Raw genomic sequence first — 144,179 nt, forward strand, 5'->3', positions numbered from 1 at the left:
AATGTATAATTAAAAAGTGAGAATAAAATATTTTTAAAAGGACAAAGGAAGTATACTATTCACAGGCTCTCACAGAAAAAAACTACAGAAGAGTGTTTTTCAGGAGAAAAGAAATTAAACCCACAAGTTAGTAATGGGATATGAGAAACTATATTGATCAAAGAAATTGATCAACATGTAGGTAGATCTAAACAAGAATTTATTCTATAAAATAATAATTATTGTGATGATTAACTTTGGGAATAATGGAACTGAAATATTGGAAAATTATATGTTAATAAAAGTTAAGGCATGCTTGATCCTCATACTGTGGAAAGAGAGTAGATAGGTTGATAGAGAGTACATAGGTTGAGAGTAGATAGGTTGACTTTGTTATGTAATAATGTAAAAAAAATAAGTCCCATAAAAACAGAAATAAATATGTATCTTCCAAATAACCTAAATGTGTATCTGCCACCTTTGGGCTGCCTACCCTTAGGCTTCTCTCTTGGGAGAAAGTAAACAGGTTTTTGTTTAAGATGTTGAAGTTGGATCTCTAGCAGGCCCTGCCAAATCTAATATTAACTGGTATAACTGTTGAATAATATTTCTCCACCAATATACCATAAGATCCAACTTGGAAGGGACAATTTCTATCTTGTCCCTTCCTATATTTTGGAACTTGGTGCAGTGCTTGTACAAATTAGATTTATGTGAAGAAGGGAGGGAAGGTAGAAGGAAGAAACAGAGGGGAAAAGGAAGGCTCTCTATAGATTCTTAACTCTCTGGATAATCATAAAGAATGTTTATTAATGAATCAGCATCAGCCTGAAGAAGGATTTTAGTGTTCAATCTATACTTAACATTTTTATCAATAATTTAGATGAGAATAAAGACTTGATGCATTCAGTTTGACAGATGCTATAAATATTAATAGGAATAACAAATATATTAGGTGATAGAATCAGGACAAAAATTCTTCACTGGCTGTGGTAGGCAGAATAATGTGCCTCCCCCCACCCCAGAAATGTTCAAGTACTATTCCCTGGAACCTGTGAATATGTTACCTTACATGGCAAAAGGTACATTGCAGATGTGATTACATTAAATACCTTGAGAAGGGGAAATTATTCTGGTTTATCTGGGTGGGCCCAATATAATGATAAAACTCCTTCAGATTCAGAGACGGAGATGTGCTAACAGAAACAGAGGCAAGAGAAGTTTGAAGATGCTGTGCTTCTGGCTTTAAAGATGGAAGAAGGGGGCTTCCCTGGTGGCGCAGTGGTTAGGAATCCGCCTGTCAATGCAGGGGACACAGGTTCGTGCCCCGGTCCGGGAAGATCCCACATGCCACGGAGCAGCTAGGCCCGTGAGCCACAACTACTGAGCCTCCGCATCTGGAGCCTGTGCTCCGCAATGGGAGAGGCCGTGACAGTGAGAGGTCCGCGCACCGCAATGAAGAGTGGACCCCACTTGCCGCAACTGGAGAAAGCCCTTGCACAGAAATGAAGACCCAACACAGCCAAAAATAAATAAATAAATAAATAAATTTATTTAAAAAAAAAAGAAAGATGGAAGAAGGATGGTGAGCCAAGGAATGTGGGAAACCTCTAGAAACTAGAAAAGGCAAGGAAACTGATTTTATCCTAGAGCCTCCACACCTTGATTTTAGCCCAGTGAAGCCTATTTGGGACTTCTGCTCTCTAGAACTATTAGATATAAATTTTTATTGTTTTAAGACACTGAGCTTGTGATAATTTGCTATAGCAGCTAAAGGAAACGAATGTATTTGCTGGAAGTATAAGACGGTCTAACAAAATATTTTAAAATATAGATTCAATGCAAAATTTTATACTGAGATCAAAGAAGACAACCAAATCCAGATTGCCAGGATATAGGAAAACACTTTATAATATGTAAAGAGCCTACAAAATTTAATTGACTACAAGCTCAGTAGAAAACAAAGAGATGCAAAAAAAAGTGTGTGCTTGGAATGGAGAAATAGAAGTTCCATGTCATCATTGAGAAGGTTCCTAAGGCTCCACATCATCACTGATGCACAGTGTTCAGCCATGGGTTCAACACTTTAAAAAGGATATTGACACACAAGAAGGACATCTAGATGGGGGAGAGATCTAGAATCATGTTTAAAAGGGAGGTAGACAGTGTATTCAAGATGGCGGAGGATTAAGACATGGAGATCACCTTCCTCCACACAAATACATCAGAAATACATCTACATGTGGAACAGCTCCCACAGAACACCTACTGAACGCTGGTAGAAGACCTCAGACTTCCAAAAAGGCAAGAAACTCCCCACGTACCTGGGTAGGGCAAAAGAAAAAAGAAAAAACAGAGACAAAAGAATAGGGATGGGACCTGCACCTCGGGGAGGGAGCTCTGAAGGAGGAAAAGTTTCCACACACTAGGAAACCCTTTCACTGGTGGAGACACGGGGTGGTGGGCTGGGGAAGCTTTGGAGCCACGAAGGAGAGCACAACAATAGGGGTGCAGAGGGTAAAGCAGAGAGATTCCTGCACAGAGGATCAGTGCCGACCAGCACTCATCAGCCTGAGAAGCTTATCTACTCACCACCGGGGCGGGCGGGGGCTGGGAGCTGAGGCTCAGGCTTCGGAGGTCAGATCCCAGGGAGAGGACTGGGGTTGGCTGTGTGAACACAGCCTGAAGGGGGTTAGTGCACCACAGCTAGCCGGGAGGGGGTCCGGGAAAAAGTCTGGAACTGCCTAAGAGGCAAGAGACCATTGTTCCGGGGTGTGCAAAGAGAGGGGATTCAGAGCACCGCCTAAATGAGCTCCAGAGACAGGCACAAGCCGCGGCTATCAGCGCGGACACCAGAGATGGGCATGAAACGCTAAGGCTGCTGCTGCAGCCACCAAGAAGCCTGTGTGCAAGCACAGGTCACTATCCACACCTCCCCTCCCGGGAGCCTGTGAAGGCCACCACAGCCAGGGTCCTGTAATCCAGGGACAACTTCCCCAGGAGAACACACAGCACACCTCAGGCTGTTGTAACGTCACACTGGCCTCTGCCGCTGCAGGCTCACCCCGCATTCTGTACCCCTCCTTCCCCCTGGCCTGAGTGAGCCAGAGCCCCCTAATCAGCTGCTCCTTTAACCCCATCCTGTCTGAGCGAAGACACCCTCAGGCGACCTACATGCAGAGGCAGGGCCAAATCCAAAGCTGAACCCCAGGAGCTGTGCGAACAAAGAAGAGAAAGGGAAATTTCTCCCAACAGCCTCAGGATCAGCGGATTAAATCTCCACAATCAACTTGATGTAACCTGCATCCCAAAATTGAGGTGGTGGACTTTGCGAGCAACTGTAGACTTGGGGTTTGCTGTATGCGACTGACTGGTTTCTGGTTTTATGTTTATCTTAGTTTAGTATTTAGAGTTTATTATCATTGGTGGATTTGTTTATTGATTTGGTTTCTCTCTTCCTTTTTATATATATATAGAGAGAGAGAGAGAGATTTTTTTCCTTTTCTCTTTTTGTGAGTGTCTATGTGTATGTTTCTTGGTGTGATAGTTCTGTATAGCTTTGCTTTTACCATTTGTCCTAGGGTTCTATCTGTCCTTTTTTTGTTTTTGTTTTTGTTTTTAATATAGTTTTTAGCACTTGTTATCATTGGTGGATTTGTTTTTTGGTTTGATTGCTCTCATCTTTCTTTCTTTCTTTCTATATTTTTTATTACATTAAAATTTGTTTTATTTTTAATATTTTTTTATTTTTTATTTTAATAACTTTATTTCTTTTTATTTTATTTTTTTCTTTCTTTGTCTCTTTTTTTCTCCCTTTTCTTCTGAGCCATGTGGCTGACAGGGTCCTGGTGCTCTGGCCAGGTGTCAGGCCTGTGCCTCTGAGGTGGGAGAGCCGAGTTCAGGACATTGGTCCACCAGAGTCCTCCCACCTCCACATAATATCAAATAGTGAAAGCTCTCCCAGAGAGCTCCATCTCAACACTAAGACCAAGCTCCATTCAACAACCAGGAAGCTACAGTGCTGGACACCCAATCCCAAACAACTAGCAAGACAGGAACACAACCCCACACATTAGCAGAGAGGCTGCCTAAAATCATAATAAGGTCGCAGACACCACAAAACACACCACCAAATGTGGTCCTGCCCCCCAGAAAGACAAGATCCAGCATCATCCACCAGAACACAGGCTCCAGTCCCCTCCACCAGGAAGCCTACACAACCCACTGAACCAACCTTAGCCACTGGAGGTAGACACCAAAAACAATAGGAACTATGAACCTGCAGCCTGAGAAAAGGAGACCCCAAACACAGAAAGTTAAGCAAAATGAGAAGACAGAGAAACACAAAACAGATGAAGGAGCAAGGTAAAAACCCACCAGACCAAATGAATGAAGAGGAAATAGGCAGTCTATCTGAAAAAGAATTAAGAGTAATAATAGTAAAGATGATCCCAAATCTTGGAAATAGAATGGAGAAAATATAAGAAACGTTTAACAAGGACCTAGAAGAACTAAAGAGCAAAGAAATAATGATGACAACAAAATAAATGAAATTAAACATTCTCTAGAAGGAATCAATAGCAGAATAACTGAGGTAGAAGAACGGATACGTGACCTAGAAGATAAAGTAGTGGAAATAACTACTGCAGAGCAGAATAAAGAAAAAAATAATGAAAAGATCTGAGGACAGTCTTAGAGACCTCTGGGACAACATTAAATGCACCAATATTCGAATTATAGGGGTCCCAGAAGAAGAGAAAAAGAAAGGGACTGAGAAAATATTTGAAGAGATTATAGTTGAAAACTTCCCTAATATGAGAAAGGAAATAGTCAATCAAGTCCAGGAAGCACAGAGAGTCCCATACAGGATAAATCCAAGGAGAAACATGCCAAGACACATATTAATCAAACTATCAAAAATTAAATACAAAGAAAAAATATTAAAAGCAGCAAGGGAAAAACAACAAATAACATACAAGGGAATCCCCATAAGGTTAACAGCTGATCTTTCAGCAGAAACTCTGCAAGCCAGAAGGGAGTTGCAAGACATATTTAAAGTGATGGAAAAGAAAAACCTACAACCAAGATTACTCTACCCAGCAAGGATCTCATTCAGATTCGACAGAGAAAATAAAACCTTTACAAACAAGCAAAACCTAAGAGAATTCAGCACCACAAAACCAGCTTTACCACAAATGCTAAAGGAACTTCTCTAGGCAGGAAACACAAGAGAAGGTAAAGACCTACAATAACAAACCCAAAACAATTAAGAGAAAGGTAATAGGACCATACATATCGATAATTACCTTAAATGTAAATGGATTAAATGCTCCCACCAAAAGACATAGACTGCCTTAATGGATACAAAAACAAGACCCATATGTATGCTGTCTACAAGAGACCCACTTCAGACCTAGGGATATGTGCAGACTGAAAGTGAGTGGATGAAAAAGACATTCCATGCAAATGGAAATCAAAAGAAAGCTGGAGTAGCAATTCTCATATCAGACAAAATAGACTTTAAAATAAAGACTATTACAAGAGACAAAGAAGGACACTACATCATGATCAAGGGATCAATCCAAGAAGAAGATATAACAATTGTAAATATTTATTCACCATACATAGGAGCACCTCAATACATAAGGGAAATGCTAACAGCCATAAAAGGGGAAACTGACAGTAACACAATCATAGTAGGGAACTTTAACACCACACTTTCACCAATGGACAGATCATCCAAAATGAAAATAAATAAGGAAACACAAGGTTTAAATGACACATTAAACAAAATGGACTTAATTGATATTTATAGGACATTCCATCCAAAAACAACAGAATACACTTTCTTCTCAAGTGCTCATGAAACATTCTCCAGGATAAATCGTATCTTAGGTCACAAATCAAGCCTTGGTAAATTTAAGAAAATTGAAATCGTATCAAGTATCTTTTCCGACCACAATGCTATGAGACTAGATATCAATTACAGGGAAAAATCTGTGAAAAACAAACACATGGAGGCTAAACAATACACTACTTAATAACCAAGAGATCACTGAAGAAATCAAAGAGGAAATCAGAAAATACCTAGAAACAAATGACAATGAAAAAACGATGACCCAAAACCCATGGGATGCAGCAAAAGCAGTTCTAAGAGGGAAGTTTATAGCAATACAATCCTACCTTAAGAAACAAGAAACATCTCAGGGGCTTCCCTGGTGGTGCAGTGGTTAAGAATCTGCCTGCCAATGCAGGGGACACGGGTTCGAGCCCTGGTCTGGGAAGATCCCACATACCGCGGAGCAACTAAGCCCATGAGCCACAACTACTGAGCCTGCGCGTCTGGAGCCTGTGCTCCACAATGGGAGAGGCCACGACCCTGAGAGACCCGCGCACCGCAATGAAGAGTGGCCCCCACTTGCCACAACTAGAGAAAGCCCTCACACAGAAATGAAGACCCAACCCAGCCAAAAATAAATATAATAAATAAATAACTTTAAAAAAAAAAAAGAAACATCTCAAATAAACAAGCAAACCTTACACCTAAAACAATTAGAGAAGCAAGAACAAAAAAACCCCAAAGTTAGCATAAAGAAAGAAATCATAAAGATCAGATCAGATATAAATGAAAAAGAAATGAAGGAAACAATAGCAAAGATCAAAAACACTAAAAGCTGGTTCTTTGAGAAGATAAACAAAATTGATACACCATTAGCCAGACCCATCAAGAAATAAAGGGAGAAGACTCAAATCAATAGGATTAGAAATGAAAAGGGAGAAGTAACAACAGACACTGTAGAAATACAAAGGATCATGAGAGATTACTACAAGCAACTATATGCTAATTAAATGCACAACCTGGAAGAAATGGACACATTCTTAGAAAAGCACAACCTTCTGAGACTGAACCAGGAAGAAATATAAAATATAAACAGACCAATCACAAGCACTGAAATGGAGACTGTGATTAAAAATCTTCCAACAAAGAAAAGTCCAGGACCAGATGGCTTCACAGGTGAATTCTATCAAGCATTATGGAAAAGCTAACACCTATCCTTCTCAAACTCTTCGAAAATATAGCAGAGGAAGAAACACTCCCAAACTCATTCTACAAGGCCACCATCACTCTGATACCAAAACCAGACAAAGATGTCACAAAGAAAGAAAACTACAGGCCAATATCACTGATGAACATAGATGCAAAAATCCTCAACAAAATACTAGCAAACAGAATCCAACAGCACATTAAAATGATCATACACTATAATCAAGTGGGGTTTATCCCAGGAATGCAAGGATTCTTCTATATACACAAATCAATCAATGTGATACACCATATTAACCAACTGAAGGGGGAAAACCGTATGATCATTTCAGTATATGCAGAAAAAGCTTTCAACAAAATTCAACACCCATTTATGATAAAAACCCTCCAGAAAGTAGGCATAGAGGAACTTTCCTCAACATAATAAAGGCCATATATGACAAACCCACAGCCAACATCGTTCTCAATGGTGAAAAACTGAAACCATTTCCACTAAGATCAGGAACAAGACAAGGTTGTCCACTCTCACCACTATTATTCAACATAGTTTTGGAAGTTTTAGCCACAGCAATCAGAGAAGAAAAAGAAATAAAAGGAATCCAAATCAGAAAAGAAGAAGTAAAGCTGTCACTGTTTGCAGATGACATGATACTATTCATAGAGAATACTAAAGATGCTACCAGAAAACTACTAGAGCTAATCAATGAATTTGGCAAAGTAGCAGGATACAAAATTAATGCACAGAAATCTCTTGCATTCCTATACACTAATGATGAAAAATCTGAAAGAGAAATCAAGGAAGCACTCGCACTTACCATTACAACAAAAAGAATAAAATACCTACGAATAAACCTACCTAAGTTGACAAAAGACCTGTATGCAGAAAACTATAAGACACTGCTGAAAGAAATTAAAGATGATACAAAGAGATGGAGAGATATACCATGTTCTTGGATTGGAAGAATCAACATTGTGAAAATGACTATACTACCCAAAGCAATCTACAGATCAATGGAATCCCTATCAAACTACCAATGGCATTTTTCTCAGAACTAAAACAAAAAATCTCACAATCTGTATGGAAACACAAAAGACCCCGAATAGCCAAAGCAATATTGAGAAAGAAAAACACAGCTGGAGGAATCAGGCTCCTGGACTTCAGACTATACTACAAAGATACAGTAATCAAGACAGTATGGAGAGGAACCAAGATGGTGGAGTAGAAGGACGTGCTCTCACTCCCTCTTGAGAGAACACCAGAATCACAACTAGCTGGTGGACAATCATTGACAGAAAGACACTGGACCTCACCAAAAAAGATACCCCACAAGCAAAGACAAAGGAGAAGCCACAGTGAGATGGTACGAGGGGCGCAATCACAGTAAAATCAAATCCTATAACTGCTGGGTGGGTGACTCACAGACTGCAGAACACTTATACCACAGAAGTCCCCCCACTGGAGTGAAGGTTCTGAGCCCCACATCAGGCTTCCCAACGTGGGGGTATGGCAATGGGAGGAGGAACTCCTAGAGAATCAGACTTTGAAGCCTAGTGGGAATTGATTGCAGGACTTTGACAGGACTGGGGGAAACAGAGACTCCACTCTTGGAGGGCACACACAGAGTAGTGTGTGCATCGGGACACAGGGGAAGGAGCAGTGACCCCAGGGGAGACTGAACCAGACCTACCTGCTAGTGTTGGAGGGTCTCCTGCAGAGGCGGGGGGTGGGGCTGTGGCTCACCGTGGGGACAAGGACACTGACAGCAGAAGTTCTGGGAAGTACTCCTTGTCATGAGCTCTCCCAGAGTCTGTCATTAGCCCCACAAAAGAGCCCAGTGTTGGGTTGCCTCAGGCCAAACAACCAACAGGGAGGGAACCCAGCCCCACCCATCAACAGTCAAGTGGATTAAAGATTAAATTTTACTGAGCTCTGCCCACCAGAGCAACAGTCAGCTCTACCCACCACCAGTCCCTCCCATCAAGCCTCTTAGATAGCCTCATCCACCAGAGGGCAGATAGCAGAAGCAAGAAGAACTACAATCCTGCAGCCTGTGGAACAAAAACCACATTCACAGAAAGATAGACAAGATGAAAAGGCAGAGGGCTATGTACCAGATGAAGGAACAAGATAAAACCACAGAAAAACAACTAAATGAAGTGGAGATAGGCAACCTTCCAGAAAAAGAATTCAGGATAATGATAGTGAAGATGATCCAGGACCTCGGAAAAACAATGGAGGCAAAGATCGAGAAGATGCAAGAAATGTTTAACAAAGACCTAGAAGAATTAAAGAACAAACAAACAGAGATGAACAATACAATAACTGAAATGAAAACTACACTAGAAGGAATCAATAGCAGAATAACTGAGGCAGAAGAATGGATAAGTGACCTGGAAGACAGAATGGTAGAATTCACTGCCATGGAACAGAATAAAGAAGAAAGAATGAAACGAAATGAAGACAGCCTAAGAGACCTCTGGGACAACATTAAACGCAACAACATTTGCATTATGGGGGTCCCAGAAGGAGAAGAGAGAGAGAAAGGACCAGAGAAAATATTTGAAGAGATTATAGTCGAAAACTTCCCTAACATGGGAAAGGAAATAGCCACCCAAGTCCAAGAAGCGCAGTGAGTCCCATATAGGATAAACCCAAGAAGAAACACACCGAGACAAATAGTAATAGAATTGGCAAAAATTAAAGACAAAGAAAAATTATTGCAAGCAGCAAGGGAAAAACGACAGATAACATACAAGGGAACTCCCATAAGGTTAACAGCGGAGTTCTCAGCAGAAACTCTACAAGCCAGAAGGGAGTGGCATGATATACTTAAAGTGATGAAAGGGAAGAGCCTACAACCAAGATTACTCTACCCGGCAAGGATCTCATTCAGATTCGATGGAGAAATCAAAAGCTATACAGACAAGCAAAAGCTAAGAGAATTCAGCACCACCAAACCAGCTCTACAACAAATGCTAAAGGAACTTCTCTATGTGGGAAACACAAGAGAAGAAAAGGATCTACAAAAACAAACCCAAAACAATTAAGAAAATGGTCATAGGAACATACATATCAATAATTACCTTAACGTGAATGGATTAAATGCTCCAACCAAAAGACACAAGCTTGCTGAATGAATACATAAACATGATCCATATATATGCTGTCTACAAGAGACCCACTTCAGACCTAGGGACACATACAGACTGAAAGTGAGGGGATGGAAAAAGATATTCCATGCAAATGGAAATCAAAAGAAAGCTGGAGTAGCTATACTCATATCAGATAAAATAGACTTTAAAATAAAGAATGTTACAAGAGACAAGGAAGGACACTACACAATGATCAAGGGATCAATCCAAGAAGAAGATAGAACAATTATAAATATATATGCACCCAACATAGGAGCACCTCAATACATAAGGCAAGTGCTAACAGGTATAAAAGAGGAAATTGACAGTAACACAGTAATAGTGGGGGACTTTAACACCTCAATTACACCAATGGACAGATCATCCAAAATGAAAATAAATAAGGGAACAGAAGTTTTAAATGACACAATAGACCAGATAGATTTAATTGATATTTATAGGACATTCCATCCAAAAACAGCAGATTACACTTTCTTCTCAAGTGTGCACGGAACATTCTCCAGGATAGATCATATCTTGGGTCACAAATCAAGCCTCAGTAAATTTAAGGAAATTGAAATCATATCAAGCATCTTTTCTAACCACAACGCTATGAGATTAGAAATGAATTACAGGGAAAAAAACGTAAAAAAACACAAACACATGGAGGGTAAACAATACGTTACTAAATAACCAAGAGATCACTGAAGAAATCAAAGAGGAAATCAAAAAATACCTAGAGACAAATGACAATGAAAACACAACAATCCAAAACCTATGGGACGCAGCAAAAGTAGTTCTAAGAGGGAAGTTCCTAGCTATACAAGCCTACCTCAAGAAACAAGAAAAATCTCAAGTAAACAATCTAACCTTATACCTAAAGGAACTAGAGAAAGAAGAACAAACAAAACCCAAAGTTAGCACAAGGAAAGAAATCATAAAGATCAGAGCAGAAATAAATGAAACAGAAACAAAACAATAGCAAAGATCAATAAAACTAAAAGCTGGTTCTTTGAGAAGATAAACAAAATTGATAAACCATTAGCCAGACTCATCAAGAAAAAGAGGGAGGGGCTTCCTGGTGGCACAGTGGTTGAGAATCTGCCTGCCAATGCAGGGGACACAGGTTCGAGCCCTGGTCTGGGAAGATCCCACATGCCACAGAGCGACTAGGCCCGTGAGCCACAACTACTGAGCCTGCGTGTCTAGAGCCCGTGCTCCGCAACAAGAGAGGCCGCGATAGTGAGAGGCCCGCACATCGTGATGAAGGGTGGCCCCCGCTTGCCACAACTAGAGAAAGCCCTCACAAAGAAATGAAGACCCAACACAGCCAAAAATAAATAAATAAATAAATAAACAAATTAGAAAAAAAGAAAAAAGAAAAAGAGGGAGAGGACTCAAATCAATAAAATTAGAAATGAAAAAGGAGGAGTTACAACAGACACCACAGAAATACAAACAATCCTAACACACTACTACAAGCCACTCTATGCCAATAAAATGGACAACCTGGAAGAAATGGACAAATTCTTAGAAAGATGTAACCTTCCAAGACTGAACCAGGAAGAAACAGAAAATATGAACAGACCAATCACAAGTAATGAAATTGAAACTGTGATTAAAAATCTTCCAACAAACAAAAGTCCAGGACCACATGGCTTCACAGGTGAATTCTAGCAAACATTTAGAGAAGAGCTAACACCCATCCTTCTCAAACTCTTCCAAAAAATTGCAGAGGAAGGAACACTCCCAAACTCATTCTATAAGGCCACCATCACCCTGATACCAAAACCAGACAAAGATACTACAAAAAAAGAAAATTACAGACCAATATCACTGATGAATATAGATGCAAAAACCCTCAACAAAATACTAGCAAACAGAATCCAACAACACATTAAAAGGATCATACACCATGATCAAGTGGGATTTATCCCAGGGTTTCAAGGATTCTTCAGTATAGGCAAATCAATCAATGTGATACACCATATTACCAAATTGAAGAATAAAAACCATATGACCTTCTCAATAGATGCAGAAAAAGCTTTTGACAAAATTCAACACCCTTTTATGATAAAAACTCTCCAGAAAGTGGGCATAGAGGGAACCTACCTCAGCATAATAAAGGCCAAATATGACAAACCCACAGCAAACATCATTCTCAATGGTGAAAAACTGAAAGCATTTCCTCTAAGATCAGGAACGAGACAAGGATGTCCACTCTCACCACTATTATTCAACATAGTTTTGGAAGTCCTAGCCACTGCAATCAGAGAAGAAAAAGAAACAAAAGGAATAAAAATTGGAAAAGAAGAAGTAAAGCTGTCACTGTTTGCAGATGACATGATACTATACATAGAGTATCCTAAAACTGCCACCAGAAAACTGCTAGAGCTAATCAATGAATTTGGTAAAGTTGCAGGATACAAAATTAATGCACAGAAATCTCTTGCATTCCTATACATTAATGATGAAAAATCTGAAAGAGAAATTATGGAAACACTCCCATTTACCATTGCAACAAAAAGAATAAAATACTTAGGAATAAACCTACCTAGGGAAACAAAAGACCTGTATGAAGAAAACTATAAGACACTGATGAAAGAAATTAAAGATGATACCAACAGATGGAGAGATATACCATGTTCTTGGATTGGAAGAATCAATATTGTGAAAATGACTCTACTACCCAAAGCAATCTACAGATTCAATGCAATCCCTATCAAATTACCAATGACATTTTTTACAGAATGAGAACAAATCATCTTAAAATTTGTATGGAGACACAAAAGACCCCGAATAGCCAAAGCAGTCTTGAGGGAAAAAAACGGAGCTGGAGGAATCAAACTCCCTGACTTCAGACTATACTACCAAGCTACAGTAATCAAGACAGTATGGTACTGGCACAAAAACAGAAACATACATCAATGGAACAAGATAGAAAGCCCAGAGATAAACCCACGCACCTATGGTCAACTAATCTATGACAAAGGAGGCAAAGATATACAATGGAGAAAAGACAGTCTCTTCAATAAGTGGTGCTGGGAAAACTGTACAGCTACATGTAAAATAATGAAATTAGAACACTCCCTAACACCATACACAAAAATAGACTCAAAATGGATTAAAGACCTAAATGTAAGACCGGACACTATAAAACTCTTAGAAGAAAACATAGGCAGAACACTCTAACACATAAATCACAGCAAGATCATTTTTGACCCACCTCCTAGAGAAATGTAAATAAAACAAAAATAAACAAATGGGACCTAATGACACTTAAACGCTTTTGCACAGCAAAGGAAACCATAAACAAGATGAAAAGACAACCCTCAGAATGGGAGACAATACTTGCAAATGAAGCAACTGACAAAGGATTAATCTCCAAAATTTAAAAGCAGCTCATGCAGCTCAATATCAAAAAAACAAACAACCCAATCCAAAAATGGGCAGAAGACCTAAATAGACATTTCTCCAAAGAAGATATACAGATTGCCAAAAAACACATAGAAGAATGCTCAACATCACTAATCATTAGAGAAATGCAAATCAAAACTACAATGAGGTATCACTTCACACCAGTTCAGAATGGCCATCATCAAAAAATCTACAAACAATAAATGCTGGAGAGGGTGCGGAGAAAAGGGAACCCTGTTGCACTGTTGGTGGGAATGTAAATTGATACAGTCACTATGGAGAACAGTATGGAGGTTCCTTAAAAAACTAAAAATAGAACTACCATATGACCCAGCAATCCCACTATTGGGCATATACCCTGAGAAAACCATAATTCAAAAAGAGTCATGTACCACAATGTTCATTGCAGCTCCATTTACAATAGCCAGGACATGGAAGCAACCTAAGTGTCCATTGACAGATGAATGGATAAAGAAGATGTGGCACATATATACAATGGAATATTACTCGGCCATTAAAAGAAACGAAATTGAGTTATTTGTAGTGAGGTGGGTGGACCTAGAGACTGTCATACAGAGTGAAATAAGTCAGAAAGAGAAAAATAAATTCCGTATGCTAACACATATATATTGAATCTAAAAAAAAAAAAAAAGGTTCTGAAGAACTTAGGGGCAGGACAGGAATAAAGACGCAGATGTAGAGAATGGACTTGAGGACACGGGGAGGGGGGAGGGTAAGCTGGGACGAAGTGAGAGAGTGACATGGACTTACCTATACTACCAAATGTAAAATAGATAGCTAGTGGGAAGCAGCTGCATAGCACAGGGAGATCAGCTCTGTGCTTTGTGACCACCTAGAGGGGTGGGATAGGGAGGGTGGGAGGGAGATGCAAGTGGGAGGGGATATGGGGATATATGTATATGTATAGCTGATTCACTTTGTTATAAAGCAGATACTAACGCACCATTGTAAAGCAATTATACTCCAATAAAGATGTATTTTAAAAAGGGGATGTAACTAGGTATGAAAATAAGAGAAAATCTAAGAAGTTATGCCACTTTCTTAAGGGATGGGACTTATTTCCTGTGGTCCCTAGAGGTGGAACTCAAACCAGAGGGCTCCAAGAGGATCTATTTTAATTCAAAATGAAGAAGAAATCTTTCCCCTCCCAGTGGTCCTGAGATGGGATGAATTTAGGGGGAGTATTCTGAGATTCCTGCCCTGAGATGTAACTGAGCATAGCCTGAACATGTCTTTTAAGGTCTCTTTTGGCCCTCGAGAGACTGTACCCCTTGAATGGGAAGCGAGGTAAGTATGGGATCATGGAAAGTAGAGCGATAACTCCACTTTCTCACCCAGCCCTCTCACCTCCATCCAAGCCACAACTGCAGAAAGAAACCTGGGCAGTTAGAATTCTGCCTCCATCTTGGAAAACTCAAAATCCTGCTGATAAAGGAGAGGACCTTGAGTCCTTGCCGGGCAATTCATCCCATCTCTCATCTCACCAAACAACAACATAACCAAAGAAAAATCTGTAATTACATCAGTAGTCCTTCTCACAATCAATAAAATCTTAGAGTTGAGGAAACATTGTATTTTCTGGGCTCTTGTGCCAGTTCTCAGAAAAAGATAGAGCACCAGTGTCCCATTCATCACAGAGTCTAGCTCCACCTGATCATGAAGAAGAAGGAAAGTCCCTACCGTTCCCCCCTCCCTGGAGTACTTTGCACCCATTCCCTCAGGAAACCCAGTCCCAGGGGGGAGGCATGGGGGAACTCCTTTCCCAAAATGAGACACAGCTCTTGACCTCAGGGATGGCTCAGGTCTCTGCCTTCCTCTTGTCAGGGCCCAGCCTTGATATTCGTATGGGGAGGGGTCAGACAAGTGGCACAGATTAATGAAAGGGTGGACAGCCCAAGCAGAATCAGGACCTATTACAGGTTCTAGGGAACAGAGGGCCCTTGGGTACAAAGGGGCTCCAAGAGAGGGTGCAGGATGTGGGGTGGAGCAGACAACGCATCCTTCCTGGAATGGACTTGAAGTCACAGATTTGTAAGTTTCAGTCCTACACATGGCATCCCCCACTATCACCAACTTTAAGGGAATTTCCATCTCCTCTTTGCCCCTCGGCTCACCCTCCACCCCTGCCCAGTGTCCGGGATGGGTGGGAAGGGAACCTTGGAAATTCCCTTTTCAGGAACATGGGGGTGACCCAGAGAGCAGGGGGTGGTGGAAACAAAGGGAATACTGAAAACTGGGAAGGACCCCTTGGCTTCCTGCCTCCACTTTCATCCTCAGCCAGTGCATCCTCTGAAAGGAGGAAGGATTCACCAGACCCACTGGCAGGTGCTGAATTTTCCCAAGGCCTCATGCCCACACTCCTCCAGTCCCCCATCCAGCCCATCCCACTGGGGAGTCAGAAGGCCCAGCCGACAGCTGGGTTGTGCAATCAGCAGCCCAGATGTGGCTGGGACTCTGGCTTGCGGCAGCTGCCTCTGTCATCACCCAGGCCCTATGGCCTTTATTTCACCCTTGAGCTGTATTCTAGCAACATTCCTGTCCCTATCCCAGACGGGCCCCACCCTGGCCACCATCCTCCTCCAGCAACTCCAGAGAACACTTAACAGCTGAGAATCATAGGCCCAGCTCAGCCACACAATGCTTACTATGTTGTCCCACCAATGGGGAGGACCTTACCCTCCCTGGGCCTCAATAGATGCGTGCTAATGCTTGAGCCCTAAGTTCTCTCCTGAGTTTCTTCATCATTTCTGACGCCCTTGAGTTTAGTGATGCATTTATTGGCTCCCCACAGGAACTTGGATAAAATATAAAACCTCTTTTATTGCCCTTGGGTATTCTAACCAGGACAAGGTCACATCCCATTCAGCAGCTACCATGACCACTGTTTTCATGAAGCCTTGGGTGTGGTCAATTTTCAGGCAATGCCATTGATCTTTGGCTTCAGAATTGGCAGTCAATCAGACTTACAATAATCTCAGCCTACTCTCTGCTTCACACAGGACTGCCTGGCTCAGAGGAGATGCACTGTAGTTATTTGCTAAATGGAAAAATGAAATAAAGATTCAGAGAGATAGCTACCTGAGGTCACACAACAAACTAACGGCTGACATAGGGTTAAAGCCCAGGTGTCGGGCCTTGGAATCAGATTCCTTTCCCCTGAACCATACTCTCTGAATTCATAATAGTGATGGTGGTGATGGTGGAGAGAGTGATGGTGATAAAGGTGGTGGTAATGATGGCAGTGATTGTGGTGATCGTGGTGGTGATGGTGGAGATGTGTTAACGGTGGTGGTGATGGTGGTGGTTGCCATGAGGGCAGTATTGATGAAAGTAATGGTGGTGATGGTGGAGATGATGTGGTTAAGGTGGTGATAGTGGTGATGATGGCAGTAAAGGTGATGATGTGGTAATGATGACAGTGGTTATAGTAGTGATGATGGCGCTGTGGGTGGAAACGGTGGTGATGATGGTGGTAATGATGGTGAAAATGCCTTGATGTGATAATAAAGATGAATTCCCCTTCTCTCAAAGGATTCTCTTTAGGAATGCATAGCACATTCCACTAATTTCAGCTCTAATCTTCAACTTTGGAATGATTCAGGATCTGAGCCCTTACTCTAATCTTTCTTCAGCAGCAGAAATTAAGCCTCCTGAGGCAGCCATGAAAATATGCTGCTCAGAATTGCTGCTTTGATGAGCATATGGAAAGACAGCTCCAGCTGCTGCCCTTCTGGATCCACCACAGTGTTTCCCGTGCTTCCCAGGGCTACTCCAGGCAATGACAGAGCACAGCAGGGCTACTAATGTTGGCCCATTCCTGGAGATGCAGGACTCTTCAGCCACGTGAATTTGATTCAGGGGCTCCCCATCCTCCCCGTGGCTGACTTTCTTGGAACTGTACTGCAGTCTCAGACCCTTTCTCCCCAGCCCTCCTTCCTTCCCTCCCTCCTTCACAGGGGGCAGACATGCACTGCCCTCTGAAGGCTCCCCTCGCTCCCCTTGCTTCGTCTCCTTTATCCTGGGAGGGTGTTCCCCCTTTATCCTTCACAGGTGTTTCCCCTGGTAAATCTCTTTCGTGTCTTTTCACGTCTTGTTTTATGCTTTTCAGAAGACCCAGGGGAACAAACCTGAGTGATCAAGCTGGGTAATAACATTCTGGCGAAAATAAAATTTTTAAAAATAGATAAAACATTTTTTAAAATGAGATGGATTTTCTTCTCTGACTTTCAAACTGCCTCTGAGAACAATTCCAGGCTGGGATGTGTTGTATGCTTTGAGAAATAAAGTAAAGTTTGCCTTTAGAGGATTAAATCCTTGCTAAGGACTTGAAATAGACTGGAAGAAGGGAGGAAGGTGAAGGAACCACAGAGCAAAGACTTTGAGACAGGAATAAACTTGATATGTCCCGGGAATGACTAGGATGGAGGAGAGGAGTCAAAGAAGAGGTGAAGCTGAAGCTGAAAGGAGGAAGGAATGAGGGAAAGACGTGGAAGCCAAGGAGAGGACGTGGGATTTGATGACACAAAAAAAGAGGTGACACATAGGACTCTCGGTCAGGTGGGAAGTACATTACAAACTGGCTGGGCAAGGAGGGCTCACAGGGAAGAGACCATCTGGAGGCGGCTGGGGTCATCCAGCCAAGCAGTGATGAAAGTGGGATTGAAATGGTGAATGCAGCATCAACACAAGAGATGGGCTGAGCAAAAGTGAATCCGTCTTGTCATCTCACTGGATGTGACCCCTGAAGAGGAGGTGAGGCAGTGAGCCTCGGGCTTCCAGTCTGGCAAGTAGACTTGTGGTACCTCTGACAGAAACAAGATGGTTGAAAGGAGTTATGTTCTGGAGGGAAGATTATGAATTGGTTTTGGTCATGTTTTTCCAGTAGTCATGCCCACCAGGGACTTGGAAATGTGGGCCTAAAGCTTAGAAACGAGGCTTTGGACCGGGACGTGGGCTTAGAAGGTGAAGAATCAAAGGAGCTGTCCTCCGAGGGTGATCGAGGGTGTGTGACAGATGCTGTGAGGGAAAAAGCAGACCTTGGGAACTAGCCACAGTGGTGGTGGGGAGGTCGGAGTAGAGCACGATAGAGAGGGAGTGAGATGGAAGTAGGAAGAGAGAAAGGCAGAGGGTCCCCTGTAACCAGGCGAGTCCTGGAGGCTGGATCATCCAGCCTGAGGGGTTCCCATGTTGGCCCTGAAGGGAAGTGGGGACGGGCATCTGGGGGTTTCTCATAACCTCAGAGAAGCCCTCCTCTAGAGACAGGCCAGAACAGAGGGGTGACATTCTGGCAGCGCTCGGGATGGCTGTGCCTGCCACCGGGGTGTCCTCCCACAGGCTGCTTCTGTGGTCCAGTGGACACATCGCCCCGGGGTCAGCACCGGGGCGGCAGCAGCCTCCTTGTGAGATGATGGTGCTGGCATCTGCTTCCCTGGAACAGGGGCTAGGAAAACGACCTCAGGCTGAAAGCTCTTAGAAGCATTGCTCAGAAGAGGACGGAAAGGACAAGGCTAAAAATACACACAGACCCAAATTCCCTACCTCTCCAGAAAAATTCCAGGTAGAGTGTCCTACAGACATGTCTGATGCAGGCCCCTGCAATCGGCTGTTCCCTCACCAGCCTTATTCATCATGCTTGTCTCTGGCCTGTGCACCTGCCCTCCACCTAGGCTGGCTCCTCTCTATCTCCGGGGCAGGCTGGGTTCATTCCTACCTCCTGCCTGTGCGTACGTACCCTCTTCCACCTGAGGCACCTTCTTTATCCACTGGGTTTATTCCCACCTGTCCAGGACTCATCTCACAGACCCCCTCGCACCTCCTCCTCCCAAGAGCCTCCCAGGCCACCCATGCCGGGACTGACCTTCCCACTTCTGAGTCCCCTAAACCAAAAACCTGAACCATACCACCGACCATCAGATGGTCTGTCTTTCCCTCAGCTTCTGAAGGTTAGATGGATCTCTTACAGCCATAATAGTATCTTCTTAATGGAGGTGGGAACAAGAAGGGACTCCTAATGTTTTCCTTTTCTTCTATCTTCAAAAACACTCAGTCTAAAATTAGGCACGTGTAGGTACTTAATAAATGTTAATGATCACTTGAATAAATAGAATAGCTTAGTTCATTTGAATATACTCAGCTTATTAGCAATAGAAAAGGGGGTAAAGAATGTGGAGGATGATGGGGAAGGACGGGGAGCCTTACCGCAGTGTGTGTGTGCACACGCACGTGTGCACCTGCCCTTGTGCATGATATGTGTGCAAGGCTCTGTACTAAACCAAAGGAAAGAACTAGAATGTTTGGGATTCCTGAGTAATTTCTGGGGTTTTTAAGACAGACCTTGATACTCTGAAGAGACAATGCCCCCATCTTTTGTTCTAGAACTGCCTAGATCTTTCCCTGAACCTCCTCACTTTGGCTGAAGATCAGGGAGCCCTCCTGGTGGGACCCCGGAGCAGAGGATTTGGATGGTTCGCTGCCTTGATCACTCTAATTTCTGTTCTTCAGGGGCGGGGGATGGGACACACAGAGTCCAGGTCACGTCTAATGGCCGACCATTTCTTTACAACGAACTGTTCCTTTGCTTTTCTCTCAGGACCCTCTCCTTCCCACTGCCTCTATCCAAATGCTTCATTCCTAATCTGGGAGCCTCTAAGCTACAGAAGGCCTGAGCCCAACATAAGATCTGACCCTCAGTAGGTAGCCCAAAGTTGCAGCAGGATGGAAGGGAGGGAAGGAGGAAAGGTGGGAGAGGAAAATTCGTTTTCAGATCTAAAACGTCTGGCAGGAGGATAGTAAAGGGGAAAGAAAGGACCAAAATACGTAGACTTCCTGCAGCATCATTCGGTGTCAGTGCAGCACACACACAGTACACAATCAGCACAGTGGCTCACAGAGACGTTGCCTGATCTCCGTTTTAACAAAGTGACTATCGAATAGTCAAAATAGTAAACGTTAAAGCTTTTGATATGCTGGGGAAGGGCACAAGATTCTGACCCCCCATAATTCAGCTTGACTCATGGGGGGACGCCCACTCCATCCCTCTCCAATCTAAGGAACATCAGGGGAGAATCTTGGACCTTCTCCTCATCTCCCTCCCAGCTGCCCCTGGCTAGCCGAGTTGGCGATCTGGTCAGAGCCGACACTTCCCTGGCAGGTTTCACAGTGGATGGGCTGACTCAGGTGCCACCTTCTTGTTTCTTGCACTTCCTGGGACTCAGCCTTCCCAGGCCGGCCAGGCCAGCCTCCTGTCTCCTCTCACTTCCTGCGCTGTAACATGGCTCCTAGAGAAGAAGGCAGCCACTTCCTCACAGCTTGTCTGTGGCCGGGTGGACCAGCCTACAGACGAGTGGGAAGGTGGTTGCCAAGTCTGCCACACGGCCCCAGGCTGCCGAGCCACAGGGCGCTGGGGGCAGGAAGCCCCCCTTGGACTTCCAGGCAGAGCTTCTTGTCTACCCAGCTCATCAGAGCAGCTCTGCTTTGGGGAGATGCTGGGCACTCGTCCAGAGATTAGGGAGCTGCTACTTTGTTTCCCTTTTGGATTTTATCCTTATGTTCAAGACTCCCTTGGCAGGAAAGCTGGAAGGCAGGGAGGTGAGCAGTAGAATTCAGGCCCCAGACCTCCCTGGGAACCCCTAACAAGGAGCCAGAAGAGCAATAACTCAGCAAAGATGCTAATAATGCATCCTCAAGGTCGCATTTCCATCGTGTTCTGCTCCCGAGGCAGATAGGGTGAAGAGCACAGATAGGAGACTTGAGATTTCGGCTCTGTCCCGAAGGAATCCTTCCTCCTCCACGGCCCAGTCTCATCATGTGTAGAATGAGAAGATGACCCCAGAGGACCTCACAACCTCTCATGTTAAGCAACTTCAGGATCGGAATTCAGTTTGACGCCTTCAGCTCTGTGTGCAGGACAGAAGCCGAAGGAACTTAATGGTGGAGCGGTGGAGTTAGGAGAGAAACTCACATGTGTGAACCAACTGGAGACAAATGCTTGGCAGAGTTTGATTGAATGCCTGAGTGAGTGGATCAGACCGGCAGTGCCGGCTTGTGGGCTGGAAATCTTGCAAGGGAGCTGTACATCCATATGCCCTACAAGCATCTACCGAAGGCTGAATAAATAATACAACTTGCACGTATATGTGTGACTATTTTTCAAATCATCAATGTTGCTGTCACGAATGAAACACAGATTCACTCGAAAGTGGTCCTGAATGCAGACCGCCTTTGGGTTTCTAGGTAGTTTCTCAAACAGCAGACCTTATAAAGACAACTGCGGTTAACAGTGAAATAAAACGATATCTGTGCTCTTCTTTAAAATACTCAAGGGAAGAAAGGCAGGGGGTAGACAAAACTAGAAGGAGAGAATGTTAATAATTACTGAAGCTGGATGATGAGTACATGGGGGGCTATTATACTGTTGTCTTTACTTTTGTATGTTCAAACTTTTCCATAATAAAATGTTTTTTGAAAAGTATAAGTGCTCTTATGTGGTCATTCATGGAATCTTTTGACATTTAAAAAGGGATTTTTTTGTGGAAAGCTGTTCACAATACATTGTTGGATGAAAAAAAAGCAGTTATGAAGTTATGAAGTCATACCATATGTAAGTATGACTTCAATTCTTTTTCTTTAAAAAAGTGAGTGCAAGTATGCAAGAGTGTGTGTGTGTGTGTGTGTGTGTGTGCATGCATGTCTAGAAAAAGGGCTTACTTTTCTAGATGGAGATGTGAATGGTAGTTACCTCTAAGTAGAGGGAATAGGGCCATTTTTATTTTCTTTATTCTGTTTATCTGTATTTCCAATGAATCTGTTTTCCTTTTGCTATCCACGCAAAATATTATATTTTAAAACATTATAATAAGTATTCTTAGAGTCAAAAAAGCTGGGAGGCATTCATTTGGACCCTCCGGCATGGTCAGAATGCAGGCTTCAGGGAGATGGGCATGGGGACCAGGCCTCGGGAAGCTGTCATGGCAGACCGCCTAGCACTGGGTCTTAAGGACGGGCAGGGCTTAGACATCCTGAGGCGGGTGGGAGGGCGATCCAGGCAACATTAAAACAAGTACATCCTGTCTTGAGACAGTGGCCTTCCCAGAGCAGGGGTGAGCCCAGGGGCCAGGGGGCCAGGGGGCTGTGGAGCAGGGATGGAGGGGTTGGGTGGGGCACGGCCTTTAAGGGCCATGGGGTTCTGGGAAAAGAGGAGCCTGAATGTCTGGCTAAAAATTGTCCCGGGTATGTGAGTGAGTGTGCACGCGCGTATTAACTGTGGCATTCAGAACAAGGGATAATTGGAAAAACATGACTGATGCTGAGCCACACGCATTCGGGGACATGTGGCTCCGGTTCTGGGATTGTTTGTCATTCCTTATTTCAGGAAAGCAGGAAGACAAAAGATGTAGCTTCGAACGCAACGAAGACTCAGATGTCACCGAGGAATCAATATGGGGCCAGGACCACCATCTACCAGCAGCCGCCTTTTGGGGCTGCCACCCACCCCATGACCAGCCTCATGCCTGGGCTGTCCATATGCACTGTGCCAGTTGCCAGACAGGACCCAGGGCCCTCCAAGATCTGAGCTTTCGCACGCTGGGAGAGGGAACTCTGGCACCTTCCCAAGAGTTTGCCGGAAGGGAGCTGGAGGGGCAGCGGGATGGAGAGGAAGAGGCTACATTACAGGCAAACTGGAGACAATCCGGGAAACTCCCAGAAACCCCAGCACAAACTGTGGAGCGAGCCTGGGTGATCCACAGAGGCCTACATGACCTCATGAAGGCACAGAGGACACTGGCTTCCAAAAGCCAGGGAGGTCGATGGCCCGCTTCTCTGCACTGCTGTGTCCTTACTGGCAATTGAAGCGGAGGCATCGGGATTGGGGCAGGGGCTCAGATCAGACCTCTCGGGGACCTGGAGAGTGAGGAAGACTTAAACAGCATCCAAACCCTGGGCTGGGCAGGTGGACTCCTGCTGGGATGACCTGCATTTAAACCCTTTGAGTAACGTGATGGAGAACGGGCTTGCTCACTGCTAGCATCCAGCTTCTCTGAGTTCCTTCACTCACTGGGACCCAGGAGAGTTTGACTCTTCACCTCGTGCATAAAATCTTGGCATTTTAGGACTGGATGTGACATTACCAAAACTTGTTCTGACCTTTGAGAGAACATGGTGCCTGGCTCTGAGTAGTGGCTCAACAAACGTGAGGTCCATTTACTGTCCTCATCCCAGCCCTGAGTCCCAGGAGGCCTGGGTGGCAGCCTCACCAGGAACACAATAGCTTCCTCCTTGCTCTTCCGGCCAAGTCCCTTCCCCCTTCTATCAGCCAAAATAAGGTTGGAGTTTTTCAAAATGTTTACTAGGAAACTAAGAAACAAACAAAGCAAAATGGAATGCAAATGATGGAGGTTGAGGAACTATTACAGAATTCCAGAGTTTATCAACAGTCTTGGATCAAAGAATGCAACCTAAATCCCCCAGGATTTTTTTTTTTTTTTTGTAGAAGTGTTTCTTATTTCTTATTTTTATTGTATTGTTCTAATTCTCTTTCTCATTATTTTTGCTAATATTTTTGAGCATTTGCCATGTGTCAAGCACTTTGCAATCTGATCATGATCCATTTTATCATACTCAAGCAATGTGCACATATATCATTTTATCAGGCTCAGAGGGGTTAAATAATTTGCCCACATTCGTTCCTCTGTGGCAGGAATGAGAACTGAAACCAGGCTCTCTGACCCCCAAACCTGTGTTTTGATCACCTTCTTCCCTGCCTCTCTTTGGTCATGTGTCTACAACCCTCCTTGTAATACAAGGCATCTAAGGGGGATGGGGGTAGGGTGGGCAGCCAGAAGGCACATGTAAACCTTGGAATCCACTTCTGGCCCAGGCCAACTTTGTTCAAAGGCTCCCAACACTGACTGTGAAACAGTTTGCAACTTCAAGAAGACAAATAAATGGGACTGCCTTGTATTTCCTTAACTTCTATTTCTTATGGACTCAGGTACACAAAGTTACAATAATACCCAACTTACCTCTTGGCACATTATCATCATTGGTTCATATGTGGCTCTACAGTATTTTTTATTTACATATTTTTGTTTATTTCTAAGAAACTGAACACCCACAGAGCACCCCCCAACATTACAGATAATGAACAACTCCCTGTGTTCCCCTCCCTTCCTGCCCCCTGACCCCACCACTTCAGAGTAACTATGCTGAATATCATGTGTACCATTCTCTTTTTTTTTAAAAAAATGTAGTTTTATCAGACATATATGCATGTTTAAATATAAAACTTTTAAAATTTTACTTGTTTTCAAACTTGGGGGATTATAGCTGAGCACCAGAACTTTCCAAGATTTCTTTTTTTCACACAGAATTATGCTACCGAGATTCATCCGTGTCGTAGTGGGCCCTTTCTCTTTTTTCTCTTTGATCCTGTCAATAAAAACAGACAAGTAAATAACTTTGCCAAGATTTTTGATCACCTTTGCATCTGATATATCTTGCATTGTCGCTTGAGTTGAGTTCTCTTCTTAAAGGACACTTCAAAGAGTGTCTTCAGTGTGGGTTTTTCATGGCTGGTCATCCAAGTCCATGTATCACTAAGAATACTTTCATTATGCACTGTCACTCAAATGACAATTTGGTTAGATATATAATTTATGTATATAAATAACTGTGGTAAGAATGCATACATGAGATCTACCTTCTTAACAAAATTCTAAGTATACACTACAGTATTGCTAACTATAAGCACAATGTTGTATAGAAGATCTCTAGAACTTACTAATCTTGCATAACTGAAATAGATAAGTTGAGATTATATCAACCTAAAAAGCTTTTTCACAGCAAAGGAAATGATCAACAGGGTGAAAAGACAATCTATGGAATAGGAGAAAAAACTTGCAAATTGTATATCTCATAAGGGGTAATACCCAAAATATAAAAGGAGCTGAGCAGCAAAAAATAAATAACCCAATTTAAAAATGGGCAAAGGGGCTTCCCTGGTGGCGCAGTGGTTAAGAATCTGCCTGCCAATGTAGGGGACACGGGTTCAAGCCCTGATCCGGGAAGATCCCACATGCCACAGAGCAACTAAGGCAGTGTGCCACAACTACTGAGCTTGCGCTCTAGAGCCCTCAAGCCACAATTACTGAGCCCACGTGCCACAACTACCGAAGTCTGAGCACCTAGAGCCCGTGCTCCACAACTAGAGAAGCCACGACAACAAGAAGCCCACGCACTGCAACGAAGAGTAGCCCCCGTTCACCTCAACTAGAGAAAGCCCGCGCACAACAACGAAGACCCAACACAGCCATAAATAAATATATAAATTGATTAAAAAATAAAAATAAAAATGGGCAAAGAACTTGAATAGACATTTCTCCAAAGACATACAGGCCAACAGATATGTGAAAAGAGGCTCAACATCACTAATCATCAGGGAAATGCAAATCAAAATCACAATGAGATATCACTTCAAACATTTTAGGATAGCCATTATTTAAAAAAAAAAAAAAAAAAAGAGTGTTGATGAGGTTATGGAGAAATCAGAATGCTTGAACACTGTTGGTGGGATTGTAAATGGTACAGCCACTATGGAAAACGGTATAGAGGTTCCTCAAAAAATTAAAAAATAGAACTACCATATGAACCAGGAGTTCCAAAAGAACTGATCCAAAAGAACTGAAATTAGGATCTTGAAGAAATATTTGCACTCCTATGTTATTGCAGCGTCATTCAAAAGAGCCAAGATGTGGAAACAGCCTAAATGCCCCATTAGTGGATGAATGGATAAAGAAGATGTGATATATACATGCAATGGAATATTATTTACCCATAAAAGATGGAAATCCCGCCATAGGTGACAACATGGATGAACCTTGAGAGCATTATGCTAAGTGAAATAAACCAGTCACAGAAGAACAAATACTGCATGATTCCACTTACATAAAAACAGAAGGGAGAATTGTAGATGCCAGGGGCTGGGAGAAGGGGGAAAGGGGGAGTTGCTGTTCAATAGTTATAAAGTTTCACTTATGCAAGATAAGTAAGTTCTATAAATCTGCTGTACAACATTGCCCTGTGTTATTTTTAAATAATATTCCCGGACCCCATCTACAAAGCTAAAATATACCTAATGCAGAATGCTCAAGAAGCACACAAAAGCACAGAGCAAAAGCCATCTGCAATCTTACCACCCTGAAATTTCTTCTGTTAATAGTTCAATGCGTATAGATCCTGCCAAAACCTTCAAGAAGGTTGTAATGATGTACATGTCAACTAGGTGCTTGAGACTCCTATTTCCTGAGACCCAATACTAATGATGGATAATATTGATCTTAAAAAGTTTTGCCAAACTGATGGTTAAGAAAAAATGTAATTCCTTGTTGGTTTAATTTGTATCCCCAGAGCTGCAAGATGGCAGGGCATCACTTCATATGTTCATTAGCTATTGGCACTTCTGTGAGATGCTCATTCTTACTCTTTGCCCAGTTTGCTTTTGATTTGAATTTTTTCTTGTTGATTTGTAGAATTTCTTTGTATATTATTAATATTAACCCTTGTTATATGTGCTTCAAACATTTTCTCCTCTAAATTAGAGGGAATGTGATTTTCATTTAACTGTCTTTGAAAATACAGATGTTTAAAATTTTAATGTAGTTTCAATATTTTCCTTTAACATTTCTGAGGTTGTGCAATGCCTAGGAAGGTCTTCCCTATCCCACAATTAGAAGAAAAAAAATTCCAGAGGATCCGAATAATTATTTCTCTGGCAGATATGCAAACGGCCAACAAGAACATGAAAAGATGATCGACATCATTAACCATCAGGGAAATGCAAATCTAAACCACAGTGAGATGCCATGTATCTAGTAGGATGGCTATAACAAAAAAACTGATCATTACAAGTGGAGAAATTGGAACCCTAATACATTGCCGGTAGGAATACAAAATGGTGCGGCTACTTTGGAAAACAGTATGGCAGCTCCTCAAAAGATTAAACATAGACCATACGACCCAGAAATTGTACTCCTAGATAAATACCCAAGAGAAATGGAAACAAATGTCCGTGCAAAAACTTGTACACAAATGCTCATAACAGCATTATTCCTAATAACCAAAAAGTAGAGACAACCAAAAAGTTCATCAACTAACGAATAAGTGAATAAAATATGGTAGTCCATACAATGGAATATTATTTGACAATAAAAAGGAATGGAATACTGACACATGCTATAACATGGATGAACCTGGGAAACATTAGGCTAAGTGAAAGAAGCCCATCACAAAAGATCACATGTTATATATAATTCCATTTATATAAAATGTACAGACTATGCAAATCTATAGAGACAGAAAGTAGATTAGTGGTTGCCTAGAGGTGGAGACGTGGTAATGGTTGTATAACTCAACAGCTTTTGTAATATACTAAAAGCTATTGACTTGTACACTTTTTTTTTAATTTATTTTTTTGCTTTAAAATATGCTGTTTATTTTTTTCTCCAATTATAAAAACAATACATTATCCAAACAGATAGTTTAGGAAGCACAAAAATCCACCCAGGAAAACGACAACAAAAGCCCCTCCTGAGGCCGTGCACCACGTACAGATGATGGCTTTTAAGTCCGGGCAGAAGACAGAAGAACTCATACTAAAAGGAAGGCTGCAGTAAGGCTCCAAAGTTTCTGCACATAGAACGGTGGCCTTAAAGTCTTCTCCCTTGACCATTTTGATGCTGCAGAGCCCAACCCACCGGGGGACACAGGAAGAGCACGTCCCGGCTCCCTGGGGACAGGGCTGGCCTCTCCTCCCCGCAGCCAGACGCCCACGTCCATGGCCACAGGGGATGCCCCAGGGCTCCACGGGGCATAGCGGGGACCTGCGGGCAGGGACCCCAAGCCTGTGGGTGCGACCGTGTGTCCCAGAGCAGGCTCCAGGAGACGGGGCTGGAGTCCCAGCTCTGCCGCCTACTGCCACTGGACCAGGCAGACTCTTGGGCCTCGGTTTCCTCTTCTATAAAACGGGAATAACGCCCACCTCATGCGCTCCTGAAGGGACTAAGTAAAACATGAGAAGCAGGTCACAGCACTGGCACATCTCAAGGGTCAATAAATATCACAGTACCCATCACTCCTTCCCATTAACCTGCATAATGTCAACACTGTGGCTCTCATTTTTTAAAAAACTGTCCCTCTGAGCGCTGACCAAAGCCCGGGGGGGGGGGCGGGGGGGGGCGGTAAAGGGGAGGTTTATCCTATCCAGAGCCAACTCAAGTCTAGCTCCAGCCAGGCCTGCCAGGTGACGAGAACCCGTGAGCCAGCAGCCTGGACCTTGGACCAGAGAAGAGCAGCCCTGAGAAGGTCCTGCGAGGGCTGCATTCACACTGCAGAGCAGACAGGGCCCAACAAAGGATGGGCTTGTGTGGAGGGGCCCCATGGGGGGCACCGAGGAGACCTGGCAGACCTCGGGGGAAGGAAGCCCTTTCACCGGCCACGCTGGAACCCTCCCTGCAAAACAATGAGTCCCCCATCATTGTTTTGTCTTTAATCACATTTTTAAACACTTAACATATGAACATCTGTTCCCTGATGTTTCGTCTTTGTGCGTCTGTCATCCTCAAAATGAAAGTCCAGAACCTTCTGCACCAATTTTAAAGTCGGGCTGAACGTTTAGTAATGAACAAAGCTGCTTAAATTTCCCTATAATTCTGTCTAAGTCTTCGTGAAGTTTATCATAAGTAGGGTCATCATAAGGGAATTTCTGAATCATTCCAATCAACGATACTAAGACCTTCAACTTTTTGCTGTCTTTCTCAGTGGCGCAACGGTGCAGGAGACATCTCCAAGCAAAAGCAAAACCTTGGTAGCACCCGATCTCAGATCCGATTTTAGCTCCATGTAACGTGCCATGCTGTCTTCCTTCAATCATACCCAAACTACTTCTTTCTTCATAGCCTTCCTGATACCCTTCCCGGTGACACCGCTTCTGAGGAGGCGAAGTCCACTTCCGGGGGTGGCTGCGCGGGGCCGACTTGTACACTTTAAATGAGCAAATTGTACGGTATGTGAGTTATGTCTCAATAAAGCTGTTTTTTTTTGGGGGGGGGGTTATTGGTTTCTTTTAATAATCTGCTTAAGTGAAAAGGAAATTTATTTACTCTGACAATGGAAAGTCCAGGACAAAGACTTAACATCAGGAGGTTTTGGTTTTTATCCATCTCTCTCCTTGGTCTTTGGATGTATAAAATTCATTCTCAGACTCTTTGTGGTTGGTCACATGGCCATGATCAAATAACCCAGGAGCATGGAGTGTTTTGGTTGACAGACCTGGATCACATGCTTGACTCTTGGTGCTGAGGAAGAAGCTCTATCCAGATCACATGGACCAAGAATGTGTGAAGGAGTGGATCCTCAAGTGAAGTTTGTGAGCTATTTCAGGAAGAAGAGGCAACAGATGCTGGAGCAGCAATAGATATTCAATATGGAGACAATCAAATCTTCTGAAAATAATGGTGTTTTTGCATCTTTGTTTCCAATATTTATGCTACCCAATTTTTTTTCTTGTTGCATTGTCTAGGATGTGCAGAACTATGTTGAAAAATGTAGCAATAGTATTCCTTGACTTTAATGGGAATACCTCTAGTATTTTACCGTTCTGGATAAAATGATGTGGATAAAATCTGACACTCTTTACCAAGTAAGAAAAATACCATTCTAGGCCTAGATGGCTGAAATTTTTTAATTAAAAGTTAATTTTGGATTTTATTGAATGTCAATTGCTGTGATCATGAATTTACTCTCTTTTATTTGTGTAATGAATTACATGAATAAATTTTTTGACATTGGACACTTTCTGTATTTCTGTGAATTGCTTTATAATGGAGGGGATGAACAGGCTACTTTTCTTATAAAAAACAAGTAAGTTGTGACATTTTTCTATTTCAGGAGAGCTCCTGGTTAACGGAGAAAAATTTACATACCCATGGAGGGCATACATAAGCCAAGATTCAAGGATATGGAAAAAGGATATGGCAGCTGACACTGTTTTCAGGCCCAATTTTTAGGACTTTGCCTTTCCTGGACCCAAGACACTTACAGTAATCATGTAAGAGTTAAGTGCCCAGGATAGCCCAATCCACCAATTGCTCCTTCTACACATGACCTATATTATGGATGGTCATGGAGGTAACAAACAGGATCAAGATCTGATGAAGTGAAAGAAGTATTCAGAAGACAGATGAGGACATGGTGCAGAGAGCCTGTGACTTACCTACAGTTACACAGGTTCTGAGCCCAGGTGGAATACCTCCAAATCTTGAGCTCCTAGCCTCACCACTATACTATCCTGGAGATTGGTCTGTACTGCTGAGAACAAGGGCTATAAATTCCTTGGAATAGAAATTTCAGGGAAAGGAGGAACCAACATCCTTGTTCCTGGCTGGGTCTGAGGTCTCTTCTGGGCCACAGAGCCCTTTTCACCAGGATCAGATGCATGGTTCCCCCCAATACTGCTGCCCAAAGGGATTCCCAAAGATCCAGTCCACCTATTCTCACACGACCCACAGTTTTGTAGAGAGAGAGAGTTTTTAGGAAAAGGAAAAGCTTATGGAAATCCCAGCCAGACTCAGGTGAGAAAGGACTGACCCCATCACAGTGTCCATGCAGCTAACAGCTCTTATGTTCAAAAATGCTAGAGTGGACATCAAAATTAATGGAACCAGGGTTCCTTGGAAGCCTACAGGGCTTTGGTAATCCCTGAAAAGTCTGACTTGTCTTAGTTATGATGAAGGGAGTGTGGGAAAATGTAGGACAAACATTAGTAACAGCTGAAGACAATGTTGGAAGCCCTTGGGGTTAACCAGCTCTTCCTAACAGAGGATGGTGTTGATTTCATGGGACTGAATAAGGAAAAATACCATTCATTCATATTTTTGATGAGTACTTACCTAGTTCCTTCTGTGTGCAAGAGAGCCCACCAGTTGCTGGATATACAGTGTTGAACACAGTAAACACGGCCCCTGTTTTGACAGAGCTTTGAGTCTAGTGAAAAAAGACAGTCAACAAGAGAACAAATTTCAAATTCTGCTAAGAGGGAAAAGATAGTGTGCTACAGAAGAGGAAGAGAGGGGGTACACACATGGAAGTGTCAAGGGTGAGAAAAAGCCATCTCATTGAGGAGGGAGGGAGGCCACAGCATGGGTGAAGTCTTGGCAGTAGGAAAGAGCATGTTTTGTTCAAGGAACTGGAAGGTCAGTATAGCAGGAGCATCACGTGCTGGGGGAGACTCATGTGAGATGACCTTGAAGAAGTATCAGGGCCAAATCATGCAGGGCCTTTTTGACCATGTTAAGGAGTGTGGATTTTATTCTAAGTGAGGTGTGAAGCCATTGAAAATGTTTTTAGGCAGGCGAATAAAGTAATCTGATTTCTTTTTTTTTAAACTGCTCTAACTTCTTTGTGTAAAATAGCTTGGAAAGGGCAGCATAGGAAATAGGGAAACTGGTTAAAGGCAAGTTCCCAAATGAGAAATTATAGAAGCTTGGGCCAGAATGGTGTCAGTGGAAATGGAGATAAGTAAATGGACTAGAGATGTATGTTGGGGGAAGAATCAATGGAACCTGCTGATGAAGACAACGTGGGATGTAAGGAAATGTGGAGAACCCATAATTACTCCCAGGTTTCTGGATAGAGCAGTTTACTGGATGGTGATGCTATCTTGAGATGGGAAAGAATGGGGAAGGGGTGATTCTTGAAAGGGTAAATCGAGAGTTCTATTTCAGGCATGTAGAAATTAAACATCTACTTTTAAAACTCTCTTTTATCTAGGATCGCACACTGGGCCTTACTCCGGGAGCCCCTTGTCTGATTAGGGTGGTGTCGGCTCTACTAGCCAACCACCACAGACTAGAGCACAGGAGAGCCCTGGAAGATCTCATCACCCACTCTTTGCCCCAGCTCCACAGTGGCTGTTCTCCAACAGCCTCATGGGTCCCCAAGTACCCCTTCCCCATTTCTCCATCTGGAAAGGAGGATGGAGTTGACCCTGGGAGTGATTCTTGGTCTCTACTGGGAAACTGGCTCCCAGCAACCTCCTCCCCCTGTGTCAATCCTCTTCCCCTAAATGCTTCCCGGCTTCCCAGATTGTCTCCAGATAACCCGTACCCTCTCCCCAGGGTGCAATCATCATTCCTAGGGTCAGTTCAGCTCCTTGTATCCCTCAACGTAGGGAGAGTCATGAGTCCATCTGTCATCACCCACCTCCCTGGGAACTGAGGAGGGCAGAGAGCCAGGCCAACGGGCAGAGCACATCTGTATCTCCTTGTTCAAGCCCAGCTCTGCTGGTTAATCTATGGAGAAGTCCAGCTGGAAAGTCTACAAAAATCACAGGAATCACTAGTTTGAGCCTTCTGCCCACACACACCCCCTCCCCATCACCATGCACATCCTGTTCGTCATCCCAGACTTAGCTTAAAGGTCACCTCATCTGGGAAGGCTTCCTAATTCCCAGACACATCTAGTCACTCTCTCTCCTCCACTTTGACCAGACCACAGTGGCAGTCTGATCATGCTGTGCTGATAATGAAATGGCTTGGTTACCTCTCTCTCTTTCCATCAGATCTGTGCTGTCTAACATGGTGCCCACCAGTCACACGTGGCTATTTAAATTTAAATTAATTAAAATTCAGTAAAATAAAAATTCATTTCCTCAGCTGCTCTAACCACATTTCAGGTGCTCAGTAGCCACGTGTGGCCAGTGACCCCCGTATTAGACATCACAGATTGAGAGCATCTTCTCGATCCGTTGACTAGCACTGCATTAGACTAAGAATTCCCTGAGGACCAAACTGGGTGTTATGCATCTTTGTGCCCCTGCCACCCAGTATAAAATCTGGAACATAGAAGATGCTAAATCTATATGGACTGAATGAGTAGATGAGAGAATAAGTTCTGGACACCTCATGTCAAGAGGAATATGGATGGCCTGCATGAAGTATGTTCCGAAGACAGGAACCAAGAGAAAATACGATGGAGGGAAAAGACAGAGAGGACAACTCAGTGTGGGTAAGGTGGCCTTTCTGTGCCTCAAGACACTAGAATGCTGTTGCCAGTGCCCTTCAATAGCACCACTATGTCGGCGCAGAGTTGCATAGGACTGCTCATGCCACCAGCCTCTCTTCTGTGACATTTTTACTTCTCTGCCAATCCATGTCCCCCATTGTCCTTGAAATCCCCTGAGAAGTCTCCCTGACCAACCCCTCCTGGTCCTACTTTCCACACTCTGTCCAGCATCACCAAGTATAATTTGAAGGAACTCCATTTGGCAGCTGTGGGCACTGCCCATTTTTTGTCCCAGTGCATATGTCTCATGTCCATGACTCTGCCCTCTCCTTTGGGCTGATCAGCCAACAGATCCCCAAGGATGAGGCCCCCTAAGACCTGGACTCCCCGAGGGCAAAATTTTACTGATCAAGATGAGTAAGGGCCCCCCCAAGGAGCCCTTTCTCATAAGGCAGAGGGCCCTTAAGGGAAAGACCATGAGATCTGATCTTGTGGGAACAATTCACCCAGAGCCCTGCCCACCATGGCAGACACAGAGCAGGGGTTCGAGGGAGCTCAAGATGATGCTACTTCTCCTGTATAATATCAAGTGGATTTTACGCAACAGTTTCTCCTCAGGGCAGTGGCTGGGCCCTGGGTGAAGTGAGGGACACAGGCCTGAACCTTGAGGATTTGAAGAAGTTGAATCTCCCCTCTTCCACTGCCCTGTGTTTGCCTGTATCAGCTCCCATTTCAGCACCTTGAGGATTGTTTTCTGAGAATCCAGGGGAGATGGACCGGGCAGTTCTGTAGCTCTGACTTGGCTCTTTATGGGTTCCTCATCGACCCTAGAGCTATCCCCGCATCCACTGCTTCACAGAGACCCTCCTGCTATCAGGAAGGGCTCTCTGGCCCTGGCCTCTTAGAGCCCTACTCTCACCCTGGGCCCATTTCTCTGTGGTCCCCTGAAGTTTATGCACAGAACTGGTGGTAGTAAAGCTTTGCTCTGCCCTTGGAGATAGTTCAGCTTCTTTCCCTCTTAGAAACTAGGCCATTCTCAACAACAGGCCCAAATCCCAAGATGGCGGCCCTACCAATGCCCAAGTTGTGGAGGGGGATGTAGTATTTAGAATGTCTTCAGTCATTCACCTTGTCCTTCCTCTAGGCTCTCAATATCACCCTCTTTGACACAAACACTATCCTTTAAAGGGGATAGCAGCTGTTCCCTTTGTCCCATGAAAGAGGTCTTGTTGTCAGCAGCTCACCTTTGGAAGCTGGAGGGTAGGCACACCCTGTGCCCCACACACAATCCCTTCTCACTGGTTCTGTGTGACACCCCTCCCTCCCATCAGAGGAAAGTCTCTTAGAGTCATGATGTGAAAGGTTCAGCACAGTTCATCTGTATGGGAACACACATCTGCTTACCTGCTATGAGGAGGCTTGGTCGCATACAATTTTGCATGAGAGGTGTCGGGAAAGATATTCCAAGCCTCAGATCTGGCTCAATGTTTTCCCACTAGATTCATTCCTTTGGGTTGAGACTTGGCCTCCCCAGACCCTTTTATTTAAACAACAGGCTTCCTGCCTCCCCCGAGGGGCTCCTGGGGCTGGTACCACAGGAGAGCTTTGTGAATGCCAGCTGACTCTGTGAGTGGTCCTCGAAAGGGCACCCGGAGCAAGTGGCCATCCCAAAGCCAGCCCCTGTGCTCGTCTCTCCCCAGCTGCCATGGCTGGGAGCGGAGGCTGTCTTTCCCATGTTCGGGGCAAAGGAGGGGAAGAGCTGGAAGTCATCAGGGTGTTGTTTTTGCCAGTGGAGCCCTTGAAGTGGAGACAGGAGAAAAACAAACAAACGCATGTCATCTCCCCAGGGTCCTGGAAGAGGTCCCTTTCACAGCCAGGAATGTGACAGGGAGTGAAGTCAGCCAGGAGGCTGCCTGCAGAGGGAGGGACGCAGGCAGCTGGGCCGAGGATCAGAGGCGCAGAGCCGGGGAAGGGGCCAGAGCTGGGAGGTCCACTGCCACCATATCCCCAGGAAAGGGCAAAGAGCCACGAGGGAGAGATGTGCCCCAAGGCTGGGAAGGCCCCACGGCACAGCAAGACTTGCATCTCAGCTGGGCCACTTAGAGTCCACTAAAGGATCCAGCTGATGTTCTCCAGAGGTCATTTTTGTGGCATAGATGTGGCAATAATTACAGGGATTTGTCACTGATTCTCAGGGAGACCGTAACGAGGAAGAATAAGAGGGTTAGAAGTAGATACACAGAGAGCAAAGAAGGTCCCAGGAAGGAGACAAAGTGCCAGGGAGGGGACCAGCCCCAGGCTGAGCAGCCAAGTGAGACCAAATGGACGAGAGTCAAGGTTAGGCTGAGCTTGCCCACCCTTCTGGCTCCCCAGGAGGTCTCTGATGGATCGAGGGTGGCCACGTGCACCACACTGCTGCTGTTTCAGGAACCCCGACCAGAAATCCACGGCATGTCCCAGCCTCACCTCTCTATCGTGGGGCAGCACTGGGCCCCAGGCTCAGTTCTCAGCTCACCACAGTCCCTAGGAGCAGGGGAGGTGGCGAGGGGAAGATGTGGGGCTTCCCATACATCCCCCTTCCTCCTCCAAGCTACCACCATGACTTCGAGATGGCAGGCGCGGCCCACATGCTCCCCCTTTTCCCTGTGCATCTGAGGGGGTCTGAGATGTGCTCTGCTCTGGCTCCCAGCCATGTGGGAAAGCTGGGCTACACCCTGCGAAGCCAGCAGCCCAATTCTCCCAGCAGCTCTCTCGGTAGCACTGGGGTGACTGCAAACAGTCAGGGACTCAATATCCCCTTTCTGCAAAAGGGAGACACATCCCGACCTCATCTCACCCACAGTGGAGGGTTAACAAGAAACCAGAGTTGCCAGAGCACCCAGGAAGCAAACTAAAGCATCTGAAGTATTCCAGGAGAAAGGTCTCTCTTTGGGAATCTCCTGCTGAAGATGCTGAATCCGTCCCCAGCCTGAGATGCGGCTGTCAGAGCATCTGCTCCAGCTTCTCCACGGGCAGGTGGGAGGACAGAGGCCCACCTGGATCACAGGCCAGCCTGCTCAGCATGGCTCTCAGGGAGGCCAGAGGAAGGGGAGCATGGGGGGAGGCAGGCCCATCCTCTGGAAGCCTTGTCCTTGTTCCTGTGTTCTGATAAGTGCGTTCTACCTGGTACCTGAGACCCAGGATCCACCCAAACCCATTCTCCGAGTCTGAACCTCCACCCTGAGATCCTCTTCGCACCATTTTGAAGCCCAGGCCTGGGCTTTGCTCTTGCCTCTCCTCCCAGAGGCCCAGGTTCCGTCTGAATCCCCAGCCCAATGGCCAGAGCCCTGTCCCTGCTCTCAGACCCCTGACACCCCCCACCTATCGCTCCTCCTGACTAGCTGGGCTCTCACTAAGATGTGAACCCTCTGTGGGCAGGGATCTTGGGTCTCTTGTTCACTGATGGATCCAAAGCTCCTGGAGCAGTGCTAGCACAATGGAGAAACCAATATTTGTTGAATGCGCAGAGGCCTGAACCCATCATAAAAGAATTGGTGAGAAAATGGAACCCATGGATTAATGGTGAACCCACCAGGAAAGACACTCTGGGGTGGACACCTGCATCTCACATCCCTTGCCCCTCACCACAGTTTGTCACCTCTCCAAAATGACTCAATCCATCCCACAGAGGACCCCTCCCTCCACCAGCCCAAGTCCTGTAGCTCTCCAATGCCTGGCGGACTCCTCCAGCCTCCTCCTTTCTTCCTGGGTGCTCAGTGTCACCATGGCCCCAGGGACAGTCCCTAATCCATCAGGCTACAGGCTCACCACCCATATGGAGCTCACCAGGCCCCATCTGGTGGGTCCATCCTCCCAGCCTAGGGTGTGGGTTCTCAGAGCTCAACCCTGTCTTGGAGCCTGTCTAGGGTGGGAGTCCTGGCTGGACCCAGCTCCCAAAACCTAATGACTCATCAAGGGATCAGGTTTCTTCAGCCTCCCTCATATGTGCACTCTCAGTTCCTCTCCCCTGCCTCTCTCTCCATGTCCTTAGCACCCTCTTCCACTTGCTGTCTTCCCAGGGGTCCAGATCCAAGGCCATTTCCAGCTGCCAGCACCCAGACCACAGGGAGGCCACTATCTCTTCTCCCTGGGACTCCAGACCAAAGGAAAGGCCAGGACCTTATGTTCCTCTGCTACATTCCAGACAGGACTCTAGCGGGAGAGACAGGGAGGCCACCAAGGTGGTTTGGGCTCCTGGGAACAGCCCGGCTTCTTCCCTCCCACCCCACTCTGCCTTCCCATCACCTCTCAAGCTTTCTGCCTCTAAGTTGCCAGAAGGAATCTTGGCCCAAATCTTCACAACCCCTCCTTCCACCTCCTCCAAGGTCACCTCCTCCTCTCCCTCCTGGCAGGGCCCTGAACACCTCACTCACCCTGTCATTCCCTTTTCCTGTCCCTGAGAAGTATCCTGCTGGCTCAGAGATCTTAGAAAAGTTCTAATGAAGGTATAGCCCTAAAGCATGACAACCCCTGCCATTTAAGGGATATCATGTCTGCACTGTTCCCTTCACCCCAGCACAGACAGACCATAAACCAGTGTGGAGAACACACTCGAGGGAGAGACTATCCCTCAGGCTGTCCCCTTAGCCTCAGACTGTCCTGCCCTGGACACAGACAGGGCCCTAACTCTGGTCCTCATTTGACACCAACTGTCCCTTCACAATGACCCCAGGCCCCTCCAGCCAACTCTCAAGTATGGGACACAAAGCACTTGAGAGAGCAGATTTTAGAGGCTTTTGGAGACCCCCCTCACAGCCCACCTTGGGTGGGAAGGGGCTGGTCTCCCACAATTCACTGCCTCATAGAAACTCTTCTGACATCAGGAAGGGCTCTCTGGCCCTGAGCCCTTCCAGGCCTGCTCTCATCCTGTCCCCATTTCTCTGTGCCCCACTGGCTCGTATGAAGGTTTGGAGGGTGATGTATTTACCGTGTCCTCAATTATTCACCCTGTCTGACCACTGGGTTTATTCAAGCACTATCCCTTCTACAGCTGTGCTCGTCTCTTAGGCCCCTCTTAGGCCTCTGATCCCATTCAGCTCTCCTGAGGTCTCCATGGGTCTCTCTCTTGACCCTCGCTTGGATCCCCACCAGCACTCTGAGTCTCTCTTAAGTGTGGATATCACTTCTTCCATGCTTATCTCATCCCTGGGGCTCCTGAAACGCCATGTACTGTCATGGCCTGCCCTTCTGGATATATCGGGGTCTCCGGTGTGGCAGAAACACTGAAGATGATCCCAGAGATGGCCAGAGTCCCAAACACCACATTTCCTGCCCCGATTCTTTCCCTTCCCTTTCCCCAACTGCCTAAAGATGTGCCTCTTATGGATTTGTTTAAATAATAATAATTTCTGTTAAAAATGCAAGCTGTTCTGCAAAGGCTAGGCCCTTCCTTCCCTTCCTCATGTTGACCTTCTATCTCTACCATCTGACCTTTACGGAACTTTATTAAACTGCAAAAAGATGGGGCATCTCTACTGCTGTTTTTCACCAACTCCACCTTATGTTTCTCTGTTCCTTCATTTGCCAAATATTGATCAACACCTGCAATATACAAAGTGCTGGGCACTTGCTGTCTTCTTTCTCCATTAAAAAAAAAATATTTATAAAGTAGAGCCAGGAATCCCAGATCAAGATAAAGTCTGACCAAGGATAAAGCTGGTCCATCCCAGGACTGAGTGGGGCACAGAACTTGGTGTGCAGAGTGGAGACTAAATTCCAAGAACCCCTTCTGAGTTAAAATTCCAGTGGGCACCTGCCTCTCCACTGCTCGCTAATGAAGCCACCATTGACCAGCAGCCCCTCCCCACCCCCAATCCACTTGCACTCAGAAACCAGGGAGAATCTTCAGAACACAAATCAGATCCACATCCTTAATGGTGCACAAACTACTGCATGATCTGGACCCTGATGACCCTCCCGTCTCATCTCAAGTTGTGCGCCCTCTCACTTGCTACAGACACCCAGGCTTTCTCCGGGACCGCCACGTGCCATTTTCCATGTGCCTCCCTCACAACTTACACACGTGCTCTGCCCAGCCCACCACACCTTTCCCCACCCCCACTCTCTTCTTCTTGCCAACTTTTTCACATCATTCACATTTCAGTGTAAGTGGCACTTCTTCAGAAAGGGACATCTAACCTGACCTTCAGGTGAGATCAATGCCCTGTTGTATGCTCTCATCATTACCCTTAGCATCATGAAACTTCAATAACCATTTTTGTCATCATGTCTCTTTCCCTCAGCTAGAATCAGCATCTTGAGAGAGGGGTCCTGTCTGGGTTGGCTGCAGACATTGGGCTCACTCAAGTAGCTCCAGGCCTTTGTGGGAAAGAGCTCCAAGGCCTCTGACACATCCATCCTTCTAACCGACCGGTTGAAGCCCGCATGCCAGATCAGAGCAGCAGAGAGGGAACCAAGCTGGATTGGAGATGTTGCTCCAAGTACGTTTAGACCAGAGCTCCCAGTAGCCTGTACAGCACATCTGTGAGATTAGGAAAAGATGCTCCTTTTCCTGGGATGCAGGGGGTGCAGCCCAAGAGCAGAGCACAGGCCTTCATGAGTAGCGTCAGGCCTGGCTGCCTTTCAGCTCCAGCCTACCCGTGGAGCAAGTGCCTTTTTGCAGGACATGCCCTGATTAAGACCCAGGTACAAAAACGGGCTAATTTGCAAGCTAGCTAAAGGCACTGACCCATGTTCTGAAACTCAGCAGCTTTCTCAAGACCCAGTTGGGGCTCTACAAGTTATGTCCTCTCTTCTCTCACAGGGCCTTTGAAGCCTCTCTCAGAGTTTTATTTCCTAATCTGGCTCTGCCAACATCTCAGGCCCTTCCACAGCTCTGGCCACTTTCCCTCCCTTAGTTCTTCCCAAACCAATGTTTCGCCCTCCCCTACTCTCTTCCCACTTCTGCTGACATCTGTCATGGGCCTTACTAAGAATCATGTTTGAGGAGGGGGCTCATGCCTTGGGAACAAGGCATCTGCAGCCCTGAATACTCCACTGAGCTCCCAACTATGCTTCTGCAATTAGTGACAGCAGGTTGCGGGAGTGAGAGGGATGTGTCTCCATTCAGCCAGGGGGAAACATAGGTGTGAATTACGAGAGCAGGGCTCTGGGAGGCAGCAGAGAAGCCAGTATTGCATCCATCTGAACAGCAGGAGAACCCACACTGTGTGATAAATCCACTGCAGCATTCCCAGTCCTCAGCAAGTTCTGGATGACCAGTCAGTGAGCAGCTGCACTGCAGCTGGGACAGCTCCTGCCCTCCCTGTCCTCCCCATGTCTGACCTCCGCAGGCCCCAAGGATCACACTGTCCCCCAAGCCAGCAGCCTGTCGTCAGCATCTTATTTCACTCTCTCCCCATCCCCCCGCTCAGAGCGGGTGCCACAGCTCATTCTCCCGGGGTGTCTGAGACAGAGCAAAGGCACAACTCAGGTGGCAGATGACAAGCACTTCAAGCCCCATCAAAACTGAGCCTTTGGCCCCTAGGGGTTTTCCCCACATGTTGCCACAGGGATTCAGTCTGGCCACATGAGGCTGTAGACATCTCGCTGTCCGTGTCCTGCTTCCTAGCTGCTGGCACTCTCCAGAGCCGAGGGAGCATGCCGTTGGAGCTCCTGGAGACCCAGATCTGTGGCTTCTGGCTTGAAGTAGTGTGAGAACTGCCTTCTCTTCCCTCCACCAGCTGCCCAGCCTTTTGTGGGCCTTTCTCACATTCTGCCTTCAAAGAGGCAGCTGGTGCTGACAGCAGAGGCCCCTCATTGTTCTTCCACTTCTATCCTGGCTCTAGTTCATCAATTCTTGTCAAGAAAGGAACTGAAGCCAGGGGTTCTAATCTTCCCAGCTCAGAGAATAATTTACTCAGAAAACCCCTCTTCCCTTGGGAGCTTGATTTTGGTATTGGGTTATAATGGGAAGGAGAAATCCAGGCCAATGGACTTGTTCGCCATAGAGATCTGGACATATCTTAGCCAGCAACATCAACTCACTGCAGTCAAAACCATCATCTTCAACACCATGATCATCACCACCATGAATATGGTCAGGAAAACCATTACCACCATTGCCACCATCCAATGAACATCATCAGTCTCGTCATCCCCCTCATCGTTATCAGCTTCTCCATTATTTTCACCATGATTATTATCAACAACACCAACAGTCATTACCACCTCCACCACCACCTCCACCACCAGCAGCACAATCATCCCCACTTATTACTAACATCTCCACCACAGTCATTGCTGTACCACTTTCACAAGCATCCTCATCAACTTCTGTTGATCAACAGATGTTTATCAACATCCTCATCATCACCCTCATCAGTTTTAGCATCAACACCACAACAATTACACGCTCACCATCTCCTTCACAGATATAATTACCACTGCTGTCATCGAGCATCCCCAGCATCTAATCACTATCACCTTCACCATTACCACCACCAAGCATCACTTATCCTCTTTATTCAGATGATTTTCTCTGTAATGGATTCTATGAAATTCAGCTCTATTCGAAAAATCTATACTAAACACAATCTATGAATTTAACACTCAGTGGGTTATTCAAGTTGAATTAGTTGACTTTTGCTGTATAATGAACAACCCCCAAAATTGGTGGCTTAAAACAACAAATATTTAATTATTTAGCATATGATTCATGGGTCAGTTGGGCAGTTCTTCTGGTCTGGGCTGGCTCAGCTGATCTCCACTAGGCTTCCTTACGTGTCTGTAGTCAGCTGATAGGTCAGGTAGCAACCGGATGAAGGGTGGTCTCGCTCACATCTGATGGGCACCTTAGTTTTCCTTCATGTGGCCTCCCATCCTCCAGCGGGCTAGCTCAGGCTCATTCACACAGTGGTCCCCGGGGTCTAAGCTTAGCAAAATGGCAAGCCCCAATGCACAAGGGTGCTTTCCAAGCCTCTACTTACATCATGTTTGCTAACGTCCCATTGTCTAAAGTAAGTCACAAGGTTGGCATAGACTCAAGAGATGGAAAAACAGACCACCTCCTGATGGGAGAATCTACAGTGTCACTTTGCAAGGGCATGGATTCGGGGAAGGGAAGAATTTATGGCCATTTTACAATTTACCATACAGTGGGCTTAGAAAAAGTAGAAGACCTATTCTTCACAACCAAGAGCACACACTGGCTAAGAAGGCTCTAATATAGTGTACCTTTTTATTCAGAGGAGTGCCCTTGGAGTAGCTTCCAGAACTGGAGTAACTTCCTACCCAGAGTCACTGAGTCCTTCCATTTTGCCTAATTCAACTTCTACAAACTCCTCAATTCGTCACCTTCATCTTCTGTCTCTCAGATTTCCTTCTTCTCTGGCTTTCTCTGGTCTCTAAGGACCATGACTCTGCAGGGACCCCCTTTTCATCCTCCTCTTCCAGAGACTCTTTCCATTTCTGCTGGACACGGCTTATGAAACGTCTCAGATTCTCTCAGACCCTCAGCTGCTTACCCCCCCCCCCTCAGCTGCCACCACAGTCAACTGACTCCACACATGCTCACACAGTTCTGCTGTCTGAGTTTGACCAGCTGCCCCGCCAGAGTTTCAGGCTCCTACTGCACTTTCTGTCTTAGAAGAAACATCAATATGCAGAGTGTGGGCTCTGAATTCATAAGCAACTGCTGAAGGAGCTGAGTGATACAGTCAGGACGCTCAGGTTAGCTCCCTATGAGATGGATTTTGGCAGAGAGAAGATGGGAGAGGACTTCAGATAAAATTCTCTCTCCTTTCCCTTTCTAATGGATTGTTCTAAGGCACACTTTTTCTGTACAGTCTGTCCAGAAATGTCCTGCCTTGCTGATGGGATGCACTTACATCTTGATCGGCTGTGTCTCTTTGCAGCTCGTCAGGCAGCAATGGCCGGTGCAATAACTATCATCTTGCATTCGTCCCCATCCTTTACTGCTTCACTTCCTCTTTGCTTCACTCTTGCTGCTCTGGATTTGCACCTCCCAAATAAAGCAGTATCACGTAAGCCTTACCTCAGGCTCTATTTTCTAGGGAACCCAAACAAAGACATCATCTTAAAGGAGTTAATAGTCAGGGATGTCTTAGGAGGAAGCCAAGGACATCAGGGGGCTAAGTGGTTATGCCTTCTAGGAAAAGAAGGCTGCAAAATTGACAGATTTTTTGTGGTGTTAGACAGTGGAGGGTGGGACATCTTACCCCCACTCAAAACAAAATAGTAACCCATTTCTAGGAGGCCAGGGCTTGGGGATAAGGGTCTAGGAACTCAAGTCCCTGTTGTCCCAGCTCCCTGGGGAAAAGACTTCCTTTTTATTTTCTCTTTGCCCTGACACAAGTACGCAGGTGCAGGCCCAAAGATTCTTAGTTGTGCTAAGTATTAGGATTAGTCTTTGCTTTCTATCTGAGCCGATGGGTGTGAAGCTTCCCAAGTCCAGAGATCACCTGGCAGCTCCTTGCAGACGAGGACTTTGACTTCCTCATCAGGCTAGGTTTTTCCAGAGGCAGGAAATATGTGGCTCCCCCTAAAATCCAGCCCAGGATGACTCAGCTGGTCAGGAGGACAGAGCCTAGCCATGCGGCTGACGTAGACTCTGCCTGCTCCTCTCTCCCCTGATCATCTCCACTGTCCCCAGCTGTGTCCTGGCCTCCTCTCTCCTTCCCAGGGTCCGGCTCTCATTAGAGAGCTCACCACCATGCTCCCCTCGGTCTTCCCTGTTGGAGATCGAGTTATGTACATGGAGTTGTGGTCCCCTTTGTCCTTCTGTGTGTGTTCATGAAACTGGATGAATGAACTTTCAGCAAGGTTCTAGAACAACGCTAGCAAGTAACCCCACAAAGGTATTTATACAGTGGGAAAATATTTTCATTTGAAGAAATTTAAAGCCCCTCACACTAGTTACTTTGCATTTGGGTTTCCCAAAAGTCCCAGCAAACCAGAGACAGGCCATGCAATGTTTCGGTCCTTGTGTTGCAGGACTGAGACTGAGTCCATGCCTGGAGAGGGGCGGGTGGTCACTTGGCCCTGGTCTCTAACTTCGGGCAACATCAACTCCACATCCGTCTCCTGAGCAGCTCTCCTGCCTTTAAAGACACCTGAGTCTAAAACAGAATACAGACAAAATATCACTGCTTGCCCATTTCTACCCGTGGCCCAACCGCTTTTGCAGGAATTCTCCTTGCAGCTCACCCACACCCTTCTGGCTGTAGTTCAAGCCTGTTTCTACCTGCCAATTCGTAGTGAAACTTGGTGCTCTGCTGCCATGCTTCATTCATTGGCTCTGGTTTGCAGGGGCACAGGGTTTAGCTGGCTCCTTGGAGCTCTGGTTAACACTGAGTTCTACTTAACACTCAAAAGTCCAAGAACACTGGCCAGGCGAGGCCGGGTTCTGTCCTTTCTCCTGCTAGGCATGCTCTCAACAGGCACGGCTAGGTCTTTGATTGCCAAAGTATCCTCAAGGGCAACTGCTGGGGTATGGCATGGGCTGCTGAGACCCATGCCTAGCACAGCAGGGTATGGGCTGCTGGGACCAACCAAGGTCATGCAGCACCTCTGGAGGGGCAACCCTTGTGTTCTTGGGTCCATTGTGAGATGCAGTCCATCTGCCGATGATATTAAATCATAAAATACGGTGCTCAGGGCATGGTGAAACTTTGCAATGCCCTGTCCCTGTTGAAAGCCCCTTGGATCTGATTGGTTTGGGATCAAGGGCAGACACCAGGATTCCTCCACTAGAGCCCTCAGTTCCCCTTTCCAGACTAATGACTACATTTAGCATACAGCAAGGAAGACAGGTGAAGACCTTGTCTTTGCAAACAAGACAGCAGGGGAAAGGGGAAGGGAAGGACCATCTAAGGAGCCTTTAGCATGTATGTTATCCTAGTAAACACTCAGAACGGCCCAATGGGGTAGGCTGGCCACCCCCATTTAATCTCAGACGTGGTCTTCTTAGACAAAGCTCAGGTCTCTTCTTTCCTTCTGGAAAGGAGGAGGGAGGGAGGGAGAGAGAGAAAGTCTTTGGTAACAAGCAGTCCCAGTTCAGCAGCAGCAGTTGGGGTTTCTCCAGACCCCACCACAACTCTCACCCTACCCAGTAGGCTGCTTTATAGCTGTAAATAACATGACAGCCTGTCTCCAAGCAGACTCCAAGGAGAGAAATTGATTGCCTCTTATTCTAAGAAGGTTCACCAGGGCTCCCTCTCCCTGTTTCTGTGATGCTCTTGATCTCCCCTCCCGTGTCTCAGCTTCATGCCCAGATGCTGCGGGAATTCCTGGCGTCCCAGCTAGGTATGGCTACGCCCAGAGGAAGGCAAAGGACCTGTTTTCCTGTGTCTCTGTCTTCAGAGTGAGGCATCATTTCCTGGAAGCTCCCAACAGACCTCCCTCATATCCCACTGATATATAAAGGGATTATTGTGATAGATAAATTAGAGCAGCAGCTGGGATCAGGTAGGCTTTCTCTAAGAGGCAGCTCCAAACCTGCCTGGAGTAGCTCCTCCAAGCCCCACCTCACACCAAGCAGTGTACGGGGAAAAAAAGGAAGGGCCCCTACCATCCTGCCTCAGGGCCTCACGTCCGACAAGGATGCGAGACAAGACAACATAGATGGATAAGTGACTAGGCATAACCCCAGTTCTTAGTTCTCAGGAGTTGGACAGGAGGCCCTAGAGAGAAGGCGGGGCCTCTGCTGGGTCCGCAAGACGCCTTTCACTGGGGCTGAGACACAGAGGCAGGGCTGGGCTGGACACTCGAGAGACCGTGCGGAACTGAGCAAGCTGGGTAGGAAGAGGGGGACACAAGATTAGGAGGGAAGAGGAGGCTGATCTGAAAGGAGGGGAGGCTTGAGCTCAGAGTCGAAGAAATTCAGCAGCTCTCATCTCGGCCCTGGGTCTGGGCAGACATCCTCCCTCGCCCAAACCGCATATACCCCATAAAAGGTTTTCTCCGGGTAAGACCCTGTGAGGACATGCCGGGGAAGCCAAAGGCCAGTATGGGAGGACAGAGCAGCTGGGAGTCTGGAGATGGCCCCGGACAGACCGTGAAGGCCCCCCCCGGGAAGCTCCCGGCAGGGGAGAAGCACCAGCACCCCTGCGTATTCCCTCAGGTCCATGATAATTACCGTGGAGACGGGAAAACTAGGGAGAGTGTGCCCCCCACTGGTCAGCTAGGACAGGACCACTGCGAGTGTAGGGCCCAGGCCAGGCCGGAGAGGCCTTCAGGCCTTAGTCCATCTCCCCCAGGGGCTGCCCCGTCTGGGGAAGGACTGCAAGCCTCCAGGCCGTGTGCCTTCCTGGCCCTGGGGAGGACCTGTGGGGCCTCTCCCTGTCTGGAACTTAATTTATGTGCTCCCACTGCTGTCGGCCGGGCTTTGCCCCTGTGGTCAGAGAGCCGGGGACAGAACAACCTTGGTGTGCACACTCAAAAGGGAGTCTATCAGACGTCTCTCTCCCTCCCCTGATATTAGGGTTGGTGAAGTTCCCAAATATGGCACTGTTCAGAGAGAAGCTGTTCCTTCAGAAGGCAGGAGTCTGGAAAGCTCTAAAGGATCTTCTGAGGGAGGAATCCCAGCAGGGTGGGAAGGGAGCATCGTCCCAAGGATTTTCCAGCTCAGTGGGCTCCAAAAATGAAGAGAAAACTCAGGTCTCCCCCAGCCCAAGAGAGACTGGGGCTCCCTCCACATGTGAGAGGCTGGAGGCCAAGGTTTTCTGGCCTCTGGCTTTCCCTCACTCAGGTGTTCAGGCTTCTAAGGGAACCTAGGAGTTGAACGAGTTAATTATTTTCTCTTATATGGGAGAAATCATGCCTTTTATAAAGGTTTCCCCAGACCTTTCAAAACATAATGACGTTTCCCATCACCTTGTTTTTCTTCCTCACCTAAATCCCTCCTGCTGCAGTTTAAGCCTCTGGGACAGAGTGACGTGCTAGGCCAAAGCTGAATGTTTCTGTCTTAAGAGGGCCGCAGCTTCTGGGAGAGACAGGCTAGGCCCTCCTCAAAGGAAAGAGGCCTGCAGCAGACAAATATACAAAGTAGAGCAGAAATCATAAACACATTTTATTTCTAAATAATTTTAAAACCACTGGCCTTGTAGCAAATTGGAATATATTTCCAGAATCGACTCAGAGAGATTTTTTTTTTTACAGCAACATATGAAAAATGTCATTTAAACATCCACCAACAGCTGCACCACATGTTGGGCTCTTAGGAAAACACGTTCATTCTTTTCATCAAAGTCCCTTGATTAATGTTCCACTTTTCTTTGACACTTTTTCCATAGTTTGGGGGGGGAAAAAAATCAAAGGCTGTACTATTATCTGGAAGAAAATTAAACCAATAAGATTTAATGTCTGCTGTATTCTACAGTCATGGTAAAAAATATCGTTTAGGCCTTGGGCCAAATGCAAATGAACATTACGCAGAGGGTACATCCCTGCGTGGGGCTTTTGGGAGGGGCGAGGCTGGGGCAGATGGGGGGGCAGAAAGAGCTGGGGCTGGGGAAACAGTGGGGAGGGCTAGCGTGAAGGTTTTGGGGCCTGAGGAAGGGAGTCGGGAACAGGTCTGCACAGAGGAGATTTTCCTGACTGCCAACCCCAGAGCAGGGGGGCGGGGTGTAGAGTGCATCGAAGGGTGGGGACCAGTATTGCCCACCTGCAGCAGGGCCTCCTGTGATGCTGGGATTTTGTGAATGGGACGGGCAGAGGAGGGAGACGGATGGAGCAGGAAAGAGGGAGGAGAAAGCAGCAAGAGGAGCGACTGCGCCAGTAGGAAGGCTAGGCAGATGGAGTGAGGGGAAATCGCAGCGTGTCTGGCACGGCAGCTGATGCTGTAATTTAAAGGTCAACTCAGTGGAAGAGGAAGAGAAAAAAGGGGGAGGAGGTGGTGTTGAAAAGACTGCCTCTGCAGTATGGCACTTAACCCCTCCCATGCCCGTGCAGCCCCACTTGGCCTTTTCTCTTGACTTGATGTCCTCTGAGTTCTGGGGTCCCCCTGTTCCTACCTCCCATCCCCCAGTGTGGGCTCTGGAGGCGGCAGACCTAGCTCTGCCTCCTGCCTCCTTCCGTTACCTCATCAGAGTAGAAGCCAAGTAACCTCCCAAACCTTAGTTTCTTCATTCATAAAATGGGGATGATAAAACCTAATCTCCCCAGTTGATTATAAAAGTTAAATTGTATGACAGTGTAAAGGCTGGGAAAACTCATTAAAAAGTTGCAAATCTTTCTGGGCTTCTCTAAAGAAAGTGGCTTGAATTCCCTTCAAGAAAAACGTGTCCCTTTGTTCTAGGAAAACCACCATTTGGGCAAATAAAAACTAGTAGCCATCCTTTGTCCTAAGGCACCCTCTGTCCTTGGAGACAACTGGTCACCCTTAGACTGAAGGCTGTGAAGATGACATTTGCTCGTTGTCTGCTTTCCTCTTTGTCTTTCACCAGTTTATTTTGTAAATGAGTAAATCTTTTAGCAGAATATCTCTCTCTCTCCTCTCTCCCTCTCTCCTTGCTCCCTCTTTCTCCCCCCACCCCCACCACCCTCAACTGGCTGAGTTGCTTCTTGGGGAGGAATGTTACTTTTCTCTGCATGGATTTGGGCTGCTTTGTGCCTATAAATTATAGCAAGTTCTTGAGCAGCTATGGAGGTTTCTGTTGGAATGGTTTTTTGCCAGGGGGCTGAAGAGGAAACCCCAAGGGCTACACAAAAGACTTGCAGGCGTGGGTTAGAGCTCAGGCTGGGGGAGGCCGTATAAAGTAAATGGACAGGCCCACAACTTCCTGCTATGGTGCTATTGAAGGATGAAAAGCCCAGACTGAACAAATGTGGTGCTCTCTTGCCATGCAAGGGCCATGGGACAAGCCCACACTGCCTATTGTCTATGGCGGGACAGAACACAGGACATGAGGGGGTTCTGGAGACCATTCTTGTACTTCCAGGCCTGCTGCTGGGCTAGAGTACCCTGGTCTCATGGAATTGGCCCAAGGACTGACTGGAACCCAACTGGCCCCTTGCTTCCCTTCCATTACCCCCAACTGTGCAATGAGTCTAATTTAAAGTCATAGCCTAGACTCTACTGTTATGGAAGAGCCAACTCCTGCTCCTCCTATCAAGACATGGCTTTGAAAGGCTTCGGTTGGAAAGATGGATATGGCCACGGTGCTATGGCTGGTGATGGGGAAGATGGAGGGTCCTTCTTCAGAGCCCCCACCACTGGGGCTGCAGGTAGCCACGTTCCAAGCCAAGAACTAGGAAAGTTATACCTCTTCCTCTGGTCTCTCGAGTATGATAAAGGCCTCCTCTCCTTTGAACCCACAATGATCAGGATACTTCAGCCCAGGACAGGTTTGCTGCTAGGCTGAGCTCTCTGGTTAGATAGTAAAAAGGGGCCCCAGCCTCTTGGCAGGCAAGGATGACATTGCCTTGCTTTCTGTCTTTCCTTTCCTGTTTTTCCCCAGTCCGTGGTCCCTTCTTCCTTGCAATGAAGGCTGAGCCTCTCTTAGAAGGTGGGGCCTTTCAGCGCAGGGAAGCTCAAGTCTACCCTGAGCTCTACGCTGGTTCTGGGTGTGTCAGGACTTAGCAGGGTGGGGTAAGGTTGTTCAGAAGAGGTGCCCAAAGAGGATCAGTGCCTGGAGATGCGAATGGGCCTTGACCTTACGCCTGGTGGGCAGCAAGGAAACTCTAACTCAGGGCCCTTTGGCAGCCACAGGGCTAGCACAAGGGAGCCCTTGCCAAGGGAAGAAGCTCCCTTTGTCCACTTGAGGGCTGTAAGAGAACCCCTGGGGAGAGCAGCACTCTTCCATAGCGACCACCAGAGGGCTCTGGGGGACCCTGCAAGAGCTGCTTCTGGAGGAGAACCTTCAGTGACCCCTGGCCTGGCCTGTAGTCCTAGAGCAAATGAGAGAACTTAAAACTGACTAGCAGAGAGGGCACTCCCTGTCCCCACAGGTATGTGATGAAGGCTGAAGGAGTTGTCTTCCAACAGGGGAATTGCTTTCTCATGCAAAAGTTTGACATGGGTCCACCCTGGTCCAAGATCCCATTGACATGGCCCAGGCAAGCTGACACTGTGTTCCCATTAGCTGATCAGCACACACAGCTCTCTGCCACCAGCCATCCAAAGGACAGCGAAGACTAAAACCAACCAAGCCCGTGAGAGACAAACACAAGTTTCATTCATAGTCTCAATAGAGCCAAATGTAGCTGTTGGCAGTTCCGTGCAGATAATTAGAGAGACAGCTCACATTTGCCTAAAATAACTAAAGAATTGAAGGAATAAAACCTTTAGTTCCAGGGCAAAGGAAACCTGGGGGTTATGATATGTCAACACATCATAAACTGCAGAGGAGCCTGAGGGCAGAGGCAACATCTCCCTGGTTGGGACAGAGGCTTCCCCAGGGCAGAGTCTCTGTTGCCTGCCCCCGACACCACCCACCAAATTGGTCCAGAAAACTCTCTAAGGGTGTTTGAGAGAGTTGATGGGCCCACCTCTCAGGAGCCTAGCTGCTGGCTGGGGCTCCTGGAATGGGTTCTGGGCTGGAACACTGCACCCCTGCAGTGGTCCAGATGAGAGGCAGCCCGTGGCAGCCCCCAGCTCCCAGCAGCATCTGGTCCCCTCTCAGCAGCCCTGCCCCTAAGGCCACAAGAGAACGTTATCCCACCAAGAGTGTCTGGCACGCAGTGCTGCTGACGGCCCTTCTCCAGTCAGCATTTTCAAGAGCTACGTGCCCCTGGTACACAAGCCTCCTGTCTCTAGGGAGAGCTTGCGCCACCCACCTCCAGCCTCTGCCTCCTTCCCAGAGTGAGCAGGTCTCCCTGACTGCCCGGGGTCCCCAGTGCCAGCTGCAGCCGCTTCTCTAGGTCACTCTCGGCTCCAAATCTTCCAGCTGCTTGGCCCACTCTCCAGCCTGAGTTGTCCCATGTGCCAGGCCTGCTCTGGGCAGTGGGGACACAGAAGTGAGCTGCCCTCTGTGGACCTCCTATTCAGGATGCTGACAGCCTCAAGAATCCTCTAGGGTTTTGCTTTCCAGAGATCCGTCCCAGATCACAGATCCTGGCAGAGACTAGAGGCTATGGCTGAGGGCAGGCTGTTGGGACAAGGAGGGACAGTCAGAATCAGGCTTGCCTGGGATGGGGCTGTCAGACAGTTTGGGGGTATCAGCCAGGAAGCTGGGAGGCAGGGAGAAAGGGGAGAGGACGCACCAGCGGCCAGGCTGGGCTCTAGGCTTATAGTCTCTCGGAGTTGGGTTGGGCTCAGAGAGGAGGCATATTGATTAAACTCACACTGAACTATGTGGGCCTCACATCTGGGTCTTAGCCCAGACTTCAGCACTCACTCACTCACTCCCTCCTTCCTTCCAGCCTGTTTCCTCCTCTGAAAATCATAACGATCACCCCTATCCCTGCCCTGCCCCCTTACAGGGATGCAGTGAGGATCACATGCGACATAAAGACCACTCTGAGCACAAAAGATTTCATTCTCCAGCTCATACTTACATCCCTGCGGGAGAGGAAGCCCACTACCTCTCATGAGGGTGTTGGGTGCGTTGAGTTGGTGTCCTCACTGAGTAGCTCACAAGAAGCACACTGGAAAACCAGAGGAAAAGGCTCATGCAGCTCGAGGCTTCAGCTGGAGACTGGCTCCACCAAGTCAAGACCAAGACTGGGCAGAGGACGGACCCCAGCAAGCCAGAAGGTGATGCTTCTCGTCTTGGAGACTTCCCTAAGCAGCTTTCTCAGCCCTATCCAAACACCTCCCTGGCCTTCACCTGCTCTGTCCTTGCCCGCTGGCATCTGCAGGTCTGCTAAGGTCTGGGACCCCGTCACCCACTCTGAAGACCACACATCTGAGAAGCTAAATGGATTCTGCTTGTGAGCAGCGGTTTTGCCCTGAGCTGCCCCCAGAAAGCCTAAGGGACATCTCCCTCCACGCAGGAGACAAACCCCTGAGATGGGGGGGGCGACCTCAGTGTCCCCTCGAGGAGGAGATCCCTGGGAGTGAGGGCATTTGGGGCAGCCCAGGGGAAGGGGATGAGAAGCAGGCAGCAAAGGCAGGCAGCTGGTTCAGACCCGTGGCAGGAAGTCACAAACAAGATTCATCCTGGAAAAATGCAACTAATGCTGCACAGCTGGGGCCCGCTAATCAGAAACACAGGCCCAGAGGTGGCAGCAGGGACAGGCCCAGAGGGCAGGGCCGACAGCGAGGTGATAATTGGCAGCAAGGTCTAGGTCTGTCTCCCCACCCTCTCTGGCTGCTGTTTGGAGACAGAGGTTGTCACACTGCGATCTGAGAAAGGGGCAGCTTCTCAGCCCCTGACCTGTCTGCCTGGAGGGGGACGCGTTGCTTGTCCATAACCCTAACATCAACTTAAACAAGAGCTGAAGCCTTGGCCCGGTCTCCAGAGGATGGAGTCGGGCACGGTGACTTTTACCTCTTCGCCTCCCTGGTGACAGCGCCCCCCAAACCCTTGAGGTGTGTCCCCCCATCTCCCAGCACAGCCGGCCATCAGGAGAGGTTCAAGATAAGCCTCTGAGCCCTCAGTGGGCTCCTCTCCATCTGGGCACAGGCTCTGTGCCCTGGGAAAGGCATGAAAGGGAAGGGATTCTGGGGCTGAGGTTATGGGGGGGAAGGTGAAGGACTGGGCTGGGCCAGAACCCCTGAAAGAGCCATTTCTTTGAGTTCAGGAAGCATTTATGAAGCTCCTGCTGTTACCTGCATGCCAGGCACTGGGCTACAAGGTGAATGCAGTCTCTGTCCTCAGGGGATCGCAGTCTACTTGAAGAGAGAAACAAGGAGAGAGGGGCTTTCACCAGAGGTAAGAGCCACGACAGGAGGGCCCCCAGGAGCTGAGGGCTAGGAGAGGGGCACCTGCACCCACCCAGGACCAGGAGACACAGGATGCCCACCAGGATCCTCCAGGACCCCAGGGTGCTCTACTGGTTCTCATTTCCCCCCTTCCCTCCCCTTTCCCAAGCTTTCCTTCTGCCCTCGGCCACATCTGCCCTGGGGCAAGTCTTTGGGGCCACAGCCTGGAGATAGAGGATGGAGGGCCCCCTGCAGGGGAGAAGAGACCAGCCCTGCAGAGCCTCAGCCCAGAGGCTGTCCCCTCTGAAGGGATCTTGCAGTCTCTGTGCTCCCCCCACCCTCAGCCTCTCCTCTGCCCCAGACCCTGTCCGGCTCCACATGTAATCACAGCAGCCAGAGGAGGAGAGACATTGGAAAGGCCACCTGGCCCAATGGCACCCATGCCAAGATCCCCTCCGGGCCTGACCAGCTTCTGCTGGAGCACTTCTTGGGATGCAAACCCCAACATCTGAAGGCATCCAAGAGCGCTTTTGACAGTTCTGAAGGAGCAAAAGAGCTTCCGTGCCCTCCAGGGGCCAGAATCCGCCTCCCTGATGCTTCCAGCCTCGGGTTCCAGAGCTAGGCTCTGGAGCCTCATAGGAGAAATCTTGAAGAACACAGCTAACGTGGCTCTAGCTACCTCCCTTCCCAGGACGCTCGGCCCCTCCCAGCCCTGCTGCCTCAGGGACCTCCCACTCACCCCCATCCCCGACCCCCAGGGCTCCTCACTGCCCTTGACCTAACACTTCACACCTCCCTTACCAAGGCCCAGACAAATCTGTGGCTGCAGCCTCAGGTCAAGAGCCCCAGGTGTCACGCAGGTGACAGACAGCACAGTCCCCAGCTTCAGGATCAGCATCAGATCCTACAGCTTGTCTCAGGCTGTCACTGGCTGGAAGTCACTGGTGGCTCGTCCTGTTGGTAGGACCCTTTCTTTCGCCACCCAAGTTGTCTACTAGAGGCACCTCCGAGAGCAGAGGTCCTCTGAGCCCCTGGAGCACTCTGACGGCGTGCGCAGGCCCACAACCTGCCCCTCCCATCTCCTCCCAAGCCTGACTCGAGTCCCCACACTGCTCCGGCAGAGCTGTCACTGAAGTGTAAGGCTTGGTATCTGGCCGGCCCTCCCAAGTCACAGAAAGTATGGGAGGCAGGAGGCAGAGGGCCTAAGGTAGAGGTTTGAGGGACGGAGGTTGAAGGGCTAGGAAGGATGGAGCGGGAATCCGGAGGGCGTGCAGGCAGGGAAGCCGGGGCTGGGCACGGCCGCCTCCGGGAGCCTGAATAGAAGAAGCAGGGGTCAGAGGTCGGGAGCAGGAAAGGAGATGCGGAACCAAATGGCAACGGCGGAGCTGGGAGCTGCCGTGTTGGAGGTTTCCTTACTGCCTGAGTGTTTGCCATGGAATTTCCCGGCCTAATAAAGAAGAATTTAAATAGACCACAAGTTGCTTAATGTTGACTGTATAAATAATCCAAATCCCCAGCTCCCTTTGTTCCACAAGCTATTTGTGTCAAGAAAGGGGAAGGGGGGTGGAATCTGACAGAAGCCACCGTCCCAGATCTCGGGATCTGGGGACTCTGTGTTCTCCTCCACCAGGGCCCCAGGGAGCAGGGGTTGAGGCCTGGGAGGGGGAGATTCCGGTTTCCCAGCCAAGCCTGCCGTTTGTGAGCATGCACACACTGGCACGTCATCCCCAGACAGACTCACGTGTGTGCATGTGTGCGCGCGCAGGCCCACACAGGCCGACTCTAGTGCACACGAACGCATGTACACACCCAGACACACAGCGAGCACAGCCGGGCTCAGCTGGGGCGCCGGGCCCAGGGCCTGTCACGGGGCAGGGCCCAGCCCCTTCCCTGCCCCCTGCTGCTCAGCGACCCAGGGGCCACCTGGCTCGGGAAGAGGGACCCTTCAGAATGCTGGTGGGTGTGTGGCAGAGCGGTTTCAGTCACACCGAGTCACTTCCAAAGAGGGTCCCTGCGGAGTAAGCGCACGAAAACCGAGTTCAGAGTCTCCGAACCCCACAGCTGGCCAGTGACCAAGGTCTCCATCCCCTCCTCCCTCACGTAACCAAGCCTGCCACGTCCACCTATGCTGAGGTCTCAGAGGAGAGGAGGAGACACAGTCAGCCCAGAAGGTTGGGCCCAGGGCCAGCATGAAAGTTTCTAGCCCCTCAGTGACAGGCATGGCAGGAGGAGGGCAATTTCGACACAGAAGAGGTACCACCCAATCTGTGGTACCCAAGAGAGAGAAGAAGGAAGGGGAGAGAGTGGAGTGGAGGGGATGGGAGGAGAGGGGCAGGGAAGGGAGAGGAGAAATGGGGAGGGGAGAGGAGAGGCAAAAGGGTGCCACAGGGCTGACGATGACCAGCTACTTCTGCCTGGTGTCCATTCTGACTACTCCATCCCTGTGCGGACCAAAGTTAAATATCTTTCATTTCATCCTCAAATGTGCTCTTGAGCACACTCACACACACATCGCACGGAGCAGAGAGGGTTTCGGGGGTGGGGGTGGGACGTGCCTCACACATATTCCCAGGTTAGAAATTCCTGTTCCAGTCCTAATTTTGCCTGGCCCCTGAGCCCCAGGCCCTTCCTAGTCCCCTAAACCATGCCACAGGGGCACGGCTCAGACTAGAATGGTAATTGCCGTCTCTGTGCCCAACCCCAAACTCTGCATGGCGCAGCAGATGCCCCAAGAAATCAGTAGCAGGGACTGGATGAAGACCAAGGCCAGTATTAGGGAACTTTGTTGGGGTGGGATCAAAGCTCCTATCCCAGGAAGCCACAATTTAATTATATGCTAAGAATTAGAGAACAAACAGCCACTGAGAAGTAAGCACTCCAGATAACCCAGTATATATCACCAGCCGGGAACAAAGAATGAAAGAGCCTCAAAAACTAAGGTTCTGAGTACAGAGGAAGAAAAGCCCTGTGGGCTAGAACTTTGGGGGCTGTTCATTCTCTAATTCAACCATCCATTCACCCAATATTTATTTGCCTATCTACCAAATGCAAGCACTAAGCTGGACACTGTCTTTATAGAAGTGTGAGTGTGTGTGTGTGTGTGTGTGTGTGTGTGCACGCGCACATGTGTGTGCGTGCATCTGGGTTTAAGAATTCCTCCCCCGCTTGCCACACACAAACCCAGCCAAGAACAGGATCCCAAGATCACCCTCAGTCTCAGCCCCAATCCCAAGCCCACCTTCTGGAGCCAACAGGTCCTGTAACTCCTTCCCCTGGACCAGTGTTGGCTCCTGGATCTAATGGGCACAGGGAAGCCGGGGTGGGAGGGGTCCCTACATCTTTGCAGCCCCTGACCAACTTTGCTCAGGTCCACTAAGCCCAATAACTATTGTGCATATTACCTGCTGCCTTATCTCCATCAAGCCCCCAGCCCAATGCTTCCTCTCAGCTGGGGGCTCCGGGAATGGAAAGGCAGGTCTGCTCACAGCTTCTTCTCCAAGCTGGCTGGGGGCTCGAGGCTTGGGGCTGCCAGCAGATGGTGTGCATCTCCCAGGCTGCCTGGGAGATGGACAGGAAGGGAAGTGGGCCTGTCCACATGCCCAGAATCTCTGGGCTGTCACCAGGTCCCCTTGATCCTCCTTCCAAGAAGGAAGGCAGGAAAACGTGTCTTTCCGGGCCCTAATCCTCTCCACATGGGCAGGCACCACGGAGAGCCAGGGCCCCACTGCAGGCACGCGGGCCGGCAGGAGCCCCACCATCACTCTGTCCAAGACCCCTCCCCCAGGACCTGCAGGTCTGTGATCGCAGCAGCTTCTGCCTTCCTTTCAGAACTTCCACACTGCCCACCTCCTACTCTCTCCCTGCCCTCTGCCTAGCATCCCTTTGCACACTTCTGCCGAAGGGAAACTGAGGCAGTGCCAGCTGACAGACACCTGCGTGGAAGGAGCCAAGCAAGAAGTGGTTTGCCCTGAGCTGAGGCAGCAACTTGAACTTGAAGCCCTCCCAAGGGCACCACAGGCAAAAAGGCCCAGGAAAGCTCCCAGGGGAGTGTGGGACCCTTACAAATCTACGCAGTGCATCCTTGGACACTCAGAGCAGGATCGCAGCAGTGAATGCCCCTGGGGCTAGCTCCCCATGGGGGGCTCAGGTCAGGTGGAAACAAGAACAGGGGAGTGGAAGATCCCCCAGCCCGAACGGTCAGTAGGGGGTTAGGGGATCCTTCGGAGGAAGGAAGGGCTGTGTAGGGACCCTCCTGTAAACCAACTCCAAGCTCCTCCCAGCCGGAATCCCGTGAAAGGCTGGTTCGCATGACCAACGTTATAGCCCTTTCTTGCTACAGCCAAACAGACCCCGTGCCATCTCCATAGGCTGTGGGTTTCCACCTTGGCTCTTGCCCTTGATCCGGGCCATGTGGGCCCACCCCCAACCCCCCATGACCTGGTGTTAGTGACCTCCGGGTCCAACCCCTGGGTGTCTGAGGACATAGAGCCAGCGTGACAAGCGCAGACAGTGGATGCACCCACAGCTGGAGCTCCTGGCAGCTGCAGAGTGGGAAAGAGCTCACGTCTCAGCCCCTCTTGCTCACTTGGGGCCAGCCACGAATGCCAGGCTGGCCTGCCCCCACAAGCCACCACGACCACACAGACGGGACCCCGAGGGCAGGGAGGAGCTGCCAGGAGCTGGGAAGGCAGGAGGGCTTGGCACTGCTTTGATCTCAGGCATCAAAGGCCAGGAAATGCAATCAGCTCCGAAGAACACTTGCTGTCAGGCTGTCCCCAGCAGGCACAGGCCCAGACCCCTCCCCACTCTCCCGGGCCCAGCCTGGGCCCTAGTAGGCTGGCCACGGGCCCTGGGCAGGGGGCTGCAAAGGCCAGCCCCATCCCCAACCAGTTCAACAGCAACTCTGAATGAGAGCTAATTCTGCCAACGCGGCATCTTCCTTTCACACCCCACCCTGTTTCCGTCTCTGTTTCCCTCCATCCCCACCCCGCCTCCCACCCTGGCTGCCCCCCTGACTTTTATTGTCCCAGACATTTGCGTGAAAACAGGAACTTCGTGCTCTGGGCTCCATCTGCTCCTGCTTATTTCTCACTTGGAGCTGTAGTCCACGGTCACACATGCCCCCTCCCCACGCCCCCAGCCCCTCTACCCGGGCTGCCCTCACAGTCAGGGACGCGTGGCGTTTCTGGTCCTTGGCGCAGGTCGGTGCGCCCTGAGAGAACGGCCTGCCCTTTGGACCCCTCCCCGACCATGCCGTGGCCATGGACACAGTGGGACTGGGCGCTGAGGCGCAGGCTGGACTCTGGAGTCCTCCCCCACCCCACCTCCACCCATCCCGGGCCCCCTCCCGGCCCCAGAGGCACAGAAGAGCTCCCCTGCCTAACAGCCCTGGGAAGAATTCAGGGAGGCATGGGAGGCCTTCCAGACGTGGACAGCGTCTTGTGTGAGGAGGCCGGAGTGCACAAGTCCCAGGATCTCCCTCCCTGAAAGGCCCTCGGGCCCAGTATCCATAAGTCACAGGCCGGAGTAAACGCCACCTTGTGCTGCTTATAGGAAGTAAAACGGATAGTACAAAGAAAACGGCGTTGTTAAATAAATGAGTATAAATAAATATGCCTCTCAGAGGGCGCTTACTATGTGTTAGGCACTGCTACAAGAATTTTACAAATATTACCTCATGTTTACAAATATGGCCTAAACTATAGCCTCAGGTAGGTGCTACTGTAATCCTCATTATACAGGTGAGACACTGAGGCACAGACAAATTAAGGAACTTGTCCCAGGTCACACACCTGGTAAGAGTGACAGAGCCTGGCTTGCTCCATGTTCACAGTCAGTGCCCACTCACGCCTCTGAATCTTTGCTCATGCTTTGCTCTAGAAGGCTCTCCTGCCTCTTCCTTCCTATCCTTCAAAGCCCATTTCCATCTTCCTGCTGAAGCCTCGGTGCTCTCATCCCCATTTTAAAGATGAGGAAACTGAGACCCAGCAGTCACTGTATTTCTGGTGAGAACTTCAAGGGCCAGAGTGCCATCTAAAACTGAACTCTGCTTATCTAAAAGTTAAAAACCTCTTTTTGTTGGAGATTTTTCATTCCAAGGTGATGCCCTCAGATGCCAAGTGAGCAGGTCAGGAGCCAGATTGGCCTGTCAGCACGGAGGCCAGGCTGCCAAGCCCTCCGGGTAGGGGTTGGCATCAGTGGGCTGCAACTCTTTCCTCTGAAGACCATACCTCCCCTGGCCAGTGGCCAGTTCTGCCACCGCCCCAAGGTCTCTGCCCCTCAGTTTCTGACAGCTTCTGCACCCAGGCAGCACTTCGGCTGTGCCCCAACTGCACATCAAGCCGGCAAACCAGAACTTGGGAGCTCTCTTTGGGGCTGTGCTGTCATCCTGGGGAGATAGGCACAGCCAAATGGACATGGTGCGAGGGCAATGGGACCCCTGGACTGGGATAAAGCAAGCTGGGGTCTACATCTGGCTCTGTTTGCGTTGGGGCAAGTCATTTGGCCTCTCTGGGCCTCAATTTTCCATTATGTAAAATGGAAAGGGAGGGCTCACCAACACCTAAATACTCTTCCAGCTCAGACTGGATGAAAAGAGAGAACAATTGCAAATAGATCAACAGACCTGGGCCAGAACAAGGGCACACACAGAGGCTGGGTATGTGTGTTCACAAAGGAAGTGGAGCAGTTACCGGAATGCAGAGAGGAGGCTCCGGAGGGCTTCCTGGGGGAGGTGAGCTGTGCACGCAGATGGTGGCAGAGGTGACAGGAATCAGCTCTGCAATGTGTAACTGGCAGGGGTCCCTGCTGAGCAGAGCCTGGGGGGCGGGCGAGGGCCTGGTGTGCTACGACCGAGGCAGGGAGGGGGCCGCCAGCCCCACAGGAAGCCCCAGCTTGTTGTTGGGTAACTTCTCCTCCTGTTTTCTGGGAACAAGCTATTTGGAGAAGAGGGGGAGGGAGACCTTAAAGGCTTCCAGATGGGGGGCCCTTCTGCTGCCGTGCCGCCACAAAGTCTGTGCAACGCTTTCTAAGAATCCCAGCAAATGTTAGCCAGGGTTGCTCTGGGGAGGTCTTCCGAGCCATTCCCCTGCCTCTATGCTCCCCAATATCCTGGAGCCATAGGAGGCCATATCCCATTCTTTACTATTATTCTTTCTTGTTAAAAGGCTGCAGAGACAGAGAGTTTGGGCTCATCTTTGTCGCCCTCCCCCTTCCCCTGAGACGCTCTCCAGGGTCTCGGCATCCCAACATCCCCTCTGTCCACTTCATCTGGGCCAGTCTTCCCTGAAGGCAGGGGTTGGAGGGAAGGACCTGCCACTCCCCAAACTAGGGGAGGCCACTGGAAGTTCAAGAGAGAAGAGACAACAGAACAATCCCGGGATCTCTGTGGAGAGGAGGGGCAGGGGCTGGGGAGAAGGAGAACAGAAAAGAGGGGGGATTAGGGTCCACCCCTCCCCCAGCACACAGCCAGGGCTGCCAGGGCTGGGCTCCCGTGCTTCTCCTATTGTGGCCTGGGGTTATTTCTCAGGGAAGCCAGGTGGTGCCCAGGCTCAGGGGCCTCCCCTTCCTGCTTCTCTCCCCTCTGACCATCCTGGCTCCAATCCCCGCTCCCGGCCTATCCACACCATCAGCCACTCCCTGAGCTGGGGCGATGAGGACATGCGGCCCCATCCTGGGCAGCGGGCCTCATCTGGGCTGCCCAGTCCAGAGCCCTGGAGGGATCCGAGAAGGATCCAGGCAGAGACATTGGTGTCAGGGCTCAGCCCCGCAGGGTCTCTACCCCGCTCTGTCTGCTTGGGGTTTGTTCACCAGCCTCCAGGTGGTGGGATGGGGTGGGGCCGTGTGGAGAGGGGAACTGGGGCAGTGAAAGGAGACTTTGAGTGGAGGGCTCTACATTTGGGGCCAAGTACCTCTGCCCTTCTAGGTCCTCTCCTGGGGGAGGGAAGGCGTGAGCCCCCAGGACTGGCTCACGGGAGAACCCAGGCCAATCCTGTCAGGACTCCGGGTCTCAGAGGAGAAGCAGGTTCCCCCACAGCCTGCCCCTCCCCAGACTTTTGCAGTTCAGGCCTCTGATGAGAAGGCATTTTTCATGAGTCAATCAGAAACACATGAAGCACACACCACAGGGGTGAGGGACACAGGAGCAGGGACAGGGGAGGGGGCAGACATGCACGGCCAGAGGCAACCTCCCTGGGCAGACAGCTCCCTGACCTGGTCTCCAACCAGCCCTGGACCCAGCTGGGGGCACTGGGTCCCACCCATGGGGCTTCTACTTGGAAGACTGAATGGGGCCTGGGGTCAAGAGAAGCAAAGCTCGCTGGCCCTGCCATGGCTCTACCTCTCCCTGAGAGCCCAGAAAGATCCCACCCTTCCTGAGCAGAAGGGAGCGTGAGGGAGGGACCTGTGCTCACTCACCCTTGGAGAGGGCCCAGCCAAAGGAGCCCAGGGAAGCCATCCTTGAACCAATGCTCTTGAGCACAGTGGTGGCTGGATTTTGGTGTTGAGGGGCAGGGCAAGGGGGCTCATGCAGATAGAAGAATCTGGCTCCACCAGGCTGTGGCCCTTCCCAACAGATTATTCATGTCCAGACTGGGGCCTGGTCTTGGCTGACACCGGTTTGAGGCAGAAGGAGCCAGAGGGGGCCCTGGTTTACATGTTCCCAGCCTCTGCTAAATCCTTCCTGCTCCAAACCCCTACTCGGTCCCTGCCTTCCACTGTGCCACAGACAGGTCCCTAGGCCTCCCCAGCCTCAGTTTCCCCTTCTCCAACAAGAGTTAGGACAACAGAAATTCTCAGTCCCGGCTGGCTCCGATGATGCTGTGAGTTCCGATGCGGGCAATTTGAGGGACAAATGTATGCAGATGGGTATGCAAATAGGCATCTCCAGGATTTATGGGTGGCCTCAGTTCCAAGGGAGGAGGTGGGACAGTGGCGGGGGCATTTCAGTGAGGCGGCCTCAGCGCGGCTGGCCCACTAAATCCTGGCCGGTGTCAGCGCCGTAAAGCACGGTGATGGAGGGCAGGCGGCCCGCAGAGGGGACGCTGATTTACAGCCGGCGGAGCTTCCTCCCTGCCGCCGCGCAGGCAAGCGCCGCGGGACAGGGACGAGGAAGGATTTATGTCCGCTGCTTCCCCACCCCAGCAGCGGGCAGTCGGGAGAGCAGCGGAAGGTGACTTTCACCTTCAGAGGCAGCGGGACGCGGGCAGAGCAGCCTGCGTTTCCAGCCGGGGTCTGCAGGAGAGGGGAGGGCGGAGAGGGCGTTTCCAGCCTGAGCCCTGCCCAGCCCTTCCCACAGGGGCCTCTTCCAGGCGGCCTTTCCGCACTAACATTGCCCCCTTCGCCCCAGCCCCCTGACCCGAACTGTCACCTTCTTCCTTGGGGTCCTACCTGTTGTCTGGCCAACTCTTCTGGGCCTGGCAAAGTTCAGCCCGGGAAGACTGGAGCAAAGTGGGTTCCACTGCATTTCCTTCACCGATCAGAGCTCTCCTGAAGTCTAACCTCACTCATGCTGGAAAGGGAAAGAACAGTACATCGTGATCTAGTGGAGGTGACCCTAAAGAGGAAGCTGATCTCCCTCCTATTCACCCGGCTGGAAGGTGTTTGCTGTGTCCTCTCCCTTCCAACCCCACTTCCGGCCAGCAGGTGGACGTCCTGGGGTGGGTGTGCGGGGCTGGGGGACGGACACAGGAAACTGCAGGCCCCGCTCACGCTTGGCTGAAATCCCCACGGCACCGATAAATTACAGCTTGGTAACACTGCTTCTCCAGTGACTCACCAGCGTGTCTCAGAAATGACTCACGTGTCATTCAACCAGGAAGTCCTACTGTGTGCCCGGGCTGAGGCTAGAGAACTGAAGGCTCAGAGGCAAAGCTCTCCACTGGGGGGTTATCAGGGCTGCCCGGCCCCCAGCTCTGCGGGCCTCTGCTTCCCCTTCCACCATAGCCTGTCCATAAACAAAGTTTACTGTGCTGTTCTCATAATCAAAGGAGCCCGGCCCAAGGTCCCTCAGGTAAAGAAAGGCTCCTTATGAGGATGTAAACACATAAATCCAAAGGCCTGCTTCAGCGGAGTCGTTCATCTGCTGAGCTCTGTGTTCTGAGCTGAGGCTGCCCGCCTCGAGTTCATTTTAGGCACATGCGTGCAGGCCTTCTGTGTGTCTGGGCCATGGAGAGAGCAGCAGGAATGCCTGCCTTCTGAAGAGATGCTTCCCCGGCCAAAGGCTTCACCTCAGAAACCCAGAGGCATTGCAATTAGCGCCAGCGTCCTTCGATTTTGTCTCTAGCGCCTCAGCAGCTCCCTGCCATAAACAGCAAACTCTGGCCATATTTCCTGGGGATCCCAAATATTTTGTGCTTCTGTCTCCCTCCAAAGACCAAATCCAGTTACCACAAGTGCTGTTGCCTCAAGCACATCTCTGTGACACTGGATTTTTTCCAAGAACCAGACTATGAATTGAAGCAAGATTCTCTATGACTCAATACAAATACCAAACTCCGAAGACATTTCCCCCAGGGGGGATTCGACCTGGAGGTTGGTGCCCAAGGTCTCCGAGACTCAAAGGAGCGGGTGGTAGAGGGTAGGGGAAGCCATCAGTGCAAGTGAGAGGGCTACGGGGGCGAGGTCAACACACACAGGACCACCCCCCAGCCCTGACAAATACACTCACCTCTTCCTTTCAACTCCATTTGTTCCGCGTGCTTTTGTTGAGAACTTGTGGGTCAAATAGAATCACTGCAAATAATTGTGCTGTTGGTCTGCTGCTCAAGGCTCCTTGTCTAGGAAATAACAGCATCAAAATGCAGCTCCTGCACCGTGGCCCTGGGCTGTATCAACCAGGAAAGGAGGCACTTTTAACCAATTTATGCAAAGACCCTATAGACTAATAGGAGCCCTGGTGCCAAGTACTGTGAAAATACATTTACATCCATTACCTCATTTAATCTCAACAAAGGTACATGTGATGTCCTTGTTTTCCAGGTGAGAAAATGGAAGCGTGGCCAGGTTGAAGTACTTGCCCAAGGTCACAGGGCTGATAACCAATGGAGGCAAGATTCAAACAGCATCCCCAAACCCAATTTCTCTTCTTGGTTTACTCTCCACTTGTACTCTCAGCTCTGGCCCTTGCTTTGTGCTGGTATAACCCACACTACCTCAGCCCTCATCTAAGACGACTAACGTACCAAGTGTTGGCAAATAGGCGGAATATCCAGTACCCACGACGTTGCTGGAGGGAACGTGAACTGGGACAACTACTTTGAAAAACTATCTGTGAGTTTGTTCCAAAGTTAAATATCCACCTGCTCTGATTCAGCCTTTCCACTCCTAGACATATACCCGAGAGAAGTGAAACAATGTGTCTATGTAAAGACTCTTGCATGAATGGGGCAGGGCAGAAAGGAAGGGAGGGGTAAGCAGGAGCAGGAGGGGCTGGAGAGTTCAGCCCACCCCTGGGCTGCCTCACTTCATTCCCTTCCTCCATAATCCAAGTCAAAAGCTCTCAGGAGCTCCATGCCAACCTCGTGGGGGCCAACCAGGGGGGAAGAGGGAAGCCACGGGGGGTCTAGGCAGGGCTCAGAGGGCCTGCTAGTGACTGAGCCCCAACTCTGACCTTTCCATGGGTGTGAAGCAGGGCCCCTGCTGGTGGGAAGGGCTGGGCTGGGCTGGGGGCACAGATAGGGGAGAGGGAGGAGTGGCCCCGGACCAAGTGAACAGCAGCACAACCAAGAACCGGGCAGACGGTGGAACTAAGGCCAGCTGAGCACAGAGGTTAGGAGCCCACAAAGTGGGTATCAGCCGGGGGACCGCAGCACAGCAGCTCTGCGAGTGCCCAAAGCTTTAGCACTTGCACTTGAGATGCTTATGAAGGGCTCCAGACTGGGTAAAAGACCCAGTCTGGCTGGATTTGCCCCGTGGATGGGTGGCACCAAGCTTCTAGGTTGAAAGTTTCAGAAAGCTGCCGCTGGGTGGGGCGAGGCTAGGGCCTCACCCCCTTCCTAGCTCGGCCACACTCCACCACCCCAGCTCTGCACCTGCACTGCTCGTGGAGAGCAGTGCTAGCCTGTGAGCCTCAGCTTTAGCCATTCCAGGCTCCGAGTCAGAGGACTGGCTCCCAGGGGGACACTGGGAACCCCTTCCCCTGCTGGCAAACAGAATCTGCACGTCCTGGGCTGGCAGCCTGGCGTGGGCGGAGCTGAAGTACCCTCAAGAACGTCTGCAGGTAGCCCTCTCCTGACGCTGCCACCTTCTGCCTGCGCCTCTGGTTTCGTTTCTGCTCCCTGCTGGGATGGGAGCCTCAAACTTTCTGCTCCGGGTTGCTACCCCAGCCCCTGCCCTCGCCCCTAGGACTCTGCCCTGGCTGCCCTTTGTCCCCCCTGGGCAGCAGCCAGGATGGAAGGCCAGGACTTCCATAGCTCAAAGAGAAAAGAGAGTGCCACTTGGGCTAGTCCCGTGCATCTTCAAAATGGTATTAGCCCCAAAGAAGAGCTCAGGGTCAGGGGGAGAGATCTGAAGTGGAGGAGACACACTGATTCCCCCTCCCAGCCCAATGGTCAATTATCAGTTTGAAGTTATAGCGCGGACTTCAGGAACCTCTCTGTCGTTTGAAGTATAAAAATGTACTCGAAAGTCAATCAGGAATGTTTACTTTCTACCACCCCTCATTTTGATGACCTAGGTCAGCACGGGGTGTGGGCAGGGGTGAGGGGGCACCTGCTGATTTGTCTGTCCTGCTAGGGGAGCTCAGAGGAGCACGAGTCCTGGCCGTGGCCAGGAGATCGCCCTGCCCCCACTCCACTCCATCTTGAAGCTATTCTCTGTTTTTCTGTCCTAGGACTTCCATGCCACTCACCACACCTCCCATGTCAAACATGGACCGTTGCAAGGTTTTTTCCCCCTTGTTTTAAAAGCAGTTTCTCTCCTTGTCCCAAAACTCCTCACTTCCACTGCCCAGTTCAGGCCGTCACAACTTCTGATCTGGACTCTTGCAGTCCTACCCCTGAGGTCTGCCTGCCTCTCCCCGCTCCCCTAACCCTCCCTTCCCACCAGCATAGCTGCTCAGGAGAACAATCATTTACTGAGTGCCCACCTACTATGTGCCAGGGGCCACAGGAACTGGAGGCAAAGACAGGCCTGTCTTCCAGTGAAGAAGGTGGACGTGACCCAGTGTGGCAGAGTCATGCTGCAAAACAGAGCCTTCCCCACGTGTGAACTGGGTCCCAGAGTCAAGGGAGCGCTTCTAAGGGGCGGGGGGCGGGAGGGCGGCGTGGGTACAAGAAGATGGGTACAAGAGCTCCGCTAGGCAACAATAGTGTTCTCAGTGGTGCCATGGCCTGGGCAAAGGCTCAGAGGTTGGATTTCATGGTCTACTGTTTCCTGATCACACTTACTTATTATACAGGTCAAAGCTCTTATGGCCACATGTGACCCAAAGGCCACCCCAGACTGACTTAAACAACAAAAAGAACGTGGTGACTTTCAACCCAAACTCAACAGATTGTTTCAGAGAAGCACAACCGAGCTGCTTAAAGGATATAACTAGAGACTCAGTTTCTCTCTGTGTCTTTGCTTTATCCTCAGCTCTACAAAGTGACCCTCCAGTACCTTCCAGCTCCCCACTCCAGATAGCAGTGCCAGACCCCCTGACACCACCCTGCCCAGGAGAAGAAATCCTATGTCAATGACACTCAGCTTCACTCCCCCTCCCTTCCTTGCTGGAGATTCACTCTCTCAGAAATACAGCAAATGTTTCCTTGAAGCTCACTGGCTATGACTGGGTTAAATATCCATCTCTGAACCTTTCACTGAGACCAGGAGAATGTGACTTCCTATTGGTTCAGGCCAGGTCATGCGCTCCGCCTTTGAGCATATAGGTAGAGAGTGGGCATGAAGAACACCATGACCAGGAACACCGAGGATGCACCCAAGGCTGGAGAAGGTACCTGTCCGGTACATGAATGCAAGCGAGAGGGTCACCTGGGATTTACTTCAAACCAAATAACCGGTCACCTTGAAAAAGAAGACTCTGGGAGAAAACGGTGGGCCCCCAAGTTCACCCAAGTTCCTTTCCCCTGATTTATTTTTTCATATGAGAGAGCATTAGCTCTCAGCAGTGCAACTTTCATCCCTCTATGGGACAATTGTGTGTGTGTGTGTGTGTGTGTGTGTGTGTGTGTGTGGTGGTGGTGTCATCTTCCTTTGGAATATAAGCAGATGTGGGGATTGAAAGCCCTTCCTTCCAAACACTAAACAGTCACGGCCAAAAAAAAAAAAAGACCACACATACAATGTGATGTTGACATTGAACGCAGCGAGTGCAGCTCTGGGAGCCTGGGGTACCTCCTGCAATCCCGTGGCCTCTGTGTACGTGGAAGGGAATGGGGCTGGGACTTTGGGCACCTGTTAGGCCCAGGCCAAGGCCAACTCCTCTTCCCCAAGGAAAAGCTATAGCCCCAGCCTCTGGCATTTGCAGGGACAGACAGAAGTGGGTGGGGGAAACTGGAAGGGTCTCAGGCCTCCAAGTCCACAAATCATCCTGTTTTAATGTAAATGGCAATTGCCAAGAGTACAGCATGTTTTCCTGCGTCAGCAGCTCAGTGACTAATGCCCCAAGATAAATGGCTTTGTTTGGCCTTGTTTAGAGTGATTCCGTAACCTTTCCCTCCTTTCCGCAGAGGGGAACCACCAGATCCCTCCCAAGTGCACCCAGGTCTAAGGATGCCTGAGGTTCAGAGTCTCTGGCTGGGTTGGGGTCACCCCATGTGCAGTGAAAGGCAGGGCCGGGTGAGAACCTGGGCTGCATAGGTCTGAAGTGGATCCATCATCAGTCCTTAGCAAATGACTCTCGAGGAGCTGGGAACAAGCTCTACCCTCCAGGCAGACTGGGGCTGGGGCTGGAGGGAGACTCCAGAGCACCTGGGGACTATTGACTATTGGGGAGAAATCTAGGGCAAGAAGGACAAGGGTGAGATAAATGGGCAAGTAGGACAAGGAAGAGATTACGCTGCCATCTTGTGCCACTTGGGTATTATTAATCCACCTGGACTTCTTTTTTTAACCAGTGAAGCCTCTGGATTTTGAAAGAAGAATTGGCTGTGGACCCAGATCCAGGGGTTTGGGAATCTCAGCCCTAGCACTTACTGGCTGTGACATCTTGGATGGTATTGTCCCATTTTATAGATGAGGAAACTGAGGCTTAGATTAGCTAAGCAATTTGCCCAGAATCACACATCTAGCTCATGGCAGTATCCAAACTTCAACCAGGACGGTATAGCTCCAAAGTCAATAGTGTTGCGCGAAGAAGCAGTTGGGGAAACCAGTCTCCCCAGGTGCCTGTTGATTTGTGGAACACCAGCTCCTTACCCTTCCAGAAATGTGTCCTTGCTTTGCCACACTGCAAGTCCTGTGCTTTATGTTCCCACCCTTCTGCTTTCTGAACACACTTCCCAATTTCCTTGTGCTTGGTGGACCATGTGCTGTGTGTCACTTCCAGGCTGGAGCATCTCATTGTCAGTAGGAAGCCCTTTAGAGCTCTTGTCCTCTGTCAAGGCAACCAACACTTTTCCAAAGAGACTGCTTCATCAGCCCGCATCCTACATTAGGATGATGTGGACAGGCCTCCAGCCAACCCACGATGGATGATGGAGCATGAGTGAGAAATAAACCTTCATTGCTTTAAACCACTGAGATTTGAGGTTTGTTACTGCTGTATAACTGATCCCATCCTGACTGATACTCTTCCCTTTCTGGGAGGAAGAAGCAGGTGCAACCTTCTAGATGTAGGCAGCAGTGTTCAGCAAAGGGAAAGGACAGGGGCACATTTCCACCCACCACACCATCATGTTTCAGAGATGCCAAGGCCCAGGAGAAATAAGCCTTAGAGAAGACAAGGATTCCGACAGGCCGGAACCACAGAGCTTTCAGACTACAGGAGGTCATCCAGCCCAGCTGAGTTTAGGAGGGCTGGGTCAGGGAAGTCTTATTTCACACAGCCCAGATCAAGGCTGTCCAAGCCTCATGCAAAAGGAGTCAGAATTTGGCCTTGGGAGGAGCTGGCTGGCCCCCTGGCCAAGCGCCAGCAGGGCCTCTCACAGCGGCAGACAGGCACCACTGCAGACGTGCACCCTGGCACCGGGGCCGTGTCACCTGAGTGCAGACTCCCTTCCCCAGGCAGACCCTGCGGACAGCGGACAGGGTCCTCTGTGAGCGTGAGTTCTGGAACACGAACAGCTACAGCAGGACTGAGCTGCAGGACGCCGGGAGGATCTCCTGGAAGTGGGTCTGACCCTGTGACGGAGTGAGGCTCTAACCTTCTCTCGGATTATCTCTTCCCTTCCTCCTGCATAAACAGACTAACCCCATCCCACAGTTCCAAAAGACAGCTAGAGGGAAAGTGGTTAGACTACAAATCAGCCCCTTCTGGATAAGGTGGTCCTGAAGCTGGATGTGAACTGGGGGAGATCCTGGAACCGGGTGATCAGAGGGGATACCTGTAGAAGTGGGGGAGGGGAGGGTGTAGACAGCATTTCCCTTTAGTGACAGCTGCCTGGTGAGTGTGAGTGGAGGGGTGCCTCAAGGCATAAGCAACCCCCAAATATCCCTCCCCCACTTTCCCTTTTCCCTCCAGTCACGGCCAGCCTTTACTCACACTTCCCCTGACATCTCCCCACTCACAGCTCTCCAGAACCTCCCCCACACAACCACCCCTCCATCCCCCGGCCAAAACTGCTTGAAAGATCTCATCATCCTTCTTATGGAATGCACTGAGTTCCTTCCAAAAGACCCTGGAAGGGCTGTGCCATTTCCTGGAGAAGTGATGAATTGTGGAGCCCCTCTAGCCCTTCCCCCAGCCAAGACTGGCCATTTGGAAGCTGCCTTGGAAGTTACCCTGGAAGCAAATCCTGATGTCATGTCTGACTCCTACGGTATGGGTCAGCAGAAGGGTGTAGAGGAAACAGCCCAGCCTTTGAGATCAGATCAATCTGGGTTTCATTCCTGACTCTGCCACGTGCCACATCTGTGATCTTGGGCATGGGCTTAAATTCTGTAAGCCTTGATTTCAAGTAAAACAGTGGAAGACGATGATAACATTAGTCCCCACATCATGATAGCACTCATGTAATGGTTCCAACAAGGGTGAAAGAAGACATAGCCCTTAGCACAGGGTCTGTCTGATATGAAACACATGTCAGTGCTTAATAAATGATATTTAGCACTAGTATGCTACACTGAGGGGGCGAGAAGCAGAGAGGTTCCTGCCAGCCTCATCAAGCAGTCAGTGAATTTGTTTGACTCAAAGAGGCAGGAAGAAGTGTTGGGGATCTGTGAAAGGGACCCGGTAGGACCCCGGGTCAGCGGCAGCACCCAAACCCTGGGCAAGCTGAGGCCGGTGCCCACAGACGGGGAGGAGACTCCAGGGCCAGAGTCCTCCCAGCCAGCAGCTCTGGAGCCAGCCCTGCACTACCTCAGGCAAACATCTGAACACAGTTGTTCAGTGTCCAGAACAGTTCAGAAACCAGCCCTGGGAAAAGCTCTTCCTTAGTTTTACCCCCATCCATCCATCTCTGTCAGCGCACTTTTGTCTCTGCATTGCCGTGTTGCCTTCTTTGACCTTCAGGTTGCTTGTGAGTATTTCAGGAGAAGTTGTCAGGCTTCCCTGTCCAGGCCAGTGAGGATGGGAGAAGGCAGTAACGACTCTCAGGTCCCATGAAGAGCTCAGAGAGACCAGGGAAGGCACAGGATGAACCAAAATGAAGATGTGGCCTTTAGGGCTGCTTGAAGAAGACAGGGCCTGCTTCCTGGATGATGGCTGCTCAGAGGGGAATTTTAGACTAACATGTTCCAATATGTGTCAGTTATTTAGCTCATTTAGCTTAGTCATTCTGTCTAAAATATATATGAATAATTAACATGGGACTTTTGGGTCAAGATGTCAAACCTTCTGCTTCCATCTCAACACATAAGAATGACAGATATGTTTGTTGATTTAGAATATATGTATATAACTATGTTAAAGAGAATAAAGAAAGGAAGATCTTCACAGGCAAATGATGGGTAAGGAAACCAAAGTGGTGAACAGGAGCTGAAGGGCAGCTAAGAACTGGGAACAGAGAGAAGTCACTGGGGATTGGGTTGCTATGTCAGGACAGGCTCCTCCGTGAAACCAGGGAGCCATGAACATACAGCCCACCCACCAGGGGAGGTGGATTGACTCTGCTCACCCTCAGGCTGGTGTCTGGAAACACGCTGTTTATCCAAGGCCAGAAATAAAGATGCAGCCCAATAACAAAACTGAGTCTCCACCCTGTTCCCTGTGTAGGTATGAAGTTCAGAACAACTCCATCCATATGGAGAAGACCCCTAGACAAATTTGTTCACATAATATCTTGTTCACAGCTCTGAATCCCACGGTTCAGAGCTGGGGCTAAGGTAACCACAAAGTAGCCCTATAGGGAAGGGCATTGGGGAGAACACCCCCATGAAATACAAACTCTCAAAAAAGATTATTCACTGAAAGAATAGAAGTTGAATGTGTAATTTTCAAACATGTGGAGAAAAAAATGAACAAAAATTGATTCAACATAAAGTAGGAATGGAGGGGAAGTAAAGAACCAAAGATAAATCATGGTAAATAGAAATAAAATGATATTGCAGAAATAATTTTAAGTATATTGATATTCATAATAAATGAACCGGAGTGGGTTAAACCTTTATTAAAAAAACAAAATTTCACAGTGTTTTGTTCATATGTATGCTATTTATGAAAGAAGCATCTAAAACTGAGACAGAAGGGTTGGAGATGAAGATATACAAAACACACACATGCACACACAGATGTAAAATGCTATCCAAAAGGGGACTAGTGAAATATTAGTTAATAGAAGAAAACACTAATTTTATGGAAATAAAAAAGAACATTTCCTAGTCTAAAAATGAATTATCCATTAAAACAATATAACTATAATGCCTGTGTACACAACTAACAATACAGACTCGAAATATGTAATTGACAGTATTGAAAGAAGTTGACAAATCCACAATCAGAATAGGCCACTTTCTCAGAAATGAATAGATCATACACTCAAAAATTGCCAAGATTATGAAAGATTTGAATGATAAAATTATAGAAGATTGGATATAATAGAGCCATGTAGTACTTTGCACCCAATACATAGAAACACATAACTTTCAAGTACACATGGGTCATTGCGATATTTGATCTGAACTGTATGTCAAAGCTAGTCTCACCAAATTCCAAAGACTCGGTATGATAGAGACCACATGTTCTGACCGCCACATAATAAAACTCAAAATAAATCATTGAAAGAGGGCACCCCAGAAGCCCATATATTTAGAAACAAACAAGCAAAACAATCCCACTGCCAAATGATTTATAGGTTGAAGAGGAAATCATAATAAAAATTATGAACATTTTAGAAATGAACAATAATGAGCACATGGCATATCAAAATTTGTGAAGCTGTCCCTAGAGAGAAATGTCTAGATCAATTGGTATTTATTAGAAATCAAGAAAGATTTAAAATAAATAAACTGAGGATTCACATCAAGAAGTTGAAAATAGGATAATGGGGCAAACCAAAAGGAAGAAAAAAGAGAATAATAAAGATGAAAGGCAAAAATAATAAAATAAAAATAAATAACAAGAAATAGAAAGGACTAATGAAATAAGAAGTGGTTGTTTAAAAACAAAAAGAGAAAGCCTCCAGTAAGGCTAAAAAAAGTATTATACATTGTAATGGTAATAATATTGTTTCAATATTGTGATATTGTTACAATCAAGCAAACATAATTTCAGATACAGTAGAGTTATTTAGGGGGCTTCCAGTAGATACTTCTGTATTAATCATGTCTTTTTATTATCTATATTTCCTGATGCTTTGATATCTGGGGTCTTCTTTACCCCCTGAGAGACTGCCCCTCAAAATTCCTAGAGATAATGAAGGACTCACCTGCAGGCACCCTTCATATGCAAACCAACCAGTCTAGAGCCCACACTCAACCTACTTCCTTTATCCACCTGCCCTAATCACCCCAGGGCAGGTACCAGACAACTAGGGACAGCACTGATGCCCCAGAGCCTGCTGAAATTATTCAAACTAGCCATTCCTAAGCCTTCTTACTCTACCTTGCCTATTCTCTCAGAACCACAAAAAAGTCTCTTGCCCATGCTCTTGCCTCACCTCTTCTGCCCCCTAACTGACACTGTGCTTCCCCATGTGGCCCTGCTGGTGCAGCATGCTCCCTCCTCTTGGGAACTGTGAGGAACAAACTACCTTTTCAATGGCAATCATCTCCTGATCTGCTGACCTTGCCATACCTGAAAAACAATAAAATTTACATTTTAAATCAATTTCCTTATCACTAATCCAGAAGGAGAAAGCAGAGAAGGTGGATCAAGTGGAAAATGTAAGAGATGAACAATATCTTTAATCTTAGGAACAAAAGGTCCCAGGGAGGACCAAGCATTATTAATAAAAGAGGAACCACACTTAAATATCTCCTGGTGAAATTTAAATGTCAGGGACAAAGTTCAAAATCCTTTAAGTTTTTGAGGGAAATAAATTTACATGTCAGGGTGAAGAGGATTGAATTGGAACCAGACTTCTCCTCTACAAACCTAAAAACAAAAAGAAATATAAGAAACATAATAATATCTACAAAGTTCCACGAGGGAAAAGCCTACATTCTAAGACAGGAAAGCTATAATTCATTTGTGAGGTCAATTAAAAGAATATTTTTCAAACATTTAAGCATTCAAATGTATACCACACACTCAACCATCCAGAAAAATTTGTTCAAAGTAATGGCTCAGCTGAGCAAGAAACAAAGTAAAATTTAGGATTAATTTATTTAAAGTCAAAATTAACATGATTTTAAAAATAATAGAAATGTCCAAAATAATTACTGAAATAGAAAGTACATAAATATAAGAAATAAATTCATAATAATAATCTTATTCTAAAATGTCATTATATCAAGAAAAATGGGAGGTAGAAGTACAGAGAAATTTAAAAAGCATGAAATCATCCTACACAAATAAATACATACTATGTTCTTTTTGAGGTTGGTAAAGATACAGTATATATATATATATATATATATATATATATATATATATATATATATATAGTGTGCGTGTGTGTGTCTGTGAGATTAAAGGAACCAGAGGTAGACTAAAAATGGAAAACATGACTTTCTAATTTCTAAATATAAAGAAACTTACAAAGCAAACTTAAGCACATGGGAAAATGAAAAATAAAAATATAAGGAAGCACGAAGAGCAGAAAGCATTATTATCATACGAGATAAATGATCAAATATCCTGACTCCAGAGCTTTGGGACTAAAATGACACTGGGGGGAAATGACACTGGAAACTTCATGCTGGAGACTCTCCCTATCTCTCATCACTGGGTCTACTTTAGCTTCCCCATTTGCAATAATCCATGTCCTCTGTTTCTCAGTATACCTGTAGGAAGATGGCCATGGCAAGGGCAGTAAGTCAGTGTATATCTCCCTTTGATCCAGAGAGTGGCAAAGTTGAGTGAAAATCCTTAGTCCCAGTTTCCAACACTCAGGGAGGATTCTGATTGGCCCAGCATGGGTCAGGTGTCCATCTGGAGCAAACAAGTGTAACCAGGGACAGCGTCTTACAGAACTCCACACAAAGTGGACCACCTTCCAGGAGAAGGGTAGACAATCTGCTAGGTGTTCACTACCCAAGAACAAACAAAAAGGAAGCAACATTTATATCAGAAAATGTAGAATTCACAGCAAAAAAAGCACTCTTCCAATTCCAATTCAACACCACAGGATTAATTCTAGCTTTCTTCTTTTCCGTAACTGTGACTCCCTTCTCAGACAGTGAGAACCTGAATCACTTTAATATACTTATTTATTGGGTCAATTCCCCACCCCCCATTTATAACCAATTTCCTCTCACCGTCACTGCCACCCAATGTTGGCTTCCTCCACCCGCTCGAACCCCGACATCCCAACTTAGAGTTATGGACACCACCTGCCTTGTATGGACCCCAATCTTGTCCAGCCCTCCCCAATGACTTCCGAAAGAATTATTCAAGAAGGGAGGAAGGGAAAGAGATGAAAAGACTGGGAAGAAAGCAATATAGAATATCAAAATAGATTTTTTTTAAAAATAGAGAAATAAGCTTCAAAGAACCTGAGAAACTATTAAAGCCTTACCCACCAAAAGGTGTTAGGCCCAGACATTCCAGCTCTCAAGGAATAGATCATTCCTGCACTATATAAACTGTTCCAAGACCAGAGAAAAAATTAGGTAGTATCGCAAATCATTTTACTAACCCAGTAAAACTCTGATATCAAAACCTGACTAAAGAAATTAAAACTTCACATAAATAATAATAAATTGAATTCAGCAATACATTTTAAGAGTAGTGCATGACCAACTAGATTTAACTCCAGGAATCCAGGGGTGGATCAATGCTAGGAAATCTCTTCACTCTAAACTAATAGATAAAAGGAGTTATATGGAGATAGCAGTTGACATCAAATGGATTTTTTAAAAATTCAGACTCAGTTCCAGAAAGTCAAGACTTTTTTGGTTGCAGGTAACAGAATCCAAGTCAAGTTTACACACATAGGGCTATCTCATGGAAGTCAGTGAATCAGAACCAAAAAGAATAAATGTTGGGAAGGAAAAGGCAAAACTGTCTTTCATATCTGTCCATTAAGAATAAATACTCTAAAATCAGTAACTTTCCTATAAACCAACAATAACCAACTTGAAAAAGCAATAGGGAAAAATTCCATTTACAACATCAATGAAAGACTATAAAGTACCTAGAGGATAGATGCTAGTGATGTACAAATATTGAAGAAATGTAGAATAATTTATGTGAGGATATAAAAAGGAGACTTGAGTAAAAGGAGAGACGTGTATTGTTCGTGGGTAAGAAGATGCATATTGTAAAAATGTCCATCTGCCTTAAATAAATCTATAATTTCAATGCAATCCCAATGGGACTGTTTTCAAAATTTGACAATACAATTCTAAAATTGAGGTGGAAGACTTAATGGAAGCCAGGAACAACTTGGGATGTTGCCTACCACATATTAAGCACTACTGAGTGCTTACATTGTACTGAATTAAGTGTTTCACATGTATTATGGCTTTTATTTTCTCCTCCTCAAAACTCAATGAAGTACAATAACCTGCAACTTAGAGCTGTTTAAAAAGTTTGTCAGTAACAGAGAAGTACTAAATATCAAGAGTTTTATTTGAACCCAAGACTCATTACTTCAGAACTTAAAAGTTTAACTACTATACTAATTAAATATCTTACAAAGCTTAGAGTAATTTAAATGACCTGGTACAGAAAAAGGGCTCAATTGAACAAATTAATAGGAAGAAATATATATATATATCAATCTTATTCCTAACATAAGAAAAGAATTACAGATTTATTTTTTCTTTCACTTCATTTCTTCCATGATTTATTATGATGAACAATATAAGGGAGAAATTGTTTATTGTATTACTTTTCTTTTCAAAGAAAGAGTTATTGAATATATTTATCAATTCTAGTATTTTTCTTTTTGTAATTCATTTTTTCTTTATTACTTTTCCCTCCTTATTTCCTTTGGTGTGTTTTGTTCTTTTTTGAGTTTCTTGAGTTGAATACTAATGTTTTTATTTCACTATGAAACATTCTTGCCCGTTCATTTTTCCAGCTGAACTTTATATTCTCTTTAAGTTCTGAAAAACTCCTATGAGAATGTTTATCAGAATTTTATTAAAGGTATAAATTAATTTGTGGTGAAACGACATTTTTACGTATTGAATCTTCCCAGCAAGAAACATGTCCCTCCATTTATTCAAGTCCTCTTTTGTGAATTTCAGTACTGTTTCAGAATTTTATTCCTATGAGTCCTGCACAGTTTTCAATAGTTTTCAGTAGTCACTAATTAGTAGAGAAATGCAAATTAAAACTACAATGAGATATCACCTCATGCCGGTTAGAATGGACATCATCAGAAAATCTACAAACAACAAATGCTGGAAAGGGTGTGGAGAAAAGGGAACCCTCTTGCACTGTTGGTGGGAATGAAAATTGATACAGCCACTATGGAGAACAGTATGGAGATTCCTTAAAAAACTAAAAATAGAATTACCATATGACCCAGCAATCCCACTACTGGGCATATACCCTGAGAAAACCATAATTCAAAAAGACACATGCACCCCAGTGTTCATTGCAGCCCTATTTACAATAGACAGGTCATGGAAGCAACCTAAAGGCCCATCGACAGAGAAATGGATAAAGAAGATGTGGTACGTATATACAATGGAATATTACTCAGCCATAAAAAGGAACAAAACTGGGTCATTTGTAGAGACGTGGATGGACCTAGAGACTGTCATACAAAGCGAAGTAAGTCAGAAAGAGAAAAACAGGTATCGTATATTAACGCATATATGTGGAATCTAGAAAAATGGTACATATGATCCAGTTTGAAAGGCAGAAATAGAGACACAGATATAGAGAACAAACGTATGGACATCAAGGGGGGAAAGCGGGGCAGGGCAGGGGTCGGTGGTCGTGGGATGAATTGGGAGATTGGGATTGACATATATACACTAATATGTATAAAATAGATAACTAATAAGAACCTGCTGTATAAAAAAATTAATTAATTAAAAAAAAAACCCTACAGCTAACATACTTACTGGTGAAAGACTGAATGCTTTTTCCCTATGATCAGAAACAAGGCAAGAATGTCTGCCCTCACTACTTTTGTTCAATGTGGTACTAGAAGTCCTAGTCCCTATAATAAGGCAAGATAAAGGAATAGAAGGCATATAGTTTAGAAATAAATGGTCTTTATTTGAAGATTATATGATTGTCTATGTAGAAAATTACATGGAATCTACCAAGAAAAAAACTATAATATGTGAGTTAAGTAATGTTTCCAGATACAAATTCAACACACAAAAATCAATTGCATGTCTACATACTAATAATGAACATATGGGAACTGAAATTAAAAACATAATACCATTTACAATGATTCCAAAGAAAATTAAATACTTAGGTATACATTTACCAAAGCATGTACAGGGTCTTTATACTAAATATTACAAAATGCTGATGAACTAAATCAAAGAAAATCTAAATAAATTTAAGGACATACTGTGTTCATGAATTAGATGATTCAGCATAATAAAGATGTCAATTCTATTCAAATTGATTTATAGATTTAATACAATTCTTATCAAAATCCCCGTAAGATTTTTTGTAGACATAGACAAGCTTATTCTAAAGTTTGTGTGGAAGACACAGGCCCTAGAATAGCTAAAACAACCTTGAGAAAGAAGAATGAAGTGTGAGAATCACTCACTCAGTTCTGGACTAAACATCTTCAAATAATTCTTTTTAAAGGAAGAATGTGGATCATAGACTCTTACCCACAAAACTGAAAAATAGAACCATTTCCATGCTTTCTTTTGGCAGTTAGTGTTGCAGATGGGAAGTCTGAAGTCATCCTAACTTGCAGATAATCTTTTTTTTAAGTTCTTGATTCTTGTATAATATCTTTTTCTTATTAAATATAATTAGTTCCATGATATGTCTAGATGAGATCTCTTTTTATTATCTTGCCTAAAATATAGTAAAACACTTATGGACACATACTTGGATTCCCTTTTGGCTTCTAAGAAGCCAAAAATTTTTTTTGTTTTGACTGATCATTGCCTCTTCCAGTTATCTTAGTTTTCCTGCCACAGAAACACCTATTATTCTTTGTTCATATCCTGTACATGTCAAGGATCTTAATTTCAAGCAATCCATACTAACTCTTGCTGCTTTAGTCATAAAAGAATTTATTAAACGGATATTGGGAATCTTACAAAAAATATCAAGAAGACCAAGACCCAGGCTCAGAAAATGGGCAGCACAGAATGAGGTTCAGCAGCAGCCAGAGTGAAAGCCAAGTTAGACCACAGAACACATCCAGTGAGGGCTCCAGGGGTGCTACCACTGAACCCTGGGGGCTGCTCACAGCATTACCACTCTAGCACTGGACCCCAGACACTGCGGCTTGTGCCATGGCTTCTGCTGTCCTGGACCCAGTGCTGCCACCCTCAGAATGAAATTTCCTCAATCTCTTCATCTTTGTGCTACAAGTTTCCATTTCAAAGTTCCAGATGTGTGTGCCTGACTGGCTGGCATAGGTCACATGCTGGTACCTTAGCAAGCAGCCTGAGAAAATGGGATTCTGGCCTTTTCTGATTCTATGTGTGAGACAGTTCTGCCATAAAGACACTTAACATGGGGAATTTCACAAGCAGAGAAAGGAAGTTCCACTAGGGCCTTGTTTCGCTGTCCTCCATCTTCTCACTCATTATTTACATCTCTATATCCATTCATACATCTGGGGAGAACTACTCCTCAAGTTTGTGTTCCACATCACTATTACAATTTTCCATAATGTCAATTCTGCTCCTCACCTTCTTTAGTGTGGAGATATATATATATATATTGTTTTTTAAGTTTAATTCTCATCCTTCCTTTGAACTTACAATTCCTGGGAGAGTTGACTACAAAGATGGCTGTCAACCATTTCTCCTGAACCTGTATGCACAATTATCCCCTCCCATCAAGAGGTGGAGACTATTTCCCTCCCCTTCAACATGAGATGTCTTGTGACTTGACATAACCAATAGAATGAAGGAGGAGTGCTATTATAAGACTTCCAAACTTCACTCTTAAGAAGGTTGACAGCTTCCACTTTCTCACTTTGGTGATCCAGCTGCCATATAATGAAACTCAAACCACATGAGAGAGAGAGGTCCCACAATTCTCTAGTCATCAGGTGCCAGATGCATGAAGTGAAGCCACCTTGAACATTCCAGCTCCAGCCCACTTCCTAGCTGAATGCTACCACCTCATGAAGCAGACCCCACACTTTGTGGAGCAAAAGAATTGTCTAGCTGACCCTGCCCTAACTCCTTCCCACAGAATTGTGAGCAAATAAAATGGCGTGATTTAAGCCACTACGTTTTAGGGTAGTTCCTATTGAGCAATAGGTAACTTGACATGCTCCCACATCTTACCTGGTTCGCTTTTCTTCTTACTTTGTCGTTTGTTCATCTCATCGTATTTCCTCTTGGTCTTATCTCTCTTTATGATTGTCTTTAGCTGTTCATAGAGGCCACAATTCTTTGCAACTTAGTGAGGGTTCCAAACAATTTTCTAAAATTGAATTCTAGGTACTCTATGCACTTTTGAGTCATCAAGATAAATTTTTCTTTCTAATGTTCTGCAGTTCATCTTTTTTTAATAGATCATTGACTGTTTTCCATTTTTGTCCACTTTTAGAATAAAAGAGATATATTAAAATTTTGTTTTAACAACCAACAGAATGTGTAGATTCCCCCTGGTCCTCCTACTGTTCCTTTGAAATTAGCTGAGTCCCCTTCTCAGCTCTATAGCAACAGGACTGTAAAGGATTCTATATACTATAGAGATCTCAGCCCAACCCCCAGGGTCTGTTTCCCAGGCTTTATTGTAATACGTGGCTGCTGTGTTGCAAGGTGAAGTCTTGTTCTACTATCTGGTTTCCTGGAACTTTGAAACTATGATGCCCAGCATGTCTTGTTACCAGGTATGTTAAGTCTCTGTCTTCACCCACAGGTGTGCCCACAATGGGGGTAGTACACCTCCTTGAATGCAAAACACCTCCTTTGAGGTCACTCTATATTGCCCTGTTGTTTAGCAGCAGTTACAGTCTCCAAATGAATGTATTGTAGAAATGTTTGTAGTAAGGCAGAGCAAGCAGCACCACAGAGTAGTGGGACAGCTTCCTAGGTTTTTAATTAACTTGGTCTCAGAGTATTTTAGGGCAACCGGAGGAGGAGAAAAGTAGTGTTCTGCTTTATATTAAGAGAAGCACGAGTATGCCACTTGTTTCTGGGTTTTTATACAGCTTTATCAGTATTATGTTTAATAAGAATTCCTTCTATAATATGATAATATGTTGTTCATTAGCCTTGGTTTTCAACGATGTTGTATATTTTCATCCCTTTCTAAGTTTTTCTAAGACTTTTAGAAGGAAAGTGATAGAGGCCACATCAGGAACTGCAAACCCTGCCTCTATTAAAACCATTAGCAGTCCAGAGTGAGTGTCTGATAGAAGTCCATATCACATCTGCTGGAGGAAAGGCATGAGTGGGAGTAATTCTAGGAAGACATTGTGCAGAAGGAATTCTAATTCCATTTTCTCAAAGGATGCAGGTGGACTATGGAGAAAAGGATTGTAAGGAAAACGTCCTGGATTAGAGAGAGAAGCGGGTTTGATGAAAAAGGTTTTCTAGTTGCAGTCAAAATACTGGATCCTCAAAAATTTATGGATTATCGTAGTGCCAAATTTTAGGCTTGACCAATATCAGGGTAGAGATCTTGAATGCTACAGTTTGAATGTTGAGGTCAATATCATGAGTTAAATTTCCAAATTATATATGCTCCTGAATCCAAGTACAGAGATGGTAGATGTAAGGAGCCAGCTAATACAGAGCATTGAGTGAAAATCCTCAGATTGAATCATGCAGTGTAGCCCCAAGTTCTCTTCCCCCACTGTTCTGGTTCTCCATTGCCACATAACAACTACCCCAAAATTTACTGGCTTAAGACAGCAAGCATTTTATTGCTTACAATTCTGTAGGTTGACTGCATCCAGCTAGATAGTTCTTCCACACCACAGGATATTGACTGGGTGCTGTAGTCATCTGAGGGTTCATCTGGGCTGGAACATCCAAAATGGTCAACTCACGTGTCTGGTGCCTTGGTTGGTCACATTGGAAGGCTGGGCTAAGCTGGGCTGCTGGGATGGCAGCCCTGCTCTTTCTCCATGTAGTCTCAGGGCTGCCTTCTCTATACTTGGTCTCTATACTTGGCCTCTCCATGTAGTCTCTCTGCATGACCTCTCCAGCAAGGTGGCTAGACTTATTACATGGTGTCTCAGGGCTCCTAAAAGTACAAAATTGGAAGCATCCAAGCCCTCTTAAGGCTTAGTCTTAGAACTGTCACAGCAACACTTCCGCTATATTTTACCAGTTAAAGCAGTCACAAAGCCAATCCAGATTTAAGGTGGAAAAAACTCCACCTTTTGAGAGGAGAATGGCAAAAACTCAGTGACCATCGTTAATGCACCACGCTCACCCAGGTCCAGAACACTAGCAGCCATTGTATAATACAACTGAGGCTCTCCCTCACACTGTAAGGAGAATGGAGAGAGGAGAATGGAGGATTTTTTTCCAGTGGAGAAACTGAGTTACCTTAAAGAAAAGATACACAGATTTCTGGAGGTTCACAACAAAAGACTGTGAGCTACCTGATTACCTGTCTACAAGCTCCACCTCCTTTCCCAGCTTTTGGTCTGCATTTTAGTCCTCACCTCTAAATATGAATGGATAATCAAGGATTGGCAGACATCTGAGGGAAACTCCACACATGATAAATAGAGATAAACAAGAGAACTCAAAAGAACCAGAGATGACAAGAAAAGCAATGAAAAGGCTCAAAAAATACGTAATTAATATTTTCAGGGAGATTTTTTAAATATTGCACCTGGGAAATAAGAAGAGAATCTATAAAAAAGAACAATCAGACAATAATAAAGAGCTCTTGAAAATTAAGTATATGAGCCAAAAAAATCAATAGGAGAATTAGAGGATAACATTAAGAAAGATAAAGTAGAACAAAATGACAAGGACATGGACAATATAATGGATATTCAAATATTAAAGAATAAATTCAGGAGACCCAGTTTCCAACCTCTAAGAGTTTCCAAGGTGAAGAAAGAAGATGGCATCAAAGTAATTATAGAAAGAAAATTGAAATAAAGTTGAAAGACAGATAAAGAGAGGGAGAGAGACATAAAGAGGAAGGAAGGAAGAAGGAAGGAAGGAAGGAAGGAAGGAAGGAAGGAAGGAAAGGAGGGAGGAAGGAAGGAAAAGGAGCACAAAAAATTTTCTCAGAATTGAAGATCAAGGGTCTCCAGATTCAAATCCAGTTTAAAGCAAGGAAGTAAATCAAAAAAGAGAAGACATGACATGCAATCAAATCAACAAGGAATAAACATAAGTGGGGGAGCAAATGGAATGCAAAAATATTAGAGAGGGGAAGGGGCAGGATGAGGCTATGCAACAGCCATGGAGAGAAGTGAGTCCAGACAGAGAAGTAGATCTCAGAGCACAAGGAGACATGACTCTAAAGGGGAGAAAATGAAAGTGGTGAATTATCTGGTAGGTTTGACTAATCGGAAAATTGCATTGAGAGGTATTTTACAGAGCAATGGAACAGTGTGAAATTCCTTAGTCAGAGGATCAAAGGAAACAAAACAAATGAAAAACTGAGGCAATTATTAACTCCAGGAAACAATAAAAGTTGAACACTAATGGAGATGTGATCAGACTATACCATTTGTGTCAACAGTGAGCAAAATTTATAGCCATAGTAATGAAACTCTGAAAATGATTTTAACTAAGAATTGAGATATAATGATATTGGGAGAATAGGGGATACAGAAGAGAGTGTATAAATGAGTTTATATTTTTATCTATCATAATAGAAAGTCAATAATGTCTGAAGTTAATGGATAAAGAAAAGCCAATGCATTATTTTAGTTAGAAATATGGATATAAATACCAAAAGAAACACTAAAGAAATTTTAAAATGTTTCCTTCTGGGAAGTAGGATGGGAGGGGGGTGATGGGCACAATCTCGATTAGTCTTAATAGAACTTCCTTCTACAGCATCTGAATAACCTACTCCTTACCCCATACAACTTCCCTTTCCCAGCCAGGTACGCCCTTGCAACCCATTTCCGCTCTGTCACAAATCCCCTTCCGTATTAAACCTCCCCATCCCCCCTCCCCCACTAGGCTCAAACACTGCCCAGACAATCTCCTTTACTCTTTACTCTCTGTTTGCACTTATAATTAAGTCTTTGAGACAGCATGTTTGTTGTCTGCAAGTCCCAGGAAAAAAATGCAAATGAGAAATTATAAAAAACTAAGGATCTGGGATCAATAAGGTCAGATGAAAATGTTTTGAAAAGATTGTTAATCTAGCTTGGATAGCCATGTTTACCAGTTCCCCCTCCTTCCCAAATCCATCCTTCAAGTCTCACCTCCTCCATGAAATCCTCCTAATTCCCCAATCCACAGGGATATCTCCTTTTTAGGACAGCAGTACCTTCAGACTTACCAACTCCCAGCCCATCAAATACATCTCTGAGTGTTTCTCCAGTCAGCTACAGAAGAGAAAGCACCATGCGACTATGCCTTCTCCATTTATTTAGATCACAGCCCACAGCCAGGAGCAGTGACAGCGGTTATAGGCCCCCAACAGGGGCTAAATTTGTTAAACTGCTTGATTCAACTCTCAGCAAATGCTTAGAGTCTGCTCACATTTTCTTCTCTTCCCAGATGAACTGTGAGTTGGTATGGAGGCCAGTGGCTGGCTCTTCATGTCTGTCTTTAGTAGGTATCAATAACGGTTTATTGAATGAATGAATTTAATAATTGCATATTTTAAGTGATGTTAGCACAGCAAAGCTGGGTTAAGTTACACTAAGATAGTGATTCTCAGTGTGTGATCTCTGGACCAGCCACATCGTATAACCTGGGAACTTGTTAGAAATGCAAATCCTCAGGCCCCATCTAGGACCTCCTGAATTAGAAACACTGGAGGCAGGGCAATCTATGTTCTGACAACCCCTTCAGGTAATTCTGATGCAAGCTCAGAATCTGAGAAGGTTTGAGAAGCACTGCACCAATGGTGCCTCTCATGCTTAAGGCTGTATCTTGCCCTGCATTTTCTCATATAGAGATGTTAGTGTGCTAGGTCAGTAACCACAGCCAGAAGTAAAACCAGCAGAGGCTCAGTCTGGACTGCTGGAGGCCCCCCGCTTCCCTATGGCAGGACTTTAGGCAGACCGTTTATTCTAATGAAAGGTGATCTGAATCTTTAAAGTCCTGTTAAGAATCATCTCAGGCAGGAGCGCTGGGCTTCAACTACAGTAAAAGTTCTACAGGTTAGCTGAGAGGAGGGTGGCTGGACCAGAGTAACCAAAGGAAGACGGAGAAGGTCAGATTCCTTTTCAGAACTGCCTGGTGCTCTGCGTACCTCACCCCTCCTCCCCCACCACCCTTCCCTTCATCTTCATCATCCTCTGGGGCAGAGCCCAGCCAGCTCCAGAAGCAGATTTACAGCTCACAGCCATGAATAATGCAGCGGCCCAGCTCTCCAGGCAGAAGCTTCTGGGTGGCTATAAATCACTCAGACACTGTGCCAGCCTGCTTAATCAGCTGTCCCCAGGGCACCTCAGCAGAGGGAAAGAGGGCACCCTGGTTGCATTCAGCACCCCCATTAATAAGGCCCCAGGCTACAGCAGCCGACGCCTCCCTGCTAGCCTCACAGCCTCCACACTGTGGCCCCATAGAGGAGAGACTTCCCTATAAGGGGCAGCAGAAGGACATAGAAGAGAGGAGAGACACAGCCCTTGACCCAAGAAGCTCCAGCATGCACACACACACAGCGCTTCTGCCCCAGAGCTCTGGGCCACAGTGGGAGGTTGTGTGTGCCATACATTCATTGTATAAGGGCCCCAGCAGGAGGGGGGCTAAAATCCAGCCCAGCCATTGCCCGCTGAGCCCTGCACTCTGGCTCAGGGCTGTGCTCAGGTACCTTTTTCAGATTCATTCACAGGTATGGTCTTTGCTGCAGTGCTGGGCATACACCTGCATTCCCAATTCCTTCCTAGCTCCACTTTCCCTAGTTCACGACACTGGCCCTACTCCCTCCTAGAACCCCAGTCTCCCCAGCTGCTTTCCCACTCCTGGTGTAGGGGAGCCCTGCCCCTCGTGACCCACCCTTCCCAGGTGCTGATTTCTTCATGCTATCTGCCCTGCACTCCCCAGCTCTGTGCTGCTCAGAATGGGAAGCCCATAGCTAAAGGTGCCCACACACTGCTGTAGTTACAGATGCAAGGAGTTGGGACAGGACTTTCCCTGAGATAGCCTGAGGCAGGGTCATTCCCAAATTCCCTGAAGGACAGGACATGGCAGCTCCTTGCTGTGAATAACCAGACAATAGGTGATCCCCAGCTGAAGGCAGAGTGTTTGGGTTTCCTTCAGTGTATTTGCCTTCCAAATGCTGTGCAATTCCCACCAAGACCCCTCAGTCAAGCCTTAACCATAATCTAGCAGAAAGAGAAAGACCTTCTCAAGTTAAGGGATGATTCTCAACTCACTGGAACTCTGATTCATGAATCTTTTAACGATTCTTAATCTCCACTGGAGAGAATATTGCTCATAATAAAAGGGTATGTTTGGGGAGGGGTATGCACAAGGGAGCAGGCATCTGAAAATAGGGTTAGGAATTTTAGAAATGTACGAAGTTCCCGAACCATGTCTCCTATCACATGACCCATTTGGTGTCTCCGGAAATCCCACATGGAAAATTGGACCAAATCAGGGAGACACAGCTTCCCCAGGGAGGCGGGAAGGCTGGAAGTCGGCCAGCTGAGCCTCCCTGGGAATGGCGGTGCCCTTGGACTTGCGGTTTAATGAATGAGCCAGGTCACCGGTTCTGGGAGGAGCCCCAGAGGTCCCATAGGTCATAGGGGCAGCCCACCCTAACCATAGAAGCCCAGCTCCTGCCTTGGCCGCACTCCCTCCCCCAGGCACCACTGACTCCAAGCGTTATATGACTCAGCACCCAGAGCCACTAATCACTCAGTTCATCATCCCCCTTGGAGAGGCCCAGGCAACCAGAAGTCCCCAAGTTCACCAACACCCAAAGGCTCCATGAGAAATGATCCCCCTTCCCTGTGGAGAAAATGCAACCTCTGCCCTTAGGGGGGGGGGGTCTGTCCTTGGCCACGCTGGTGGTCACCACAGCTAGGCACTCAACACATATCCTTTGCCACAACAGACCAGGACACAACAGAGGAGCCAGGCCTATTCTCCTTTCTCTATGAGTCAAACAGTCATGTAGTCAGTCATTCAACACATGCAGCTGAAGTCTGTGTGCTGGACACTGGTAGTGCATGGTGTAAACAAGTCAATAATAAGGGCTACCACTTGGTGAGCATTGCTGGGTCCCAGGCAATGTTTTAAGCACTCTGTATGTGTCAGCCCATGTAAGCGTGACAACAGCCTTTCATAACAACCTTATTTTACTGGAAACTGAGGCACAGAGAGGTTAAGTAATTTACCCAAGGCCACACAGCAAAGTGACAGAACAGCTTTCAAATCCAGACCACCTCATTCCAGGGTTCAAGCTCTGGTTAGCAGCCTACCCTATTCCTCCACTAACAGGTCTCCTCTTTCAAAAGCTCACCATCTAGGACTGAGCAGGGCAAGGAACCAAATAATTGGGATATGGAGCCCTCTGAGCTAAGGTTGCTAACTCAGTGGGGCCCTGGTGCCTTAACTGGGCATCAAAGTAAGAGTCTGCCTTCCCCTAAAGGGAGCAGTCTATGAAAAATCTCAGAGGAATAAGAGTCTGGCATTTCCAGAAAATGGCAAGACACTCTCCACGGCTGTGAGCCATGGGCCTGGCGAGGCAGGTTGAGGCTGGAGTCTGAGGGGCCTTCCGTGCCAGATTGGGGCATGTGGGCTCTGTCTCGTGGGCAGCGGGGAACCACTGAAGGTTTCAAGTAGGGCAGGGACATAACCCTCGTCCAGAAGGAGGCCCTGGCACAAGGGACGGGGGCCATCTGTGGCCAGCCTGTGTCTGAAGACCTAGTGGCCGGCTCCGCAGGGCCTGGCCTGGCCTCCACTTGCCCTGGGCTCGGGGAGCCGGCCGGCTGTCTCCAGATGATTGAACTGGCAGTGGCTCCGCGGTCCAGGGAGGCCCCGGCCAGCAAAGCGCAGTCTTCCCTCTTTCCCTTTTGGCACTGGGTGGGCCTATTGATGTTTATCAGTCCATGTTTATTATTCTTAACGCTGCTCAGGATGTTCCTCCCAGCTGGGGAGGGTGAGGCAGGCCAATGGGGAGAGCACAGGGACAGGACCTTGGCCTCACTGCCACCCAAGATTTGTGTCAGAGCTGGAAGGCTCACAGCTCGGCCAGCTCAGCAGCCTCATTGACAGATAAAGAAGTTGAGGCCAGAGACCGGGAGAGAGTTGCCCAAGATCACAAGCAAATTCGATGCAGAAGATTATCTGCAAAATAGAACTGAACGTGAACTTAGATGTCTCAGTCCCTACGGCCCCTGGATCTGGGCTTTGTCTTTGCTCAGCAAACACTTATCACATGTATGTTGTGTGAGTGGGCTCCTATTATCCAGGAGTCATCCAGGGTTGTGGGGGGAGCCTGAAATGGGGCTAGAAAGGGGGTAGGAAGGGTGCTCTGAGCAGAGAAAACCACTTGGGTGAGAACCTGGAACATGCAGATGGCTCTGGGGCTGGATGCGCCTGAAACACAGGGGGACGTGGGTCAAGACAGAAAACTCAGCTGAAAAACCAACCGTGCCGACTTCTCTCCCCAAGAGGTTTCCCGTGCATGGGAAGAGTCATCAGCTGCCCTTATTCCTCCAAATAACACTCAAGTTCATCCCTGCTGCCCCTAACCCCACTGTTAGAAATGCATCTCTCTGATTCTCACTCCCCCACAAATGAGATGAACCTGACTGGGGAGGGAGGGGAAGGTGTGAATCCAGTTCTGTCTACTCACCAGGAGACATTGTGTCCAGAGAGTGGGTTTGATGGAGCAGGGCCAGCAGCTCGGAATGAGAGCTGGCCCGTGAGGACCACGGTGGGGACGTTGTTTGTAGGAGGTCATGTCCCTCTGGAATCTAAGGCGGTGAGGCTGAGGGCTTCAGCAAGGGCCCCAGCCTGAGCGGCCCTTCTAGGCTAAATCTAACCCTCCTCCCTTCCCCACATCTGAGGCTCCAGGGGGCGAGGCGCTGCCCTCCCTGAGCCCGGTGCGGTGCTGCTCCAGCACCAGTGCTAAGCGGGGTCCGGGGAGGAAAGGGCACCCTCCTGGCCTCTGTCCCCCCTCTCCTCCCAGGCCGTCTCTTCCCTGAGCCTTCCCAGAGGCTTCCCCCTCCAGAGAGCCCTTCCCAAGTGGGCCTCCTGATTCTGCAAACACTTGGGTGGTGAGGACTCAAGACTCAAGCTCAGGAGTTACCTTGTGTTTATTCCACTTGTTTCTCTTTTTTGTAGCCTCTGGCTGGGTGCATTCTCCCCTCTGAGAATGGCTCTGGGCCTGTACTAATCCACACTAGGCGCTTCCTGGCCCTTGCTGAGCCTGCCAGAAACTGGGACAGGATCGGGGAGGCACTTGATGACCTTGTGCCTTGAATCAGTCCCAAGAGGTTGACTCTAAGCCCTGGGGTTCTGAGACCCAAATCCATCAACCTCAAGGCTGAGGTCTCATTGTCCCCCCAGTAGACCCTGAGTACCAGGGGCTTGATGGGAGGCAGAAAAGAAACAAGCAGACCAGGAATGTGGTGAGGGTCTAGGAGGCTGTTGAGGCATCTGCTGGATGAGAGGGAGCCGGACCAGCCCAGGGCTCCTGGGACATGAGGAAAAAGGCAGCGGCAAGATGCAAAGACTGGAGCCACAGGCCACAGAGTTCACCAAGGAGCCCTGGGCTTGCGGGGCTGCCTCTCCCACAAGCACTGTGGCCTGTGGACCAAACCCTTGTCTCCAAGGGCCTCGTCTGGATGATGAAGGTGTTGGTTGGTCCAGAAGATTCCCATAAGGTTTCCCATGTCTGACAATCAGGATTCTGTTTTGTTTTCATCTCATGCTCTGTGATTGCACTGCTCAGTGGTAGAAGGTGTTTCCAACCTCAGTGTCTCAAAACCAGGGCCCTGGAAGCCCACATTAGTAAATACTCATGGCCCTCATGCAGTGTCTGAAATGGCCAGTGCAGCCCAGGGTAGAAGAGTGGCGCCTCCCTAACAGCTGAGGTAGCAAAGATCAAACAACCAAGCCACACATGGAGCTTCTGTTAGTCATCTGTGCTCAAGGCCAGCTGTAGTTAAGGCCATTGGCTTTGAAGGCCAGAAGAAGGCAATGGAAGTAGGGCAAAGCTCAGAGTGGGGAGGCAGACTCAGCACGAATGCCTGTGTGGGCCACGGACTGTCACAAAGGCAGCATTGATTCCTCACTGCATTCATCTCTTCAGCCATTCATCACTCACTCTTTGAGGGCCCCCTGGCTGCAGTTATATACCAGGGTCTGTGCAGAGAGGGAAGATTGGGTGGGTCAGACCGTCTCTACCCGGAGGAATGCATGGCCAGGCTGGGGACACGGATGCGTAGCGCAGTTAAGGGCCACCGAAGCTTCAGGAGGCTGAGTTTGGTGTCTATGCAGCGGGGGCGGCTCTGAGGAAGCAGCATGCAGAAGGAGGGGCCAGCCCTGGGCCTTGGTGCGTGGGTAGGTGTTGGGCAGGTGAACAAGGTGCCGAGGCCTCAGTGGCGCAGCACCGCCAGGCCTGCATCCCAGGGGGCTGGGAGCCATGCTGGAGGGAATGGACTTTAGCCAGAGGCCACAGAAAGGCTGGAAGCACAACTTGCTCAGGCTTGTGCCATCAGGTGAAGAACGGTGGCGCCCTGAGCAGGTGCAGTGAGGAGGGAAGAGATGGTAGAGGGAGCAGGCACTGGCCTTGCCCACTGCTGCAGCGAGGGGGCACGAGGGTGTCATCCTACACACCTGTTTTTCTGGTCTGAGCAACTAGGGAGGCCGTGTTGTACACACCGGAGTGGGTCTAGGGGAAGATGCCAAGTTCAGCTTTCCCTGAATCACACACGGCCGTGTTTCCTTCAAGCATAAAAGGTTCTGTCGACAATTTGTAGATGATTTATTGCTCCTCCCTGTCTGCATTCATTATCCTTTGGATTCTTCGTCCTATATACCCAGAGACAGAGAGAGGCACGGAGACGGGGAGAGAGCCCCAAGGGAGAGCGATCGGAGAGGAGCGAGTCTGCCCTTCTCTCTCCTTCTGCCCTTGGACTATGCCTCTCATGAGGGCGAGCCAGTCCTGGGGCCTGCACGGGGCCTACACCCGCTCTCCCACCTCACTCTGACAGCAGCCTTTGAAGCCTTGCGAAATGGAGGCCCCAGGAGGGACCGTAATTTGCCAGAGGTCACACTTCCAGGCAGTAAATGTTTCCTGACGCTCGCAGTGTAGGGGCCACCAAGGTTCACTTCTCTGCCTCCCTCCCTTTGTGGCCGTCAGAAGCATCAGAATGTGGAGGGGCAGCCCAGCAGGGCTTGGGACACGCCAAGGCCTCATCTTGGTCCATGGAGCTAGGTGGCCAGGGATGCTTCTGGTGGCTGCACTGGGAGGGGGGGGTGTCTCCACTCCAGATGAAAGATGGAGGATATGAAAAAAAATGTCAGGTCTGCATCCCTGTGGAAGTGCCTCCTGACCTTTTCTAACGTGGCGTGGTTTGAGTTTTCCGGAAGCCAAGCCCCCCAACTAATGGTTCCACTCTCTTTTCTAATAAATACGTGGCCCTGGGCCCAGCTCTCTTCTCTGCTTTGTCATGAGGGACCCATTATTTATGACTTGGGGATGAGTCACAGGCCTTGGCAAGGAGCTCACAGCTCTGGGCCCAGTGTATTTTTCCACTCAGTAGCAAGCGAAGGAGGATGCTTATAAATTCTCCCGTTGAAACGACTGGGTAGGTATCCTCACAAGGATGCTCCTTCGGGCTCGACCATAAATCTTCTACTCGTTGAACGTTCCTGGTGGTCTTTGGCTGCCACCAGGGAGAGTGGGTGAGGGCTCTTATGGACTCTGGACTCAGCTGCCACCCCAGCTCCCGGGCCACACAAACAACTACATGCCTCAAAAAGTGCCATGTATTCTGTGGGGGGTTTTCCAAGGCACCTTGGGCACCATGATTCCAGGGAGATGAAGGGGTCAGGACAGTGAATCCCAGAGAGATAAGAGTAAAGCATGGGAGAAACAGGCAATAGGATGGAGGGGCTTCCGGGTCTCTCCAGGACCCCCAGGGCCTGGTCTGCATTCCTCACTGGACACTCCGGACTCTGTGTTGGGGCCAACCCTCACCTCCCCCAAGCCTGCATGGACACTCTGCATTTACTCCTACCTCCCTGTTTGCTCCAGTTCTTCTCCCTTCTCCCAACCCCTCCCCTCAGAGCCCCTACTCAAGCACTGTGCTCTGAGCCATCAGACCATGTTGTGATGATTTCTTACTTCCTATTCATTTGCCTTATTAGTAGATTTTGAGCTCTTGAGCAGGAGGTCTTATGTCTCTTTTCATCATTTACATGATGACCAGGCACTTGATTTGAGGGACAGGGGGGAGAGGTTCAAGAATTATAGAAGGAGCTAAGATTTTTACCCTATTTGCAAGCTAGCAAGTTTGCCTGACACTGCTTCATGGATGTTGGCAAAAGACACAAGACTCCTGGGTCAGAGACAAAGGACAGTTTCTTACTCACTGTGATAGCAGTATCCAGATCATCAGCACTTGAGCCAGTTTTGAGAATCCTCATTCCCACCGGGTGAGGCAAAGAGGGTCAGGTGATGCCTGTACACACCATAGGTTGCATTACAGGAGTGGATCCCCGAGTTTAGGGAGCCTGACTCTTTTATAATAGGCAGTAAGCATGCTTAAACTTGACCCAGAGGAAGACATTCTCTTTGCTGTACTGAACAGTAAATAAAGCTGCCCTCTGCTCCAGAGGGAGACACCTTCTCTGTCTTCCTAGACTGTTAACCATGCAAACAACCTTGAAAAAGTCATCAAGAACAAAGCAAGCCCGGGTCTGTCCTGGCAAGGGGTGCATGAGGGACCCATGGAGCATTATCTCCTAATAAGAGACTCAATCCATTTTTTTATTCATCTCATAGTAACCATCTCTGGCATTTTCCAAAAACCCTGTGATCTTCAACTCTGAATTGCACGTCAGAGTCTTGGTGAGGTTGAGGGAAAGAGTAAGGGATGTACCCCATTTGTAAAAGCACACTGTAGCAGTCTCTTTTGGTGCCCTGCCATCATTCTCAGCAGTCGCCTGACAGACTGAAGACTGTCTGCTACAGATGCCCTGCCTATACACAGGACAAGCCTGAGGTGCTGGAGGCTTAGTGCTCCTGGAAGCAGTCCTCAGCCAAAGAAAGATGGAGAAGTGGTGAATTGGTACCCCGGCTTCCTTCCCCTTACCTGGGATGACTGTCTCCCAAGTTCCCATTGAAACTGAGCCCCAGTTGCCCACACTGAGAGCTACTCGAGGGCACACTATCGGCTTCTTCCCTTCCCTTTCTCATTTCTCCACTCCCAGTAGTTTCTGGGATCACTTCCCTATTTGCACTCAAATCCTTGTCTCAGGACTGCTTCTAGGGGATCCCACCCAAAGATACTTAATAAACCTTATAATACACTATGTTCAAAAAAATGAAACATGTATTGTCCTCACAGTAAAGTAAAGCACAGAAAGTAAAGCTTACCACACGCAGCTTGACTCCTGGAGATATGCAAAAGATAGCAATGATGCCTTCTGAGAGAGGGGCAGATCAATGGAGAGAAGGGAAACATGGGATTAAAGAGGCCAAGACACCCTAATCTAGACCTTGAGAACACAGCAATTGAGAACACAGCAACTAAAACGATCTCAGCCAATACAAAAGGGAGACACGTAAGGACTGTTGGCAAAGGCGGTATTTGCCTGTAGTCTTCCCTTTTGCAGAGCTCTCCCCACATGATCAAACTCCAAGTCTACTGCTTCTTAGTCCAGACTCTTCCCTTGCAGAAATCTCAATCACACACAGGCGTGAGTATCTGAGAATAGCTGTGAATGGGATCCCTGGGGCACTGACTTTACAACAAGCCTCAAAGCCTTGAGCTAAAGTGAGGAATACCCAAGAAGGGCAATGGGGTGGGAGTCAAGAGCATCAGCACGACGTGGGGAGCTTGTCCAAACCACACACTTAATAATTTGGAAACATCCCAAGAGTGGGCTGAAAGTCTCCAGTTCAGCCACATCCCTGCAGAATTTCCATTCTGCTCAGGACCACTTGCCAGACTTCCTCCTCAACACAGACACTGGAAATTCTCCCCTCCAATCCTTGACAAGTGGGTAAAAGCATATGAGGAAACTACTAACATTAATTAGCATTTATCATTATTGCTTATTATTGTTATTATCCCTCGAGTTAGAACAGCTCTTTAACTTTACAAAGCTTTATCACTTTGACCATATGTCATTTGAGCCTCTTCTTTCCTCCCAGCCCCCATTAAGATAATTTTTAAAATAATATCATCCTCATTTTACAAATAATGAAACTTTGGCTTATAAAAGGAAAATTGGTGGAAATTCTCTTAATTTACAGATGAGGAAACTGAGGCTCAGAGACCCTTGGCTTGCCCAAGGTCACACAACACGTTGGTGTCACAGAGAATAAGACGAGCAGTTTGTTATATAATACTAATAAGTAGTAGCTATCACTATTTGGGTATATACAGTCTGCCAGGTCCTGCACCCTGAATACGTTCAGCTCACGATCTTTGTTAATTCTCAGGACAAACTTGCCAGGCCGGTGCTATTATTATGCACATTGAATGTATGAGGATGTCACACAGTGCGGTTCATGTCTGTGAGTGGTCTTGACTGGGTGGCATGGGGCGCACGGAGTTAGGCTTCCTGGCCCACAGCTCCCTCCAAACATGAGCCCAATCAGACCCAACAGCCAGATGTCTAGGCCGGTGACATCAGGGCTTAGGGCAAGGGGCTGGGGGGCAGCCAAACTCTGGCTGGGAGCCTCCACGCAGACAGCTCCCCACGTGCTAAGCCACATGGGAGCCAGAGTGAAAAAGAGTGTTCCTCTTCCTCCCTGCTGAGGACACCCTGCTGATGGGCCTGGGGATGGTCTTTGTACACCATTTCTGGGCCCTTTGTTGGCCTTGGAGACTGTTGGACCCAGTCCTTGCAGCTTCAATTCCAGTGCAGGCAGCTCCACCAGAAAGGGCCCCAGTGACTGACCATCCCAGTAGCTCCCAGAAAAGCAGAGAACAGTGCCTCCTTCACCCCCATAAAAGCCCCCGTTGTTCATCCACAGCCATCTGGCCATCCCTTTCTACAGATCTGCTCCACGGTCTCTTCCCAGGGACACATGTTGCTCTCCTCCCAGGCTTGGCCCATGGCTCAGAATGTATACCCAGGCCAACCTCTCCACTTTGTTTCAGGAACGGTTTGGTGTGAATGCCAGGCAAAGTCTCGGGTCACTGGTAATGAAAGTCTGCTGCTAGCGTCCCTTTCCCTGAGCCCCGACACTTGCCCTCCGGCAGTGACCCTTGAAGCCTCCTCAGTATCCAGATGTCTGGTGTCCTGCAGCCTGGCTGGTATCCAGCCACACCACAGCGTCATTAGTGGACCGTGTAGGCATGGAGACTTCTGCTGGGCAAGATGGAGGTCAGTTTACTTAACTCGGTTATAAACAAAAGTAGTAATTAGCCTGGGTGAGGGAGGAAAGGAAAAAGGAATAAATCAAGCCCAGGCTGAAGAAACACCTGTGGAAAGAACTCCTCAGCCCAGGGCAACAGCAGCTGCAGTAAACAAACCACGAGCGACCTTGGCTCACAGACTATTAATTTGCTGATTGTTGATGGGTTTACACAGCCTAAAATGGGAAGAAACCATAGGCAGGCAGCAGCCCAATCACCCTGTATGGGAGCATTTAGTCATTGAATTAGCAAAGGTGGACCAGTCCTGGTCTAGGGCTGTGGGCACGGGTGGGGGCTTTGCCATCATGGGGGCACCCAGTGGGGGCTGTACCCTCTACGGACTGGGAGACAGATGTGGAGGGGTCAGATTTGCACTCAGAGAGCTCCAGTAGTAAGCAGAACCAGACAGGTAGATGTACGGGTCAGAACATTTGGTTGCAACCTGAACCAATTTAGGGAAAAAAAGATGAATATTTCCTCAGAGAATTCAGCCAAGTCATGGCAAGAGCAAGGTGCAACTGGGCTTCAGGAAACTTTCAGGCACCCCCAGGTTTCTCTCTCTCTCTGTGTCTATCTGCCTATATCTCCCATCTCCATCTCCATCTCCCATCTCCATCTCCATCTCCCATCTCCCATCTCCATCTCCATCTCCATCTCCATCTCCATCTCCATATCCATCTCCATATCCATCTCCTATCTCCATCTCCATCTCTCATCTCCATATCCATCTCCATCTCCATCTCTCATTTCCCATCTCCATCTCCCATCTCCATCTCATTCTCCCATCTCCATCTCTCATCTCTATCTCCATCTCTCATCTCCCTCTCCATGTCCATCTCTCATCTCCATCTCCATGTCCATTTCCATCTCCATCTCTCATCCATGGCTGTCTGGGTGTTAGTTTCCTTCTATTACTGCACAATGGCTTCCTTCACACAAAGAAAAATGGCGTCCAACATCTTCCAAGTTTTCCATCGTACCACTTCTACCTCATTCTCCTCAGTTTCTGTTTTAAAAAAACACATCAGTGATATGAAATTGAGTGAGGTGGTTGGTCCTGAACCAATGAACCAGAACCAGAAGTGTAAGGAGCTATGGTTGACCCAGCTTGGGAAAGTCCCAACGGTAACCATAAAGGCAGGGTTGCCAAAGACCAGGCCAGTCCCCTCTCTTCAGTCTTGTGGTTGGCAGGGACAGCAGGGCAGGGAGAGAACTCCAGGTGGAATGAGGGGGCTGGATATGAACCCCACAGCTAGACACTGCAGTCTGTTGACAGTCACAGTAAAGAACCATAATAGCAGCATGAGCAGCAGGAGGGTAAAGCAAATAATATGCGACTGAGTTGGGTAGATCGAAGAAGGTGGCACCAAGGCGAGTGAAGAAGAGGGGAAGGTCATTCCAAGCTGAGAGGAGCAAATGGAGAAAGATATGGGGGCCTGAGAGGATGAGGATATGACAAGAGATGGCATGTCTGGGTGATGGGGTGGGGGTTGGGCCTGAAAAACCTGAAGGTGCTTTTACTTTATTATATAGTCATTGAAGAGCCACTGGAGTTTTCATAGCCAGGGTGACATGATCATTCATTCACACAACAAACACTTCCTGGGTGCTTGCTCTTTTCCAGGCCTCATGCCGGGTGCTGAGGACAGAGAGAAGGAAAGTGCATGGTCCTGCTCTCAGAGAGCTCCTGGGCAGGTGAGAAAGAGACGCAGGAACGGATGATTACAGTGCCGGCCCTGGAACAGACAGAGGCTGTGCCATAGAGGCCAGGGCTGGAGTTACGACCTAGTGCCCCCAAAAGGCATGGAAGGGGGCGAGAAAAAGCTTCCCAGAGGGGTCAACACTTGGGCCAAGTCCTGGGGACTGAGCAGGTGTCTGCCACATGGTTGGGGAGATGGAGAGAGTGAGATAGGTGGGAAACCCAGGCTGAGGAACAGGATGTGCAGTGTTCAGAGGTCACAGAGCCATTCGGAATAGCAAAGCAGGAATAAGAAGAAGAGGGGCCTGGGCTAGAAGGGGAAGCAGCAGGTAGCTGGGTGTGCACCGTAGTCAGTGGGGAGCCATAGAAGATGTGCAAGCAGGGGATGCACATGTAAGAAAGAATCTGGCTGTACCATAGACCTGGAGAGGCAAGTCCAAATGGGAGGCAAGCTAGCAGGCAGCTGTGAGGTCCCGAGAGAAGTGATGAGACCTGGACTGAGGCAGGGGGATGGAGTGGAAGGGATGGCTTTGAGGGAGCTCAAGGGATGGATTACATGGGGACCGATGGAAAGAGCCTGGGGAGGAGTGGGGGGCCACACAGGGAGCAAGGGCCCTGTGAGGAAAAGGAAGTCTGGGAAGAAAACCATGAGTTAGGTTTGATTTTGAGGTGTTAGTGGGACCTCCTAAAGGAATTACCCCATTGTGAAGTGTAGAGTCAGGAGGTACTTCTGCATGAAAGACATAGACGTGGGACATCTTACATCGGGAAGGCAGGGTTTGAATCCATGGGGTGCTTTAGGTCTCTATGGAAAACACAGAGAGAGAAGAAAGTGGGCCTGAAAAGGTAGCACCAACATTTAAAGGGGCAGAGAGAGGAACACTGCCCATGAAAAATATTAACGAGGACCCATCAGAGATAGTTGTCCCCCAATATCTGTTCTCCCTTCCTTATATGCAAGGGAATTTCTGCCTGGCTAGAGATCGCCGTCCCCAGCCTGGTATGGCCATGTGCTATGTTCTGGCCAGTGGATCATGAGCTGAAGTGACATTGCACTCCCCACGCATCTGGAGCAGCCATCCAGGACCAAGAAATGGAAGTGGAACATGGAAGATGGCATAACAGGAACCGGGTCCTGAAACTATCACACTGCCACACTCGCCATGCACCCAGCCTTTTCCTTGAGAGAGAAGTAAATTTCCATGTTGCCTAAGCCACTGTATTTGGGAATCCTCTGGCTCAGAGGGTGGTCAAGGAGGAGGGTGGTCAGTGTAATCAGACACCACGGAGGTCAAAGGAGAGAGGTCAGAGAAGGACTTGGCCATGAGGCCACTGGTGACCACAGTGAACACAGACACAGTGGGATAGAGGCGCCTAAGTCCAAGTGGATTAGGCTGAGCTGTGAATGCCAAGTTGAGTGGAGAAGCAGGTGTAGACAAGTTCAAGAGGGCAGGCTGAGGGTGAGAACCAAGACTGCCAGCAGTGTGGAGACAATGGGAAGAGGTGTGCAGAGCTAGTAGAGGGGTGGGTAGCAAGGGAAGGGGTCCAGGGAAGCCCCTTGGTTGTGGGAATGCTCTTGAGGAAAAGTCAGTCCTGGGCTAGAGCATGGTGGCTGGGTTAGCCAGACCAGGATTGATGCATGAGGTGTGGTTGGTGGATACACCCTGCCACAGGGTCCACAAAACACCCCAAGATCATGAAGGAGACTAGGAGAAAGTAAAGAACTGCCAAGGCAATGTGAGGTGGGGGAATCAATGGCCACTTGCAGCTAGACAGCAGGAAGGCCTGCACAAGGGTGGGACTGGAGTGTTTCGTGGCAGGTTTGGGAAGGAGAAAGGTAAGCCAAGTTCCCATTGTCAGCACAAAGGGCAGATCCGAGGTCTGCCCACAAGTACCTATCTCAGGTCACAGATTCCATGGAGCCATCAGTCAGTGTACAGTCTCTGGCTCCATCTGGGCTGATGTCCGCTGGGCAAGCAGGGTCAAGGGCTCAGGGCAGATTGGGTGCCCGATGGAGGAGGGAGGAAGGCAGAAGGGAAGCTAGGCCAAGAGAAAGAAGAAGGAGAGACCCATCTCTTGGTCCTGGACTTTCCATCCCTGGAACAGGAAGAGTGGGGACTGGAAAGGCCTGGGTCAGGAGGAGGTGACGAGTAGACGGCTGGGGACACGCTGGGCCTGAGGCTCCCCTGGAGAGTAGCCGGGAGACAGAGGGTCTCAGGCTCTGGTTCTCACGTCTCCAGGCCTGAGGAGAGCATGGCTGGAATGCACCACAAGCCAGCGTCCATCCCCCCGGGGCAGCCAGTGGGGAATCTCCAGCCCTGAAGTCATCACCACCCCAGGAGCCTGGACCCCGCCATGGAAAAAGGGTCCCGCAGGGGCGCCCGGCGCCGTCCGGCAAGGATGAGCTCATAGCTGCTTGTGCCTCTTCCCCTCTTTTCCAGGCATCTCAGATTTCTGGATGTCAGGCGCATCTGACAGACAGGAGGAGAGGACACGAAGGCGACTGGGATACAGACCCGAGGTGGGATGTAGGGCCCAGCGGTGTTCCCCTCCACTCCAATGCTGCTCCTGCTTGCCTGCCTCTATCCTAGACCAGATCAAAAGGGGTCACCTTCCCTCCTCACTTCCCATTAAGGCACCAAAGGAGCCCTAATGACCAGTCCCCTAAGAAAACACACCTGTGTTACCTGGAGGAGCGACAGCACCTCTGTCTTCTCCCATCAGCCCAGACTACTTATCACATATCTGCTTTGGAAACAAGGGTCCTGGACCCAAAAGGAATATGAAACATAGCAGAAGAGGTAGTCAGGGTGGCAGGAGCCTGGTGGGGCTGGGGGCATCATGGGAGGAGGCAAGGAGCCGCCACATGACGCTGCAGACAGAGCACTGTGCCAAGAGTCAGAGCATACGGCCCCAGCTCCCACTCCACCACTTCACAGCCCTTTGACCCTGGCGAAGTCGCTTTCTGTCTCAGGGCCTCGGTTTCCCCCCTGACCTCAGAGTGTTTTGAGGCTCATTTGAAAGCACAGAGTGGGCTTTGAAACCTCACAGCTCTTTGCACTCAAGGGGAGCACATTACTGATGCAGGTAAAGTGTACTTTTCTTATGGCTACCACACTGCCCAAACCCCCGGGCACCATTCACCCTGAAGCCTGTAAGCCTGTGCTGTGAATGGTGCTCTTGGGAGTGGTGCAGACCTGCAGACCCGAACTGATGGCTGGGAAAATGGCTGTCCAGAAGGTTCCCTGCTTGGGGATTGGGGCCACCCTGATCTCCTGACCACTGGGTGTCTGGGAGCCAGGTCCCTGAAGGAGAACAGTCCTGCTTAGGACAGTCTAGTCTAAACAAGGTCATGCTTCCCAGGAGGAGGCTATAGGAGGAAGCTGGCCCATTGCATCTCACAAAATTAGGACAAGGTGAGACAGACTGCAGTTAGTGAGACAGTCAATGAGACTACAGAAGAGACAGGGACAGCTCTGGCACCTGGGAGACTAAATCAGACCTCCCTAGAGGACTACCCAGACCCCCTGATAGATTATCAACAGTGAAGCCCAGATTTCCTGTCTGTACAGGGAACATCAGACTGTCAGGGTCACTGCCATTGCCAATCACAGATGTAACAGGCCAGAGTGGCCTTGGAGGTTGAACACTCAGGCCTGACCCCTCTCCAGGTCATTGTCTCTACTGTGGGAACCTGAGGGACAAGAGGATCTATGTTCAGGGGCAGCCAATCCCCCAGATGCACAGCTCTCCCTGGCATCCAGAATTGGAGGTCTTGTGGTGAGAAGTGTCATTTCACCTGCAGGGAGAATTTTCCAAGGGAAGAAAGGAAATGAGCTGCCAGTTATTGAGTCCTTGATCTGTGCTAGGACTTTACCTGTCATGTGTTGGACATATAGCAGGTACTCAATGAATAAGGTACTGAATGATTGAATGAATGGACGAACAGCAAGGGGAAAAAACCCTAAATCATCTGACACCCTGACTAACTGCAGTGATTTTGCCTCCTAAGGGAGTGATATAGTGAAATAATATCTGCCTCTTCTAAGCAGATGCTTCAGTGTAAAGCAAAGTCCCTTGAAGAACCATGTGGTTTGCAAAGCTGGCCTCAGGGAAGAGAGGTTGGGAGGCAAAGGGAAGTCATCAGCATAGGTAAACAAAAACTTGACAGTTCTGGAGAGAACCCAAGGGTGCAGGAAAGGGTACCTGGGAATTGGGAGAGTGCTGGAGCTGGGCAACATGGTCGCCAATGAGAATGAGCAGCAGAGGGGACAGATGGACTTTCCAGAAGAGTAAGGGCTAGAGATCACTCTTTAAGCTATCACCTGGGCTGTGCTTGCAGGGGTCCAACCTCTAAAACATGACCCCCACGGTATAAGTAAAAGCTGTCACATGTATGGCCCTGGTGGGGAGAGGTACCCATCAAATAAACTAAAGACCAACAAGCTGTTGAAGAAAGGTGTGGAGGTAGGGATTGACATAAGGGTAAAAATACTTACCTTTGCTCATTTGCTCCTGTCCACAAGTCTGTGTGAGTTCAGTAGTCAATACTTCTAGCCATCAGAACTCTGGAAATGGAACAGGCTGCCTCACACATGGAAAGTGCTCCATCATTAGAGGTTTCCAAACAGAGTTCTCCCAATCTTCCCAACCCTGACAGTCCACATTTATGTGAAAATGGTCAAGAAAGTCCTTCCATTCATTGAGCCAACATCTCCCTACCTATCTCTTCCTCCCTTCTCAAGCAATACGGAGAAAATTTTTTGACCTTTATTCACACTCAAGTCCTTTAAAGATTTAAGGAGAGCTGTCATGAAGAGAACATTAGCTCTCTTCCTTTCCAAAACGTTGTCTCTCCTGATTTGGGCAAACATCAGGACTACACCTCCCAGCCTCCCTTGCAGTTAGGTGCAATCACGTGACTAAGTGATGTCCAATGATACTTGAGCAGAAGTGATGTGCAGCACTTCCTGGCCTGGTCCGTAAAAACGTTCTTTGTTCTTTCCTGTCCTGCTGTGATTACCCAGGGCAATCAGAAGCCACGTGTTAAGGATGGCAGTGGGTCTCCTGGTGTGAAGAGAGTCAATGTACCAGAGGAGGATAGAGCGTGCAGCATCCCAGTAAGCATCCAAGCTTATTTGGCTGTGGTTTAGGTTGCAAAATACCTCAGCAAGGCATTCAAAGTCCTCCCTGCTCTGGCTCTAGCCAACCTTTCCGTCCTTATATTCTGCTGCTTCTCTCTATGAATCTTGTGCTCCAAACAACTTTCCCAGATTCTGTTGTATTTCTGGGAAGCCACAAATACCGTGGGAACTGAGGAGCAATGGCAAGCAGGTTTGAGGACTTTGCCATGCTGTGTCCTGCCTCTAGCTCCTGGCGTTTCCTCCCTTTAAATTGCTTTCCCCTCATCCCGGAGCCCCTCCACATTGACCAAGTCCTTTCTCCATGACCATATCAGCCTCCCATGATGCTTCCATTGCCCTTACTACCTCTTGCATTCTGAGCAAACAGCAGCTATCAGTCATTAAAGAATTCACCAGTATTCCTGTTCTCCTCTTTCCAGTCCCCTCAGAAGATTGCACTTCCCTGCCTCTTTGGAAATTAGTCTTCCTTTGGTCAATAAAATGTAGGCAGACATGATAGGTGTCACTTCTGAGCAGAAGCTTGAAAACCCAAAACGTGCTTCACCATATTCTCTTTTCCCTCTGCCGCAAGACTGGCAAAGTTACAGATGCTTGCCGAAAGCTGTAGAAATGTTGGAGTCTTTCATTACCACCCCTTAACCTAGCCCAAGCTGACCAATACAGAAATAATGTATGATTCACCACATTCTCTTCTTACTGCCACGGTGACCCTAAAAGCACACAGAATTGGATCCTTCATCAGCATAGTCCATGGGTGACTATGAGAGCAGAACCACCTTCATAGTGTTAGAATTAAACTCTTGTTGTGTGAACTCCCTAAGGTATGGGGGCTATTCGTTATTACAGCATAACCCAGCCTATCCAGACTATTGTCTTTAGATGCCCTACATATGTGGCTGTCTTATGATCTTGAGTAATAGTCGCATACTGATCATATTGTGTCTGTCATTGCTACGTCCAGTATCACTGCCTCCATTACCAATACCACCATCCTCACCGTTATGAAATCCGACATCTTGACATCTCACCATTGTCACTATCACTTCCACCTTCATTTTCATAATTGTCAATGTCAACCACATTACTGTCACCTCTCTTTGCATCACTCCCATCACTGCCATGAACCCCACTATTACCATCTCTCTCACCTCCACCACTATCACCACCATATCACTTCCACTATCACGGCTAATATCCCCTCCTCTAACATCTCCATCTTATCACCTCTGTCATCACTAATGCAATAACTTTCATCATTCCACTGTAATAATTTTCACCATTACTTGCAAGATCATCACTTGCACTGTCACTAACATCATCACTGCCTCTATCACTTCTCCTGTCACTTCCTCTATTATGCTCATTACAAAATTCCCACTGTCACTGTCAATTTCTCTACCTCTATCAGCTCCATCATCACACTATTGCCACCAGCTTCACTGCCATCCTCACTGGTAGATTCTAGGGGTCATTCACAGCTCTCCCCTTCCTGTTTGCTCTATCCTCAAGAAGGAGTGTCACAGTGTTACTCAGGTCTAAGAATATCTTATGATGCACTGTGCTAGTTTAGGAGGTAGTAGGCCTGATTGAATGTCTAGCCCACATGGGTGCAGTATGAGGACTACAGCCTGTTCCCCCAGGGAGAAAGCCCAATCATCTCTCCTTTTTGGCTTGAACCTTTTCTTCCCACTCCTCTCTTTCTCTCCCATGTGGCAGCCACATGGTCCTGGAAAGGCCTGAGCAATGGAGCAAATGCAAGATATTTCTGTTTCTTGAGCTCCCTTTTGTGGCTTTCTGGTGAGTGTGGACACGTCCAAGACTTGGGTTTGGACCTAGAGGCGGTAGATGGAGCAGGTCTTTCAGCTGATTTTGGTTCCAAGCCATTTGGACTGACTTAGTTGGTCAAGAAGTTCTCCACATAATCTAGCATGGCTCACTAGAGTTTTCATTTTTATATTCTATTTAAATCTTTATTTTTTTTATCAAAGTCATACATGTACATATTTTTGAAAGTAAAATGTTCTACAAGGTTTATAATGAAAACCATAAGACTTCTGCTCCAATCCTGCTCACTTCTGAGTCCTCCTTTCCTGAGGCAAGCACTTTAAATTGTTTTAACTCTTTCTTCTAGTGTTTATTTCCGTGTTTATAAATGACATGGTAATACTGATATTTCTTGCATTTTTCAGCTTTAAGTTTTATCTACTGATCTTCTACAATGGAAAATGAGGAATCAACTCTCTTACAACACCACACACACACACACACACACACACACACACGCATACACACACATTTGCACAGCAATATTGTTATTGATCACAAAAATATCCAGGCTTTGCATTACTATTACTAAATTACTATCATTCACAGTTGAGCCACTTCTCCTTGTACAACTTTTTGCTCTCTTGAAATTAATAATTACCTTGTTTTTCTATTTGCTTAATTTTCTACATGTCATTTACTAATTCATCCCTGACTTTTCCAATGGAATTGAAAATTTCCTTTGAATGTACATAACTGTCAGTTTTACTTTCTTCTTGGAGACTTCCCACCTGGAGTCCTCCATCCTCATGGCCAATATGGACGGACTGTCTTCTGCATGTTTTGTACAACTGTCATCCTGACTCTATTTCACCATCATTCTCAGACTTCTCTTTGTCTCTATCCTGATTGCTAGATCCTTTGTCTCCTTCCCCTTCCTTGGTTTACTTCTTAATTAAGGTGGATGACATTCCTCAATATCCTCCTGGAAAATAGTGCTTGGGAGGTAATTTTTAAAGATCATTCATGCCCTAAAATATCATTATTTTTATTGTCATACTCAATTGCTAGTTGGGTTGGGTATAGTAATCTAGTGTGGAAATGATTTCCCTCAGAATTTGGAAGCATTGTTCATTTCCTTCTACTTTGTATGGCAGTTGTTGAGATCTTTGATACAATACTGACTCCCAATAATTTGTAAATAATCTTTTTTCCCTACCTGGAAACTTATACAGTTTTTATTTTCAGTGTTTTGCGATTTCACTGCAATGTGCTTTGGGTTGAGTTGTTTTTGTTTTTAAATTCAGTTTGCTATGTACTCATAGAAAATTTTCGATCTATAAACTCATGTTCTGCAGTTCTAGGAAGTTTTCTTATATTGCTTCTTTAGTAATTTTTACCTCTTTCCTTTATTTTATTTATTTATTCTCTAGAACTTATATTTTTAGATGATGTTCCTAGACTGATCCTCGTTTCTGTCAATTTCCATCTTTTTGGTATTTTTGTTCTCCTTTTTTGGGAATTCGTCCTGACTTTATCTTCCAACACTTATTTTGAGTTTTAATAAAATATGGATATTATATTTATATTCCCAGGGATTTTCTTTTTTCACTCCTTTTTAAAAAACTACCTCCAGTTCTCACTTAAAGTAAGCATCACCTTTTTAATATTATTCTTAAAATGTTAATCATAATTTCCATGCTTTCGTCTTCATTGTTTCCTGTATGTTCCTTTTTTCTCTTAGTTTGTTTTGATCTCTGCCTTTCATGTTGAAGGCCTTCCTGAAATATCAAGTAATTCTTAGTTGTCCATTCATATTGATGTGTGAGGCACTAAAATTCTGATAAAAAAATGTTGGAAGAAGAGAGAAAGTTGTTGACGTGGGTTTCACCAAAAGATAATTGAGTGGGACTTGCTGTTTCACTGGAAGACCAAATATCAAAAACTATAGGCCTTTTTTCCTTCAGAAAATCAGTTTTCCCTGGAAAGTATCCTCCAATAGCTTCCCTGTGTGATATTAACCTGGCTTCCAGTGTCCTGGGGACTGATGAGGAAGAAAACAGAGAGCCTCACCATTCAGGAAACAGGTTTCTTTTCAGATTGGCTCCTCACCTCTCCCCATGCTCTGCCTGATGCCTCAATGTTCAGAACATTTCAGGTTCAACATCTCAGAACATAAACCTTCTGTATTCTGCCAGCATGGGAGGGAATGATTATCTGGTTGCATAGGGTAGAGAATAAGTCTGAGGTGGGGAAGTTCTTACTGTTTTTTTTTTTTTTAACTTGTAACCAATCCTCCCATTTTTTTCACCCTCATTCTGAATTCCTGCCTTCAGAAGTAACTGATACTTCCAATTCCCAGGCTTTTCTGGGATTCTGTGGCTAGAAATGTTTTGCTACCTATTTGCTCCTGCCATTTACCCCCACAACCTTGCAGGCCTTTCAGTTTCCTGTGATCTGCTAAGTCAGGTACCACTCATCCGTCCACTTTCTAATTTCCAAATTCTTGACGTCTCTTGTCTGCTGCCGTTTCTTCTCCCATTCTCTTTTTCCTTGTGGGTTTATTAATTTTTTAAAATTCTATTGATGACATTTTAGTGAGGCTTCTGGAAGTAGCCAAGATAAACATATGTGTTCAATCAGCAATGATTAAGAAGTCTAATGTTCTCTATTAGAGTTTAGGGTGAAAGTAACAGTTAATCATAAAACATTCTTTCACCTTGCTCTGCCTGCATCCTCTGGGCCTTTATCTCCTGGAGTGGATAACTGGTTGAAAGTAGTCCTGATCACAAATCATCATATCTCACCATGACTCCAAATCAAGTGGAACAAAATTATCCTAAACAATACAAACATCATCACCTCTATCATGGCCTTTATTACCACCATCACCATCACCATCACTGTTATCCTTACCTTGACTGCATCATAGCCTCCATTACCATCTCCACTACTGCCCCCACCATCACCATAACCACCATCTCCATCTATACTCTTTGGTGTGTCCATCACCACCATCACTTCTGACAACACCACCACACCTTCCACCATCATTATCTCATCATCATGAGTACCATCAACTCCATTGTTACCACTTCCATGATTTTCACCAAGATTTTCATCATCTCCTCAAGTATTATCAACTCTGGAAAGTATTTTTAAACTATATATTGAATATATTCTTCCTCTTGGGTTGCAATGGTGATTTTCAGTACATGAATAAGGAGTAATTTCTACCTTTGAACACACAGCAGTCTTATTTTGAAAAAGGGAGGGGTGGGAAAGAACCTACTGGTTTCTCCAGCTCAAGCTGCATACATGGGAATGGATGAGGTCGAAAGGAAACATTCATTGAGCCCTTTCTAGGTAATAGACATCATACTAGGCACATGAGTTAAAGTATTTTCTCTGGTAAGAATCATTGCCCCAGTTTCACAAGGAGGAAACTGAGATTCCCAGATGCTAAATAACATACTCAAGGCCACACAGTTAATAAGTGTTGGAGCCAAGATTCCAACCCTGTGTGACTTCAAAGTCCATATTCTTTCCATTACACTATGCTGGCAAGAAATCTCAGGAGCTTGGTTTAAGCACAATGGGTTATGACTCTGAGCAAATAGAGCCATTGTCATGGTCCCTGATCTCAGGGAGATCTGATCTGATGAGGCAGGAAGAAGCCTCTCTCTCAAAAAGACTGTTATCTGATGAAGAAGATTCAATCCCAGCCTCACAGATCCTATGCTTTGCCTGCAGGCCTCACTCAAACAATTCTTCACAGTGCCCAAGTACTGCCACCTCTCCCTGACCTTGGGTTCCCAGAGGGAGAGGGAGGGAGTGTGGACATCCAGTCCTGGGAATGCCTGGGGTTGGGAGAGCTGAGCTATTTTGGGATTGTTTACATTTGGAATCTTCCTGATCTTTGGTCCCAGAAAAACACCCACATGTTGGAAACTCTTCTGAGTTATTCACTATTGGGGTTTTTCATCTCCTTCAGCTTTTTCTTCTTCTTGGATGGAAAAAAAATCTGCTAGTGATTAGTCACAACCTGTGAGGCTCAGCTTTTGACAGCCCCACTGAGAAGAGAGAGACAAAGAGGCTCAGAGAGGGGCCCATGGGCAGATGTTGCTTGGAAGGAAATGTGGTTCACAGCGTTGACCTCCCGGGGTGAGGGATGGTCCATTCACCTCTATCTGCCAAGGGACAATTGCTCCCTGGACCATGGCTGTTTCATTCCAACCCTTCATCCCGACTTAACTGGGGAGCACAAGCCAGAGCATGCATTAGAAGGAGGCCTGGGGGTCAGGATGTGAGGAAGCAGGCTAAAAAGAGAGGAGAAGGGAGCAGGTGCCAAGCATAAAGGATGTCTGCCCAATTGGGTCCTTTTGGCCATGGTCTGCACTGACAACCCAGAGTGTCTATTTCAGGCTGGAAGTATAAGTTGTGACAATCCCATACCTCCTTGGACATCCATATGATCCTTGGCAGGTCTTATTACATGTTTGGGCTCCTGGAATCCCAGGGTGTGAGCAGGCCTCCTGCTTTTTTGTGAGAAGGTTAAGGGTCAGTTGAGGCTGAGCATTGTCCACAGAGACAAGGACAAAGGGAGATTGTTTGAGCTGAAGAACTAGGGCCTGGAAGTCAGATCTGGATCCAATTTTAAAATCTAAGGATTGTGAAACATGGTGGGGAGGGTGTAATAAAGGGAATCTGGGAAATATCCCTTGGTGTGGGTCTTTTTAAAGAGGTTTCAAAGCAACAAAGGGAAAATCAATTAACACAATAAGTAACAATACAACAGGATGGCTTAATGTCAATGGAATGGCAGAGCTGTCCCTAGGTTGTGTGGGACTCCAGGAAAATATATTTTTGCCAGACTCCTATCTATGTAAACAATTTGAGTCATTCAAAATCAGCATGTCAGCACCATTCTGAAAGCCCAGTCTCGTGTGATCCCACATAAAAAATAATTCACCAGCCAGGGGAGCAATCCACTTGCCAGACTGCCTGCCTGGAACTAAGCATGGCTCTGAGGCTCCAGGATGACTGCATAGGCAGGAGTCACATTGCTTGTTGGGGCATCTGGTCGACCCCACACATAGGGTAGAGGTTTGGAGGGCAGTTGAATGAGGAGAAAGAGGGACTGGAGGCCACACATGTCCCAGTTAAAGTTCAGGGTGCCCCACTCAGATGGCACTGCCAGCCCTTGTCAGTCCTAAACACAGAAGGGGACCTAAAACTTTTAAGGAATGCACTCCAAGACACAGGGGCCATCTTTCCCAGGTCTAAGGATGGTACTGAGACTAGAGGCAGTGACATCTCAGCAGGGCACCTTGTACCTCTGTGATGCGGGGAGGAATTACGGGGGTCAGGCTGTGTCTTTTACTAGCTGTGTGACCTCAGGCCACCCTCTGCTCCTCTCTGGCCTCAAGTTCCTCATCCATAAACCAGTAATGGTAATGCCTACCCTACAGAGCTGTTGTGAAGTGTAATAGCCCAGTGTCCTGGTCCTGCCTCTGCCTTCAAAGAGTGGAGTTGCCCATGGGCAGTGTGGTCCAGGACTAGAATCTTGACCCTGCCTTCCAGCGTCTCCCAGGAGGGGCTGTGTTGGCCAACATCACTTTTCCCTGCCCCAGGTACTAGCTCTGAGGAGGAGCTCATCTCTTGAGAAGAGGAGTCTCAAGGACAGCCCCCTGGTGCGGGAGGGCAGAAGGCCGAGATACGAGCGTGTTATCCAAAACAAGCAGTTGAGGTCAGCAGGGTTCAAGCTGTGGGCCTGACAGGAGGGGAGGAAGGCCCAGGCTGGGTCACCCAAGAGAGGGTCTTGAGGATGTTATGCCAGCAGAGACACTGCCAGCTTGGACTGAAGGGGACAGAGAGGATGAAATAAGAGAAGGCAGAATGACAACGAAAGCAAAGACTGGAATGCCACAGCCATGAGCCAAGGAATGTGGACAATCATCCATCCTGGGAAAGGTGAGGGGATGGACTCTCCCCTCTGGGGGCTTTGCGTCCAGGAGCTCAGGAAGTCTTTGGGCTGAGAGTCATTCTGGTCTTGTCTTAGGAAAAGAACGTGGCAGCTGAGCCCTCAGAGAAAAATATTTAAGTCTCCCTTTTGATTCAGTCCTGTGTGTGACGGAATCCTAGTGACTGCCTAGTACAAGTCCACATTCCCATCCCCGAAGTGCCCCGTGAGCCAGCTGAGGAGCACCCATGGTCTGGGGTCAGGTGAACGGTGAGGATCAGGGCTTGAACAAGCTAAGCAGGCCCTCTCTGACTCCCTCTTTATCTCCCTATTGACCTCTCTCCTCTCAATACTACACTAAGTGGCCTCCTGGAAAATCCCCTCTGGTGTCACGTGTTGTTACCTGTGGAACCAGACTGACAGCCCCTAGGACCCTCAGGACAGTCAAAACAAGCTAGAACAGCCCCCAGAGATAAAGGCAAGGGAACCCTTGGCAATGACCCAGCAGAGGCTCCACAAGAGCCTGTCATGAAGGCGCGCCATGTGCTTGCCATCCCCACAACGCTATCCTGCCAGGTGGCTAGCCTGGCCATTTGCCCACTCTCCGCACTGCAGAGCCCTCCGAATCCTCAGCCTGGGAGAAAGCGCCCTGCTCAATCCCCACCTCCATTTGGGAGTGCCTCACTCCTTCATCTACGGCTACTTTTTTTTAAAGCAAACTGTAGTCTCTCAGAGGATTTTGTTTTCTTACTTGCAAATTTGAGTGAAAAGTCTTACTAAGATATAAAAATCAATTCCATTTAATTACAGTGCACATGTAATGCACCAACATTAAAAGAAAGAAGCAACTCCCCTGTACTTTGATGGAATAAGGGCTGAAGCCTCGGGTGCAATGCCATGCCTGGCACTACAGTCCCATCCTGGTGACAGAATGTGGGACAGGTTCTGGCCCCACCTGAAGAGGAGAAAGATCTAGGTGCCTGTTGGGTCCAGAGATCTGGAATGAAGGGAGAAGGGATCTCCATAATCGTGCCCCAGATGTCATTTAAGCCTGAGATTTGCCAAAGTGGGGGAAGTATGGGAAAGACCACTAAGAAATCAGGACAGATGAAAGAAATACATGTAAAGGAAAGACTGAGACCCAAAGTATGAGGAGTGCATCCACAGCACCGGTGGGCCTTGGCCTAGTTTGGTAACATCAGGATGCTGGCACCACTCAGGTCAACCAATGCCCTTCTGCTCAGAATATCATTGCCATTTATTAACAATCTCCTTTTAGCTCACTCTCATAACTAACAACTGCAGGGAGGGAGGCTGTGCATTATTTCTGCCATTTTACAGATAGAATAGCTAGGGTGAAGAGATGACATTTTGTCCTTCCTTGCTGACCCACTTCTTCCTGGAGCTCTCGGGGGCTGGTCCCAGCCTCATATTTTGGTGGAGCCCCGTCTTTGCCCCTCACCCCCACTGGCTTGGGTGGAGGAGAGCCAGAGCTGCCAGGGCCAGGTCAAAGAGAGTGGCTCTCAATAGGACAAGAGGGGCCACTGGTCACCAGGAAGTAGTCCAGGCCTCTTGGCCAGGTGCCTTCCCCCACCTTCACCAGCTAAACTTCCTAGGCCAGGGCCTCTAGCCTGGACCTGTTGTCTGGGAGAACTGGCACCTTGGGAACCAGCCCTCACTCTGTCAGAGAAAAATTAGCCTCATCTCGAGTGCCTGTGCCCCCATGTGCCCACTTCATTCTGTTTACGCCACTTTGTGCTAGAATCATGCCTGCCCAACCTCCACCCTTAGAGAGTTTCCTAAAGGCAAATTCTGGGTCTATCTCCCCTCTACTTCTATATATTTACTCCCAAGACTGCTTCTTGCTTATTTTTTTCTTTTTAGTACCCTGCTATCTCCCCCCCAAAAACCTGTTGATACTTTCTCCTCCCAGACACCCATCTGTCTAACTTGGATTTTCCTCCATAGACTGATAGAGATTCACCACGTGTTTGCCATTCAACGAATGGGTCTGAGTCTCCCTGTTTGCTGGATGGAGAAAGTAAGTTTCTGAGAGGTTGGGTAACTTGCCTGTCAGGAAATAGTCCTGGACCTCTGGCCTCCCAGTCTGGGGTCCTTTCCCCCAGACAACCTCGCCATGGCCTCCTGGTGTTCACCCCAGAAAAATCCAGGAGCCGGGACAAGAACTGGGACACAGAGGAGGACACTGGGGCCCAGGCCTTGACCCCAAGTTCCTATTTATAATCCTTGTTCCGGAGACAGCCACTTAAACACACATTCCCGATAACTGAATAATCTTTGGCACCAAGCAAAAAATAGCCTGTGGCCCAGACCACAATTGCACAGCTGGAGCAGTGTGAGCAGGGGCGACGTGGGGCTGGATGGTGCAGGACAGGCTACCGAGGGGGGAGAGGGGTAGCAGGCGGGGCCCGGCTTGGGACAAGTGAGTGGGACTGCAAATATAGCCAGTTAAATATAGCCTTGCCGACCTGGACATGGGGCCAGCCTCCTCTGCAGGGAGTGTTTCCCAAATCAGCTTGGATCTCCTTTTCCCAAAGGAAGTGAGAGCCAGAGGCCTGGAGGGGAGGAGCTGGAGGGACCTTGATGGCAGTAGGGCTCAAGGCACTAGAGAAATCTGCAAACAAACTGGGGACCAAAAGCAGTAGCCCTGATGACATCTTCAGGAAGTGCCAGTCTGATGGGGAGGAGGGGCCATGCCCTGAGGCAGATAACAGAGGGTTTCTCATTCCCCAAACCAGCTGGTTAAGACCCCATGCATCTTCCAACTCCAGAAGCACTGATGCTGAGGCCTCTTTTTCCAGAAGGCTCAGGCCAGGGCAGAAATGGAAGTGAGAGACATGGAAAGTTCTGGAGTCCAGAGCCCTGAGGGAGCTCGGAAGCAAGCAGGAAGCCTGACTCAGGTGGAGGCCTCAGAAAAGCAGCCATGGCTCCTCCTTCCCTCAGTGTCTCCCTAGAGCAAGATCCTGGACCAGTAGGCCCCAGGTTGAGGCCAAGGTGCTGCTAGGGGTGACATTCTTGGCAAACGTTTCTCTGCTCCTAACAGTTCCCTCCCACCACGCTTCAGTTGCTCCGCTGAAGCAGGAGCTTGGTTCTGAGCTCTAAATTTGAGGGAGTCAGTGTGCCCACCTTTCAAGGGTTCACAGACGATAGTAAGTCGGGCAACAACGCCAGATGTGAGGCCCTCCTACCTGCATCGAGGCATCACTGACATTCTGAGAGGTTCAGGCAGCGTCTCACTCAGGGTTGGGGATAAGCCTCCTCACCGGTCCACTGCTGTAAGCCACCTGAAGAAGGCTTGCCTTAGTTCCTGCTGCCGCTGTCCCCTGAAAACCCCCTCCATGCCCAGATGTCCCCAAGCTCTGAAGGTCGCCAAGCCTGCAGAAGGCCAAACTGTACTGCTTTCCTTCTGATCCTCCTTGGCCTTGAGTCATCAGGGCCCCACAGAGAAACAAAAGGAACACCCCTGTCCCTGTTACTGTGCTGTGGATCCCCTCATATCACTGCTTGTGCTCCAAATCCCACCAAGTTCAGCAATTTTCTCTGTCAAGCGTGTGGTCTACACTTAGCACACTTTGCTTGCCCTTCCAATTTGGGGGAATCCTCCTCGAGTGTGGTCTTGTGGGAAGAAATGCCACACCCATCACTTCAGAAGATGAGGGTGCCAGGGCCAAGTATTCTGTGCAGCTCAACAGGGAGAATGCCAAGAGGAACCCCTCAGCCTCCCCAGGCTGCAGCCATCAAGGGCGCTACAAGAGTGGGGGGAAGGGGCTGGCCATGCAGGCCCGGGACAACCCACTCTGGGGTCCCAGTGTGGGGCACTGACCCTTCACTTCACAAAGATGCCCAAGAGCCCCCCACCAACTAGCCAGGTGGTTTGCTAGTTACTGTGGCTATGAGTAAATGAGGCCCAGGAGCTACTCCGGAAACCACTCACAGTCAGGTGTGCTGGGAGTGATGACGGAGGCCAGCCGAGACAGTGGGGACTGGGATCACGAAGGCCTCTGGAGGCCAGGGAGGCAGAGGGGGCAAGGGATTCCAGACAGGGATCCGGAGTATAAAAGGCCCAGAGTGAGAGGAGGATGTGGAAGAGGGGCACTGTGGCTGGTGCTGAGAATGAGAGGGGAGAGAGACAGGAGATGCAGGATGCTGGAGGAGGGAGAGGGGGCCAGATCATGCCTTGGACTCCATGTTAAGGGGAATCTTCCTGAGGGCAATAGGGAGCCATTGAAGGGTTTTAATGGGGGGGGGGGGAGGTAACCTGATCTATTTCTAGGTCAGAAGTGTCCTTTGGCCACAGTATGGAGAGTGGATGGGGTGGGCGTGGGGGGTAGATGGGATGTGGGCAGACCAGTTAGGAGGCAGTAGCAGATGCCCAGGGGAGCAATGGTGTTAGCCTGAAGATGGGAGGAGGGGGTGGAGAGAGCTGGGCAGTCCTGAGATGTATTTAGGAAATAGAAATCATAAGATACGGTGAACACTTGGATGTGGGAAAGAGAGACAGAGAGAAGTAAAACATTCACTCATTCATTCATTCATTCATACAGTCACTTATCAGCTATACAATGAACATCTAACACATGAAGTTCTTTGCTAAGCAGCGGGGATACAGTAGTGAGCGAGACAAGAGGTCTCTGCTCTCGGGGTTTACATTCTAGATGCATAGGGACGATGTAAAATAAACACATAAACAAATTCAAAATCATTTTAGGTAGTGGCAAATGCTATGAAGGTAATAAAACAGGATAAATAATACAGAGTGGTTTGGGGAAAGGTCCTGCCTTAGACAGGATGTTCATTGAAGCCATTTCCAGAGAAGAGAATCAAAATGCAAAGGCTCAGAGTGGGGAAGAATTTGCAGTTTTTGAGGAACAGAAGAAATACCAGTATAACTGGGGTGTAGTAAGTGAGGAGAAACTTGGAGAAAGTGAGTTTGGAGGGTTAGGCAGCTGCCAGATCTTGTAGGCCACAGTGAGGCATTTCCATTTTATTCTAAGTGAACTGGGGAGTCACTGGAAGGTTTTTAATTAAGCAGGGGAGGGACATGATCTGATTTATGCTTTTTTGAAAGATTATTTTAACTGTTTTATGGAAAGAAAAAAACGTGGCTATATTAGTTTTCTATGGATGCTGTAACAAAAACCACAAACTGAGTGGCTTAAGCAATATAAATTGATTGTCTCACAGCTCTGGAAGCTAGAAGTCTGAGATCAAGGTGTCAGCAGGGCTAGTTCCTTCTGAGGGCTTGAGAGAGAATCTGTTTCATGACTCTCCCCTAGATTCTGGTGGGTTGTTGGTAATTTTTCACTTTCCTTGGCTTGTAGAAGCATCAACCCAATCTCTGCCTTCATCTTCACGAGGCAATCTCCCTATGTGCATGTCTTTGTCCTGACTTCCCCTTTTTATTAAGGATAGCAGTCCAATTGGGTTAGGGCCCACCCTAGTGACCTCATCTTAGCCTAATTAATTACATCTGCAAAGACCCCACTTCCAAATAAGGTCACATTCTGAGGTACTGGGGTTAAGAGTTCAACATATGAATTTGGAGGTGGACACAATTCAACCCATGACATTGGCGTTCACTCCTATGCTTGGTAAGTATAATTTGATACTAGGGATCTTAGGTCGTTACACTGTTGAGTATCCAGTGAAGAACTAGTGGGTGGTGATGCTCTTTGTTGACGTGGTAATACTGAGGAGCCAGCGTGGGAGGAAATGACAAGTTCAGCTTTGAACATGATGATTTTGAGGTGTCTGCAAAAGATTCAAGAGGAATATCCAGTAGGCAACTGAACATATGTTGTGGAGCACAGGAGAGGAGTTGGGGCTAGAGGTGTTGATTTGGGGGCCATGAGAATCTCAGGCAGTAAAGTCAAGGAAATACATGAGGTCATTGGGAGACATGTAGAGGGAAAATAAAACCAACGTGTAGGGGCTCTTTGCTAAGGAACACCGATATTTTAGGTCTGGGCTAAGGTGACTCCAAAGTAGATTGAAAAGGGGCAGCAGAGACAGGTGGAAAATTGGGAAAGAGTGATACCATGTGAGCCAGAGGAAGGCAGAGTTTCAAAGAGGAACAAATTGACTTCTACTTCTGGTACTGATGGGCTAAGTTATTTGGATCAATCCTCCTACTGAGGACAACTGAAAGTGATAGGGGATTACTTTTAAAAACATAATCTTAAGAGCACAGAAGAGCTCACAAGGAAATGGAAATTATCAGGCTAAATCTAGAAGGAGGAGATTGCCCAGAAAGGTAAGGGAACCCCCTAACCCTGAAGGCATTTGCCAATCTGTAAGACAAAGCTTCAAAACCAAGCTGTGATTTTTCACACCTCTCATGAAGAGGAGGAGAGCATAGAAAGCCCAGGGTTTTCCCAAGTTCTGACAGACCACTCCCACATAAAGCTGGAATTATGAAGAACTGCACCCTCAAGGGTGAATTGAAAGTAAAATGGCCACTCATTTTCTCTTCCCCCAGCATCCATGCACACGTGTGTGTATACACACACACACACACACACACATAATCCTGCCTCCCAGGATTATGGAAAAGTTAGCTTGATGCAGAAGAGATCTGGGGAGAAGAAAAGGAAAGAAAAGGAGGAGGTAGGGAAAAGAAAGAGAGAACAAGGAAACCCATCCCTGAGAGTTTGCAAAACAAATACAGGTCATTCGCTGGAATCACTGACCAAATTTGTGTCACTGGGGGAGTCCAAGGAATCTCAAGTTGTGAGATTTTATGCAATTGGGATCATAATTTTAATCAGTGTTTTACTATTATAGTATTTAAAATACAGCATTTTTAATCCAATTAAGTGTGTTTACATAAGATGTCAAAAACCTAAGGATATATGTCATGGATATACTTACCAAAGAAAAGCTGCAGTAACAGACAAGAGAGACTTTAAGAAAAAGTCATTACTAAGATAAGGCTATTTATTCACAATCGAAAAAGATTTAGTTCACCAGAAAGGTATAATAAATTTAAACTATGTGTACCTAATAACGTAGCCTCAAAAGTGTATAAAGTAAAAATTATCAGACCTTCCAAAACACTGACAAATCCACAATCACAGTGGGAGATTTTAACACATTCTGCTACTTGATACAACAGAAAGGAAAAATCAATAAGGGTATAGAAATTTTGAAAAACACTATTAACAAACTATACCTAATGGACATATATAGAAAACAGCTCTCAGCAACTATAGAAGAGACATTTTTCTTCAAACACACTTGGAAGATTTATACAAATTGACCATATACTGGGTTCCAAAGCACATCTCAATAAATGTAAAAGAATAAAGAACATGCTGTCTAGTCCCAATGCAATTAAATGAGAAATTTGTAACAAAAGAGATAACAGAAAAATCCTGTTATGTTTGGAAGTTAAGAAACACATTTGTATATAACCTAAATGTCAAAGAATAAATAATATGAAAACTAGAAATTATTTTGGACTATGCAATAATGAAAATATTATATATGAAAAATTGTGATGCAACCAAAGCAGAAAGAGGAAAATTTACTGCCCTGATATATTAGAAAATTTACTGCTTGTTCCTTGATATATTAGAAAAGGAAAGAAGTTGGAAAATAATGAGCTAGGCATCAATTTCAATGTTAGAAGAACACCAGAACAAACCCAAGTATAATGAAAGGAAATACAAAAATAAGAACAGAAAATAATGAAATCAAAAACAAACATATAATAGAGAGGTTCAGCAAAGCCAAAATCTGAATCTTTGAAAGGACTAATAAAATTGACAAACTGCTAGTGAATAAAGTTGTATGCTACTGAGAGGTCAAGTAAAATGACCTGTGGGGGCACTGACCCTGGTGCCAGCCAGTTGACTGTCTACCTTCCTTGCCAGGTGTCCTCCTCACCCCAGGCAAGACCTCGGGCCCTCTGCCTTTCCAGGTGGAGGCCTTTGCCTTTCAATTCCGAGCTCAGGGCTGAAGGATCTTGGTTAATCTCAGACACAGACTTGCATTAACTCAATTCACACAAGCTAGAGTACAAACCAGATGCCAGTTCATTCTTCTGTAGCAGGGACTGCCCCTTCTTTAGGCTTAAAATGCACCCTCCACTCCAGGGCACCCTTTCCCAGGGTTGGGGTAGGGAAGAGAATAGCAGAATAGTTAAGTACATGGGGTCAGGAACCAGGTTACCTGGGTTCAATTTCTAGCCCTTCATTTTAACTTAAGCTCTCTGAGTTTCGGTATCCTCATTTACAAATTTGGGATAATAACAGATCATGGTGAAGATAGTGAGTTAATACACATAAAGAACTTAGAACATTGCCTGGAATACACTAAGCACCCCATAAATGTTAATAATAACAATTCTACTACCTGAGACGACAAATTCTTACTCAGATGACTGCTTTGTGAATGTGGAACTAGAAAAGGGGTGTGGAATGGTTTGGAGGGAAATTTTACTGTGCTCAGGGGAAGCCTAGTAAAATATCTCAACTCCACAAGAGAGAGCCCTCCCCCATTTCCTGAGCCTCTCTTCCCTGAACATGGCTGGAAAGCAACAAACAGCTCTTATTCCTCTGATCTTTTTCATTCTAATCTCACCATTCCAACCCACCCACCCTCTTGTAAATGAGCTAAGCACCAATGTGCTAAGTACAGTGACTGTAGCTGTGAACTCAAAGGAGTTTCTTAGTGCCCGTGCCTCAATTTCACATCAATTTCACTAAACCATCTACAGGGTTGGGTTGCTGTTCCAGTTATCTATTGCTGCATGACAGACCACATCAATCCTAATGGCTTAAAACAGGGGTCAGCAAACTATGGCCCACTTTGTGTTTTTGTACAGCCTAAAGGCTGAGAATGGTTTCTTATATTTTTGAAGAGTTGGGAAAATATCAAAAAAATAATAAAGTTTTATGGGAACACAACCACACCCATTCATTTATGTATTGCCTGTGGCTGATTTTGCAGGACAAGAGAGTAGAATCATTGCAATAGTGACCTAATGACCCACAGAGCCTAAAATATTTACTATCTTGTCCTTTACAGAAGAACTTTGCCAACCCCTGGCTTAAACTATCAACTGCCATTTATTTTGCTCACAAATCTGCAATTTGAGCAGTGCTCAGTGGGGACAAGTTATCTCTGCTCCTTCCAGGATCACGTTGGGTGGCTTGAGGCACAGAGTGACTCACTGTTGGGGTAAGAGCGCCTGAAGTCCTGCTCACTCACCTGTCTGGCGGCTGGTGGGGGCTGTCGGTCGGGACCTCAGCTGGAACCGTTGGTCAGATCACCAACGTGTGACCTCTCCATGTGGTTGCTTGTCTTCCTCACAGCATGGTGGCTGGGTTCCAAAAGCAAATGTCCCAAAAGACAGGAAGTGGAAGCTGCCAGTTTCTTAGGACCTGGTCCCAGAAACTGGCACAGCATCATTTCCACCTTATTCTTTTGGCCAGGCTGCCACAGAGCCCAGATTCAAGGGCAGCGGACATAGACCCCCACTTATCATTGGAAACAGTGTCAGAGAATTTGGCAGCCATGTTTTTAATCCACCGCAGTTGTTGTGAGGATTTGGGGGCACATGGCAGGGGCTCAATAAAGAGTAACTCTTATTATTACTGTTAATCAGCGTCACCATCATTTCTGATTATGCTTTAAGGAAGTCCTTGTTCCCTAGGTGTTTACTGACATAGATTCGGATTTCAACTGGTCTGGAGTAGAGTGTGGACATCTCTATTTTTCAGAAGCTCCTTAGGTAATTCTATTGTGCAGATTGAGTTGAAGACCACTGGGTATGGGAGCAATTCTAGCCTTTGCTGTCAACCCACATACAGTAAATCCATTTCTCTAGCCCTCTGTGTGAAGACTTGAGGGTGAGAATCTGGTTCAACTCTGAATTTCCTGCAGAGCCCAGACCAGACAGGGTCCTCAGTTGATGGCAGCAGGGTCATATGCACCTGAGGGTCTCAGGATTCCAGGCCTCCAGTTGGGTCACCCTATTTCCTGCAAGCTTGTTTTGACATGGGGCTGACACAGAGCAGAGGCGCCTGGCCTTTTCCTAGCTTTCGCAGCCCCTTCCTTTCCTTGCTTCTCCTCTGGAATGGGCAGCTTCCAGGACAAAACACTGAAAGAGGCATAAGCTCAGGGCAAAGAATCCATTTGGTTGCCCCTTTCCTTGGGCAAAGGAGCAGCATTGAGTGGGTTCACTGGTTGTTTTAAGGGACGAGGAATGGGTCTGAATGAGATGAAGCTTGTCACTCAGACTTGCTGGAGGCCCCAAAAGCCCATGACCAGCTGTGTCACATCTGAAGAGCCCTTGCCATGGGCCACATTCCACGTCAAAGCCTGGCCTCCAGATGCCAAGCTCCAAAGTCAGGGCCACCATCTGCCATGGCCCCCATAAGACCTCCCAGACTGCAGCCATGTGCAGGAGTCCTGTCAGTGGGGAGCTGGGACCTTCCAGTTGCGGAGCACTTGGACTGACAGATCTGCTGCTCCCACCCCAGGCCTCACCACGGACTTTGGAACTCGGAGCTACTAATGTTGAGATGTCTCCATTGGAGGAGGGGCCAGGCAACCTTTCAACAGCTGGGGCTTTGGGAGGTCACAGGACTCACTGCACGTCTCATCCACATCAATTACACTGAGGATAAACTGCTTCCCAGTCACACTCAGCCCTAATTCTGGTCACATCAGTGTAACCTCAGACTGACCGCAGACTGACCCTGACACTGACTCAGACTGATTCCAGCCCTGGCCATGACCAACCTCTGACACTGGCCACAAAACTGACCCTGTCCTAAGACTAACCCTGACCCCAGCTGCAAAACCAATGCTGATCATGTCCACAGACTGACTTCTGACCTATGAATAGGGTTAGTGGAATACACCAAACCAAAGCACGGCCTCACAGGTGGAGCAGTCTGATTATACTTGAGTGACAGCCATGTGGGCCAGGAGGAGGAGGGTCTGTCCTGTGTAAACTCAAAGCCCCCTGCAGCAAACAGGTCCTGAGTGACTGCTCCTAGGCAAGACAGCTCAGAAGCACCTTCTGGAATACCAGAAAGGACCAAGCAATTGCCAGGTACACCAGCCCGCTTGGCCTCCGGACCTTGTCCTGTAGTTCCCCACCAGGCAGGCTTTCTTCTCCTTTCTGCTTACTCTGTTCCTACCACATCCAGTCCACCTGCCCGAGGAGGCCCGTCTGACTGTTCCGTGTAGGTTTTCAAACAGCTTTGACCGATATGATCCTCACGTGAAGCGTTCTCTAAAAGGGTCACGAGGGGGTGTCTCTTCCCAACCTTCCTATCCAAAAGTAGACACAGAGCTGTCCCTTGCTTCCCCCAACAAAATTCAGTGGAAACCAGTCTGGAATTGTTTAAATAAGATTTCACTGTCTTCTTGCATACATCGTTGCTGGGGAGAAGTCTGGTGTCAATTTGATTTGGGTTCCTTTTTGTAGGTACTCTGTTCATTCTCCACCTGAGTCAGGAGGAGAGGGGGTATGGGACAGAAGGGGCAAGGAGAAGTTCACCCCTTAGGACACTGCATGGACAATGGAGTGGGAGCCTGGTTGAGTGTGCCTTGGTCATGGCACCCCCCACCCCATCTGCTGCGCCTATGCTCCAAGCCCCGCTCACTCTTCCTTCCCCAGCATTCCCGAGCCTCAAGTCCCTGAGAACCAGGATTTTCTCCATACACACAGCCCCTATTCTGAGAGCTCTGGACCTCCCCTCTCTCATAGCAGGGAGCCATTCCCCATCCCCTCATGGCTGACCAGGGGACACTGCACATGTGAGTACCTGCTATGCAGGGTGTGCATACTTGTATGCATACATGTGGCTGTACCTACATGTGTGTATGAATGTGTGTGTGATTGTGCATGTTTGTGCACGTGTACATATACGTGGATATGGATGAGCATGTGAGAGGTGTCTAGAAGTGAGTGTGTGTGTGTTTGGTATGCATGTGGGTGTGCATGGATTATATGGGTATTGCAAATGTGTTACATATGAGGTGTGTCTACATGTGTGCTTTTGTATATGTGTATGCTTTTGAGAATATGTTGCTCTTCCACCCCCGACCAGCAATGTGCTCCTTGGAGAGGTACCCTGCTCACCTGTGTTTCCTGCACAATCCTTGGACTAGATGTGGCAGATTCCCGGCAAAGCTCCAGGGCTTGGGTTCAGTGGGACAAGATCCCAGGCCTTCTGAGTCTGTGGTCAGTAGCCTTGACAAAGCCAGGAACCTGTCAATAGTTCAGTGCCCATGGGTAGCTTGGAGGAACAAGGATACCAGGAGCCTCTGGGGTGGACTTGTGCCTCAAAGTTGTTCCCCCAACACCAAGACTAAGCTCATGTGCTGTTACTGCCAGCACATACCACCTGCAGCTAATGCTGTCCTTCTATCCCAAAATCCTGCTCCCAGGCCCCAGGCCCCTCAGCATGCAAACCACTAGCCCCTGCTTCCTACCTGACCACTAACTCCCAGCTCCACCTGCCCCACTCCACCCTCCACACACACCCTCCCAGAAAACAGGAAGAGAGAACACCTTCAGGAAGTTCACATTTCCACAGCCGGGATTCTGAGCAAGACTGAAGGGAAAAACCAAAGTACAGCCTGTGAAAAGGTCTTGCACCCTTGGGTAGTACTTCAACATCCATCTCAGCCCCGTCCATACATGAAGAGGAATTTGAGGCTTCAGGAACTTTTCTTGGTTTTACTATACCCTGCAGCTAGGAAAGATTGTTAGAGGGTGAACTGAGGTCTCTCTAACTGGCTCTCAAGGCCTGTAAGGAGTCTAGGACCCCAGCACACAGGTTCATACATCAATCCACACTACCCTTCCCACCAGGTGGAGGGAGAAGCAGGAATTGAGGCATCCTGGGAAGGGCATGAGGCATCCTGGGAAGGGCATAAGGCACCTTGGGAAGGGCATGAGGCATCCTGGGAAGGGAATGAGGCATCCTGGGAAGGGCATGAGGCATCCTGGGAAGGGCATGAGGCATCCTGGGAAGGGCATAAGGCACCTTGGGAAAGGCATGAGGCATCCTGGGAAGGGCATGAGGCATCCTGGGAAGGGCATGAGACATCCTGAGACGGGCATAAGGCATCTTGGGAGGAGCACATAATTTGCATCAAGTCCCAGCTGAACTGCTTATCAGCTTTATGACCTTTGGTGAATTTTTCTTTAGTTTTCTTATATAAACAAGAATAACTGACAAGATAACTTAAAATCCAAACTGGAACACTCTTAACAGTGAAAAAAGGTCCTATTAATAATTATACCCAGACAACAGGTGTGAACCCCAAAATTCCATGCAAATGGGGATATGAGATCACCCTATGTCATCTACAAAAGTGATGATGATGATGATGATGAAGGACTTCCAAAGGGAAGAGCCCTGGTAGATTTTCAGACATTCCATTTTGGCCATGGGCCAGGATCTGAGGAAAAAAGGGCTGCAGGTAGTCCCTCTGCCTCCCAGCCTCTCTGCCCTGGGGCCTCCTGCCCTCTCCCCGCCCTGCTCACCTTCAAATGCCCCCACTCTCTGACTCTGCAGCAGCGCTGATGCCTTTAGCAGTCACCCAGGTTTATCTCCAGGGGAGTGCTAAGTTCAAAGATCAGATAAATTTTCTGGCAGACGTTGGGCTGGTGGCCGACTGCCAGAGGTGGGAATGGCCCTGCAGGCGCAGGGTCAGCCGGGTTATTTTGACTCCTCGGCATGGGGTGAGGGGCCTTGGGAAGGAGAAATGTACAGTGTGGCAGGAGGAGATTCTCGGATGAACTGGATTTGGCTTCGCCTTCCAGCTCAGAACAGGAAAGGAAGACGGAGGACGGGGCAAGGAGAAAAGGAAGGGGGAGAAGGAGCTAGAAAAGGAAGGGGGAGAAGGAGCTAGAAAAGGAAGGGGGAGAAGGAGCTAGAAAAGGAAGGGGGAGAAGGAGCCAGGGGAAAATAAATCTGGAGAAGAACCTATTTTAAAAGTCACTCTTTTGGGTTCCAGCTTTCCCCTACCACACCCCAAAACCCAGGCACTAGGCCACAGGGTGTGGTGACAGGGTGTGGTGACAAGGTGTGTGTGGTCGGTGGCAGGAAACCCTTAGGCATCCAGGGCAGCTGGGGAAAAGCAAGGTGGGGAGGGGTGGGCGGGGCCAGGCAGAGGTCACCACAGCCAGTCCCCTGTCTCACTACCATGATTGCCTCTAGACTGGTGTCTTCAAACATTTTTGATAGTGACACACAATTTATGCCACAACCCAGAACACACAAGATTTCCCCCAAAAAAATACTTCCTCAGGGCATCCTACATTTTCAATTCTACTCATTTTTTTTAATGGTGATTGCAAATCATGGCATCATCTTCACAAACCACTATAGTCCTCACCTATGGTGCTGAAAATCACTGCTCCAGACTAGCGCTTCTCACACCCTAATGGGTCTGCCTACAAATCACTTGGGAGCTTGCTAAATGCAGATTCTGGTTCAATAGGCCACCAATGGGACCTGAGATCCTGCATTTCTAACAAGCTCCCAGCATGATGTCTTGCTGCTGATCGTCAGATCTGGGAGTAGAAGGCTCCAGACTACAACTTCCTAGACAGCACCCATTTCAGCTAAGGGGCTGGGGGATCACGCATGCAAGGTGAAAGGGGAAGATGAAGGCTACCCCACTGAGGGTTATCCATCACTCAGCCTCCAGGCAAGGCTACAACTGAAATGTTGCAAAGGCCTGATGGCATATGACGGCAAAGAGCTGCCCTCCAGGGACCCAGGCTGAACTGCTATGATCTGGGAGCCACGTGCGTGTTCAGCTGCCAGTGTGAGCCTCCCCCCCCCAAAAAAATAATAATAATAAAAGAAGAAGCAAGAAAGAAACTTGTAGGTTTGGGGTCCTCACTCAGCACTCTAACAGGCAAGGTCAACAATGTCACAAACTGGGATTACTCCCCAGAGATGCAGAATAACCAAGAAAAGCTGTCTGGTTTGTTCTCTGGCTGGAACAGTAATGCTGACCTTCCCCATAGGTACTCGAGTTAGAAAAAGCTATGCAGCAATTGATTAGGGCAGAGGATCCCAAATAGAGCTTCTGAAAACCCTAACTTGGCAAGATCAACCAGAAATGAGTTCCAAGGTCAAATGTGTCTGGAAAACACAGTCCCACCTTAGAGCATCCAGTTCACAGTGAAAGGCTGCGAGAAGACCTTCAGTCAAGAACCCTGTTTAATTTGTTTTAACTCATTTAAGTTTCCAAACTTACTCAACCTTGAAACTTTTTTTAACCTATTGTTATGGACTGAAATGTGTCCCTACAAAATTCATATGTTGTAACTCCCCTAACCCCCAATGTGACTGTATTTGGAGACAGGGCCTTTAAGTAGACAATGAAGATTTAAATGAGGTCTTAAGGATGGAACTATAATCCCATAGGACTGATGTTCTTATAAGAAGAGGCAGACACAAGCTCTGTCTTTCTCTCCACCTGCTTGCACAGAGGAAAGGCCATGTGAGGACCCAGTGAGAAGGTGGCCATCTACAGGCCAGGAAGAAAGCTCTCACCAGAAACCAACTCTAACAGTATCTTGATCTTGGACTTCTAGCCTCCAGAACTGTGAGAAAATACATTTCAGTTGTTTCAGCCACCCAGTTTGTGGTACTCTGGATGGCAGCCTGAGCAGACCAATACACCCACCTATAAGGCGCCATGGAAATCACCTTAGGTATGCAGGATTCAAGTTGTGCTTTTCATACCCTTAATCTTCAAGGAGACTTATGAGTTTCATGTAGACAGAAAATGAACTACGATCCCCATTTTAGAGGTTAAGAAACTAAAGTCCATGAGCATGAAGTGAGTGGCCCAGCGTCACACAGCTGGGCAGACCTGGGCACACAGAATTCAAACCCAGCTCTGATTGAATCGGAAGTCAAGACCCCACTGTGCAGAGGCTGCAGTTGATGTGCCTGGTCTGATACTCGCACTCACGATGAATGGGGGATCTCTCCCTAAGCACAAGACTAGGTGGTAAGAAAAATTGTTGTTGATCAAAGAAGGTTTCCCAGAGAAGGTTGATTCTAGAAGGGGGCATGGAGTGGTCAGGTTTGAAGTAACCACGGATGAAACTAAAGAGACCTGTTGGTGACAGGAACTTAAGTACTAGGCTGAGGACCTACTATCAGCCCAGCTGGGCAGTGAGGGCCCCTGTAGGTTCTTGAGCAGCAGGGCCATGACAAGGTCTGTGCTGGTGCAGGTGTGTGGGACAGCCAAGGAGGAGCCTGGATCTGGGAGGCCCAGGGTCCAGGCCAGCAGCAGAGTAATTCTGCAGAGGTGGAACATAGAAGGAGTAACTTCATCATTCTCCCCCCATGCCTGTCCCCATGACCTTGCCAGTGGGGTGGGGATGTAGGGTTCCAGGGGGCTGGTGGTATTTTCCAGGTCTTGACGTTTAGAGCTGGTCCTGGCAGCCAGCCCCTCCCAAACTCCTGCTGAGGAAACTGACAATGAGGGGTGGAAGGTGGACGGAAAAGCTAGTTAAGGTACTAAACACAAACACACACACACACACACACACACACACACACACACACGGCCAGGATGGCTGCTGGCCAGGCAGGTTCTCTCTCTGCTTCCCTTCTTCTCTCCCCACGTGTAAGTGAAGCCCGGCTCGATGCTCTCATTTCCATGCATCCTCCCAGACCAGCTTATTCAGCCCAGAATTGTCATCACATGAGGGGAGGGAGAGAGCCCTAAGGCAAGCTCCAGAGGAACTGGCTGGGCCATCAAACAGGGTACCAGCCGGCCCTCCAAAAGATGGTCAGTTGGCCCCTTTAGGACAACTCTTCCAAGTTCTGGGGATTCCTAAGGCTCTTCAGAGTGTCTTGGGGGACAGAGGAGTGCTGGGGGCCGGGGAAGCCCAGCATCTGCCCCCTCATCATCACTCCCATCCAAACCCAACTTTAACCAGCTCTGCTCCGCTTTAATAAATTAGGGTCCTCATACATTCACTTAGTGAAAGGGATCTACATCTTAAAAAACCATCATCCTAGGGGTTGGGTTGGGGGTTTGGGAGCAGAAGTGCTGAGCAGCAGCTGATACTTTCATCCCCCAAGACAGGATCAGAATTATGACACAGCAGGGCAGGGAGGGAGGGGCTGGTTTCTACCACTCTCTGTTTAACGCTCAAGGCAGCGCTACGAGTTAAGGATGGTTTTACCATTTCAGAGGACGCAAACTGAGTCAGGAAAACGTGAACTGACTTGCCTGCTCCCTGGCCACACAGCCAGAATCTTCCATCTCCCCTGGGGTGGCAGCAATTCCAGCACCTACTGGTTACTGGAGGGCAGCCTTAAGTAGGCCACCCCTGTCCTCCAGGAAACACCACTCACAGTTTATTCTAGAGAGGCAGAAGAGCCTGAGGTCGGAGAACATAAGGTCACAGGGATTAGAATCCTGTTCCCATCGGAACCAGGGTGAACTTGAACAAGCTGTTCAACTGCTCTGTTAAACGGGGATAAAAAATAGTTCCTGGGGCTTCCCTGGTGGCGCAGTGGTTGAGAGTCTGCCTGCCAATGCAGGGGACACGGGTTCGAGCCCTGGTCTGGGAAGATCCCACATGCCGTGGAGCGACTGGGCCCGTGAGCCACAACTGCTGAGCCTGAGCGTCTGGGGCCTGTGCTCCGCAACAAGAGAGGCCGCGTTGGTGAGAGGCCCGCGCACCGCGATGAGGAGTGGCCCCCGCTTGCCGCAGCTAGAGAAAGCCCTCGCACAGAAACGAAGACCCGACACAGCCATAAATAAATTAAAAAAAAAAAAAAAAAAAGGTACCGTGTGCTCTGACATACCTCAAAATGGTTCCTTAAAAAAAAAAAAAAAATAGTTCCTATCTTACAGGGTTATTGTGAGATTAAATGAGTTAATATTTGCAAAGTTCTTAACAACAGTGCTTCCTCATAAGTGTATATAAATGAATGTTAAATGAATTCACTTGATTCTTTGTGGCTGGTACCCCCCCTGGAGCTGGTGCAAATCAAATCAGCAGAACAGGAAGGGGGATTGCTGCTAGGGGCAAATCTGAGTTCAAACCTGGGCCATTTTCCACGACCTTGGATATGACCCTCTTTCTGCCACTCATTGAATGACGATCGGGGTTGGCAAATCCTGTAAGAAAGCCTGCTGAAATCAAAGTCCAGCTTCCCAAAGCCCCCTTTCTGAGCTATCTGTCTCCCTCACATACGCTTCTTGGCCACTACACTCATATAGATGGCAGCACCCTGGGCACTGATCAGCTCTCTCAAGGGGGCCCAGTGGGGAAGGGCCTCGGCACAGTTAGGCAGCAGAGGGCCAGAGACCAGGCTTCCCTGGCCACGGCAGACGGGGGCATCCTACCCCTTGTCTCCTGAGCTGTGGCCACAAATCACCTCCCAGGCTTCCCCGCAGGGGCCCCTCCAATGGCCTCCCGCCCTCCCTCGGCTGAAGGGTCTGCTTCTCCTCCCCTGGTCCCAGCTGTTCGAGGCCACAGGGAGGGGCTGGGGTTCAGGGCCCTGGCTGGAGGCCCCTATGTCTTCCAGGTGTGGGGGAGGCCCAGCTGGATGGGCAGGTGTGGGGCGGGCCGGAGCAGCTGCAGCGTGTCTGGAAGGCATTTGGGCAGCTAATGAGCATGGGATCTAATTAAAACACTGGAGGAGGAATCTGGACCCAAGCCACGTGAAGCAGGAACTGCAGACCGCGGGCCTGCCTGGGCCTGGGCTAAGAGGGAGGTGCGCCTGAGGAGCAGGGGCCAAGGGGGTCCGCAACTGTAGCCCTGACTCCACCCTTCCCAGCCCCACCTCTCCCTCCGGGGCCTACATCACTTGGATTCTAAAGTGGCTGGGGACGCCAACCCCACGGTCCCTCTCCTCTCCACAGAGAATCAGCTCTGGGCCGAGGGCTGGGGACTGCGGAGTGGGTTAGGGATGAAGACCAGGGCTCAGCTCAGCTAAGTCCAAGGTGTTTCCAAGGACTGGAGATGAGAGTGCAGGGTCCCGCTGAACAGAAAGTCAGGGAAGTTTCACCAACCGGATACCATAAAAGCGGGCATCTGAGTGGAGCCACGCTGAGGACATCAGCCTCCGCCATTACTACCCCATCGCCACCATCACATTGTCACCGTCAGCACTACAGCCAGCACCACAGTCACCAACATCACTGCCCCCATCACCGTCAACCCTCTGGACGCTGGTCGCTGGCCCACAACGCCCTTGAGAACTCCGCCTCCACTGAAGCAACGTCATTACTCCCCCCGGGCCCTGGGCCCCGTGCCCAGCCTCCTGCTCCTGGTCTAGCAGCCCCCAGCTTCCTTAGGCACAGTCCAGCCTCAACACATGCTCCCACCCCTCACCCCGCCCCTGCCGGTGCCCTGGACGTGGATCCTCGGACCCCAGAGGGGTTCAGGAGAGGGTCAGGTGACGTGGACCCCCAGTGTCCATACACTGGGGCTTCTGCTGGGACACACACCCAGATAGACATGGCTCTCGGCATTGCCCTTCCTGAAGGCCCCTGTGTACCTCAAATCTGGATTTCCCTGTAGTCTGGACCAAAGACGTTCCCGTGGAGGAGATGCTAGCAGATAATTGGCTCAGGACCCCAGTTGAGGGTCTGTCTGGTTTCCTCCCACACATAATCCCACCCCCACCCACCCCGAGGCTGACCTCCTCCCTCCCCCACGTCCCTGCCCCGCTACCATCCCTTCCCATCTGCTCCCAATAACTCCAGCTCCCATCTCCCAGCATGCCTTTCACCTCCCGGCCCTGCGGGAGGCCGAGGAGACACCTCCGTTCTGGTCCCTGACTCAGGGTGTTAACGAGGAACAGGTTTGCACCCCGGCCGTGGGCCGGGCCCTGAGACTGCAGTTTCCTCCCTCCTGCCTTCTCCTTTATTCTTCAAATGGCCCAATTTCCCCCACAGATGCTGGGGGGTGAGAGGGGAGAGGCAGGTGGAGAAAGTGAAGGCTTCTTTCTGGAGTGGAGGTGACAGGAGAAGGTGGGAGCCTGGAGAGGAGAGGGGGACACTTCCTCGGGAGGCGTAAGGGGCAGCGAAGGAGGTGGCTGGGGAGGCTGCGGTCCAGAGGTGAGAGGTCAGGTCAAGCAGAGGACAGGGTCACGGTCATGGTCAAGGGCAGACCTAGAGGAGAGTTGGATGCTGGGTCCCCCGCAACCCAGACGTCCTGGTCCTCCATCTCGGCTCCTGCCTCACCCCATCCTCCACCTCCCACAAGCCCCGGGCCAGGAGTGTCTCCCCCTGAAGCCTCCGAGGGAGCCCCACCTCCAGAAGGACCGATGCCCCCCCCCCACCCCAGTGCAGAAGCCGCCCTTCAGGGCACAGGGACTCTTGCTCTCCCGGAGCCATGCGTCTGCTTCACCGAGGGCAGCATCAGTCTCACTTGTCTGCCCTCCTTGCACAGGCTCCTGTGCCCAGCACACACTCGATAAATTCCCGTTGACTGAGTGAATAAACGATTGACGGGACGGCACTCATACAAAGTGGCAGCCTGGGAGACGGAGCAAGGAGCCCCGTGTTCTGCTCTCCCCTACTTGGCTGTGCAGGCTTGGGCAGCTTCCTTGCTGTCTCTGGCCTCAGGGGGTTGGACTAGATGAGCTGGGAGTGGGGGTGATGCTGTCTCCCCTGCATGGCAGGATCTGAGGGGCTGGGGCTGAAAGGTGCACAGGAACTGCTTGGCGAGGACAGAGAAGGCAAACACAGCTGCTGGGGCGCTTCTGGGAGGGGTTAAAGCCGAGCTCTGCAGGTGGCAAGCTGGGGGGGTGGAAAGAAAAGCTACTCCTGCCCCCAAGCAGGCTGCTGCTTGACCCACCCAGGTTCAGGTGTGGACTGAGGCTGGGTCCTCAACCTTGATTCCCAGGAAAGAGAAACTCCCCAAGTGCCCGGCTCATTGGTGCAGGTTGTATCGATGCCTGGTGCCATCCGGAAGTTCTCCTTGGTGTCTGACTGCATTCCCTCCTGCTGCCTGACCGACCATCAGTGCAAATTCAAAGGGTCAGACGAGGACAGAGGATATAGGAAGGCTGCCCTGCTGCTCTTCTCTGTTCCCCACCCCCTGAAAAAAACAGCCCCTACACATATCCCACCACTCGGCCACTGTGGGCACATGACGACTCCTGAGAACTAGGCATCTTGGTGCTCACTCTCTGTGAGACAATAGAAAATATATATTGGTTTCTGCCCCCGGTTCCTGGCACAGAGCTCCTGAAACCCTTATACATTCTTAAGTGATAAGAGTACTAGGAGCACCTTTTGTTCTAATGAGGAAACTCTGAGTGAGCTGCTGGAAGACTCCTGAACCGGGCTGGCCAACAGAAAGACCAAACCATGATCAGAGGCTTGGAATCTTCAGCCCCACTTCTCATCTTCCAGAGAGGGAAGAGGGACTGGCAATGGAGTTAGTAATTGATCACGCCTGCACGAGGAAGCCTCCACGCAATCCCAATAGTACAGGGTTCGGAGAGCTTCCAGGTTGGCTAACACATCCACGTACAAGGAGGATGACACACCCCAGCTCCACGGGGAGAGAAGCTCCTGTGCTTGGGACCCTCCCAGACCTCTCCCTGAGTGTCGCTTCATCTGGCCGTTCATCTGTATCCTTTATCACATCCTTTAATAAACTAGTCAACGTAAGAAAATATTTCCCTGAGTTCTGTGAGCTGCCCTAGCAAATTAACCTGATCCGAGGAGGGGGTCATGGAAACCTCCAATTTGTAACCAAACTGGACAGAAGTTGTGGCTAACCTGGGGATCTACTACTGGCAATTGGCATCAGAAGTGGGATGGGAACAGTTTTGAGGGACTGAGCCCTTAACCTGTGGGATCTGACGCTGTCTCCAGGTAGACAGTGTCAGAATGGAGTTAAATTATAGGATACCCAGCTGGGGTCGCAGAGAATTGCTTGCTGTGGGGGAAACCTCCACACATTTGGTGACTAGAAGTGTCAGAAGTGAAGTGTTCTGTGTGAACGGTGAAGGAGACTCACAGGAGAGACACTGGGTTTTGCCCTACCCCAGAGGTAGACTGAACTGAGTTCTTCCAACACCCTCTCCAGCATTCGCTGCACGTCACACCCAGCAGTCAGGTCTTGAGCATGGCAGGGGCCGTGCCCACGGTGCTTGGTTAAGGGACACTGTCTGCTGAGAAGGCAGGCCCGGGTGGACCCCACAGCTGAGGCCCCTACCAGCTCACCTGGCTGGACACAGTCATTTTGCAAAGGGAAAAACATCCGCGCCCAGACCTTGCCCTGGTCCCCCAAGGCCCTGTCCCCACCATCTCTCCATCCTCCCTTCTCTCCTCCTCAACAGCCCACTCCCTCCTACATTCCTGGTGGAAGGACTCCACTTGTCACCCCACTGGGAGGGTCCTCCTGGATCCCAGGGCCCACACTGCATACTCTGAGCTTCATACCCTGGGGCAAACAACTTCCATGGCCCCCAGAGGGCCACGCAGAGGGCGCCCAGGATTCTGTGTGCTGAGAACACCGTGAGAAGCTTCCCAAGGCCCGGCTGCCTCTGGCCCAGGGTGCCCTTGCCAAGCCAAAGTAGGAGGCAAGAGGTAAGTCAGCATCCCACAGCCGGGCTCTCCATGCAGGGAGGGGGTCTCCAGGGCAGAGCACCGACTCCACGTGGGGGGACGGATTCCAGGGCTCCCCTCCTGTGCCATGTGTCTCGGCCCAGGGAGCATGCTAGCTCCTCAGAGGGCGAGGGGAGCCCAACACTTTTCAGGAAGGCCTCTCCTCTGGGTGACTCCTGGGGGTCGACTTAAACCAGGGGCCTTGAGAGGGCACATGTGCCCCCGCAAAGGAGTGGTGCTGTGGTTGGGCGAAAGGATGCTTTCTCAGAACTCCTGGAAACCCAACCGCTCCGGTGGGTCACCTCCTCCAGGAAGCCTCCCTTCATGGGGAAGGAACTCCCTCCTGTGTTTTGTGGTCCCTTGACCCTGAAGGGCAAGGGCAGATACTGCCTCCCACTTACTTTCACTGCGGGCAGGAGGCAGGTAACCCCGCAGCCAGTCACTGGTGTTCCTCTCCCCATAAGGCCCCAGTGAGCATCCCTCACCCCTACCCACCCCCAGGAAATTCCATGGGTCCCAGGGCCTCAAGGAGGGGTTCTGGCCCTTTGGGGATTGCCATGCTCCCAGCCTCCTCTGCACTCTGCCATCAGCCCCCGGCACGCGGACCCTGGCCCATGGGCTGCTCTGTAGCAGAAACACCAGTGTTCATGATATTCTGGGGCTGCCACCCTCTGCTGTGCTCCCTGGAGTCCTCAGAAGGGTTCTCCCAAGCCCCCCACAAGCCAGCCCACACCCCCGCAGGACCAGCACAACTGCCTTCCTCTCCATCTCCGCTCCTCTCCTGCCGGGACCCAGCCAGTCCCAAGCTCTTCTCCCTCGACAGCTCCCATGGGAATCAGGACCCACCCAGGGGCCCCAGGCCCTGCTCTCGGTCAGACTCTCCCACACCCACCCGAACGCCCTTGAGTCTCAGCTGGGAGCAACCCTGCCACCCACGTGTCTCTCTGGTCTTTGCCATTGGTTCTAAGGGTCTCCAAGGACAGGGGCTATGTCTCTACCACTTGACTGGGCACTCACTAAAGGACTCGGCTTCCCCCATCAGAATACGTGCTCTCTAAGGGTGGTGCCTGTGTCTTCTCCGTTAATCTCGGAGCTTTGCGTGCTCAGGGGTTGGCGACCTGAGGCTCCCTGAAAGCAAAGATTGTGAGTCCCACCTTGGCCTGGGGGCTCACAAGGGGCAAAGACCGTGTCTGTCCCCGGATGGTTTGTGTCCTGGAGCTGTCATGCCTCTTTCTCCAATCTCTGGGCTCCCTAAAGGAGAGGATGTGCCTCTCCCATCATCAGATCTGTGTTTCCCTCATCAGACTGTGGCTCCTAATGGAACAGGCCTGGCCACATAATTCATGGGGCCCAGTACAAAATTAAGATGTAGCGCCCCTTTTTAAAAAATGATTAAGAATTTCAAGGCAGTGAGAGCAGAGCACTAAACCAAGCTTGGGGGCCTTCTCAGCAGGGGGTCCCAGGCACAGGTCACCTGCCCATGGAGCTGGCCCTGCAAGGGAGGGACTATGCCTCTCGTCCATCGAGGTGAAGGGCAAGCAGCTGAGAGGCCAGACGGGCACAAAGCCAAAGACAAGGGGAAGGGGCCTGGAGGTGAGCAGGGCAGGCCCCAGGCCCAGAGGAGGGACACGCAGGGTCACCTCTGGGAACAATGCGGCATTCACCAGTAGCCAGGCTCCTCCGCGGGGCCCGCGGCCAGGCTCAGCTCTGTGATTCGTGCTCCGCTGAGCGAGCGCTGGCAGGAGCTCAAGTGGGAGAAAGTTGAGGCTGCGGAGGTGGCCGTGGTGGAAACATCTATTTTTACCCTGGCGGGTGGGGAGGCAGGTCAGCGGTGGCTTTGAGTGTGTCCCAAAGCCACCACCAGGGCCAGTGAGGGCCTGGACTGGGTCAGCCATGAGGGAGTAGGGAGGGGGGTGGGCAGCCCAGGGCAGCTGAGAACCACCCAGGCAGCCCACCAAGCAGCACCAGTCAAGCCTGCCTCGGGCCCAGTAACAGGAGAGCCTGTGTGGAAGTGGCCCTCCTATCTTGGCTCTAGCCTCCCTGCCATGTGACAGAGCCTGGTCCCCACCCCCATGCCCACTCCTACTTAAGGACCACCACCTGCCTCCCCCCAGGTCCCTGGAGATGCTCTGGGCCATCAAAGCTGGGAGGGTAGAAGGAGAAAACAAGGGTTTCAGCTAACTTACCCTGACGGGGCAGACCTGTTCAGTCACCCTCGGTTGGGAGTGGGAAGTGGGTTGTTCCTTAAATAAGGAGCCGGGAGAAGTGGTTGCAAAGCCAGTGAGTAAAGCACCGACAGGGGAATTTGGGGCTCTGTGCCAGCCTGGCACACGGCCTCGGTGGCCCCCACCCAGCTCCTGGGTGAGGCTGGCTAGTCCCCACTGGTGCCCCCAGCAGCCCGCCCTGCAAGGTGGATACTGTGTGCTGACGTGTTTACGCTACATAAACCCAACCACGCTCATCAGGACAATTTGCGGCTCCCCCGAGCAAGGAAAATTCAAGCACCTTTTTATGCCGGGCCAGGCTGGGCTCCCAGCCACAAACCCTGGATCCACTTCTGACTCCTGGGTTCCCCAGGGCCACTGCCAGCATGGGGGTGGAGGAGGGACACCCCCGCTTGGCTCGCCTCTGCCCGCCCTGCTGGGCTACCCTGAGGGAGGCAGGTGACTAGCACCTCGGGCAGCCTGCCCGAGACTGAGCCAGAGGAGGATGTGGTCCCCTCCAGGGGTGGGGCACCACAACAAGGCCTAGAGATGCCACGCACAGCCCCAGGAGCAGGGCTCACCCACTCTGGGCTGGTTCCCTCTCCATTTACAGACCGTCCCCTGTCCTCGGCACCTTCAGTGCCGCCACCCAAAGGCCACGGGCCCTATTCCTCAAATACCTCCTTGGTACCACAGCAAACACTTCTGTAGGGTTCCAACCACTTGACATTTATTATCTGGTTTAATCCCAGGGCCATTTTCCCTTCCTTCTTCCCTGTCACTCCTTCCAGGTGGGAAGGCTAGGGGCAGAGGTCCTTGGGGCAGGAGCTGCCTTGGCGACTGGGGCAAGGATGGAGAGGAGAGAGCTGAAGAGGGTGTCCTTCACGCGTGTCCTACCCAGCCCTGGGGAGGAGGAGTGCCATCTACATCACTGTCCTGAAGCCTGGGGTCTTCAGCAGCGTGCAGCACACAGCCTGTGCAGCCTTCTGAGGAGTGAGGGGCAGATCTGGGCTCCCCCAGAGGCATTGTCCATTCTTTGTAGGTCTTCTGAGCCGCCCTGAGGCCATCCCCTAATGAGTCCTGCCTGTTCTCTGGGGCCTAGCAGATTCGGATCTAACTCATAAAACCACAGCGGCCTGGGCTCAGACAGTCACGGGAGGAAAGAAGGGCCTGGCTCCAGGCCCCAGCGTGGGGAGGAGGGGAGAAAGGGGGTTGCAGACAAATGGTTTTTACACATTGAGTTAATGAGGGTCAGGCAGGGGCACCCACTGGCAGGAGGGGATAAAATGAGAGGAAAAGTGATGGGGGTGCAGGAGGAGGAGGGGAAAGTGCTCTGGGTGAGGGAGGGAACAGAACACTTATACAGCCATAAAAACCTCCTACAGACACACACACAAAGCACAGGGCAGCCCCACACAAGCTTCCTGAGCCCTGCTGTGTGCCAGGCCTGGTGCTGGAGGCTGGGGGGCAGGGCTCTCCAAACCCTTTGATATCACTAAAAAATCTGAACACGCACTCTCAATGTATGGCTATTTATCTCTCCATAAATTACATCCATGTACAACTGCCATGAGTCGATGTCTCAAGGCTCACTCTATGTTTAGGACAAGGTTCACGGGTACAGTCCTAATTTCAACTAGTCCTCTCAATATCTCAGTTTGTGTCACTGACTTCTTGTCAGATCTGATTAAGTTCTTGTTGGTTTGGGGTTGTGTTTGTTTCTTTGTTTGTTTTGCTTCCTGATGAACTTGTCAGGTGAGCCCTTGCTGGGCTGGGAGATGTGTGTATTGGCTCTGTCCGGCATTTCTGCTTTGCATTGCTAGCTTCTCTTCAATCTGCTATTCTTTTCTGTCTACTTTGTTAGCTTATCTTTAGTCAGAGTGTTTACATGGCAAGAATCTTTCTAAGCCCAGTGTCCTTTGTGTGAGGGTTACTTTAATTAAATCCAGATAATGTAATCTGTCAATTCTCTTAACCAGGCTTGCACCAAAAACTAATACACCAAAAGCCGATAAACAGGGCTTCCCTGGTGGCGCAGTGGTTGAGAATCTGCCTGCCAATGCAGGGGACACGGGTTCGAGCACTGGTCTGGGAAGATCCCACATGCCGCGGAGCAACTAGGCCCGTGAGCCACAACTACTGAGCCTGCGCGTCTGGAGCCTGTGCTCCGCAACAAGAGAGGCCGCGACAGTGAGAGGCCCGTGCACCGCGATGAAGAGTGACCTCCGCCTGCCGCAACTAGAGAAAGCCCTCACACAGAAACGAAGACCCAGCATAGCAATCAATCAATCAATAAATCAATAAATCTTAAAAAAAAAAAAACCGATAAACAAGGGTGATGCTACTAATACCCCATGACATAAAAGCCATGCCCAACTGCCATATGGCATAAGTGGAGTTCAGGATCAGTCTGAACATTACATATTACTCAAGGGTGATAGCTATGATTCTGTAAATATTTTCTTCCCATACCCCAGTGAAGTATTGCGTACATCCTGAAGTATATGGAAACCCACTGGGAGTGGGGGAAGGCACAGAGATGGCGAAGACATTTTATATCCCCTCAAGGACTTAGCCTAAGGAGAGAGAAGAAAATGTAAAAGAAATATTTAAAAACTGAGCATCTATCATGTGCCACACTCTACATTCCTGGCCTCTGGACCTCACAGGAACTCTCTAAAGGGGGTATGAGGACTCCACATTTGGTGGGGGGAACAGGCCTCACAGATGGTGGTGAGTGGATCCTGAGAGCTGGGAGTCAAGTTCAGGCTGACCCCAGTAACTGCTGTGATGGTGAGCAGGGGGTGTGAGGGCTCCAAGGGAGACACAAACCATGACAGCAAAGGCTCTGAGCCTGCCCTGGTGGAGAAACCAGAGGCAGCTTCATGGAGGAGGCGAGAGGGGTTTCCCCATCAGTGGTACTCAGACAGCCTCACTTATCCATACCCCCCCTATGCTCCCCTGGGGGCCCTCAGCTTTCCCACCACCACCACCCCGCAGCTTTCCCGCAATGCACCAGAGCACCAGCAGCCTGCAGACTCTCAGGACCTTCACCTCGGGGCAGGAGATCCTGAGCTCCCATCCCCCTCCCTGCTCTAGGATTCAGTTCCCCTACACCCCTCCCGCCACTCCCCGCCCCAGGCCTATTGCTGGCAGGCTAGAGGGCCAGAGTCTCCTTCCTGCAGAAGCAGCGCTGTTTGTGGACAATGGTAGGGAAAACAGTTTCCTTAGTTACATCCTATCTCCTCAGTGATTCAGCCTTAGCTTGGGGATGGCTGAGAGACCTAAGGGGTCCCTAACCTCAAGAAGGAAGCAGGGACCCACCTGCCCTGCCCAGACCCCTGTCCCGACCTCTGGCATCCAGCGGCATCTTACCCTGCCTCATACCTCAAGAACTTTCTAGACACTTCAAAGAGCCTCCTAGAATGGCCGGGGAAAAGGCCTGTGGACAAGATGCTCAAACAAAAGCGGGGGTGGCGGGGGGAGGGGCGCGGCGTGCAAGGGGGAACTACCTAAAAATCCATCAGTAGAAGTCTGGTTAAATAAACCATGGCTTATCCAGATGATAGACAATTATGGAGCCATAAAACCATGTGGTAGAGGCGCACTCAGTGATGCAGATGTATATTCACAGTATGGTGGTTGCAAACCACTATAAACAGTGAGGTCATATTTTTTAAAAATACTCACATATATTTTATACTCACATGGAAAATTCTAGAGATACCCAAGTGCCAACAGTGGTTCTTTCTGGGTAATGGGATTAGTTAGTGGCTCTTTTATACTCTTCCTTTTGCTAGCTGTTTTCTCAGATTTCTATAATGAACGTATATCACTTTCGTAATAAGACAAAAACCAATAAAAGCTAGTTTTAAAAAATAAAATAGTCACCCTTGCCCATCTGGAAATAGCGTGTTGCCTGAGTCGGCAGTGGGGGTTAGAGTGGGCAATGAAGGGTGTGGATGCTAGAAGCATTTCCCCGAGCTGCCAACCATGGGAAAGAAGACAGCTGGGGGTCTGTCACAGCCAGCCTAGTGGCTGAGGTGCCCCATCAGTCCCGGCAAGGGCAGCACACGGAGCAACAGGGATGAACTGCAATGGCATTGCTGAGAACAGAAGGAGTTTCCAGCTGCGCCGTATGGGGGATGGTGGCCAACACCCAAGCGGTGGCCAGTGCGAGCAGGGCAGCAAGCCAAGCTCTGTCCTGCCTCAGAGCCTTTGCACTTGCTCTGCCCTCTGCCCGGAACGCTCTCACCCAGGCTTTGCCCGCTCGCTGTCTCACGTCAGCCAGTGTCACAGTTTCAGAGGGCTTCACCTCAACCTTTTGGAGAAAGGTCACTCCCCACCCACTGTCCTTTCTATCTCATCCCCTTGCTTTATTTTTCCTCCTGGCATTCACTTATTACTACCTGAAACACTTCCTTGTCTGGCTCCCCGACTGAAAGCTTTCACAAGGGCAAGAATTCTGTGCTTAGAACAGAGCCTGGGCATGACAGGCGCTCAAAAAACACTTGCTGAGTGAATGCAAAACTGAAAACTTTGCAGTGTCAGGGCTACACCTCCACACACAATCGCCCTCACCTCATCCTGCCTTCTGTACCCCCGACACCAGGCAGGGGCTCTGGGTCTGGTCAGGACATCACCAGCTGTGAGACGGGGGTTGGCTGGGCCTGGGGACGGGGACAGAGAGCAAGGACTCTTGAGTCACCGTGGCTGGGTTTACCTTCCCTTAACAGCTGTGTGGCCTCCCTGAGTCTCCATTTCCTTGTCTCTAAAATGGGGCTCCAAATAGCTACCTTCCACAGGGGAGGACTAAAGGTGACAACGCGCCTAGCACAGCACCTGACACGCGGTGGGCACTCGGTAGCCGAGGGTTGCTCTCTGACCAGCCTCCAACTTCATCCTCAGCCCTGGACCGAGCAACTCGGAGGCTGGGAAGACCTGGGTCTGCCTAGGAGCCCCTGCTCCCCCGCCTTGCTGGGAACAGGAAAGGAGAGCAGCAGGTGCCTCTGGAGACCCTGACCTGGTGGGACGTGAGTCTCAGGCGTCTGAGGCAGCCTGACTGGGTACAGCGGGAGCCTCCCTGCTCTAAAGCCCTCGGGGAAGGCAGGCACGGGGGCTCTGCCAGGGCCGGCCAGGAGCTCGCAGAGCCAGTGCTCGCGTGTGCTCTCTCTCTCTCTCTCTCTCTCTCTCTCTCTCTCTCTCTCTCACACACACACACACACACACACACACAAGCCCTGGCTCCTACCTTCCTCACTCCTATTCTTTGCGGTGGAGGTGTTCCCTCAGGCCCATTTTTCTCATTCTTCTGGCAGCCTGAGCCTAACTGTGAAAATCCAGCTCTCCTTGGCCAGGCCTAGGTTATGTAAAAGGCCCCAGAGGCCCGGGGAAACGGCAGGCAGATCCCCTCCCTCCAGCCAGAGGCCTGCCCCTCCAGGCCTCTTCCTGTGCACAGGCCCCCTTGGCTCCCCTTCAGGTCTCTCTGTTCAGGGTCACCAGGACCGTTCCTACTTCCCCCACCTCCCTCCCAGCCTCAGAATCCCCAACTGCCCACTCACAGCACCCCCTTTCAAAATCGAATCTCCGCCAACTCATCCATCCTCTTTTCAAACTAGCCTCACCTGACCTTCTTCGGGAATTCTTGTGGAACCAAAAGCGCCCAGTTCCCCCAATCCCGGTAGTCCCCTTTAAGTAACTCAATTCCCCTCCCTGCCTCTGAAAGAATGAGACGAGAAGGCAGCTGTCACAGAGGACCTAGCCTCGGTCAGAGAGGGGACGCACTTCGTTCTCAGCCTGGAGCAGACAGGAACGCTCAAACCTTCCGCAGCCCAAGTGAAGGGTATGGCCAAGGAGAGGATGCCGCATTTTCCCCCAGTAGGCTTCTGAAGGGGCACTCAGACGAGACGCTCTCAGGCTGAGATCCCTGAACCCCTGACTGTATGTGTCTGAGGGAGGTGGGTCCAGCTCCAAGCGGAGACCCTCATTAGCAGAGCTCAGAGAGGGGTGTACAAGCATTAAAGCCAGTAGGCAAGTGTTCAGGGGGCAGCAGAGCCTCCATCCCCCCACAAGCAGACCTGTGCTGGAAGCCAAATCACCATCAGAAGTTTGCCTGAGAGAGTGAGGGGTGAGGGGGAAAGTCAGGGTTTCAAGGCCACAGGCCCCAATAGCCGTGGGAGATAGAAAGCCTTGCCAAGGGGTCCCCCAGCCAAGTCTCTCTCCCCTGGACACAATCAAGGTGAGTCTCACCTTTCTCTCCCAGGGTGGGTGGACACGTGTGCCACCACGGTTTGCCAGGCCCTGGGACCAGTCGCCTCATTAGGGAGCCTTTGCCAGCCTGTGCTCTGATCCCACATGTGGTCATTTCCTCACTCAGGTCTCAGAGGGCAGCTCTGCTTCTGCCAGGTCCACGTTCTTGGATGGCACCTCGCTGCTGCCCCAAAGCTCTGTCGGTGTGTGGTATCCAGGAATGGCTACAACTCTTTCCTGGATCCCGGACAGCAAGGAAGGGGGATGAGGGTACGGAGCAAGAGGGTCCCCTGCCCTGCCCCATTTTCCAGGCTCAGCCACGTCCGTACTTGTCCCCTCATTTCAGTAGCTGGCAGAGAGTTATAATTGAATTTGCAGTCAGGCTGAGAATGAAAAAAGAAAACCCTTTACACGTCTGGGATTAATTTATCCCTGATGATGGCCACATTCACATGCTCTTTTCTGCTTAGGTTTCCAGAGTGTATTCTGGCCAAAAATGTGAAACACACATGCACACACGCACGCACACACACACAGCAACACGTGTGCCCTGAGTGCACACGCGTGCGCCTGTGACTATGCCTGCATTTGTGACTGCATCCCAGAGAGCATGGTGCTTCCTGCGTGGGTCTGAGCGTAACTGGCCTTGACCATCTGCCTGAGGGGGTCTGTATGGGGCAGGGGCGTCCTCTAGTGTGCACCTCTGTAGGGATCCCCATTCTGGTCATTGGTGGGCGACTGTCGCCCAGCCCACCCCAAGGCGGCATGCAGAATAGCTACTCTCCAGGAAAGGAAAGCCCAGACGTGGCGGCCGAGACAGTCGTGTGGTGGGCACTGCCCGTGTGGCAGGACAGCTGCACAGCTTCTCTCCCTCCTTTCCCAGATCCAGAGAGCAACAAGCTCCGTCCTTCCCGGGCAAAGAAATGCGGCCACTGTCCCCTTTACACTGGAGGAGTCCCCCAGAGAGGGGAGCCCCCCCCCAAACCTGCCTTGCCTTCTTCTTTAGCACTCTCCCTCGTCCCAACACCCTGGCAGCTCAGAGCTCCTTTTCAAAGGAAATCGAGCACTCACTATGTGTCAGGCACTGTGTATCATCTCAGGAAAGGCTCCTGGAGGCCCCAGGGGTCTCCTGAGCTTGCAGGGGGAAGAGACAGCCAGACTCCAGCCCTAGGCTCATGATGGAAACATGTAGAACCAGCCAGGGAGCTGAACCAACCACAGCGCCCCACTCCACCCCACCCCAAACACACCCCGGCCAGCCCTGCAGAGTGAAGGGGAACGGAGCCCAGGGTAACCGATGGAGCTTACAGCGAACTAATGGGTTACCAGGAAAATATGATGTGAGGCTTCCCCAACTGGATTTGGAGTGGCCAACCCAGGGGCGTAGCCTCCCTCTTCCTCCTATATTCTGCGTCTAACCGAATAAGCTTGGGAGCCAGTGGGGAGGGCAGAAGGGAGCCGGCTCTGGAGGAATGAGAGGAGCTGAGGCCATGCTCCACGCAGTACGTGCATGAAAGGTTCTGGTCCCTTTCTGGTCCCTGCTGCACAGTCTTCCTGTGTGTCTGTCTCTGTCTCTGTCCCTCACCGTGAATCCGTCTCTCTCTACATCTGTCTCATCCGTTGTCTCTCTTTTACACACGCGTGTGCGCTCACACACATACAGACACAGACACGGACACACACACACACCCCCCATGAAAAACCAAGACCAAAATAAAGGCAGAGAAACAGTATGAAATCCACACTGGGCCAAGCCACAGGGCACAGAAGCTGCAGCTAGTTGTCTCCAGAGGACAGGACGGAACGGCAGCAAAGGGGGAAGGAGGGAGAGGGAGGTTCCCGCTTTACTGGTGCGAATCTCAGCCACCATTTAAGGGCCAGCCTGGCAGGCGAACCCTGGCCCTTGCCCTGTTCTCATCCGCGATAAAAAAAATGTTTCCTGGGCTGTCCCCATGTCCCAGGCAGGGGATGCCCACCTGGTTCCCCTGGAAATCCCCTAATCCTGCATTTATGAAACACGTGGAGAGAGGATTGAGACAAGTTTGCGATCCCTGGGGGCGGAGGCAACGGGGAGGGGGCTACAGGCCAGGGCTGTGCGTACAGCTCCTCCTGTCTATCCAGCTCCCTGTCACTCCAGCCTGGGCTGTCCACAGAGCCCTGGAAAAGGAACAGAAAATGGTGCGCGTGTGAATGCGTGTGTGTGTGTACGTGTGTGTCCGAGCGCACAAGCAGAATCTCTCTCTCCAAAACACCAGCAAAGAAAATAAAGTCAGGGAACTGAGTATTCAGCATATAAAAGGCTTATGAAGTTTTACTGAACCATTTTTTTAACAGATGAGAGTGATTCTCCCCCTTGCAAAAGAATAGGTCTCAAATGTTGAACACTAACTGAATTTCAGAACACAGAAATCCAATTTGCAATGGCTCTGAGGGCCTGCCTATTTAAAGAGAGGATGCAATGAAACACTTAGTAATTTTAGGGAAGGAAGCAGACATCTCATTAAGGACCGAGATGGGATTTCCACCTTGCAGGCACAGATTAGGGGTCAGGGGAGGCGGGGACAGTCAGGTGTGCCGGGTTTCAGTGGTGGACGGGCACCAGGACAGGTCA

At 48.6% G+C, this 144,179-nt stretch overlaps 1 long non-coding RNA gene across 5 annotated transcripts; it reads right to left on the reverse strand.

Moving 5' to 3' along the window:
- Positions 1-9,765: 9,765 nt before the first annotated feature.
- On the reverse strand, positions 9,766-74,557 carry LOC309611677. 5 transcript variants are annotated; one of them, XR_014234663.1, is made up of 5 exons: positions 62,841-74,557; positions 53,361-53,420; positions 52,145-52,234; positions 31,537-31,630; positions 29,638-30,019 (listed from the first exon to the last, which is right to left on the reverse strand). It is a non-coding gene; the product is annotated as an uncharacterized lncRNA (long non-coding RNA). The 5 variants fall into 5 exon arrangements; XR_014234660.1 differs by lacking the exons at positions 52,145-52,234; positions 53,361-53,420 and adding an exon at positions 29,544-29,629 and having other exon boundaries at positions 29,918-30,019; XR_014234662.1 differs by lacking the exon at positions 53,361-53,420.
- Between the last annotated feature and the right edge of the window lie 69,622 nt (positions 74,558-144,179).

Source organism: Balaenoptera borealis (assembly GCF_965194805.1).
Source record: "Balaenoptera borealis genome assembly, chromosome: 15".
Lineage (NCBI taxonomy): Eukaryota > Metazoa > Chordata > Mammalia > Artiodactyla > Balaenopteridae > Balaenoptera > Balaenoptera borealis.